This window comes from Bombus huntii, chromosome 3 (assembly GCF_024542735.1).
Source record: "Bombus huntii isolate Logan2020A chromosome 3, iyBomHunt1.1, whole genome shotgun sequence".
Taxonomy (NCBI): domain Eukaryota; kingdom Metazoa; phylum Arthropoda; class Insecta; order Hymenoptera; family Apidae; genus Bombus; species Bombus huntii.
In genome coordinates, this window is record NC_066240.1 from 7110541 (window position 1) to 7254719 (window position 144179).

The following is a 144179-nucleotide window of genomic DNA, read 5'->3' on the forward strand; positions in this document are numbered from 1 at the left end:
TTTTTATAGTAATGATAATTAAATCGCATTTCCGGACTTCGCAACTTTAACCATTCTAGTCTGAAATATCATGCACCATGACTACTGTCCACAACGTGGGATTTACTGACAGAGTTTATTACAGGGAATAAATCCTTTTGTCGACGCAGTCGTCACGTAGTTGAATTATTATACGGTGGAATTTAAAATGTACCGGACTTACTATGATTTTTCGACGAACAAATAATGGTGTATGAACAAACAAATCAACCTAATGAGTAATTTCGAGTCGATAAAACTTTTTTTTAACATTCTGTACAAATCGTAATAGATATATTATTGATAAAACGATGTAATATAACTTAAAAATTATGATTTATAATTTATTGACAATCAAAAAGTTGATATTAAATCTAATATTCAATTTTTGATTGACATTAATCCCAAATTATTATTAATTTTCAAGTAAGAATAAAATAAATTTCAGATACAAATCGTTTTTGTACAAGGTCAACATTTTCATTACATCTGAATAAAATCTACAATTAGATTAAGTAGAAATGATTATTACTTTAGCGTATACTTTTTACAATTATCTCTATTAATTCTTACATCAAATTCGTATTCATGTATAAAATTCCACACGTGTATATAATATTATTATTTATTTATTTTAAAGTAATATTCATTTTAAATTAATCGTTTATTTATATATTATATTCCAAATATGTAAAATTCGATCTCAAACACACATAATCGACCAAATACGATCGTACCATACAAAAATTCCATAAATCGCATAAAACCTAGGAAAAAAAAAAAATTCAGGCAGGCAGATCAGATTTTTGCTCGTAACGTCTGCGAAGGGATAAGAAAGGAAAAGTATTGACATGCGAATACAAGAAGTCCAGATGATGACTACACATGTATAGAAGGTAGGGATAAGGCGAAGGCGTGTAAGGCGCCTAACACACGAACAGCCATGCAAGCAGACTCCAAAGGTCTGGGTAGTAGACGTTAGTAAGCGCGACTACGTGGGTCTGGCGAGACCGGGGGAAAACGGCTGCCTTATCTCCGCGCACCGAGATTGACTTCCTTTCTGCCCATTCAACCGCTCAAATGAGTTCCTTTGATAACTGTTGTGTGATCGAGTGTGCTGAATACTGAAGGTTTCGAGCTCCGGCCCGCGAACCTGCCAGGGATGCCTCGCCCTCTGACTTCACCATCGAAAGCCAACCTTCGCGAAAAACTTTTCGTCGTCAGTTGTCACGGCTCCGTGGCCTTGAAATTTTCACGATTAACGTGTACGTAAAGATGTTCACGCTATTCAGCTGGATTTTAAGATTCTAAAGATTCTCTATATAAGAGTTTCATACAGATGTCGAAGTTTACTAATTTTGCGGTGTAATAAAACGTTTGATTGTAATATGGAATGTAAAGTGCCTTTAGTTTAAAGTGCAAGCTTTTTTCGTCATATCCACGGATTTTATCTTGCTATAAAAATAAAACTTTATGCACAGTAACCTAATAAATCTTCTCATGCAATAAATAATATTGTATATCTGATATATTACAAAATATAATTTTCGTTACCAATTATCCATTTAATGTTTAATAAAAGATTTGAAAGTTCGAGAAGAAGTTCACATGAATTTCATATTTCCCTCATAAAATTCCATCAACCTCTAAAATCCACATTCATCATATTAATTTCTTAATGTATCCTTTTCCAGCAGTGTCACTCGAGACGTCGTCATAAATAAATTACGGGGAAAGTTTATTAGTTTATTAGTTTCCGAGCGAGTCGACAAGACGAGGGTGTAACGTAATTACATGTAAATAAATGTATGGGTCTGGATAGTTGGCTGGTCGGAGTTGGCCAGGTTGGTAACTAAAGCCACGATATAGGCGTAGAAGGTATATTCGCTGGATGTGGAAACCACTTTGGCTTCTTTTACTCTATCCCTTCTTAGTTTTCCCCTCTTTTTCATCCGCCTTCTTCTTTTGCTTCTTTCTTCTCCCACGTGTCCCTTGGCCGTCCTCGGTAGGGGTGTGTTGTACTCGAGACGGTATAATTTTCAGGAGCACGTCGTAGCACTGCGCAAAGTTTTTCTTTAATATATTCTTACATGCGCCTCCAGATTAGATTAAAACGGCGAATGCATGAAACGAGACGCGGCATTGGCCACGGTCGCGTGAAAGAACGCGAACGTAGTCGTATTTGTATGATTTATTTAAGCGGCGCGCGTTCACGGAATTGGACCAAATGGAAGTTGGAGCGGGTAGTCTAGATAAGATGGACGAGTCCAGATGAAATCGGATGAAAAGCGAATAAGAGATTAGACTAGGCGCGTTTGGCATTACGCTGATTTAACTAGAGATCCTTGTTTCATATGTACACTTGATGAGGATTAGTTGAACTTTCGATGGTCTTGAGTTTAATGATGTCGCGAGAAAGGACTTCAAAAGTTCTTTGCATCTTATTAATAATATAACGGAATTTGTAAGTTGAGCCCCTCTGAAGGCAACTTGATCAACTTAACTTTTTATGAAGTTATCAATTTCATATTACCTAGATACATAATTCAATACGTAATTCATTATCTCAAAACAGAAATCATATTATCATAAATTTATTTATCATCAGGAGATAACTTAAATTTCAAGGAAAATAAAAAAAATATACTTGTAATTGTTATTCCTCTATGCATTTTATAAAATTATAAGAATTAGAAACATTCGATGTTTTAAGAATCGAGTGAAATGCTGAATTATGTTTCTGGTTCGATGTTAAAAGAAATTAAATGGTAAATTGAATCTTTTATTAAAACAAATTTCTTAGAAGCATTTTTTTAATTTTAGTTGAACTATTCGATATAGAATTTTAGTCGGAAGAAATAATTAACCATGCATTTATAACATAGAATTTTACCGTTTGATTTAATGATTATGAACAAATATTAATGAATAATAATAAACCGATAATATTGAAAACTTGTTTCAATCAATAATGTTTATTAATATTCAATATGTTTCTCATTTATTAGAATTACTGTTATAAGCCGTATTATTATTATTATCGTTAAAGATTAATTGGTATCAGAGTATATATTTGATACTGGTATTAATTTTCACATCAGCATTCATTAATGTTTGGATTAACGTATCTAACTTATGCTATTCATATTCTGCATTTACGTACCTATACGTACTTCTATTTAGTCAAAATTATGTTCACATATCTCTAGTTACTTTAACTCAGAATAAATTTATATAATTTTCAAAAAATTATGTCATTTCCTGAAATCCTGTACGAATAGTCTTCAAAGTTCTATAAATTTAAACAGTGGAATTTAAGTTTTGTTTCATATTTAATTTTTGTCCAATTTTATAATCTTAAAATTCTGAAAATTACAGGAGAGATTCTTTTGTTGTTAGAATAACATATTAATACACAAATGCAACGATAAGAAATGCAATCGATGTTTTATATTAGAAATATTTCTATTAATTCTTACGAAACTCTATAAGCCCCATAAAACCCCAAAATTTCTTTTTGACAAAGTATTCAATTAAAAATTATCTGCATCCGTTCGTTAATTTAAAAATTGTAATTAATTAATTCTTATAACTTTGTTCACAGTATTCCTGAAATGACGTGAATAATATTCACCACGAAAGTATTAAAAACACAATGTATAGGGGAAAGATGTACATTTGTCTACTTTGTTACGAAACTTTAGATAAAAAGGGAGAAATAGTAGCTGTTGTCGTGGTTGCTCTGTATCGCGATTATGGGTAGTCTCCTTGTGCGTGGCAGAACGTATTATTTGGCAGCCCTTTGGCCGTGAGAAGCCGCGAACGCGTTCGCAGCTGAAATTATGTGCTCGTTTACTCCGAGGCCCCGTTATCATGCGAACAGTTATGACGCCGCGAGCCACCACCGTGTGGCAAAATTACATTTCCAATTCATGAAATGTCAGTTATACGGGACGTAGGATGACTGAACATGAACCTTCGCAACGCTATCTAACGAAAAGAGCACACAAAACCACTTCTTCTGCCCACCTTTCCTTGGACCACGTGTTTCGAAACAATGAGGTCGTTTAATCGGATGCCTGTCCAATTTCGGTCGACTGATGTCGCTCTTGAAGTTTCCAAATTAGCTGTTTTGTGTTTGAAATAGTCGTCTGTTCTGATAGCATATAGAATAGAAGAGAATGATACTATGATTAGGTGAAACAAGATCTTTTTTATTCTGCTTGTTAAATGATCGTTTCGATTAAAATTTTACAATTGTCATGATTAATTTTCAAAGGCTTTTTATTTTATAATTTGTCTGATTGCTTGTATGTCGTATATGTATAGATGTCGTTCTAATAATTCAAAATCACAATCAATCTTCTTCAAAACAGCAAACCTCCATAAAACTATAAATTATATACAATAACAGGTATTTTAAATCTTCAAATATGTTATTTACCAAAAAGGAGTATCTACTTATCAAATGAATATTTGTTATCTTTCTCAGAAAATGAAACAGTTTCGAATTTTTGGCTTCGCCGAAACGAGGGTTAACAAAATGCCAATAGGGTAAAATAAATTTTATCCTTCTTTATCTTTTACGCATGAATAAAGATAATGATCTCGAGTTATTGGAAAACGGTGCGCCCCGAAGTGAAGTTTTATACTTATAGCCGTCGATAACTATCTCGGGCAATATCGATAACTTTTACAGGAAGCAAATTACCGGATGGCATTTTCGAGATTCGATCATACGTCGGTATTAGTAATATTTTTTTTCTTACGGTCCAGGAAAAGATTCTGGCAAATCTCTTCGAAGACTTTCATGGCATCGATAAGGTCCCAAATCTAAAAGACAAGAAAGATAAGGCCTCCTTAAGGTATGGATCTTCCAGAAGTCCATTTCAAAGGATTTCTTCTTTCCCTTCTTATCTGATTGAAAAATGATAAAAAGTGATTTTTATCTCTTCTATATCAGTGAATTAAAAAAGAAACTGTTATAAACATCATGAAAATTTTCAATTTTTATTAAGAAATATTCTAATTTTAAATTCATTGCCATATTTAAATCAGTTTGACGAGCTATTCTGCTGCATATGGAATATCGTATAATTAATTATCAAGTATATGAAATTTTCTATAAATGACGTGTATTGAATGTCATAAAAATGTATAATGAATCCTTAACATTCAATATATTTTATTATTTTATTATTCGGTATAAAATTTTGGGTATTGAACTAACAGTAGTTATGTCTTTTTGACATTTCTACGTATAGGATAAATATCCTAATTCATAATACGTCGTGCCAAATTCTTTGACAACTTATAATAAGCATGTTTGTTAATAAACGCTAGTTTATCGAAATGACAATGAAGTAATTCATCTATGAAGTAATCGAGTCATAATGGTTGTGTGCGTTTCTGAAGGATTTAAATGGAAGATAATTAGGCAAAGTTATAATCAAGCTGACCAGCGATTATGTCACGTAACGATCCATCAGATAAAGTGGAAACGAAGCGTCGGTTAAGCATATGAGCCGACGTTGCGTACACCATCGTATTTACTGGACGTTTATTGAACATTCTGAGGATTTGTTTACACTGCGGATTACGACGGTTCGCAAGCATACCGTCGTCGTCCCTCTGTATACCAACAGTTGACACTACGCTCTCCTCCCAAGGCTTAATCTCATAAGATGCGGACAAATTGGCGCTGATTGGGTTGCATGAACTCATCATTACGTTCGCTTCACCCGAATATTTTTATATATGGATAAGGAATTAATCGAAAATATAAAAAGAAGTATTTTTATGTATGGATAAGGAATTAATCGAAAATATAAGAAGATAAGTATTTTTATGTATGGATAAGGAATTAATCGAAAATATAAAAAGATAAATATATATGATATTTCGAAGAAACTATTATACAGTTATATAACACAACAGTTATATAACATTTGATATACATTAACGCAATAGAAAATTTGGAAAATGAATATATACTAGTTAAATGTGATTTTATATTGTACATTATTATAATGTAGAAATAGAATTCAATTCGAGTGACGTGCCCGTATCTCTACTAGATATCGATCTATAATCGATTTATGTTACACTGCGCAGTTGATATGCGCAAGATTGCAAGATGGTAGCATTTTGTGCGCGTCTAGTTTTTGGTTTGTTGCAGTTATTAGTACCGTTAAGTGTATTCGTTTGTAAAACTAGTACTTTTCCAAATAATTATTGTTAATAGAAATGTTCTTCAACAAGAATATCGATCAATTAGTTTTCAACACAGGTTAGTTTTCTCTTTAGAAGTCTGATATGTAAATATACTTAGGAAATTCTCAGAATGGTTAAATACAACTATTATTACAATTTTCCTTTACAGTGAAATCTCAAAGCTGAATGAAATCAATACATTCTTCAATGAGAATATCAACGAAGCGACGAATATGAACGAATATGTAAAGTTTCCAGTACAGGTTAGTTTTTTCTTAAAAAATCTAGTATGTACAATACATATATGCAATACATATGCACATACAAATATTTAGGAAATCCTCATGATGGTTAAATACAGGCATCATTAGAGAGAATTTTATTTTTATAACATAATTTTAACTACGAAGAACTAAAAGAAACAGGAATAAAAGTTCAAAAATTCATATTAAAGATATTCTCTAGAGAAAGGGAAATCTCGTTGCATCTGTTAAATTGCGTAAGAAGGTTCTTCAGTTTCGAAATGGTAGACAGAACATTTTAAGGAGAATAGTATGGTGGAACAACCAAAACAGTAGAACGCTCACCAAAACGCGATCCATAATCGAAAGATAAATCCTACTGGCAGTACCGGCTAATCTTCGAAAGTTCTTTACTCTGCCGATAAATTTTTTCCCCGAGCGCACACAGACTTAAAGTGTATGCTGGCCGCGTCTCGCTAAAAGAAAATTAAGCTTAACGCCATCGCGTCCGAGATAAAAACATTCTTTTTGCCTGTGAAATTTAGTGTCTCGTTTGTAGAATGGTGATCGCGTATACACTCTTGTTCATAAGTATCGGAATGCTATTTGATTTCGTATAAGATTCGTATAATTCGTTTTAATCATCAAGCAATCGATTAATCGATCATAATTTTGCATTCTGTAAAAATATTTCAAAACTATTTGTAAGAATCGCAAAAGGACGAGTAATGTTGAATGTAGGAACCCTTTATTTAGCTTAAGATTCTATGGTCTTTTCTATATTTGCATAAGTTTCAAATCTGATGATTAAAGGCTTTAATAAATTCTTGTAATTGTTCTAATACTTATAAACGAGAGTGTATCACTGCAGTACTTGATACGACGTAACTTTTGCGCGATGCATCGTCTGTCTATTTACATGTTACTAACGTGATTTATCGAAGCTGTTAGTTAATTACCTGTCGCGAACCGACCGAAACCACAGACTCTTCGACTGGTGTGATTTCCCTTTATCTGTTCTTTTGGCTCATTCTAAAACGGGTAAGGTGTCTTCACTAATTTATGGTCGTACCAACTGCGAGTAGGAAGACAGTTTAACGAGGAATCGCCGTGATTAAGCGGAAAAAAGACATTCATTTTGGCGAAAACTTTCATTGTTTGTCGCCTTTGATATATACGCCGGCAAAGGAAGTTACATAATGGCTGCGTTGGGTTTTGTTGCTTGATCGTGAGGCTTGTTTATAAGATGTTTGTAGGTAATTATTTGAATGATTGTGAGTAATTTTATATATTTATTATAGTAATTATTATAGTAATTTTATATATTTATTATAGTATATTTCAGTTGTTCAAAAATATTTAATATTTCTAATCACCTACGTTACTAATGCATTTTTATTAAATCCAATGTATTTTTGAACTTCAGAAAAATGCAATTGCGTCGAGAATAACTGCAAAGAAGCAGGGTTAAGGTCACGATCGGCAACATTTCACGTTATAACATGGCATTCCGTGAAAACGAAAGGGAGAAGATGGGGGCAAAAACTAAAACTCCGCTGGCTTGGGTAGTGCATTATAGGTTTATGGTTTTGCGATGGCATTTGTAAGGTTTGCTCGGCTTGGTGAGTAAGTTCCACCAGCGAAACTCATCCCCAACGTTTGGGGTGGCGATGCTGCAAAGCGCGTCATTATCGTCATGATATATATACCCCGTGTGCCATTAATGCGTCTCGGACTTCCTTATTGAAAAATATTGGACTCATTCCGCATTAAATCAACGACTCGCCCTTCCTTTCGCTTCTGTCTATCTTTTTCTTTTACTTTCACTTTCTATCGCTTTCTGGGTCACTCATGGACTAGTTTCGTCACGCCACATATTTTCTGTCTAAACGCAGCAATTTCTAGGAAACTGTCTTTTTTGAAAGTTGGCAATGGCTAATTTTTTCCCATACTATAAATTGTATTCGTTGGTCAGTTGTTTGTGTAGTTTATGTCATGAATTATTTATGAGATCGGTCGTATATTGTTATAATTCAGTTGTACTCTGTTATTTATAAATAATTATGAAGTAATTATGGAATTATTAAATCACTAAATAACATAAATAAAAATATCATCACTATATTATAAAATTGACACACGAGTCAAATTTGGAATCAAAATGATATTGAAATAAAATGAAGTATGTACTTGTTAGAAGCTTCTTGAATGCGAGGTATAGTATTTCTTATTTGAAAAGTGAATTCGAACCTTTCGAAGCTTCTTATATAAGCACGATTCAGTGCTGTATGAAAAGATATCGTGCGTTGAACGAGCAAAAGAAAGAAAGAAAGAAAGAAAGAAAAAGGAAAAAGTGAAGCAAAGAAGTGAATTTACTGGTAGTAGTTTTATTTGTAAGCCATTCTGTTAGAACGGTGAATAATTAGGGAAGCCCGCTCATTATCAATGGTAACTTAACGAGAAATGGAGCTTTCGTTTCCTGTCTAGACAAACTGGCTTTCAAAGACGGAAGGCAAGAAAGTAAAACATTGGATGATCCGACATAAATCAGATCTTCGTCACGATTAGATCTCTCTCTATTTAATGGAAAATATTGTTTCATTCCTTCTAATAATGCTTCATCGCTAGGATATTTCGTACAATTTAATCGAATATTATGTAATATTATTAACATTTTTATCACGATATTAACACATACCTACATTATATTGTATGAATTGTGTTGTCACTGATAATAAAAGTGTATTATGTTGTATGTATATTTTTTGTTTCGAGGTATTTGGGATTTTGTGTCCGGATATATTTAAAAATATTTCAATCGTGAGATCCTAATGCTTCTTGTAAACATCTTTTTGAATTATCTACGCTATTAGTATAAAAGAAATGTATTTCTTATTATGTAGTGTATTTTTCTTTTTTTTTTTTTAGTGTAATAATCAGATGTATGTTCTAAAAAGAATTGTAAGCAAAATTTAGTTTTTTCATGTGATCAAAGGGATCGATGACATTAACTTTTGTTTTTCTAACTGACGTTCACCATTAATAGGACAAGAGCAGCCGATAAATGAAAAGGTGATCGTTTAGGGTGTCTCGTCTGACGCATACGTACACACTCGTATATACAACGCACGTAAGTGTTAGTGCGATAGTAGCAGGCAAGCGGTTATCGCTTTGACAGTTCGCACAGTTCGAAATCCAATAAAAAGCTAATTGAATCTGTGACGCCACCTGACTTCACTAATGAAATTTCAAAGTACCAATTTCACGTTACACCGTTCTGGCCTACCTGATCGACGCTAGGGGTACCGACCGCTTTAGCAGTCGGTCGCACCGCTTAAATTCCCTAAATTGGAATAAAATGAGCTTCCAAACTTAAGTCGTTGCAATTCGTTTCGTTATAATTCTCGTGATTCCGCTATTGTTTATTTTAGATGATGAAATCGATGAAATGTATTTTATTGGAATAATTGACATTTCTCGTTTAGGAATATTCTTAAGAGTATATATTTATAGATTTTTAATAATAAACGGTTATTGAGGATTAGTTAATCTGTATTTTGAAAGAAAACCAGCAAGTTTGTCAGAATGTTATAGTTTATAGAAATTTTCATATTCTTTGATACTTTTACAAATCTTTTTCATATGTTTCGATAATAATGTATGATTTTAAATGGAAGAATTATTAGTGTTCAAGTTTATAGTCAGCTTATACATTTACAATTAAATTACACCAATATATTCTTTTATTAATTATGAGTCTTTTATTAAAACCAATAAAATTCACTTTCCTAAAATTTTCAATTGGTATTTTTAAATTATTGTAGAAAGTTGTTAGTAAGAGGGCGGGTAAGAGAAGCTCAAACACTTTGTATCCTGCCCTTTTATAAATAGTAAACGTGTCTAGTTCTTCGAAGGTTCTAGCAGCGTGTAGAAAATCGGTACAACACGGAGGAAAAATTTGTGGGTCGAACGTAGCAAAGGACTCCCTTGAGACCTTCCATCGCCAACAAGAAGATATGAATTTTTCACTCGAAAAAAAAAACAGGAAAACGGGAACAGAGTAAAAACAGAAATACCTAAACAGAAGCATAAGAGAGAGAGAGAGAGAGAGAGAGAATAAGAAATAATAATTTGAGACGAAGTATCGTTTTAACTACTTTTGTATTGTTTTTATTTTAATTTGATTGTATCATATTGATAGCTTATTTTGATTTCAGAAATTTTATCTTCGTTACGATCAAGTAAATTATTTTCAAATAATTTTCGAAATGTTTTACTTATGCGCGAAACATCGTAAGGAATTGGCATTCTACGGTATGATTAATAATGACACAAATAATTCTGTGAAAATGACAAATTATTTCATTTGATAATTAAATAATAAAACAATCTGCAGAGAAGTTATTTGTTTATTCAAATCACAACATTATTATTATATTACAAAATAATATGCAGTGAAACAAAATAATATGTTACTTAGATAATCGTTTCTCAAATATAAAAGTAACCCTAGGAAAGATAAAACTATAACGAGAAAAAACTGATGTAAGTTCGAGCGATATATATTTTAACAGCAAGCAGAAACTACGTCGTGTAGTCGCGATATTTTCAAGTAACCGTCTGAAATTATACGGCGTCCGAAAAGAAGGGGCTGCAATTACAGTTAAAAAAGTTTTTTGGGAAACAGGGGAGTTTAAGAAGTGACATTCGTCTCTGGAAATTAACCCTGGTCTGCACGTGTTCGCGATACGCAATGGTCGCCAGGTTTTTTAGCCGCACCATCCGGCGTGAAAAGGACGCGACATTAGGCACTGGCACAATGAAATAGAAGCTCCACCGCCCTAGCATCAAAAGATTTTCCCAAAAGTTTCCAGGAAATTATGTTCAGAGATACGTGTCCCTGCTACTGTCTCGCGACGGGATTTATAATCGCTGTGGAAGAAAGTTGCGGCACGCGACGAATTTCACTGATGTACTCTCCCTTACTGAGCATGTTTAGCGTGTTATTTAGCCGCACGCAATGATATTATGTTACGTGATGCGTATGAGAAATTAGAGAATGTTGAATATAACAGGTGCGATATGTGCAATTTAATTCATTAACCTTTCAACGCTTGAACTTTTCGAAATATATGAAGAGCGTATAAAGAGTAGTGACGATAAGTCTATTCAAATATTATAAAAGTATTTTACTTTATAAAAGTTCGTTGTACAAATCAGGAACTAAAGATATATTTTCTTTATTTAAAAAAGAAGATGGTCATAATGTTATGAATTTCCATGGACTTTCATAATTACAGTTTTAAAAGACGGGATTCAACAATTTTCAATTACTTGAAAACTGTGGAAAACAAAATATTGCGATGGCGTAAAGTTGGTTCTTAATGGTCTAACTTCTTTCTTTCCTTTTACTTTTTTTACAGTGAGCCAAATCGCTGTTTATTACAGAATTTTCAAACAGAATAACGTTTCAGCATATTGAACATCTGCTCTAATTCTAATTAAAATATCATTAATACAGATCTTTCAAGATTTTTATAGAATATCACCTCTACGAATATCATCTGAAACACGAAACCGTCCTTCTGCTCTAACGTTATTTGTTGTTTTTCTCATATCTCTGTAAGAACTAGGTGACTTTAGTCACATAGGCGCTCTTAAATGTAAACGAACCACAGAAAAACGACGTACACGGTTTTTTCTAATTTCAACCGATCTTTACGATACTTTTACGAACTTTACGATATTACATTATTGTCCAATGTAACATATCACGTTTGGTTTTCTGTTTAAGCCTTAACGATGTACTACTTAGAATTAATTATATCTTGCCCTTGGCGCAACGGCTTTGTTTCTATCACGATGAAAACCCATCTTTGACACAAACACAGCAGTCCCGTGGGGTATTAGGTTTTTCCGTAATTGTATTAAAACCAGAGTTGTGCAGCTGGAAAGTTGCGGATCACCACTAGCGAAACTGTTTCCTTCCGTACTCGATGATGTGCGGAAACGAGCGGTGTTTCTAATTCAGCAATTTTAATTACCTCAAAGTACCAAATTTAAAGGCTCTCTAATACAATATGAAACATGAATATGATTTGGGAAATCTATGTTTTAAATAATTTTCATTCATAATTTCGTAATTAAATTACATTCTAGTAAAAATAGGCAAATATTCTGACATCTGTGAAAATTAACTCGGCTAAATTATACCTCGATACACTAGAAATATACTTCATTTGTATTAGAATGCTAGAAATAACAAAATAGCAGAATTGAACAAATGTTACGTGTATAAAGGAAAAAAACAGCTTCGTATGATTCAGTAATTTTCTTTTCTTCGGTAATTTTAATAGCTTTAGGTTCTCTTCAGATTGAAACATGATTATATGTGTACATATATATATATACCTAAATCAATTTTATCACACAATTTTAGACATTAGGAGTTGTTTGATCTAGTATTAATAAAAATCGTTCGAATGATGCACGTATGAAGACAAATTGTATCTAGATGCACTCGAGACGCAAAGGGGAAGCCACGTTCCTCTGAGTAGCGATGCTCGCCATGGGGGTGCGTGTAGAATGTCAAATGGGGATCCCCTGGTATTCGCAGATCGCCTAAATCACCGGTAAATGAAATTAATTTATCCGAGCCAATCTGTCGCGTCAGCGTTACGCTCGCTAGCCTCAGGGCTGTATGTACGCGTACGCGATGCATGCGACAGACAATATATTTGGCGCCCCTTGGCTACCGGTGCCGACCCATGTGACATTGTAATCCACCACCATTTCAGAGTTCATCCAGTCAGGTCTCTGGATAAAGGGCTCCCGTCATTTCCTGCGACTTGCGAATTCGATCACCGCGACTCGACCGTGAAAAACCTTGCGAACCCTTGTTCACCGTAACAGCGACTATTCTAGGTATCGTTCGATTCTATTCCTATGAGTAGGCTAGCCATGAGTATAGCAATTTTATACCTTTGAATGGTGTTTTTGTTGCAAATGTTTAAATTTCTGAAAATTTTAATTTATTTATTTTATATATTTTCGAATAGAGATTTACTTAACCATTGTTACAAGAAATATAGAAATGAGTTAAGATATGCATTTAGAAATGCATAAATATATGATGTGTCTAACTAGTCGATCAATTAATCAAACAATGAAATTAGGTGAAGGTGAATTCATTATTATCCAAATTAATATAAATCTTTAAGTGACGAAATTATTTATTAATTATCTGATCTAATTAAAACATTAAATAGAAGGCACGTGCATTCACAGAAATCTGCATATGTACATCCTTTAAATTTAAGATATTATAATAAAGTCCAATGAATTTTGTATTAACTGTATCAGGCTGTGAATCTTGTAAGTGTATATCGATCCTAGGAAGATTACTCGTTCACTTACACTTTCGGCTGTCCCATCCGTTCCTCGAGTCACGTGACGCGCAGCACGTGGAGAACATCTCGTTTGTTTTGAAAGAGGGTGGCCAACGTGGACGCTTCCTTTGCATAAAAGCTCCGGAGTCAAAAGCATTCGGTGTTTTCCTTTCGAAACCGATTAATATTGCAGTAACAGCATGCACATTATTCAGAGGATTATCCCTTTCGCTTTCGCTAGAGTGGTGCACTCATGCGTGTGTCTCTTCTCACCCTCGTCCACCTCCAACGTCCCCGTAATCCCCGTATGAAATTGTTATCAGGAGTGCTGTAAGACTGATATATGGTGGATACACGCATAATATGAGGGTTTCCAGACCCGTAGATATCCCGTAAAATTGTAACTTCGCGAATTATACGTTCCATGCTGCTTCTGTGATTTTCTCTTTTTACTTTCCACCTTCTGGTAAACGATCGGGAATTTCGAACTTTTTGAACCGTTTAAAGAATTTACATGATTATTTATTATTCGATCTGTGTGAATGTTCTAGAATTTATTATCATTATTGAGACAAGGAACAAGCACGGTAATAAAAATTGGTGATAAAGTAACAAGAAAGAATTGTTCTATGATTTTGTAGAATTAAGAATATTTTAATTGGAAATAAACATGTACGAGTTAGAAGTTTCTTTTAAAAGTGAATCCCATTACAAAGGTTCAAACGAGGAACATTTAATTGTAGATCATCAATATCATCCACTTTCATTTAATCAAGCTACTAAATCATTTAATAATAATAGCAACTGGATTTTAATGAAACAATCGGCCACGAGCCAGTAACTAACACAATCCTAAAATTCACAGAGCGTTCGAACCTCTTAGGTTCGCATTTATACGGATTACAGGTGAAACGGTTCGCGTGTGTTCGTAAGCGGGCAATTAAAATCGTGATAAATAGCATTCCCCGTCAGCGTATTCCAGCGTACTTGCCCATTAAGCAAATTAACGGAGAGAGAGGGCCACTCGATTTAAATCCAAACGGAGAATCGTTGCTCATATTGATTTCGCGAATAGAAAATCGTTTGGGGAGTATCGTTGCTGATAAAAATCGAGGCTCTCTTCCACTGTCTGGTGAACGCGAACTGTTCTTCTCCAACGTATTGCTCTCCACTTTCGTGGTTTCGAGGTAAACATCGAGCCCCGCGATTTAATGGCCATCATTTACATCGCCGGTCGAGAGCTGAGTAATTAAACCCATCCAAACTCGTTTTATACCGGTGCGCGCAGCTCCATTCGATGGACCACGATGGTTTCAGGCAAAGAGTGTTTGGGTTTATGGCCGGATTGTGAAGGGATTAGCAAACCGAATCCTTTTAAGGACTATAGACCATTATCTAGGAAAGGACTGTGATTCTTGATTTTGACGATTTTGGACGACGCGACGACACGATCTCCACCTGTGAATATTTACAATCGTATGTTGCAATAATTTTTTAATAGGCAAAACGAATCTCTATTTAAGTTCTGTTTCATTATGCGCGTCCATAAAAGGATAAATTATGCATATAAATTGCAATCCATTATGCAATTTAATCACTACAACGTAGATTTTTCAATCTTCTTATAATACAGTAATGTAATTTATACAGTGGTAAACTTTTCGAGTAATTTGTAACGTAAACATTTAGCTCATACGATAGAGTATACTTTTTAATGAATTAGCAGGTTGAATGTCGCATGCAGACACACGGGTAGGTAATGCTATTGGAGGAACAAAATAGGAAACGATGAACGTTCTGTGTTTAAGAGTGTTAATGGACAAATACGTAGTGCCTCTTTCTAAGGGGTTCTTAGGAAAAGGGCAGAAGGGATAGAAGAAAGTTAAAGTTTCTGACCCTGGGGGCTTTTCTGGTTAGCACGGTAGAGAGGAGAAGATAGGACTGTTGCCTATCTCTTGGGCCATGAATAAAAACACAATGGATTTGCTGCTCGTGCAAGTGTTTCCGAATGAAACTGCGCAACTAATTAAAAGTTCACACCATTACCGCGGCTAATGATACTAAGGCTGTATTATTAATCTGGCTTTTCGTTTTCTCGTTTTCGTGTTGTTGCTTGAAGGCTACGTTACGTTAGGGACGTTGTTACGAGTACAGCTTAGGAATTTATTTCCTCAATGTCTATAGTATCGTGCGATAATTCTAGAAGATTTTAACCAACTAAATTGGAATTCTTTCTATTTTTCTCTCTGTCGTCGTTGATATTTCTTTTCGTTAGTTTTTATTTTTTACAATGTGCGTATGTTTTATCGGAAGTCAAAGTAAAAGTTGGTACGTGTAGTTTATATAACTCATTAATCTTGTGTTTCAATATTATATATTTTTTATCAATGTTATAGTAATATCATTTCAAGGACAATTTGGAATTTGAAACGAGAAATAATTTTGAAAATCATTTTTACATGGTACATCATACACTATAATAAGAGTTTGTAGAGTATAATGCAGGATTTAGTTTATGGCTTCAATTTCGTAAAGTTACGGCTTACTTTCTGAATCAGCGGGCGCAAGGTTATGGAGAGTTCGTAATGCGGAAACTTTATTACTGGAATTAAAAATTTCCGGTCTTATAAGGCTTGAGGTGCCACATTCTTCTATTTGTCTCCAAAATACCAGCAAATATAAAGTATCTTACGCAGGTTTGGTGGAAATGACTCTCAAAGTATATGAAGATACATATCCAACATGAAGAATTATATTTCTATTTAGGTTCTATTTATACATCTAACGTCTACACCTAATATACCATAATTTTATTTACACAGAACTTAAAATTGTATTCTTTTAAAAATGAAAAATGTTTTATTTACCTCATATTCGATTTCCATCATCCATCCTTATTTCGTCTTGATTCATATTCATGTTTCTTTATCTAACTCGAATAGTTGTTTAAGAAAGTCCATCCATTTCTCTCGGTAACGTGGCCCTTTCCTTAAGCTGCCATTGCAGTTCAATTGTCCGGGAGAGGCGGGAGAAGGATTCTATTAAAAGTTGACGACGAGGACGACGACGGATCCGGACTTGCGAGTTTTAATGCACTTGTTATAATCGGCCCTCTTACCACGAAATACCGAGGGAACACACCGTCGTTCAACGGCTTTCTCTCCCTTCGTAAGTTTTTCCCTTCGAGCCTTTCCTCACTCTCTTCCCCTTCGTCTTCTCATAGGCATTCTCGCAAATTAGGAAAATAATTTACTGCCTTAACGAACGAAGGCTCGCAAATCGACTATACAATTCCCTCTCCTCCTTTCCTTCTCCCACTACTATTCTTCTTAAGAAAATGTTTTGAAACGATTCTTCTTCGTAAGAGAGAAATTGATATTTTTGAACAGATGACTTTCTTTTTAATATCATTTCTTACGGTGATTACTTTGACCAATATTAACACTTCAGTTATTATGTGTAGAAAATTAGAATATAGTAAGTTATATATGTATTGTAAAAATATTTACTTATTTCTATCCTACCGGATTGCAATCTTTTAACTAAAACATCGATTCTTTTAATCTCCCCAAGTGGAAATAACCTGTGACGATCACAGTGGTGCAACATTAGCACCGTGTGTACGGTAGCTAATATTCGTAATAAAAGGTTCGAATCCCACTATGTAACAATATTAACAAATAACGATCGAGAACGAATTGTTGTTGAGAGAAAAAGTGATGGTGTTTGTCACAGTTTCGAGAGCTTGTTATTTTGTGACATATGTATGATTAACTCGAATATTACGATCAGACACACAAAAGTAAACATATTTCACTATCGAGTAACTCTCAAAGTTATAAAATCTGTTTGCAAGCTCTCGTAACATTCGTTAATTAATTCGATTGACTGTTTTTTTTTTTTTCGACGAATAAATTGTACGAAAATGATACGAAAAGATTTAGTTACTGGAACTTTTACAAGGTGGAATGAGGATCAATCCGTGGTGAATGTCGACAACAAAATTTCTTCTGATCGATGCACGAATTACAAATGAAAGTCACCTTTTATTGGCTATTGAAAGTTTGCCTTCTTCGATTCGGCATACGTTCAAGGCAAACGAGATCGACCATTGAACGCCCGGAAACTTATTTGCCAACTAACGAAAGGAGATTTCTTTTCAGAGGAACCCTTCTCGAGTCCAAGCAATTACGCCAGAATAGCTGTTACAACAGTCAAGATTCTCGCATCGTTATTCGATTTTGTATTACCAGTATCCTATCCAACTTCCCGTAATTCAGGACCATAATGAAAGAAACGTGAAACCTTTTCAAATCAGTAACTCTTTGCGTCCGTCTTTTCCAATCTCTGCCACGACCGTTGCTTTTTACTTTTGTGCTTCGTTTTTGTGTCTTTTCATATATAACAGATTAAATTATAGAAAAATACTTCTATAATTTAATATTCGTTTCAAGGAGCAAATGTTATGATAAGGAAACGTTTGAAATAGATACGAGTACCGAAGCTACGACAGAGATATTATCGGAAGAAAATTCATTGTCACGAAATGATATTAAATCAAAGGGAAAAAATTTAGTTTACATTAGCCAATTCAACTTTAACACGTATTAGTTGAAATTCAAAAGTTCCCATAAAACGTATTGATTGCTATCTGATACGGTGAAATTCAGTGTTAAACTTACAAATTAAGGATTACCTGGTTAAGCAAAGTGACTGACGAAATCGCCCGACTAAGCAGCCCTTTAATTATCTCATCCGTCTAAATTCGAAAACGGAGAGAGGGATAGTGTCCACTTTGCTCGTATAATTAGTAGGACGCTCTTTTGATAGAGAGTAACTCGCTCTTTAACGAGACACCCGGTATTCTTGGCGGCTGATCCAGACGAATTAAGGAAGTAAGCGATTCGAAGAAACCAATAACGACGAATCGAGAGAGAGAACGAGAGAGCAAGAGGATATAGCTTGGCTTCTAAGAAGAATCGAACTACCTCATTACGTTAATTTCCCCGGAGATGCCTGCATTTTTCTGATTCCATCCGTTCATCGTCGCACGCCGTTGCTCCACTTTTTCTCTCTTTCTTTCTCCGACAAGAGTTAGAAGGGAGAGAGAGATTTTATATCGAGAGACGCAAGGCTGAGAATGAAACCATTTATTGCAACGTGAAGATCCGTAAGAGGTAAGGGTCCAGAATGCCTTTACCCGGGGGAATGATGGGACGAGCCGTCGCAGACTTCGACCTGCCCCCGGAAAAAATCAAGGAAGAAACGCAGACGGTGAAAATGAGAGACACGGGGAACGTCACGACAACGAGTTACAGACCCGAGGAAAACCGAACTAATCGTCGTTCCAAGATAGTAGTCAGTATAAGGAGACGTAGATATAGATCTGTGCTTTGTGGTGTATGTATATATTTACTATTGTTCATAACTATTAGGACACTTTTCGGTTCCATATAGGATGAAATAATTTGTTTAAATCATCGAGCAAATCATTGGCCGATCATGATTTTCCATTCGTGCAAGGTGACCACGTAAAAGTTTATAAAAGCTAATTGTAAAAATCACAAGAGGATTCGATTGAAACTTGCAAGGTACTTTGCTTCGATTTCTTATGCTATACACCGGAAAGTTGCGTGGACTTGTTTGCAAAAGTTTCAAAGTAAGATCAGATGTAGGAAGTAGGGCGTGTTATTGGTTCCGTTTGCGTATTTTCTCGATCCGTGTAGAACTTCAAATTAAAAGTTACGATTCAATAATACAGACATTTCTATAAGGCTTCTGCTATGTGGATCACGTCGATGGAAACTTTCGTATACGTACAACATACTTGTATATACATATACTGTGTGCTTTGATTTTTGTTAAAAAATATGTTTCTAATTAAGTAACCTTACTACGATTTTTTTTACGTTTATTTTCAGTAACTTGATGGAACATGCAGTTTAAAACAATATTTCTCTATACTCCAATCGCGCAGTTTCTTAGCATGCTTTCTTCATCGCACGAGGAATTATTCTCGCGCTTTAGGCCTCTAATTTATGTTTTTAGCGTTACGCTTTGGAAATTCACCGGGTATCCTCTGGATCGCCCAAGGTCCTCTTAAGAAACGACCGGAGAAATATTCCTGGCAAGTCTCGCTTCGGCGGTTAATTAATGCAGCTACATTAAGAAGGAAAGATACGGTCGAAATCCTGTGATTATGCAACTCTTCTCCTCCCTTCAACCCCTTCGAATCTCTTTATTCTTTTCTTAAGCTGCAAGTACACTGTACATATAGCAACATACGTTACATAGTAAAGTTATATAACATGTTTCGATAATAAAAAGAAAAATGTTATACAACATTGTTATAATAGGCATATAACGTATTTCTTGCGATATACTCAAAGTGGCATCAAGTAGGAAGCAAATTGTGTGATGTTGTCGTGAGAGCAAAGTATTGTAGGCCTAATCAGAGCCCTGTGAGATCAATGCAAGAAATCTACAGGCTACGTTGTTCTATTCCATGTGGAGCTTCATTGAAAGCTTGTATACTACCGTACAGAAATACCATTTTGATCTATTTGTGATAATAATAATATGTGAATTTAACCAAAGTGTACAAATTAATGATAAATTAACAATATAATAAATAATTATTACCTTCTTATTTAAATTGATATATAAATTATTAGTACCAACTATTAGTTAAATTATTATACAAATTTGACATTTTAGTGCAATTTTTCATACAAAATTGTAACGAAACATACAAACTGTAAAATCTTCTTTCCCCTAAAATCGTGATTTTTTAATTCATTGTTGCAGCAAATGAGCGATACGTGCTCTTGAAAGTTAGTGTAGGTGCATCAAGGCTGTTGAATGCCTATGTCGTTTCTGGTTCCCTTGAGCGTTGTTGTTAGCCCATAGCCGTAACATAGAACACCGATCCAACTTTGTCTCCTTGGAGAGTAGAGTTGTTGTTGTCTGAGAATATAGGCGCCTTAATACCGCGCGAAATGTGCTACCGGATATATGTTCCGGCATGCCGGAAACAATAATCGCGCCGGTAAGTGCGCGTGCACAGGAGAAATCGAGCGAGTTTAAACGGGATGCCTGGAAGTTTTGTGAACGAACGAAGAAACCGGGGGTCGTGTTCAACCCCTTTCCTCTGTTTTCCGATTCCAGTTTCTCGGTTGAGATTTCGACCCTTGTTAATTGCTTCGTATTTTAGAGCAAGAGTACGTTCGTGTAATCAAATACAAGAAGCGGTATATCTTGAGTAGGATTGCTTTTTTTCTTTCAGCTTTCCAGGTAATTTAATTCGTGCAGAAAATCAGTTTAGTGTTGTATATGATCTTTTTAATGTGTATGTTTCCTTTTTATATTGTTGAGGGCAGAAGTAAATGTAAAATTATTTCTAGCGCACGTATTAGCAATTTTTATCCTCGATCTCTATCGAATTTTTTTTCAATTTTTAATAGCCATCTGTCCTGACGTATAGGTATGTTATATCAATTCATCGTACATATTCGATATTCTATTTTTTGTAAAATTATGATATTTTTCAACATCGACTCTCTTCTAAACATTTTTTTTATTCGCTATTGCTACAAAAAAAATTGCCCCTTAGATTTTTAATGGAGAAAACTCAATGTGTTGTACGATATTTATTTGCAATGTGAATATTTTGAAAAGCAGGAGTTTATTTTAATCTTGTAGCGTTTATTTCGTCCGATTGCATGCATGATCCATTATGCCAAATTTCGCGGCTACATTTGTCGGTGTTCGAAGGAACACAAAGCATTATTACATACTGACAAGTATTTTGTCGAATGCAACTGAATTCAAATTCGATGTGCTGTTTGAAATTTCGAAACAAAATCGATTTTCTCTTTTCCATGTTATTTTATATACAAAAGTATGCTGCTTAATGAAACCGTTATACATCGATGAAACCATGAATATGTTAGTATATGTGTACCCGTTTTAGAAACTGCATGGGTCAAAACACAGAGGTATTAATTATACATATACTATCTTCGATACATTTTTAAAACAATGATCTGAAATTAATACCGATTGTCAAACACGCTATGAATTATTTTGAATAATCAAGTAAGTTGAGCGCAAGTCATCAACTTCCCATACTTCGGCATTTTTCGGCGATAATCGTCAGTGATTCGGACGTGTTCGCTATCCTTCGGCGCGATTTTCAAGTCGCGCGACATACCAGGGTCATATAATACAAAGCTCTCACCAAGTTCTCCGGTCGTTTCTACATTTTCCTCCTTCAGATTCCCTCGTTTCTTCTTCCCAATTCGGTAAGATGGCAAAAGGTGGCGCTGTTATATGTTCGGCTAGAGAGAATCGCGAGGAGGCTAACAGAAAGAGAAACAGAGACGCAGAAGCCACAGTAAGGCTTTAACTATATCTTCGCAGCGGTGAAACAGTCGAGCCACGATATTACAACCGCAATGCGTACCGTTTCCTGCGACGCATGCGCTTCCTGCCTATGGGCGCGCATCCGGCCTAATCCTCGAATTTCTAACAGTGGTTCACAAAATATTTAGTTAGTTATCAGAAAACATTGACGAATTTTATGCGTATATGAGACGTTTTGAAATTTCACGAAAGTAACTTATATATTATCTCTTAGTGGATACTAATATTTCATACATTTCAAGCTTCTTAAAGCTAAGAGTTCGAGAGTTCTACGAAAATAATTCCTGAATTTCCTGATTATTAAGAATCCGGAAGAATGTTAATTCTAAAATTCCGTGATTCTAAAGGGGCTAATTAAAAATACAAAAGTTGTACTGCTTCACGCTTGTAGAAAAGCTTATCTGCATATGGCCGTCGTATCTAGTCGAAAGCGGTGAAAGCATACGTCAAACGTACGAGTCTAATACTTGTAGGAAATCCTACTAACAGGAAGGAAGAAGAGAAGATGGGAATAGAAGACGTGCTGGTTGGAACGAAGGGAACTGAGCGCAATTGCCGATATATCGTTAGTACGAGAACCGGATGTTAAATGGGGAATTATACCAGGTGTAGAGAGAAGGTAGTGGAAGAAGGCGGAGGGCAACCAGCAGGGAGCGTGTAAACGAGCAAACGTGCGAAGATTCCGTCGATCGGTATCTCGACGCAGTGAGCTCTCTTCGGGAAAGCAAATGGTTTTCTGATGAAGGAATGTTACTCTTAGAGGTGTAATTATTGGTGGTAATTTGTACTCTGTGAAAGATTCAGGTTTGTAGTTGATGCGTACCGATTAATAAGATATCCATGCATTTCTGAAAAATTTAACTGTACGATTATGTATAGAATGCAAAGAATATTCGAAAATGTACGAAATAGTATTTAATACGTGTTCTTGTACATATAAGTACTCGTTTTCGATACTCAGAGGGTGAAACACATTTGTTTATTCATAGTAGGTGTATTTGGTCCGATCTTTATCGCCAATTATTACAATTCAAAAACCTAGTAAGAAACATTCTTTGTCATTTTTATCATACCTTGCAATATAATCAGAATTAAAAAATCCTTCATTATTCCCTTCAATTTATAACATTACAGAAATCGATAAAAAAGTCGCGCCACTTGTGCAAGAGAGATTTGAAGCATCGACGTGCTCCTAGTCGTCGATTGCTTCTAGCGCCTGTATCCTCGTCGTATTCGTGTCTGTGTAGAGAGTGTCGACCTTCGAAATTCACGCGCATAATCCGTAGACTGCCACTGGGCCGAGATGTTTACGCGTTCAAGAGCACGCACACGTGCTTGTAAGTGCGACGACGAGGAATCCCACGCGGAATTCGGGTCTGGCCCTGGTAATTTACAACCGGGACAATTGGTCAGGGGATGTAGCCGGCGTGCAACAGGGGATAATGTAGTTCCCGGTACGTTCTCGCGAGGACATTACATTACGAGTACGAGGAGAACGACACTACCGCTCCACGCGTAGAAATGTCCCTTGTCGCGCTCAACGTGTTGTTACATCGAGATCATTGAATTCGGCGATTATACTGATTACGTTGCGTGTTTTCTGTATTAGTAAAATTCGTTTCTACATCTGTACTTAGACTGCAGATATTTATGTATTTATAGAAAAATTAGACTTGCAAAAATCTATAGGACGAATATAATATGTAGAAAAATATATATAAATATCCAAAGTATAATGCTTTTTATAATATTTAGTAGATGAAACAAATCTTTTCCGATGTCTATCTATAACTTATCAGTTTGTGAAGCAAATTGCGAAATTAAAATTTTATTTATGAAAAAAAAGGTACGTTCCTAAAATTAGCTCAATCTATGTTATAATCGAGCATTATACGTATAACAATGTCCTCCTTATGCGTCTAACAACTTATAAGTACCATTACGATAGAAAAGAAGTTCGTAAGTGCGTTCACGGCAGAATTTCGAGATTCTCTCAGGATTGTCCTGCTAGCTGAAGCTGAAATAAATTCCAAGACCGCGGTGGATAGCTTGCAAATTTATGGTAATGCCAGATCACGAATCTCTCAAATGAATTTTATTTAAAGTTTCTTACGGGCTTGGCCGCGGCGCTGTGGTTTGTAGGAAAAACTTTCGAATTCATAAATACAATTTGAATGATTTTCATTATCCGGTATGAGATTTTCATCACGACCGAGTAGACAGGCATAATGATCGTTAGACGTTCAGGAAATCGTTGGATATGAAAATGGAAAGCTTGAAAGCTTTCGTTGAGAGATTCCTTTTTTTTCTTCTCTCTTTTTTAAGGTTGCTCAGGAATGGGATACCTTAATTGGTAAAAGGACGTTGAATCTTTTGATTTATACGGTCTAAAGAGATCAAGATCTCAAATTGCTTTTCATGAAAAGGAAACAGTGTGGACGAACAGAGATGGTTTTAGTATATTTTTTTAAATATTTCGTTAGTTTAAGAATATCCAAGTTCTTGGACGATTTTATTATATCAATACCTGATTTAACGTACTTATAGTTCGTCACAATAGTCTGCTTAAAAACGCAATTTGTTACAATATCATTTATATTTACATATCAATATATGACGTTAAATTTATTCAGCATTTTTAATTGATAATTACTATAGATATTAATATTAACGACAATCATAATTGCATAAATATGAACATCAATATTAACAAGAATATTAATTGAATAAATATAAACATTAACATTACATATGTGATATTACAAGTAAATGGGCGATAAATCTATGAAATTTTATGCATAACCAATTAAGGAATCGTTTTCTAAATGTTCACTAGTGTGCAAAAATATATATTTAATACAGCCAAATAAAAGGATAGTTTTCATAAGCTATATATAAAATTAACTATTGAATATGGAAATTACTTATCATATATTTTACCAGTGATCTAAATAAAACAATGATGAATAAACGAAACATAGATATCGTAATAATGTAATAGGGACTGGCGTCGTAGTTTAGAGGTAAAGTTGTGCTTAAAGAGCAAGAATGTGTAACGATCTAGCCTGTTTTCAATGGTTCTGCGACGATCCCATTTTCGGGACAAAGAAGTTCCACGGTAAGCGGCAGCAAGTGTGATAGGGTATAGAGTGGTAAGGCGGGTTAGAGTAATGAAAGGGATGAGGGGGAACAATGTGGGTTGATGGATACCAAGCTCTTTACACAGTCATCAGGGACTGTGACTGAGCCAACCGGAATATCATTTTCCTCCGTAACGTAAAACATTGTGAGCGTGTATCCCATCCTGGTGAAAGACGATGAATCTTAATCCTCCCATTGACACGTCGAGTTTCAGTGATTGTTTATGACGTAATCTTTCCACTGGAATTATTTCGTTTTCTCTTTTCACCCTCTATTAGACGTCGAATCACCGATTACATCTCAAATCTTTAAACAAAGTTCTATATTTTGTAAAATATAACTAGCGAAATATAATTATGTATATTACGGGGACTATTTATGTGAACGTTTCCACGTGGATAATTTTCAAGTCACGCTTAAGCAATCCCATCGCTAAAACTTTTTATTAAATTTAGTTGCGAGATTTCTCTTGAGAAATATTTACAAAAAGAACATTGATTTCAAAGGTATCAATTATCATATTTTAGATATTAGGTGTACCTAATCTTCTCCTATAATTTTTATATCGGAAAAATATGGCAACGATATTCGTAAAACATTCGAAATATATTTCGTATTTCCAATTTCATATCTTTGAATTAAAGAATCGTGTAGACGAAACAGGGTCAAAACCGGAAGAGTCGTCCGCGTAGTTGGTAGTTTTATGGGAACTGGTCCGATCTTGAGAGAGTATCTTGCTTCGGGGCGAAATACGCGCGGTAAAGAAGCATATGTTTCAGTACCTACATTCCGCAAGTTTTAAGTTTCGAGTGATGCTCTCGCGGATTTTCAAGAGGTCGCATACTTTTGCGCCTGTACTTTTCGTAGCGGGGCGTGTCGGCGGTGAAACAACCCCGCAAGGATGAATAACGCGTGCAAACCCGATCCCTGGCTTGTATTCATGCCAGTCGTTCATATTTCGTCGACAACCTCCTCGAATGCTTTTTGGGTCGAGTGGTTCCCTACGTACCCAGGTATTTTCCAGCGGCCAACTTCTCCGCGTGGCGAAAGTCTTTCACCGAACCCAGAACGGGGAAAAGACCAGCGCCGCTTGAAAATCTTTTTCATGCCTCGGCTCTCGGTCGCTATGCGCACAGTTTCACCCGAAAAGCAACGATTCTGCTACCTGCTGAACTTTTCTAACGATTCAAAAATGTTTTGTCGCGGCTCCCTCACTGATGAATGCTTGTTATCAAGAAACTCGTGATTCTTGAGCTGCGTGAATAATGACAGAGTGGCTTTTTATTTTACATTGGTTCGCTTTGCTTTTTAGTTTTGGTCTTTTTGATATAAGTTGTGATTTTTTTGCGAGTAGTCTAAAGAAACTTAGGAATTTGAGGGTTTCAGTTACACCACTCCAAACGTTCGAAACTGAATGTTTATTAGCGAAGTTCTTGCATAAAAGCTTCGTAAAAGTCGCAAGTTAATAAAATTCGATTAAGAATAACCATTTTGTATTCTCGGTATTTTGCATTTTTTAGTATTCTCCATCTGAAACATAATCAAACCTCTTCAGTTAGTTTATTTGTATACATACATTCCTTATCTAAAAACATTCTTCCAAGTAGTTACGATAATATCTCTTCTTCCCCCCAAAAGAAGCCAAACACACGAAATATGTATTGAAACTGAAACTGAAACTCGTATCGATGTCGAAAACATACAAATCAGTCGGCAGTTGACATAATCAAGATAGAGTAGTTCCTTTTGTCTCGTTGCGTTTCCTGCGGATAATAACGTAAACGGTGGTAAATCAAAATGATCGATGTCACATGGCGCACGCGAGGATTCCAAGGATGTGGCACGAGGGGGGAATCCTCTAAAGAACATGGAAAAGGGACTCGAAGGTAGAGAGACAGTGGAGGATAGCTATTACTATCAATTTGCATGCCTCCGGTCACTCGACCTGCCTTTATCGTCCTTTCATCTTGACGATGCCAGGGGCTTATTTCCGCCCATATATTTCTTGGATCCCAATAAGAGACTCGCCTTTCCCCCCTCCTTTCTGTTCTGCTCTCCGTCATGCCACCCCTTAAGAATAACACGAAGAATTCGTCGCTCGTCCGACCGTCGTGGTGATTAGACCGAGAAACGCTTGTGCGTTTATAGATAAACCGAAATGTGGAAAATAGCTTTTTACTATATTACGTATATCTAAAAGTTTTATTTTCCTAGTTTTAGTTTTTTAACAATTTGTACAATTTTATAATCGGCATTTTCACAGTTCTTCGTTGAACGAGATAGTCAGGTGGTTTAACCTTAACCTAACCTTTCCATAGAAATAATCTATCCTTCCCTTTCTTTCCAAGACACCATCGCTCCAAAATCTCGTGGCTCCATTCTCTCGGCAATGGAACTAAACAATTACTCGGGGGCCACATTAAACGACCTCACTTTTATTCGAATAGCGCGCGCTTTGTTCACGGCCCTTCTCTTTTTCACGGTGGACAGCGGGTGTAAATAACAAAGAATGGTAGTTAAATCTCATTGGCCCGTCCACGTCGAAAAAGAACATGTTGGGATGAGTCGTATAGTCGAATGTATGTATGTGTATCGAAGCATCCACGTGGGAGCAATGCATCGGAGAGCCAAGAAGGGGTTGGCAGAGAGGGCGGTTTGCCTCTCTGATTTACACCGGGCCAGACTTCTTCTGAATATTTAACGGTGCAAGCCTGAACATCGCCCGGTGTTCCGTCGTCCCGCTGATCCGGATTAAGGGAAAGTGATAAGTTACCCAGAGCTTCGTATGCGACTTCCACTCAGCGGCTGCTGTTTCGCTTTTCATCCCTCTTTTATTCTTCTTCTCTTATGTCCCCGACTGTAGTAGTATATATATACTAACTTCGTATCTCGATCTACTTTCTTCTTTAAAAGAGAATTTTGTGTATTGATCTGTTATGAAATTTCAACGCGTTTCTAGTAGTAATAGTATTTATTACGGATAATTTTGTTTTCTACTATTTTCGTGTATTGGATTTTTACGGTTGCAGTTTAGTCAATTATAGATATTAACACTTTGACTGCCACGCCGAAATCACATGTTTCGCTCAGGACGCCACGGGAATATTTTTATTATGCAAAGCATATAATGGCAAAATAATAATAAATTGATGATATAAGGCAACATTCTTCCCCAATGGACCGTTTATCTTATTCGTGGTCACGGGTGATCACCGTGGCGCCTTGCTAACAGTTGATAGCGACATATTATAACAAGACTTTGTTTATTTCAACAAACCATTCGCATTCGTTATTTCGTCGTAAGCAAAACGCCCAAAATATATTGTTGAAACGTGTAGAAAATATTAGTAAACAGTACTCGCTCATTGTATAATATATATAAAAGTAAGGTATGTGCACACTTCTAACTTCAATTATATGATTATAAACCAGCATTTACGATTATTTTCTAAGGTATGTTTATAATAATATTCGTAGATTATCCCTCAAAGATTTTGTTCGACTGTATTCGCGGGGAGACGCGTTCGCAGTATAGCGCGTCAACAACAGTCGTAATTTTTCGACTCGATTCACGCCACGAATCAGCCGATTGCCTATTTCGGTTAAAATAATAGGGGTGGTTTGAATGATATTTACACTGAGTTAGCAATTACAATATCGCTTAATACTGCGTTAACAATTACAATATTGCTTAATACTGAGTTATCAATTACAATATGACTATTCCTTTTCAACAATTGTGACGGATGAAAAGATAGAGAGAGAGAGTGCGTTTCGTCCCGGGACTACCGGTGGACTCGTCAGTAAGGCTATGCCCGGTAGTCCCTGTCTTAGACGTAGAGGGAGTCTCGCTAGGTGCGGTATTTGTATCAATCGCTCGTATATTCGACCGCTAGCGAGTTAGACAGACAGACTCGTTGTCGTCGTAGCCCTCTAATGTTGGCGGTTGGTACCAGCGGATCGCCCGGGAGGTGTTGCGCCGCGTTGATGCCTCGTCCTGTCAGCGTCCTGTTGATACCGATCCGCCACACAATCTTTGAAGAATATAAATGTTTATGAACGTTATGTGTGATAGATGTAGAAAGTGTTTTTAGCGAAGAGTTATTCTTTGACGATGATGTCGGGAAGGAAAACCAGTGATGTGTGGTCGCTGTCCCCCACCAAAGGTCACTTGCCGGTGGAAACGGTCATCGAGTACCTCTTATACCATGTTTCACCGTAATGAGCAATAACTCTAAGAAGTGACCCAATTTTCAGTATGTATTGTATAAATTAAGGGTCTCGACAGTAAGAAAAATCTCTAAATCGTACGTAATTAACACTAAACCTACCGACATTTCGTGTCTACCTATTCCTACCGTGTGCGGTCAAAATGACCGGTGATTAAAGAAGTAATAGTTTTTATGATTTAACTTAGATAACGGTTAATTTATAACTAAATGTATATAAAATTATAAACTTCCATAAAATTTCTTATTCAACTTCGCTGCATTTTTTACAAACTGTCTTATTATCAATTGTAGATTTGCCGCATAAATATTTCCCGCATCTTAAACAAATTTTCGTAATTTTTTAACCTTTACAATTTTTTACTTGACAAGCTTTTTGTAGTAATGAATCTGAACTTGTTGATAGTTTTATTGCATGGTTTTTTCCTGTGATTCTTTATAATGTATGCACCAGATTTATAACAATTTTGTGAATTCTCGACAAATTGGCCACATACTGTAGATACCATTGCAAATTTATTGGTTTATAAACGTTGACTTCTTTCGCTCTTCTTATTAAATCTTATAAACCTCATAACTTCAGCAAAGTCATTGTTTTTGAAAAAAATGCAGGTGTCCAAATTTTATTCCACAAATATGAAATATCTAAATTTTTTGCCTGATATGCACCGCGGGCATATAGCAGAGCAATAAATGCACCTAGTTTTGTTGCATCTAGCTCCCACTTAGTTCCCAATACTCTAAATGCTTCTTCTTCCTTACATTTTATTATATGATCCCTTATACGGTGATCAACGATAATATAAAATACCGTCTTTACTTATCCTTTCATTATATACGTTTAGCATATCTCTAAAAATATTATGAACTGATGTCCTGCCAGGTTTGGGACTTGCATCTATTTCTTTCCAAACTGTTCCATCGGGCCCAGTCTCATTCTCTGCTGTCAACGATAATTTCTTTCCTTTTTGTCCTTACGTAAAGGCTTATTTATAATGGTCAACTCTGATTCGGTTGTAAATAGCTCTTCATGTGTTTCCATGCCGTTTTCAGTTGCTGAAGTTTCTTGTTCATCGCACACTGAACTGTCTTCTTCTATGTCCGTTATTCTTTTTTTATAATTTTTTTTTGAAAAATCTTGACATTTCTAGGGTAATCACAGAATAATACCATGTATGGAATACAAAATTATTGTCAACTTTGATATGCCTTATTTTTCCTTTTATAACAACATTACACAAAACGCTCTGAGTGAGATGCTTTCTATCTGAGTTTTAGAGATAACAAGTTTAGATATCGACTAATTGACTAACAAACTGAGATGTATTCTAATCGAAAGGACAATAGCAAGTAAGAATATGGCCTGTGATGGCGATATTTATGTGAAAATATTGATGAGTATGGACCGTTCTCCACCAACGGTTACTCGAGAGTAGAGTTGGGAAAGCTTTTCCCATGTTTTATCGCAATAAGCAATAACTCTAAGGAACTTCTCCACTTTTAAAATGTTTGTAACAATGGACTGTAAAAAACCCTAAATTTTGTGGCGGTTGCTTAGGATTATTATGGGCCTGAGTTGATATGTCTTAGCAGCTGGTGGCTATCTTGATCGAGGGATGGATTATGTTTTATGACAAGATTACGGATATAACAGTTGTTATTATTTGTTATTACTGATTTTGTTTTGTTTTGATTTTGTTTGTCATTTGAGCTTAAGATAGTCTTTTCTTTGTACTCATTGTATTTTTGGTGGAAATGTAGTTTGAGCTAGGTAAAAAGAGAATTCGCGTTTCGTCTCGGGACTACCGGTGGACTCGTCAGTAAGGCTATGCCCGGTAGTCCCTGCCTTAGACGTAGAGGGAGTCTCGCTAGATGCGGTATTTGTATCGTGACACCGTATATTCAACCGCTAGCGAGACAGACAGACTCGTTGTCGTCGCAGTATCCCTCTGGTGTTGGCGGTTGGTACCGCGGATCGCCCGGGAAGTGTTACGACCGCGTTGATGCCTCGACCTGTCGACGTCCTGTTGGTACCGATCCGCCACACATACCAATAGCTTATATCTATAACTGCATTCTCGCCGTTTGGCCACGGATACTCGCATTTGAAAGCGGATTCTCGACATCTGACCATGGATTCTCGCAATTTAACCACACATTCTCGTCATTTATCAAAGATTTGTCGTCATTTGTTCAAGAATTGTCATAATTTATCTAAAAAATCTAGCCATTTATACACGAATTCTGAAGATTTGTCCACGAATTCTGGAAATTTGTGCACAAATTCTCCCCATTTGACCGCGAATTGTCACCATTCGACCACACATACTTGCAATTCATCCACAGATACTTATTGTTGATGAACGGATACTCGTCGTTGATGAACGACTACTCGTCATTGATGAACGGATACTTCTCGCTGATGAACGAATACTTGTCGCTGATGAACAAATATTTATCGCTGATAAACGGATACTTGTCGCTGATGAACAGATACTTGTCGCCGATGAACGGATACCTCTCGCTGATGAAGAAATACTCTTCGTTGATCCACGAATTCCCCGTCGTTCGTACACGAATTCTTGTTGTTAGTACTCGAATTCTCGTCGTTCATACTCGAATTCTCGTCGTTTATACTCGAATTCTTGTCGTTCATACTCGAATTCTCGTCGTTCATACTCGAATTCTCGTCGTTCTATACTCGAATTCTCGTCGTTCTATACTCCAATTCTCGTCGTTCTATACTCGAATTCTCGTCGTTCTATACTCGAATTCTCGTCGTTCTATACTCGAATTCTCGTCGTCCTATACTCGAATTCTCGACGTTCATACTCGAATTCTCGTCGTTCATACTCGAATTATCGTCGTTCATACTCGAATTCTCGTCGTTCATACTCGAATTCTCGTCGTTCATACACGAATTTTCGTCGTTCATACTCGAATTCTCGTCGTTTATACTCGAATTCTTGTCGTTCATACTCCAATTCTCGTCGTTCATACTCCAATTCTCGTCGTTCTATACTCCAATTCTCGTCGTTCTATACTCGAATTCTCGTCGTTCTATACTCGAATTCTCGTCGTTCTATACTCGAATTCTCGTCGTTCTATACTCGAATTCTCGACGTTCATACTCGAATTCTCGTCGTTCATACTCGAATTCTCGCCGTTCATACACGAATTCTTGTTGTTAGTACTCGAATTTTCGTCGTTCATACTCGAATTCTCGTCGTTTATACTCGAATTCTTGTCGTTCATACTCGAATTCTCGTCGTTCATACTCGAATTCTCGTCGTTCATACTCGAATTCTCGTCGTTCATACTCGAATTCCCGTCGTTCATACTCGAATTCTCGTCGTTCTATACTCGAATTCTCGTCGTTTATACTCGAATTCTCGTCGTTCTATACTCCAATTCTCGTCGTTCTATACTCCAATTCTCGTCGTTCTATACTCCAATTCTCGTCGTTCTATACTCCAATTCTCGTCGTTCTATACTCCAATTCTCGTCGTTCTATACTCCAATTCTCGTCGTTCTATACTCCAATTCTCGTCGTTCTATACTCCAATTCTCGTCGTTCTATACTCCAATTCTCGTCGTTCTATACTCCAATTCTCGTCGTTCTATACTCCAATTCTCGTCGTTCTATACTCCAATTCTCGTCGTTCTATACTCCAATTCTCGTCGTTCTATACTCCAATTCTCGCCGTTCATACACGAATTCTTGTTGTTAGTACTCGAATTTTCGTCGTTCATACTCGAATTCTCGTCGTTTATACTCGAATTCTTGTCGTTCATACTCGAATTCTCGTCGTTCTATACTCCAATTCTCGTCGTTCTATACTCCAATTCTCGTCGTTCTATACTCCAATTCTCGTCGTTCTATACACCAATTCTCGTCGTTCTATACACCAATTCTCGTCGTTCTATACTCGAATTCTCGTCGTTCATACTCGAATTCTCGTCGTTCATACTCGAATTCTCGTCGTTCATACACGAATTCTTGTTGTTAGTACTCGAATTTTCGTCGTTCATACTCGAATTCTCGTCGTTTATACTCGAATTCTTGTCGTTCATACTCGAATTCTTGTCGTTCATACTCGAATTCTCGTCGTTCATACTCGAATTCTCGTCGTTCTATACTCGAATTCTCGTCGTTTATACTCGAATTCTCGTCGTTTATACTCGAATTCTCGTCGTTCTATACTCCAATTCTCGTCGTTCTATACTCGAATTCTCGTCGTTCTATACTCGAATTCTCGACGTTTATACTCGAATTCTCGTCGTTCATACTCGAATTCTCGTCGTTCATACACGAATTCTTGTTGTTAGTACTCGAATTCTCGTCGTTCTATACTCGAATTCTCGTCGTTTATACTCGAATTCTCGACGTTCATACTCGAATTCTCGTCGTTCATACTCGAATTCTCGCCGTTCATACACGAATTCTTGTTGTTAGTACTCGAATTTTCGTCGTTCATACTCGAATTCTCGTCGTTTATACTCGAATTCTTGTCGTTCATACTCGAATTCTCGTCGTTCATACACGAATTCTCGTCGTTCTATACTCGAATTCTCGTCGTTCTATACTCGAATTCTCGTCGTTCTATACTCGAATTCTCGACGTTTATACTCGAATTCTCGTCGTTCATACTCGAATTCTCGCCGTTCATACACGAATTCTTGTTGTTAGTACTCGAATTTTCGTCGTTCATACTCGAATTCTCGTCGTTTATACTCGAATTCTTGTCGTTCATACTCGAATTCTCGTCGTTCATACACGAATTCTCGTCGTTCTATACTCCAATTCTCGTCGTTCTATACTCGAATTCTCGTCGTTCTATACTCCAATTCTCGACGTTCATACTCGAATTCTCGTCGTTTATACTCGAATTCTCGTTGTTCATACTCGAATTCTCGTCGTTCATACACGAATTCTCGTCGTTCTATACTCGAATTCTCGTCGTTCTATACTCGAATTCTCGTCGTTCTATACTCGAATTCTCGTCGTTCTATACTCGAATTCTCGTCGTTCATACTCGAATTCTCGTCGTTTATACTCGAATTCTCGTCGTTCATACAGAAATTCTCGTTGTTCATACATGAATTCTCGTTGTTCATACACGAATTCTTGTAGTTCAGAAACGAATTCTCGTCGTGTCAGTTGTCCACGAATTTAGGTCCTTATCCAGGAATTCTCGAAGTATAATGAAATCCAATGAGCGACTTCCTCGCTGATTTCGTAGCGTTTTACTGCGCTTATCGTGGTGCTCCACCGCTTTTCTTCCTTCCTTTCTTCTGGTGCTAAATGTGTAGAAAGATTTCAGTGATTTTATTGTACATTATTTACGAACAGACATTTAAACGACGTCGGCTTATTGATGAATAGAGACTTCAATGAAATTATTGTAGGATAACATATTAACGACGTGCATCATCGAATTGAAGTGAAACAAAAACGCACGATATGAATTTTATGAATGGTTTATTAAAAGCCATTACTTTCTTGTTTGTGAGAATGATAAACTCATAGTTTGAACGACTCAATGGTTGACTCAGACTACTGATGGTTTATGTCAACATATTGATAGCAACAAATATACATCTAAACACACATAATCGTGAATAAACTGTGAATGTTTATGCATTTATTCTTCATACATGCTTTTTTTATTGCACGTATAAAAGTAAAAATTCCTAAACATTCATATTCTAGTCGTAATACTAACATACTTGTGACAGGGTTTTCTTTGGGAAAAGGAAAAAGTGCAAGAATACGTACCCGTGGTAGCGTTGGATGTGTACAGTCCACCACGCTGTACCCCACGGGTCTCAAGGTGCCATCACCATCTGAATCAGGTGGTGGAGCGCCGGGCATCATGTACGAAGGGTTTGGCATAATTCGTGTTTGTTTATTAAAAGCGGATCGTACTCCGCCATCAAGCCGACCACTAAGCGCGTTATATTAAATAAACTCCACACGTTAGTTTGGAAAACGTGTCTACACAGGTCAGCAGAATGTGGCATCTTGTTCTTGAAATTGTATATATTTTCGTTGGCAACAACCTTAGCGGAATTAATTAGCACGCTCACGCTCCCGAATTTCATCTTCGCAGATTCAATGCTCTCTAATACGTCCTTGTCGAACTTCACCTCAAAAGTTAAAAAATATCATACAATTATTCATTATGAAAACATTGCGTATTATTGTTAATTCAAAGTTTCGTTAAAACATGAAAATTTTACAATGTAAAATTTCTATCGGACTACTTGTATTTTGATCATTTTGTCGTCTTGTTAGTTATTATCTTATAGAGACATTAATATTATATTAGGTTGATTTACATCAAATGAAATTTGAAATCCACCTAGTTTCTTCTGATATATAAGTATAAATATAAACTAATTTCCTTCTTATTCTATGTACTTTTGTTCGACCGTATTCGCGGGGAAAAGCGTTCGCGATATAACGCGTCAACGAAGGTCGTAAGTCGTCTCGTCTCGATAAGATAATCGACGCCACGAATCAAACACTCGCCTATTTGAGTTAAGAGAATAGGGGTGGTTTGAATGATATTCACACTGAATTAACAATTAAAATATCACTTAGCACTGAGTCAACAATTGAAATATCAACACTGAGTTACCAATTAAAATATCACTATTTCCAACAACTTTTGATTACTATAAGTGTCTACGAGTGTTTGAATGACAAGTGTAAGTGTTCTTGCGGAAGAGCGGATACCTGGTATGTCTTGACGGAGGAATTGTTATTAACTGACGATCAGGTAAATGATGTCGAACTACTAATAAGCGTTATCCCCACCATCGGTCGCTCTCGCGGTGGAAGAGGCCCTGCAATACCATACAGGGAAAAGACCACTTAATCCACAAATTGCCGTGATAGTATTTCTAAGCACATATCGTAAAACCTCACGGTCTCTGCAATAAGAAAAATCTCTAATTCTTATGGTTTATGAGCAATAAATCAGTTCCTTGGAAATAATGCGGGTTCGAGCAAATACGATTGAGTAGTTGTTGACTACCTCGGCGGAAGTATGGATTAGATTATATAATACGGTCATGGGAAGTAATATTTTCATTGTAGTTTGCATTTACAAGTATATTCTAAGAAGTTTTAAATATGTATGTTATAAATATATACACAAAATTCTTTATATTGTTAAAAACGAAACGGTACCTTTCGTAATAAAAATCGTATTACTTAAGTTGATTCCTGTTGAAGCTCCAAAAAAAAAAGTAATACTTTCAAAACGACTGAAATTAAATTAAATAATTCGATAATTCACAGTAAGTAGATTTCTAAATGACAACAAATAACTAAGTATTCAGCAATTAAGTAGTATTTTATATTAGATAATGTCGGATATATATTTGTAAAAAGATTTATTGCAAAAGAGAGATTATGTATTTTACACGACTGTCCTACTTATAAATACATATGCTTATGTTTAGTTGCCACTGTATCTCTGCATAAAACCATAACTATAAATGCTTAGTGGATCTTTTCCTCGATAGTACCAGTAGCTTAAATCTATAACTGTATTTTCACCCATTGACCACGGCTACTTGCCATTTGAACGCGGATTTTCGACATCTGAAATTGAATTCTCGCCATGTAACCACAGATTCTTGCCATTTATCAAAGATTTCTTGTCATTTGTCCAAGAATTGTCGTAATTCATCTCAGGAATCTTACGATTTATACACGTATTCTGGAGATTTGTTCAGAAGTTGTGGAGATTCGTCCGCGAATTCTCAAAATTTGTGCACGAATTCTCCCCATTTGTGCACAAATTCTGCGTATTTGATCGTTAATTGTCACCATCCATCCACACGTACCTGTCCTTCACCCACACATACCTGCCAGTCGTCCATACATACTTGCCATTCAACCACACATATTTGGCACTCGCCCGCTAATACTCACCAAGCATCTGTACAATATCAGGATTCGTCCGCAAATAATCAGGTTTCTTCCACGGATACTCATAATTCATCCACGGACACCCAAAATTCGTCCGCGGATACTCACGATTCATTTGCGGATACTCACAATTCGTCCACGGAAACTCACAATTCGTCCACGGAAACTCACAATTCGTCCACGGAAACTCACAATTCGTCTGCGTAAACTCACAATTCGTCTGCGTAAACTCACAATTCGTCTGCGTAAACTCACAATTCGTCTGCGTAAACTCACAATTCGTCTGCGTAAACTCACAATTCGTCTGCGTAAACTTACAATTCGTCTGCGAAAACTCACAATTCGTCTGCGGAAACTCACAATTCGTCTGCGGATACACAACATTCGTCGGCGGATACACAACATTCGTCGGCGAATACACAACAGTCGTCGGCGGATACACAACATTCGTCGGCGGATACACAACATTCGTCCGCGGATAAAATTTATTCGTCTGCGGATACAATTTATTTGTCCGCTGATACACTGTATTCGTCCACGAATTCGCGTTACTTGAACGCGGCTTAAAGCCACTTATCCACGAATTTAATTCCCTCGTCCAGACATTCACGCCAGTTGTCCACGCATTCTCTTCAGTTGTCCACGAATTTACGTCCTTTACCCACGAATCCTCGTAGTATGCTGGAATCCAATGAGCGACTTCCTTGATGGTTTCGTCGCCTTTTGATTCTTCTTCCGTGGTGCTCTGCTCCTGTTTTTCCTTTTTTCCCTGAGGAGCTAAATGTGAACAAAGATTTCAGTGATTTTATTGTACGTTATTTTCAAATAGACATTTAAACCATGACGGTTTATTAATGAACAATGACTCCAATGAAATTATTACAGGATAACATATTAATGACGTGCATCATCGAACTGAAATAAAGCAAAAATGCGCGATATGAATTTTATGAATGGTTTATTAAAAGCCATTACTTTCTTGTTTGTGAGAATGATAAACTCGTAGTTTGAAGGACTCGATGATTGATCCAAATTACTGATAGTTTGTGTCAACATATTGATAGTCACAAATTTACATCTAAATACACATAATCGTGAATAAACTGTGAATGTTTATGCATTTATTCTGCATACATGTTTTTTTTTATTGTACGTATAAAAATAAGAATTCCTAAACATTCGCAGTCTAGTCGTAATACTAACATACCTGTCACGGGCTTTTCTTCGGGAAAAAAAAGTGCAAGAACACGCTCTCTTAGTTTCATTGGATCTATAAGGACCTCTGCGCTGTTCTTCACGGATCTCCAGGTGCCTCGAGTATCCGAAACAGGTGGTGGAGCGCCCGCCAACCCCGCCATCAAGCCGGCCACTAAGCGTGTTATGTTAAATAACCCCTACACGTTAGTTTCGAAAACGCGTCTATACAGGTCAGCAGAATGTGGCTTCTTGTTCTTGAAATCGTAGATATTTTCGTAGACAACAGTCCTAGCGGAATTAATTAGCACATTCAGCCCTCCCCCCCCCCGATTTTCGCCTTCGCAGATTCAGTGTTGTCTAATACGTCCTTGTTGAATCTTGCCTAAAAAGTTAAAAAATATCATACAATTATTCATTATGAAAACATTGCGTATTATTGTTAATTCAAAGTTTCGTTAAAATATGAAAATTTTACAATGTAAAATTTCTATCGGACTACTTGTATTTTGATCGTTTTGTCGTCTTGTTAGTTATTATCTTATAGAGACATTAATATTATATTAGGTTGATCTACATCAAATAAAATTTGAAATCCACCTAGGTTCTTCGATATATATGTATAAATATAAACTAACTTCCTTGTTATTCTATGTACTTTTGTTCGACCGTATTCGCGGGGAAAAGCGTTTGCGGTATAACGTGTCAACGAAGGTCGTAAGTCGTCTCGTCTCGATAAGATAATCGACGCCATGAATCAACCAATCTCCTATTTCAGTTAAGATAATAGGTATGGTTTGAATGATATTCATACTGAATTAACAACTACAATATCGCTCAACACTGAGTTAACAATTAAAATATCATTATTTCCAACAAGTTTTGATTAGTATAAGTGTCTACGAGTGTTGCGAATGATATGTGTAAAAGTGTTCTTACAGAAGAGCGAAAACCAGGTGAGTCATGACCGAGGAACTGTTATTAACTGACGATAGGTAAATGATGTCGAACTACTAATAAGCGTCATCCCCACCATCGGTCGCTCTCACGGTGGAAGAGGCCCTGCAATACCGTACAGGGAAAAGACCACTTATCCCATGCTTGGCCGTAATGTAAACTTTAGGTATGTATTGTATAAATTGGGGATCTCTGCAATAAGGAAAATCTCTAATTCTTATGGTTTATGAGCAATAAATCAGTTCCTTGGAAATAATGCGGGTTTGAGCAAATACGATTGAGTAGTTGTTAACTATCTCGGCCGAAGGATGGATTAGGTTATATGCTACGGTCAAGGAACGTAATATTTTCATTGCAGTATGTGTCACGTTCCGCGACCCGCACGATCTGTAGCGCAAAAGTAAAATTGATAAGTTTCTTTCAAATAAAGGTAATTTAAAACGTTTATTTGAAACCATGTTTACAGTATTTGAAGTGAAAGGCAGTTAAGGTCACTAAAAGCCATATCTTGCGAATACTTATTTAAGCATGTTTTTATATTTACCCAATTATGTTTCTATAACGATATTAGGACAATTTAAATTGTAAACAAAGTCGACAGTTGAACAAACGTTGAGGATCTTCCCAAACATTTTCAAAAGAAAGACCCCGACGTTTTTTCATCTCCGACCGATATAAATGTAGCGACTCAGAAAAGTCAAAATTGTTTTTTTTTAATTTGTTTATTTAAATTTTAAGTTGATTCTTGTTGAACCTACAAAAATGTAATAATTTCAAAACGATTGAAATTAAATTAAATAATTCGATCATTCGCAGTAAATAGACTTCTAAATAACAACAAATAACTAAGTATTCAACAATTTAGTACTATTTTATATGAAATAATGTCCGATATATACTCGTAAAAGGATTTATTGCAAAAGAAAGATATTTATTTTACACGACTGTCCTGCATGTAAATACATATGCTTATGTTTGGTTCCTTCTGACCGTTTTCATAGATTCAACATTTTGAATCCTTGTGAATCTTCTCCTTGATTGTACTTGTAAGACCGTGACCACGGGTCACCACTGTGGCGCCTTGCTAACAGTTGATAGCGACATATTATAACAAGTCTTCGTTTATTTCAACAAACCATTCGCATCCGTTATTTCGTCGTAAGCAAAACGCCCAAAATATATTGTTGAAACGTGTAGAAAATATTAGTAAACAGTATTTGCTCATTCTATATATAATACTAAGATATGTGAACACTTCTAACTCCAATTATATGATTATAAAGCAGCGTTTACGATTATTTTCTAAGGTGTGTTTATAATAATATTCGTAAATTACCCCCCCCCCCCCCTCCCCCAAAGATATGGATGCAAACACAGTGCATCATTATATGCAAAATTTGTTCTCATTTCTTTTTCTTATTGATGTTTTAATAAAAATGTTTGAGGTGGATATGCCATGATAGCGTGCTGCTGATGTATAGGTCGATGTGAAGTGCTGCTGTTTTTTTCTCATTAATGAATCGTGGAGAAAAAATCGGACTACGAGCGTCGGGATTTGAACCTGCTGTGGAAACTTTCGTAACCAACGGCGCTAACCACTGCTCTGCAGTCGTCCGGTCGAGGATAAGGTTTTTGTGTAGCAAGCCACGGGACAGAAACCGTTGGAAGGTTTTGCTGTCAAGTGCCGCTACATATTTAATTGTTCAATAGGGCACTTTTTGTTTCAAATTATCTTCTACTTATCGGTTATATTCAAAATGCCCTAACTGTCAATTTTCATACAATTTTTACAATTGTAAGAAGTTCAAGCGCTCCGGACACCAATGACCATGACCGGCCATGAAACCGTGACCGGCCGTACATGACCAACGTGGCAGTCAAAGTATTCACTGTCGATCTTCATGAATTCAAGCTACGGTATCTTATGAAATATTTATGTATTGTACAACTATTTTCATTGTTGAGAACTTAGTACGCACGTGTAAATATTTTAAAAGAATAAATATATAATTTAGATTACTATCACGATCAATCAGACGATGATAATTTGTGCTAGAAACATTTGTTAAATAAACGGAATGACGTTTACACGAAATAGCATTTCGATGCGTAGACCAGAATTTCCAATGAATCAGGAGAAAAGTTAAATTTATAAATACAGAAGCTTGTGCGGCGTTTGGCAAAGTATGGAAACGGTAGAGTATTGCCGTTGCGGTTGATAATATTGGTAACCGCATTTAAATGACGGACATAGTGCGGTTCTCCAAATAGGATACTTTTGAATTGTAACGCCAACATTGGCGGTACGTACTGACAGAAAGCGGAGTTTCTAATGGACACTTAACTTCAATTAAACTAAAATTCAAACTACGCGACGTCGATGTTAGTGACGCTGTTCCGCTAGTTATTATACTGGATCTAAATCGTGTGAACTAGCGCGAAAGGATACCACGAGCCAGGAATCGGACCGTGTCCGAAACGATTCATTACCAGCCAACTAAAAGTACCAGACTTCTGATACTCAGTAATGTTATATATGTTCTACCTCATTAACATGTTTGTTATGTAGCATTAAAGAGAAAATGCCTGTCTGTTTAATGCATTCGCGTGATGTTGATCAAATCAAATTATGTAACTTTATTTCATTTCACTTTATTTCAGTATTTTTTCATTTATATTTTATTTGCAATGTGTATGTATGATTCCTTGATATTTAGAAATTAGTTCGTATTAGAAAATTCGGTATTTTTGACGTTACATTAGATATTCTTATTCATTATAGTCGAATATTAGAAAATTAATTAAAATGCAGGCGATTTGTGACTTTTATCGAAGAAAACTATATCATAAGCAATATCACAGTGTAGATATAGGTATAACAAAAGAAATTTTCCTTATTGCAAATTTTCACTAACTTTTAACTTGCCCTTTTGTCTAGAAATAGTATGCGCAAAATTTTCGAAACTTGAAACTAACTCAAATTAAATTAACTAAAGAGAGCGTACTTTAATATACATACATATACTGCAGGTACAACTCGTCTGCGTGTAATCGATTGAATCCCACCGACGCGACATGACGATATAACGCGGAATAATTGAAAATATTTCGCAGTGTCGCGAAAATCAACGCGCGAATCGATCAAATATTAGTAATCAAATGTACTGACGGCGAAAACACGAGCATAATGAACCGACTTGTTTGCTAACGTCGACGTAGCGCGTGTATTATTTACTCGTTAGTGTCATTCACAAATTCGATACGCACACGAAACGCACTGTGCCGTCCCCTTGCACGTTTCTCCAATTCATCGACATTAACGAGGCGTTTCGGTGTCAGCAGTGAAATTTCGCCGTGTTAGGGAGTTGTACGTCGAAAAATCCAAAATCCAAGCCGATTATCATCGACGATGGCGCCAACACTAGGTTTGGTGTACGGTGGTCAACCAGAAGCCAGTTCTCGTGGGTTGCAGTTAATTTGCGAAAATTCGCTGATACAGATTATTGTTTAATCCGGATGTTGAAATGTATCATGTTTGAGAGAATCCGGGAAATCGAAACTAGCTGTGTGAAATCAATAGCATTCGATTAAAAAACAAGGAAGAGATGATTGGGTTGAGAAATATCAGACTGCACATATTATCAACCAATCAGAACGTTAATCGTTCCGTCATCTTACGCAAACTATCTACCAAATCAATATTTGCAAGCGTGTCGAACATTTTACTGAATAGAGTCGTCTGACTAATATTTCTAGTTAGCGCAATCTTAGCAGGACAGCGCAGGAGCAACGGAGACACTGTACCCTATCGCTCATCACCGCACGTTGCTATATCATTTTATTCGTATATGTGATAATATACAGGGCGTCCCAATATTGATGGTACAACCTAGAGGAGGTGATTGTACAAAATAGGACGAAAATATGGAATAAATTTTGTTCATTTGAAGCTTTGTTTTCGAGAAAATGGACTTTAAATTTCCTCCGAGAATTCGAGAGTCGAACATATCTATATGTGCAGCATGATGGCCAGCATTTTCATCAATTTTTGCATTAATAAAGTAAATCTTAAGAATTATATACTTTATTATTACTCATAAACCTATTGCATGTGGTTTGATCGTGATTTGTTTAACCAAATTCAAAGTCGACTCTCTCGAAAACGAAGCTTCAAAAGAACAAAATTTATTGCATATTTTCGATTTATTTTATCATGTACAATCACTCTCTCCATATTGTACCATCATAATTGGGACACTCTGTATAATGACAACTGTATTTCGGTCAATACGTGTGTTTATCTTTATGATGGCGTTGAGTCTGTCAGAAACAACCAATCGGATCCGCATTCCTTTCGCAGGACTTCCCTCTAGCAGTGCACAGTACATGTTATGTCAATCGAATTTGGAAACGATTATACTATTTCTTACTCTGAATAACACTATTAAATATTTCTCTTTCGATGAATTGTTTCTTCAACCGAAACCGAAGAATTGGAGGCTCGAAACGAATCAATGCGGTGGGAATTATCAACGAAACCGAGGTTATTAACGCGTTTCACGAGCTAGCAAGCAACGCAGCAGCCAGAGAGTGGCATCGACGAAAAGCAAACGTCATAATTGCCACGTAATTATGCGCATTTTAATTTGTAACTCGCCCCACCCCCTTCACCATAAACTCACCCCTTTTGCATCTCCCTCCTCGTTACTTTGTTCGCGGTGCGGTATCACGCGGACACCGGCGCGAAACGCGAGCAATCGCAGCAAATTACAATCATGGCTGTTTGACGTGCGTGAGAGTTTGATTTATTAATCATCAGCCCGCAACGGGACAGTTTCCCGAATATTTTCGCGCCGTCGCGCCCCGCCGTAATTTTCTCGCAGCCCGCGACCGTTGTAATTTATTCCCGCATGTTATTTGTCTCTGCATCACTTTCATCCTTCTTTCTCTCTTCTTGTTTCTTTCTTCCAGCACTTGTCTATTTTATTTCCATGGTTCTAATAGCATTAGCTATTATATACTTTGAATATATATTTTTTTAAGAAACTACGCATATGTTTTAATGTATAAAACGTTTGATATGCACCAACCTAATATGTATCTTTTTATGTTAGTTGCACTCTTAAAATTTTAGAAGTGGCAAATATTCTTGTCTTGAAATTCTTATTGTAAACTTTAGAATTTTCTGCTCTAAATAAATAATTTTATGGAAACAATACGTTTGTTCATTTGATATATCTATACATGTCACAGATCGATGTCTATTGAGCAGATATGGTGGTTAACATTTTCTGTTGGATAAAAATGATTGGAATGAAATCAACGCATTTCCACTTTTCAAACTGACCGATGACGTTGGGTGATTTCGATATAGAAATCGAGAAAATTATCGCGAACGTTGGCGGATTCGAGTAGGTCTGGGTTAGGTAAGCGGAATCGTACCAACAGGCTTTCACGCGCACGAGCTGGACGCTGGTCCGATTTGAATACATAACTGGCCGGATATAAACGAGCCTATGAATAAAATTTAAATTCCAATCAGCGGCTGAACAATGCCACAATACCTGCGGTCGTCCGGTAGAAATCAAGTCGTATAATGCGTTTGGTGAATCTGCCTGTCTAGACATTGCGTTGTGGCGTTTATAATCGACGAAACTCCCACTATGTTCATATCTCAACTTCTAAAGAATATTTCATTTTTTCCCTTTTTTTCTTCTTCCGAGTGACATTCTTGAGTCATAAACAATTCATGACGCATTTATTAAAATTAAAAACAATCAGTGAGAAATTTACGATAAAATAAAATCCTGGTTTTTCATTTCAAAGCATTCAAATAAGAACGAATACAAATATCAGCCATTTGCTTCTGATTAATTCGTTGTTATTCTGTATTTATGTTATAATTTTTTAATATTGTACGACATCTTTTCTCATTTTCTGTATAAGATAAAGTTTTTCCAATTGAAAAGCACCCAATCAAGCGGCTCATCGGTTGCTTATAAATTCCATGTGTGTCCAGGGGACGAAATTCTAGTTATTTCTCTGGTTGTTTAACGATAACCGTGTTTCATACTAGGGACAGCTGCAATACAATACGTCGTCAAGAAGATTCTGGACATCTGTATTACAAGACCTTCTTTTTTCTTCTTCGACGTTTGCTTCAAATCCTCTATTGCGGCGTCGCTCGTGACTTATTCCAGACGAGTAAGGGTACGTATTTGGCATGACGTCAAACGTAGATATTAGGATTCCCAGGGGTGGATAGCCAAAGGGGCCAAAAGGGAACGGAAAAGAAAGAAAAAAAGAAAGAAGAACTATGTGGTACCCATTCGTGCGTCACATCCGTGACCAGCCTACCGGCTGCACGGGTCTTCGCAATCGTCAACCAGTTTCTTACGTGAAAGGTACCTTTAGTTTTCCAACACGTTAGTTTTTTCATTCTGCAACTTCCTTCTCGTCGTTTTTTTATCGTAAACAGTATTGGATCCATTTATATAATGTTGCAAGATTGTTTGAAGTATCATTGTATTCTATGGTACCAAGAAAGGAATTTTTTGTAATACTGCAGCTTATGAGGGTATTTGAATACTTACCATTACAGTGTTAGTAAACTGAATAATGAATACTTATAATTACAGTGTTAATAAAGTTTCAGAAAGTTTCATATAAAATACGTAATATATTCATACAAATTTTCTACGGTAAGTATTAGAATATTTTCACAAGCAACTATGTATACATAATTTTCAAGGCTTACAAAAATATTTAAGTATCTACTATAGAAAACTTTTATGAATACGTTATCTAGGTATTACGCGTATCTATCTGAAGCTTCTACTGTGATTACAATTTTATCTCTGATAAGATTGGGGTTAGGTTGCCTCAGCAAGACGATTCTTCAGACTCCAGTGTCGCGTATATCGATCTCGAAATGATGGAAACTGCGAAACACCTTTAAACCTCCTCTATTTCCTTCTTGTTACCGTTGAACGTTCCTGATTCCTCTGTTCCAGAGGCGGAAGCGAACTCGTTTCTTCCTCCTCCTTTCCTTTCGATGTCGACAAGAAGGGAGGCCCTGCTGCCTCTTTACGAATTGCAAATTTTCGGCAAGTTTTCGTTAGGGAAATTCAGCCGACGGTGTTCACTGTATACAAAGTGGCACTAGAGGATAGAGTAGATAGCTGAGAGGAGCGAGGAGAGGAGTCTCGGATACGCGCTCCACGGTAAAAGCACAAATATTTGACGGGTAAATAGAGTGATACTTGATGCGGCGCTGGTTGGTTCAGGGCACAGCCGCTGCTGCTGCTACGTCTGACCCCAAAGCTCCCGTTGCTGATGTCGTCCCGTGTTGCTAACGTTGCTACTCGCAGCATCGTTGACGATAGTCGCGATACCAATTGTTTGGTTCGTTCAGGTTCGCTGTTTTAGGAAACGATTTACAATCGGATATCTGGTTTGCATGATGGGATTTGTCGTGTTTCGGTAAATTGCAAACGTTAAGTTGCAAAGTTTGATTGTTCATCGCCGTATGGTCGTTGTGAAATCGTCTTAGTTAAATGACTATAACTTCCACATTTGGAATTGTGTTATACTGGAAGTCTGGTATACTTCCACATTTTGGAATTTCATTATCACTGTCACAATGCTCCAATATCTTGATTACATTGATACAGCTTAAAACAGATCCGAAAATATGTGAAAAGAGTACAAGATATCTGTTACAAGTATACATTTCACAGAGACAAAAGTGTTTAAATAATCAATTATTTATCAAATTACCTAAATATTCAATGCCACGATATTTAACACTTCTTCTATACTAAAGATTATCATATTCATACTGCAGGCTAATTCTTCAACGACAAACATGATGTAAAGCAGATTCGAAAATGGAATAGTACGTCGTCAGAGATAGAACGGTAACATAAAATTACAAATCTGTTGAACTCGATTCGCGATGTTCGCAAATCAGGAGACTGAATCGACAAGACCGGTTCGACGTGGCTATTCGTCAACCGGGAGAACCCTAACGTCTACCGCGCCACGATAAACCTGGAGCTTCGATTCCCTTCGTAGACTACCCTAGCCATTAAACACAATGCCGCTGCTATTATTCTTCACAGTGTTATTGAACGGGCCCCATTATCATCGTATAATATCGCGATATCTTTTCACCCCCGATGGGTGTGTCTACAGAATGGAAGAACTGCCAAATCGTAGCGGGCTCGTTTCGAGGCTCATATGCTTGGAACTTCGCCTAGAAATCCTTGGCAAACCTGGATTTCACTCAAAATTAATAGTTTTTAAAAATATACTCTGAAACCATCGTACATCTATTCGACGTTCTATTCGAACGAAAAATTCTTATTAGTCTCATTCTTTTGGTCGAGTTTTTATTAGATCTCGATGTTACAAATTTAGATGTAACAGATAATTCGATTTAATATGTCATAGTTTACTAAGCAATATCGTTACATTTATTGAATTCGGTCACTTGGATACGGTATGTTCCATTTTTTTTTATTTGGATCCTCTTCCGTAATAATCTACCAATCAATGTAAGTTCACAATTATGCGATTTTACGTTACATAAAATACTGTAATATCGTAAAGTAATTTGAATTAGAGATCGGTTGAAATTAGAAAAAACCGTGTACGTCGTCCTTCTGTGGTTCGTTTATATTTAAGAGCGCCTATGTGACTACAGTCACCTATTTCTTACAGAGATATGAGAAAAATAACAAACAACGTTAGAGCAGAAGGACGGTTTCGTGTTTCAAGGAGAAATGACCGAGAGGTCAGAGTATGCGAGTCGAAAAGTAAGAGTGTGCGAGAGTCAGAGTTGATCGAGACGTCGGAGAGTAGAGAGTAGAGAGTAGAGAGTAGAGAGTAGAGAGTAGAGAGAGAGAGAGAGAGAGAGAGAGAGAGAGAGTGAGAAGAGAGAGAGTGTTAGATTCGTTGTGAGGAGAGTTGCCAAATAACTGTAGAGTTATTTGATATAGATACAAATATCGCATTTAGTTTCAGTTAAACAAACATCGTTTTCTGTCCAATTTATATTTGTATATTGAATTCAATATTAATAAATTGTAAGTAATCGGGAAAAAATTTATATCTTTAGTTTCCACGATACTACAATACATTTTTGGGAAATTTAAAATGCAATAATATGCGAAAATATATACAATACGAAGAATAGAGTAACTCGTAAGTATCTGTAATTTTTAATAGAGTAATATAACCAAAAATTCTGCTCAGATTCTACTATAATTTTGATTATAAAAATATAAATTTTCTCAAATCCTGCAGTATAAATATGGGTACTTTTGCTTAAAGAAAAACTAAATTTCAATTTACAATCACTGATTTTCGGCGTCACGCTGAAATCTGCAATTATTCCAACCCACTTTAACCAAAAACTAATTAATAATTTTAACCTCAAATGAATATTCAATCTAAAACTGTCAAAACTGTGCGCACATACCGGCTATAGTTATTCTTTCTAACATATGGTCGATGTTGTCTTTGTTAAGAGCAGCGATTTCCGCTTGCGGAATTCTTGCCAAGGTTTTCGTGTTTAATACGTCCCGATTTCTCTGGTGAACTCGGGCAAAGAGCTAACGAAGGTGGATGAACGTCCCTGGCCAGTGGGTAAAATGACGGAGCAGCTCTCTCTCTCTCTTTGTCTGGCATAAGATAAACAGTAGCCAATTATAAATTCCTCGTATGCAAATCCTCGGCAGTGAAGCGCCTACCGTTGCTTCCTTCCTTCCGTGTGCGCGCTCAAGAACCGGAAGAGACAGCGCTGTGTCGCGAACAGTACGACGAAACGAACGACGAAGGACAGAGACGATGACGACGACGATCAAACATCGAGACGAAAGACTCTGTACGCAGATGGTGAGATAGAGGGAAATTCGTAACAGAGGAAACGAGAAGGAAAGGCAAACCCCGAGAAGAAGGAACACACAGAGGGGATGATAGGATGAAAAGAGGTGGAGGTGGAGGTGGGCCTGATTGGCGGCGGCGTTAACTGGGAAAGCTAAGCCAGTAGTCAGCTCGTCGCTGCTGCGTCGTCATCCGTGTGACAACTTATAATTTGATAGAAACCCGCTTCGTACTGCGCTTGTACCAGTTGGATACCCATCCTCGTTCCGCATGCTACCTCTTCAACCCCCTTTTGCTTCGGTCATCCAGTTATCCCGTACCTAATACCTAATACATGTGTACGCAAACATATGACACGTATGTATTTTTAACACTTTATGTACCGAATTACACGATTTTTATTGTAGATGTTTTAAGACAATTTTAATAATACACACACTCCTTACAATGTGCATTCTTTGTATGCCATGTTTTCTAAAGTCACATTGTTAAAGATTGTTATCAGTTTGTAATACATGTTTACATTGGATTGTTCAAAAGGTGTCTATCTTTTACAAACCCGTCTTTTACAAGGATGCATCTTTATACAAACATGAGACCTAATCTGTCGAACGTTGTGATCTTTATTTTGATAGAACAAAATGGATCATACGTAATTTCATAAAATAATATAAAACGGAAAATGTTGTGCATCCATTATTTCCTTATAAAACGAAAGAAACTTTTCGGGCGACCTAATATTTGGAATGTTTGAGAAGTATACAGAATAAAAATTGCATTGGATAGAAAACGATGATGTAACTTAAGATTTAAAAGGTTAATTGGATTGATTGTATCGCGATGTTTGCACTGGGATGACGTTAGTTTCGAGGAGTTAGTCGACTGACTGCGTCCTCGTGCGATTCAACGCGGTTCGCGTAGATATTCAGACGACGATTTATTATGCATGTAAGTCGATCGTCGGCGAAGGAACTTTTCCAAGACTTCGCGTACACGATTTGCAAAAGATGAGGCTGGACGAAGGATATCGCGAAGAACACGCGGTTAAATCGCGGAATCTTGATGAGAATCCTGAGGTTTGTGTGCTCTGGACTTTTTGGTAGTTTAATGAAACATTCCTTTCTTTATAGTGTTATCTCATTACTAAACTACGACTATCCATGCAAATTTTTGTGAACGCAGCTGAAGTAACAGAACATTTAGGTATTTCCATTTCGCCAAAGTTAGAATCGATTCAACAAGCTTCGTTAGCTAAATCATCTGAGAATTGCAAATTTGAGTGTGATTTTACACTTACGAGACGCATTGTAGTTCCATTTCACGCAAGTTAGGACCGCGACAGCTACCTTCACTAACAAAATCATCCAACCAATATCTCATCGTTCTCTAGGAAGCTGGATTTCATCGTCTCGAAGGGTGTCTGAAAGATAACCGAATTCCGGAGACCATCGAGCCGGACCGTTTGTAGGCGAACGTGTAAATTCACGGGCGATATAGTGGCTGTGATACTACGTTCTACGAGATATGTTCTCAAACGAATGCCGTTGTAGAAAGAGACAGTCCCTACATCGTTGGTGGAAACGCGAGGAGAGGAGAGAAGGAAGGGAAAACGTTGTGCACGCTACCGTAACTTCGCGTCACGGCCGGTGAGCTTCATCGATCACCGGCCAACTCAATTTGTCTCCATTGATACCAATCTGCTGAGCAAGCTCGTCCCCTTTCCACCTTCCATCCCCCAGTACCTCTTCCAACCTTCTCTCTCTCACTCTCTCTTTCTCTCACTCTCTCTCACTCTCTCTTTCTCTCACTCTCTCTCACTCTCTCTCACTCTCTCTCTCTTTCTCTCACTCTCTCTCTCTTTTTCTCTCTCTCATTCTCTCTCTCTCTCTATTTCACGATGCTTGTTGGTCCTTCTCTCGTCTTGCCCTTTCTCTTTCGTCGACGAAATTCCTTCTTACAGAGCGTAACACACGCCTAGACGACGTAGATCTTTGTAGTCTAGCTTCCACTTAACAGCGCCTCGTCTCATCGCGTGCACATCCACCTGTTTATCCGCAGCAATTTATACCGCGATGGAAGCAGTCTGACAAGCGATGCAGTTTTACGAGATCGATTACCAATGGTGATAACGTTCTAACGTTGGATTTGAACCTTTTCGAGGCAGATCTTTGTTTTAATCCTGTGACAGTGCTATAAAGTAACGAAGAATTTTAAACGAACCTTTCAGAGAGTAATTATTTTTTTGCGAATAAGATTTTTTGCGTTTTTGGTATCAGATTTTCTATTCTATAGATTTTCTACACGTGCGAAACATAATATATATTATAATACTATATATATTGTAGTTTATTAGTCGTTTTATAAATTTCGGTAACAAGTTCTGTTGTCAAACTTTATCATTATTGTATGTATTAAAAAAAAAAAAAAGGAAATGTAGAATTTCTGAAGCGTAAAGCGAAAGCGTTGGTTAGAATTTCCGAGAAACAGTAGTATAGTCCCGTATCGAGTTAGACTCCGGGGCACCGGAATTCATCGTCTTATCCGTTCTTTTCTTCATCCGGACCGACTCGCTCCTTCCCGGTGCAAGTCGAAAGTCAATAATCTGGAGTAATCTGTCTTTCCGGCAGAAGCTATTTTCATTGTACTCGAGATCCACAGTGAGTCACGGTCGGCGTGCGTTAATCAACTAAAAGCTGGTAGTCTGAGTTTACACACCGCGTCTCAATAGCTACTATCGTCTATCTCTCATACCGATAGTGAAGCTTCTCTCGAACGTCGGCTAGAAGATGCAGATACGTATGGGCATACAATCAAATTGCCTTGGTAATCATATGACATTAGTTGATTACGTTGACAAAACTCAAACTCCTTAGATCTTTATGTAGGATTGTATTTTTATAATATTTTTTTTCGTACGATGTTCATGCTCGTTGTTTAATTTTAGTGCGTGTAATTCCTTACAAAAATTTACTTCTAATGCGTCGTTACCGATACTTGAGACGGAAAACTTAAGACTTACAGAAGTAGCCAAGTTTCCTGCGAAAGATCCTACTTAGTTGCATAAAGTATTATCGTCGTAAGGACGAAACGGTGAAGAGCTCTCGGAATCTCGAAGGGATGTTCTGCCATTTTAGAATCTATAAAAACTTCTTGCTTAAGAACCGACCGTAGTTCGTAATGGAACTCGTAAAATGCTTATTTCCTTCGCAAACCTCTTTTGCATCAACTCTCTCTCTCTCTCTCTCTCTCTCTCTCTCTACGTATCAACAACAAATAATAATATTGATTACATTTAATAAAAATATCAAATGACTTGGAAATAGTTTACGGTTATTAATAAAAAAAATCGCATTTGTATGAAACGACCACGAAAGGGTAATCGCAATTCATTATCATAAACGATACTGAAATTGTTGTCCATTCGCTGTAGTACGAAAGGATATCATTACGTTAAGGTAATTTAAAATTTATTAATTCATATAAGAGTATAATCCTAATTTCAATATGTATATAGGTCAATAACAAAAAAAAAAAAAAAAATAAAATACAATATATGTTTTAAATTACTTTTCTATAATTTTATGACACATAAATTGACAATTTCAAAGCGTGCTTTATTATATTTGAAAGAATCATACATTTAAAGGTTAAGTATACTCGTTCAATCATTTGTATTCAATCAAATGCAATTGAATTCAACATTTATTTATTCGATCGTGGCGAAGAATTATTCGCTTCATCAAATTTATCGAAAGTTTTACTTAAACGGTGTGCGAAGAGCAAATAAATCGATTTCAACGTTTGTAAATGGAAAAGAAAGGACTCGGCTATCGAGATCGAACCGTCAATAGCGATTTCGTATTTACGAGGCATGAATTTTACAACTCGTTCAGTGTAACGTGATTATCAGAATTCCGAGCCCCGACTGCAACCCCGGACACGTTAGCGTGTCGAAAACGTGGACGCGTATGGAACCGCTCTACACGCTCTATTTCCCGGCATGCATAATACACGGTACAGGCGAGTTTACATTCCCGACGCCGAATCGAAAAAGTTTCGATTTTCACATCTATTGTCTGTCGCGACTTTTCGAAAAGCCGCTATCGTATTATACGTGTAGGACTTTATCAGAGAAAGAATAATTTTTTGAACTATTATTCGATAATAATAAGATATCGCGTATATAGAAAACTAATACATATAGAAAAATTGTAATGAGATAGTGTTGAAGATTAGGATTTCATCGATTTCATTATATTCTGTTCTTCAAGCAACGTTTAAAAATGTTTAATGATTTGTCAGACTTACCTTGTTGCTTTATAAGTGTTTTAGCACAGCCTTGTAGACGGGGATCCTCATGAATTCATAAATAAGATTCTATTAAATAAAACAATACTGTTACGACCGTTCGCGGAGAGACGCGGTCGCGAGGAAAACGCGTCACGCGAGGTGGTTGATATGAATATGACACAGTAGTAAGTTATATTTCACCGTTTATTCCACAACTTATAACGAGGATAGTTACACTGGTGCGTATGTACGAGATGAGTGACTGAGTGATCTGCGGGTGTGTATACCCGCTCGAAGGATGTTGACCGTTCGAAGGATGCAAAAAACAGTACTCTTGGAAGACGATGCTGTCTCGGAGGAGAGCTAAGGATGAGTTTGTCTAGCGCACGGGACCATCGGATTCGTTGGTGCCGATGTTATTTAGGAGAGTGAGGGAATAGGCTTCGTTTTTAATTGGTTAAACGAAGGGTCTTAACCGCCCTCGAGAGAAAGTGGTTAGTGAGAGGAAAGTTGCAGCGGACGTGACAAAAACTAACTTTCCCTTGTTAAGCCGTGGTAGACAATAGTCTCTAGAAATTCCTCCGAACCAGATGTTTGTTTCGTTTGAAGGACCTTTTTTATGAAATCTATGTGATTTATGGAAGGTCCTTGAAATCATGGAAGATACGCTGCGAGTATCCGAAGACATCTGGTAGCCATATTGCCAGCGGTGTGTGGCCTCGGCTAGGTAGAGGGTTACGCGACGTAACAAATACTCTCTAATAATATTTTCAACAATATGTTCAAGTGTTTCTTTAGTTAGAGTTAAATAAACGAGGAGTAATTTTCTAAATTGTTCAATTTTACAAATACGCTATTTACGTAGATTTCAAAAAATCTGAAACCATTCATTTTCTCTGGTTTTTTAATTCTAGCGTTAATGAATTGATGTAACGACACAGATTATTTACTCGTGAAACTTTCTGAAACATCACGATTTCGACCGCAATAAACGTCACCGACGAGACGCCTTAAACTTCCTGCTCCTCTTCACCACAATAATTCCCGCGACTTTCAGTTTCGAAACGAGGGACCAAGAGCGGAAGCCCCGGGTCGATAGGCGCGATTCGAACGATTTCGTCTAGACGTTCGGCTCGATCGGTCGGAAACGATTTGTCCCCGAGGCCGTGTGCGGGAATTCGGATATTCCGCGTCGGAATCTTGGTTCGTTGATGGAAAAACGTGGCCGCGGAAGTCGGTAACGACCAGCCAGCCACTGCTGAAAAAAAACTTTTAAAGTAAATATCGTAAAAATTCATTTCCTACCAGCAATACGTTTCCATTCGTTCCCTTTCCGCCTCTCTGTTTCCTGTGCTCGTTTTTGTCACTTTTTCCCCCTCTCGGTTTGCCTCTGCGAATACAATAATCCCGGCTACTCGTATTCGTAAGCGTTAGAGGGGTTAAAACGCTGCGTAGAGAAAGAAGGGGTGGCTAGTCGGTGTTAGGGGCTGCTGCAGGTGTTAGCATATATCGTTTAAACGAGTCGGTTCTTTATGATGAAATTAAAACAAGCGAGTACAGGCGTAGACACTGGTTAACTGGTATTTGTCGACACAGAATCGGTGGCTTCTCGCGAAGCTAAACGAGAACCAGACGTTCAATTCGTTTAATAGCCAGCGATTCAGTGTATGATACACCGATCGTGTAATTTGTATGCGGCTTATTGAAATCTAAGTGAATCGAACTCAATTCAATAAGCGTTTTCTGCACTCCTTTTAGGTAATAGTATTTTATGTTGTATGATAATTATTTAATATAAATAAATGTTATTTTTTCATAGGGGTTATCTATTTTTATTTTTATTCTAATTTTTTTTAACATTTCAGATGTATAATGCAGATGTTCAGATCGCAATTATTTATTTGTAATCATTGAAAACAATAATTTCTTTAGTTTTTATTTAACATTTTATATTGAATATTAATATAATATTGAATTTATAATTCTATAACTACTAATTTCTTACTAAAATAAATTTTTTCTCAAACTCCAAATAAAAATCCGATCGGGAAACGTTTGTTCGACATAAATAACAATTATACGTTCAATCGTTATAAAATCAAACATAGGAACATCAAAATCTTTTCAAACAATCAATGAATCCTATAACATAGTTACTCACGATTGATAGAAACATACCTTCATAATTTTTCATTTAACTTTTACATCTGTCTCTATTCCATACATTGACACGCTTCGAAAGAGATATTTTTCAAGGCATCGTTCAAATTGATCAGAAAACAGCCTTCGAACGGTCCATTTTTCTCCATCATTCATACAACGGTAATAACGGCGGCCGCCATTATAAATAACGACGGGGTCGCGAATAAAGGTTGCGTTTCCCATTGGAAGCTGTGCGTCCGCGCGAATGGAACGCGCCAGCGAGTTCATCTCCTTTTCACAGGGATATTTTCGTGATAGAGGGAGGAGCTCGTTTTAGAGGGTCGATCCCGATTATTGACACAGAGAAAATGCGATATCGATTAGTTACGAGCGTTATCAGGAGCGTTGTACGCCGAGATTCGAAACACACCTCGGAGGGTCTCGTGACGAACACGATCCCGTATAGACCAGCACGGTAATTATCTGCTCGTAATTGCTAATCGATTGCCGCCAATCTCTGATCACCCGTGAAACAGTATCAATAGAGGGAGGGAATGGAACATCGAAGCGGTTAGATCGTAAGCACTATTGATAAATTTTCATCAACGGCCTCACCCACCGATTCAATGAAAGACTGGTCAGGTATTTTGCGCGTGTAATCGCCAACAAGCGAGAATAAGACCGATTACAAGCTTTGTGAAGCTTAGAGATTCTCGATTGCTTCTGTTATCGATGATTATTGCTCGCTGAATATCGAGTGTATTGATGTGGTTAAGCTATTGGTTTATGATAGTACACATCAAACGTCGTTTTATACAAAATTTAATTGCACGTGGCTTCTTTAAACTGTCGTATGTTTAATTAAGTTTCCATATCAAACAATATACTTTCTCAACGGGTACTTTGTTTCATTATCCTAGATTTCTAAGAATTATTAATTTCTAAATTCAATAATTCTTAGAATAGAGGTGTTGTAATTTCTTTATTTACAATTCTCTTCAAAATAATTTATGCACTCAGAAATATCTTAAGGAAATGTCTTTAACCTCTTCCAAATGCTAAATTTACGTTTTCACTATCTATTATCGTCTTCGTCTCATCTTTTTTAAATTTACATAATTCATGCATATTGACATAAAAAAAGTTACGCAAATATTCTGACTACAAATGAATGTCGCCATAATGAATGAAAATCGAAGCAGAACTTATGTGCGATCCTTACATTGCCAATGAAGTTTCTATAATTTGTGACGGAGAAGGGAAACTTGGTGTTTTGTAGGCTGCTGATTAGCAGAAGTCAAGCTGCAGATTAATAGCATTTACCGATCAGCGTTAGTTACGGTTAGTGCGTTTCAACGCGGTACCTTGAAATTAGGCACGTACGATAATTAGACGGGGTGTACTACAATATTACCCTATTGGCTATTCCAGAGATCTCATCGTGATGTGAGGGATAATTCGTACCGTCAATAATACTTGTACGCCGCTGTGACACTCGTGATCGATATGGAGTTGATAGTTGATTGGTCCATGAATAACTTGCCTTAGATCCTGCAAGATGAGTAAAATTCTATTCCCAGCTTAAAAATTCAACAATGTTCTTGTCAGCATAAAAATTCAATCAACCTAATACATGATAAAATTTGTAATTTATTTGTAATTTGTATTACATTATATATAATATGACATTTACCATGTGTTGATGATTTCGTTATCAATATAAGTAATAACATTTGTATTAGATTGATACATATGAAATGAATTTAGGACATTTCCTATTCCTGAACAATTTTCGAATGTATAAATTATTTGAAGGAAATTTCTAAATGAAGAAATCGTAACAATTCCGTTCCAAGACTTTCCCAATTCCAAAATTGATAATTCTTCTAAATCTGGAATATTAAAACAAAATAATCATTGAAAAAGCATACTTTGATGGAATATATTATGACATTTTGCAAAAGCTACGTGAAATTAAAGTTTTATTACCTGAAACGACAGTTGATAGTATGGTATGTAGTCCAATAGTTAAATGAAAAGTGATATTAGTTTTGATAGCACTTGATTTTGTTGATTTTTTCATGGTTAGATAGCCATTTTGAAACACCACCAATATTTGCAATATTGAACGTGAAAGGGTTAACGAGAATTTATATATATCTATATTTTATTTCACGTAAAACGTCAAAAATCCATCAGTGCAGGAAACGATTTTATAAATACGAATATTTTTTCATACAAGTTAACTTTGGCTTATCGTTGAAAAATTTCGATCGCTATTTTAAAAACGTTTTATACTGCAAAAATGCTCTGTGTTTTTATCTTTATCATTTTATCACTGAGGTAATATCCGACATAACGTTTCATGATAAATGTTTCAAAGAGTGTTTATGCGTCCTCTGATCATTTGAAATGTAATCGATACGTAAATAAAGCAAAACATTCAGCAAACAATTTGTTCCGATACAAAATAATATTTGCAAATTATTTGTAGCACGATAATACATATTTTTAAACTGTAATTTCTGTACAATTCAAATAGAAGAACGAATGAAATTAAAAACACCTTAAGCAAATCTTTCCAACTTCTTCTGATCAGCACAATATTAAAGCATAAAACTCAATCGTATAAATTTATATATGAAAAAAAATTCCAAATTATATATTGCTTTAATGCAACATTACACCTTAATTTACAATTTACAAGACCTAACGTTACAAAGGCCAGAATCCACATCTGGTATTTTATTTTCATATTCTTTTTGCCATTTCATCTTCACTCTGTTGATTAATTACGTATAACTATCCTCGCTTGAATTAAACTTGCCACAGTTATCCAAAAGAATTATAACCGTTCATTCTGATATTATCACGAAAATGTGGATACGGTATTTAACACCTTAGGTGAGTTATACGTAACCAATGGGTGGCAGGAAGTAATGGTAACGTTGGACAGAGGTCTGCGTCGGTATATGGACGACTGGGGAGTATTTCCAACTGGCCGAGTCCTGGTGGCTGTCGACACCCTAGCGTGGCCGTCGGCGATGCATCGCTCGTGGAAACCCCCTAACGAACCGCATTTACATCTGAAAGGTGCGCCAATTACCCTGGCTGCGTTTTACTTCATCGACGTTGCGCGCGAGCCGCGTGGTTGCACACCCCCATAGCCCGCTATTTCATTCGAGCCGCGATACCCCTCCATTTTCATCAGCTCTCGTTGATACCGTTTTGCTTTCGTTTTCCACTTCTTCTTTCTTTTTTTCTTTTTTTACAGAGAATTACCCTTGTTGCTCCTTTTTGCGTCAAAATTTTTAGCGAAGAAGACCTTTCGATATGGTTCTGTTCTTAGGGCTTGAGTTAGATATTCTTGACTATTTGGCAATATTTAGGTATTTTTGGTTACACACACGTACGCACATAAATCAACTTGTAAGCTCACTAATTTAATTCACGAATAGAATTAAGATCATCTACTTGATGCTATACAAAATTGCGTTTCGCTGTACACGCAGGTCCTCTTCTTCTCTTTCTCCTCTCTTACGAGATTCTTGATTGCTGTTGCAGGAAGATCGTTACGCAATAGCGATGCATCTATATACATACAATATTCGACGGCTTGGTGCTCGGGTTAATTTTGGTTGCCCTAGCCGTGCTTTCTCCGCCATCCTTTGCTTTCAACTGCCTTCTCCAACCCGCAATCCCGTATGTATGGAGGCACACGGCAGCCCACTTTCGCCTTCGTGGCCTTTTTCGTCCTGCCGTGTAATTAAATTCTCTCGCGTCGCCAGATCGTTCGACCGTGTTGCCTAAACGCCGTAATTAAAGCTGCGTGTATAATGATCACAGCCTGACGGCAGACCTTTGCGCTATTTCAACGTGTTCACGTCGTGGAATCGTCTCTGATCAACGACGAAACATTTGAACTTCGTTCGTCTCTATGAAACTCAGTTGGGCACTCAACGAGAAAAAGTGAATTTTTCGAACAAATTTAAATGTTTTAAATCTATACATCCATTTGGTTTCATAATTAGTACGTTTAATTTCATAAGTAATATGTTTGTCAAAGGTTATTCGTGCAAGAAGCGCCAGAAATTAATTGTTACAGTGAAATTAAATCAATTCAACAATCTGGATACATAAATTGTTTACCAGATAAATTGTTATCTTTACCAGAAATGAACTGCAAGAGAACCGAAACGATCGAACGAATCCTTCCTTATGACTATCTGAAAATATAAATTTTCTATTAATTACTTGCTTAATCAGAAATTGTATCTGTAATGGAAGTAAAAGAATTGAGGCGTGCAAAAGCTTCGACTTTAAAAAAATAAAGAAACAGTTTCTTTCGCCTGATAAATCAGATACCACTTCTTAACTGCGAGAAATGTGCTACGTAAAAACAGGCTTGACCTACTGACACCCGCATCACAACGAAGAAACGATAGACGAGATGTGTGAGGAAAAACGAGTCCGCCTTTCAGCGGTACTTAATGAAGGCGTGAAACGCGAGCGATAAAAATTCAAATAGCAAAGCCTAATGAGTTTCGTGAGCTTTTTTTCGCGCGCAAGAACAGCCGGGTTTCAAACAATCACGCGTCTCCGTGACAGGAAGCTACACTCGCGACTTTTAAAAAGATTCTATTCAGAAACCGAGGCGAAGCTGGCAAATGTCAATGAATCGTTCCCAAATGACGTCATGTCTTAATGCATCTGGCGTGTGACTAATACCAAAAGAATTCTTCCCGAAACCTTATTCCGCGAAATAACGAACAATTTACACGTATATACGTTTTACTCCATTATTCTCTTTCAAACTTTTTCTATATTCTTTAGTTTTTAGTTTATGCATTTTGGTTTATTCGATGACTAGATGGTTATTCAAACGATTCGAAAGTTGTTGCATAAAATTAATACGTTTCACAATATACGATACATATACATACATACATCTGCAAGAAATTCCGAAAAGTCCATTGGCAAGGAAACAATTACATTGGTCATAAGAGGAAACAAATATTTCGTGTTTACTATTTAGAGACAACGATATCGCGCCACGTTTCTTTGTCAACAATTTAGCTATTTTTGCGGAACAACAGTCGGGGCCCGGAGGGAGCACTTTGAACTTTGGCACGTCCATAATTTTCGCGGTCGCGCGCCATTCGACCAAAAATGTGTTAGAACCATACATACGACCCTCACGTCGTTTTATATTAGGGTCGCAGAAAACGAAGCTGCCTTCTTCATCTGTTGCATCAATCGAACTTAGGAAATATTTTTCAGCGAAAATTTATTATATTTTATGGTATATAGTAAGATGGACTTGTTTAAGTCAGGAGGATATGCTGGTTGTCTCAAATAACCACAGCACATGATCATTCTAATTGTTTTATTGGTTTGATATCGTGATGATTTTATTGTCTTTGATATTGTTTTCGTGCTGGGCATGATAAGTACATGATATTTCTCATTCTTTCGTATTAAAGACTAATGGTGTCTTGTAATATAGGTACAGCCAGTTTGATTATTTAGTGGAAAGTTGGAGATTCCATTCTAAGATTTCGAAGCTTAGACGACTGAAATAACCCTATTTTGCTATAGCGTGCGCTCGTTCGGATCGAAAATCAAGTTACCGGAAGAACGGTCGGAACTTTCGCCAGCAACGAGTCACGAATCTACACTTTTAGGTGCGTTACACACGCTTTTTGTAGGAAGTGGTGCGCGTGCTTGCGTAACAAGCGTCGGCGGCGAAGAGGGTGATATTAATTTTTGTCGGAACTCTGCCTTTGCGCCGCGTTTCAACGGCTGCTCTTTTGTCGTTCGTTCATTAAACGCTGGAGGAAGGGCCAGAGCATTTTTAATTTACGTTTGCGCGCTAAGAGAGGAGGGGAAATCGACAAACGATGCGCTTTGTGACGCATAGAAACGGTGACCCTGTCTCTCTTCCGTGTTTGTGCTGGGTTACTAATGTCTCGACACGGTCACGCTTCGAATTTCACAGGATAGAAGAATAAAAGCACACTGTGTGTTTCTTTTGACTTGACCCTTCTTTTGACGTTAACCGCACGTAAGGTTCGTGCGAAAATTGAAATTATTCTAACAGAATTAGAATACCAAGGAAAGGGAACAAGGAAAAATGAACTTGTAATCCACGAAATACATATAATACATGTATGTAAGAATTCATTGTTGTGTAGAATGTGAATTCTTATTTATTTATATTTCGTATAACATTTCCTTTTTATCTTGATTCGTACATCATGGAAACACCAAATATAAAGATACGTCTCGTTTCAATTGCATAGGATATCCTATGCTTGTGCATCGAATATAGAATCGATTTCAATCGTTCGTACGATAAAATGAAAAATCAGTAGCGGGAGGATTTGAGGAATCGGTCGTAAATAAACGGCGAAAGGTTTTCGAGCATCATAGTCAACGAGGTATGTACAATAACGAATCCTATAAAGTAAGAGGATTACGCGACGAGATAGGAGAACGGTAGTCCAGGTCTGTCGAGTTCGTGATGCTTTAACCGTTAATTCGACGTGGATTAATTAAAACAGTTCACAGGGGAGAAGAACCCTTCGTACCGGTTGTTGCTGCCGCTCTGAGACAGACAATAACGAAAGTAATATTTCGTCAGCGACGACTAAAACCGCTGTCCCGTACGTATACGTGCACACTTAAACGAGTGTTAAGCTGGCTGGCAGACGTTACAAGGGCTACTTTACCCTCGTCCTGATGAAATTCTCCGCCTGGAAATTATTTCCAAGCTTGAAGGCGAATTAACGAAGCACCTCGACATCGAAAGTACCGGCAAGAGGGTTCCTACAACAGCGAGACCAGTTCCCGACGAGATTTTTCTTATCGACGACGTAAACGTTAAATGCGTTCTCCTTACTGTCCCCGGGGAGAAACTTCTGCGTCGTATCAAAAATATAATTCCGTGCCTTCTCTCTGTATAGAACTCTCTCGCCTCTTGTTACATTCTTCTTTCTTCTATTTTTTCTTCTCTTTTAGACTTCTTTTGCTTCCTTCTTAAGGAAACTCCTGTAACAAAGATTTGCTATACACTCGACTTCTATTTGGTGTTACTCTAACGACATTTTTAAAGAATTTAGGAAATTCTGGATTGGATTTACTTAGTTGCTATACATGTCGGTCATTTGCTTTTCAACGTAGGCCTCCGATAGCAAGCAATTCATGACGCGTTATGATATCATTAGTAGTCAACGTGTTAAACCAGTTACAACTACCTTCTCTACGATGATCATTTTGAATAACTCCGTTATGGTTCTGAAGGTATCACGAAACGATTCTTACTAAAATGCCTGATATTGGAAAAATGTTATCTCAAACATCAAAAAGTAATTTCACGAATCAAAAATACTTTACCAATACACGGATTTATCAAATTTCCATCGAAGGAAAATTAATCTTCTGTATACAAATACTTTTTATAAATTTCGTCTATGCGAATAAAGTCGTTATCGATTCGCGCATAGGTAGGTTTGGTCGATTAATTTACGATCATTACCGTCACTTGGTAGCTGAGTGGAAACTATTTAACAGCGACATCGGGTTTAATTTCTGTCCCCGGTAATCCTGCATTCACGTTAATCCAAGCTTCAGGATGCTGTCCGAACTACGTCGTAATGGGGACACAAGACTAATGTGCCGTTAATTCGGAAATAATTAGCGACCAGTCTTCGTGGGGCAGCTTCACCTGTCTGACACCAGATTGTGACTCCCCTTTAACGTGGCCTAATTTGAACGTGAAACACGAGATAGTTTTCCCGACCAAGCGATTAAAAGTTCGTCTTTCGGACCACGCCTGCCTCCGAACTTTATTGCTTGGTAATTTTATATTTGCCTCGTTGAAACTTCTGTTTAATTAATTGATCACAGAGACCTGGTCGAATTTTAAACCGTTAATTATTATTTCCACGATTTTGAAACGTTCGAAGTAGAGTTCATTGACAACAGCTTGATTATCTTATCGATTGTCTTCGTCTTGGGAAGGAAGATTTACTTTCTAAGCCTTAATCGAAGTAATCAGTGTCGAATTTCAAACTTGGCAACTTCCAAATTTATTTTCGATCTGTCTTTATTAACAAATTTCCAGCTTTAACATTAAATTATAGAATGCACGTGATCCAGGAGTGGAAGTTAAGATTGAAGAAAACTCGAAGAGCCATCGAAGTTAAATAGGAAAGGAGGTAGTTCAGTAAGATACAATAATAAAGAGGGAAGGGGAGAGCGTGGGGGATGCTCGTGGAAAATGCACAGAAGAAAACAGTGCTGTACTTAAGTTAATAATGTGGCTTGAAATAGGCCGGAAGCGTAACAGCTTTCCTGAAAATTAGCTTCACTTAAATTCTTTGTACGACTGTACGTTGCTGGCTCTTCCTCGTGAAACGAGGGGCTCAAAGTAAAGCGTAAGTAACTTTTATATGTGCTCACTTCCTTATAAACCGCTAATGAGTTGGCGTCAAGGCTGCTAATTGCTGGAAACGAGAGAAAATGTTGTCCAAAGAGTCTTCCACTCCTTTTAAATAATCTGCAAAGACTCTACCAGTTTTTTCTTGTAAAACGCGTCGTTTCCTCTTGATGAATGACTTCTGTTGACGCACGCACACATTTATCAACCTCAAGTACCTACAAAATGGCTGAAATAAAGTAACATATTTAGAAAATAAAACGGATATGTTCGAAAATTAATTGGTTTAACTCCGGGTACAGTTTTCTTCATGCAAAAGCATAACAATATCCGCCACTTCTCATAAAAATAAAACAAAAGAAACGAAGAAAATATTCTGCAAAGAACAAATACTCATAAATCAATTACCACAATTACCTGCAACAATCTCCTCCACTCTCCCAGAAAATCTTCTTCTTATCTTCCTCCATATTCCGCACTGATTGAATCAGAATCAGGTTATCGCAGTATGTCAAGCAGGATTCTTCCAATTCAGTGGTCGGTCGTAACAGAAACCGAGGCGCATTATCGTCGCGCGAAGGACCTATTACCGGCCTCATTACTTTTCCATCCTCGTGTTCCTCTTTATACCCGGTTATCCTCCTTTCAACCGCGGTCCAGCAATACTAATATCCAAGCCAAGTGTTTTCGGAAGCATAGCTGGATCAGCAGTATCATTTCGCTCGAGGGTTATTGGCAAGAGCCAATACTAGTCTCGTTCTTCGTTCGACAATTTTGCAATGAGAAGACAGCTGCTCATAGGCCACGACTTTACAAGCTTTTGTAAAAGTGGGATTTTCCATAAGCGTCGGACGTATGCTTTCGACTAGATATATAGAATACAGTGTCCGTATTTCTGTAAGAGTGAAATGTGTACATATGTAGAAAATTATGTTTTTAGATAGTCGCTTGTTGCTTTATCGGCTATTTATTTTATATGAAATTGTTATCATTTTTCAGTTTCATTTCATCGCGTGCTTCTGTCTATCGCATCTCACTGTTCGATGAATAGCGTATGAATTCAATGTATTCGCTGAGAAAGATGAAAGAAGAACAAAAATGGCGCCATTAAATACACACGTAGGACAGCGAAAATTAAACACGAATCTTTCATAAAATTTGAAAAAAATTGGTTTATCCTAAGAAATCAGCCGATTTTGTAGGAAATCTAATCTCAAGTTGCTCGTAGCTTATGGGAAGCCGCCATTATCGAACAATGCGACTCGATACCAATCGTTTTACCCTCTGTTAGAGGTCCAGATGCTTCAATAGGAACTAGTATTGTACGATTGGACAATCCTGCTATGGGACGATCAATTTTGATAATAGACCCGCAGTCGGAATATTCCGCAGGAGACCGATTTTCCGAAAAATTGACGCGGGTCAGATAATGTGACCCGCCGACTGCTTTCAGTGGCCCGATCGAAACGACACGCGGCAAAAATCTGAAAATTTCTAGATAAAAGTAATGGTCGAGCGAATGGAGCGATTTTTATTTCGCTGCAATTTATGGGCACGTGGTATAGCTATTTTCAATGGTGATACGTTGTTTGTGTTGATGGCAGTGAATATAGTGACTCAGTATTTGAATATTTAGTATAGAAAACATACGCTGACACGATAAAATGCGGAACAATCATAATAACGAGGATACTAAAAACGAGATTTAGAGTTTTAAATATAATATTATTTCTTGTTCTCCTATTATTGAGCTAATTTCAATCTCATTGACTGAAGAGATTATTTTGCAGTACATTATTATTTTGTTTCAGAACTTATCTTCATTTTGATTTATAACCATGGTGTTAATTTGTCCTCTTCTTTTTTAAATTAACGTTCCTCATTTTCTCAATTCAGAATGAAGGTAAAACGTAAGGTAACAAAATTAAAAAATCATCGACCGCAAGATCAATTCCAAGTTGCCACTGCCACGAACAGAGATGGACGTTCCTCAGCAAACTTAGGCCAGTGTAATTATCGTTAATTGATCAATCCGCTGAAAATGTAGGGTCCGCGAATTTTTTAGACGACTCTGTTCACCCTCTGGGGAAGATTCCCTTCGGAAATTCCGAACGAAGGGAATCGGATATGCGGTTGGTAGTTTTGATCGAAGGGTTAGCTTCTTCCCTCTTGTTCCCCTTATATTTCCCGATCCTTGAGAAGCAACTGTTAATCTCCTGCAGTGCTTTGCCCTCCAGATTGATGCCTTTTAATTTGTCCTCCTGTTAAATTAAAATCGACTTAGCCTTTTCCGTCTACCAGCGATGGCTTCAAATACGTTGCAAACAGATGAAAACATTGACAAATTACAAGCGTTACAACTCGTAATACATTTAAATGTTTTAATATATTTAGATATTATCACTAATCCCTTGAGAATGAAAATAGATGTACAATATATACTTTACAAGATATGGTAGTAGTAGTTCATGAAGGTAGAGAATTAAGATAATTAATTATACTAAAGAGAATCTATTCCCGTCTGTGCTTATTAAGTGGTTAAGAAATATTTTTTAATTATGAATTAAAATATTCGTGTTTTTAATAGAAATATTTTCTATGATGTATCAATAGAATTCTGGGATCCATTTATGAGAAAATGTGTTTCTTTTTTTAAACCTTAGGTAACATGAAACATTTTTAAAGTCAATGGTACATCTTGGACCTGGATATTGTGTCATGGTCGGTAACGAAGATTCTACCGTACATATTGAACTTGATCCTATCACTATCAACCACACTCCCTTCGTTGTGTCTCCTCTCGTTTCTTCCATCAGTTTCTGACTCATAGTCCCCTTTTCTCGGGCATGGCTACATAATTTGCGTTCTGATTCGCCAACAGAAAAACATTCTCTTTATGTGATAGGATGCACGCAATCCGTGTTCAATGCGCTTTGATCCAGCCTGATTTTGATTCTCCTGACAGGTGGTGTGTCTCCTCCATTCGCGTGATGAGTCTCGTTTCACTTTATCACCCTTCATCGTGGAACGCAGACGAGCCATAGAGTAGTTACTATTATTCGTACAACGCTTTTATGTCGGCTGCTTTAGCGGTTACGGTGTTTTTAACGAGGAACAATAACCATGAGCAAAATAAGAGGATCGGGGAGCAATGGTTCCCGTTTAAAAGCGCCGCTTTTACAAAGGATTCCATTAAATCGAACGCTTAAAACGCTTAAGCAATTTTCCGTATTCCCTTTTGTCTTGAGTCGCGCATATAAATTAAGCATGAAATAAAACTTGCTATGTATATACAGCTGTTTATGAATATACAGATACTTTCGTCGATTCGTAGTAACAGTGTATGTATTTTATCAAAATGTGAAAATTCACGATGAACTAGTGCCTACTTGGGAGGAATACTTGTTACCTTTTTATAGACATCAGTCTATAAATCGAAGTTCATTATTTAAAGATGTAGCAATAGTATATTTCATTATTTACTATATATAGTATGACAGATATAGGTTTACTATGAATATAATTATCATAGTACAAGAAATGTATTTTTAAATCCCATAATATAGAAAAAAAAAAAAGAAAAATAGAAACCAAAGAATAAAAATTTTCTTACTTGTACTCTCACCATAATGTTTCTCGAAATTTTCAAATTTCCTAATATCCATATTATATAAAGAAAAGTGACCGCCAAATTTCCTATACAGAAACAAAAGATTGATGTCGGAACTGCTGATTATGGGAGCAAATTAGGAGTCGAAGATACACGTGTATGAATAAGCTTAGGTTCGTAGCGACTCGTTTGAATGCGTCTGTCCAGCGTCCACCAAAAGGGCAATAGTTCTGTCGGTCTGGCAACGACAATAGCATGCATTAACCTTTGTGCAGTTGTAACTGCAGTTGCGAGATAGTGCCTCGCCCTTGTCGGGGGTGAGGAAAGGGTCGCCCCAGCAGACTGGAGTTCTCTTGGCATTTACAACCATTTCGCGTAATCTCAACGAATACATTCACTGGACAGTGGGCCGGTGTTAAGTGGACGAACCAATTATTGCGCTGTCTGGCCTTCATCCGTCGTACGTCGAATGGCACGTCGATATTTTGCAATCAAATCGAATCTAACTTCAAAGATACGTTTCATTTAGATCGATTTTTACCAATGTGCCAATTTACTTGTTATTGTAAGGATAACGATTTAAAGATTTTTAATATATTTATCGATATTAAAATATGGCAACTTGTCAATATAAACATCTTTGCTTATAATTTGATTTAATTTCATCGCTTACTGTTTTGTTTGTCTTCTTAAATCCCTGTTAATGGAGTTGCAGCATACGAACAAAGTGCCGTTTGCGTGCGTCTCGTTAAGCATAAAACGATCATTGTCGCTTTAAGCTGTCGGTATATCACGACAAAGCGATATCTTAGGGTGGTAGGTTTGTTTCCTAGAATTATCACATCATTTTCACCGCCTGTACATCAAAAGCTTCCGCGTTACAAGCTGTAGGTCTCCCTGTTCCTTGGCTCGGCTCTCAGCCGGGTTGTCGACGTGATCTAAGGACGAAACGCAATTACCGACATAATCGCCGAGGTTTCTCCTTGAACACGCTGGTACCGAGGTTCCTGATTCTGATTTTTAGCGATCGCGAGACGATGTCAAAGCGTACCCCTATTTACCCTCTTTGGTCCGTGATATTCCGGTTCATCGGATCCACTAGTTAATAGATAAGACGCATTTCTCTTACAGACACCCGCACCTCTCCAGAACTCGAATTCAAATTATTTGTCCCGTTTCTACATTTATTAACGTTTGACTCACAACGATAATTATCTAAATAGAAAATTCTATTTTTCGTGAATGTTTAACACAGTTGGACAATTTCTTGTATTTTATATAGCTATTAATATAGATATAGAGTTTTACTATATATCATAAAATTGTACAGTGTACTGAAGAAATTCGAAATCATTTTATATCGACATGTAGGTATCAATGCATTTGCGTGAAAGTGTGTTTTTAGTTTTTTTTTTTTAAATAACTTTTTTATTATATCGAAAAATTGCACTAAGTATAGTAAGTTTCTTGATTTAAAATATTTTTAATTCGTAATTTCCCTTCATGAATATTTGTTCTAGTATATTTAATGGATTTGAAACGGTTATGATTACACGGTTGATTTTTCTTTCCCGAAAATTTCAATCTTATTATAATTAACGGTTAAACTCGTGATTATAGTAAACGAGAATTTAATCTGTTTCTGGGAACAAGCGAAGAGAGAAGATTTTTGGAGAACCTCCTTTACCAAACCGCTGATGATTCGCAATTAACTTACATGAAAGCTGTTCAACGCTAATTAATAAGTACGTCAAGAGCTTATGGTTCTCCCTACAATTAGGTTATTTTCAAGTTTCCGAGTTTCTGAAATTAACGATCACAAAATTCAATTTCTGACATATCGGTGAATGCCTATCGAACTTCAACCAACTATATTCAATCCTTGATGAATTTACATCTTGCTAAGGTAACTTATATCGTTCTCTACACTCTCCTAACCCAGTTCTGTAACATTCCTTATTTTGCGTGTATTGTAACATAATGATTTAACACAGCTGTTGAATTATATTGTGGAAATTCAAATGTTTATGAGAAATTTATGAAGATATTTCTATAAGGGAGGTATAATATAAAATTAAATATAAATTATTCAATATATCGATATATTTCAAAAACAAACTGAAAAGATATGAATTTTTAACTCCAGCAAAAGTGCTAGAATGAAATTATCAATATATTCATTTTGTTGATACAAGATATTAACGTAATATTAGATCTGTTGTTTTAATGATTTTAGAAATAACAGGTATATTTATACATCTTCACCTAACACTTGTACTTTTTTTCTCCTTAATAAAAGTATAGTAGACTGTGTCATCTTCTAAAAATTCGCAGTCTAGTGATCATTTATAGGGAATAATGTAAATGTCGGAAGCGGTAGTATTTAGAATCGTCGAATTTAGTATTTCGAAATTTAGAAGAATCGATGGTGTGCAGGATGTGTGAGAAAAATATCGAGCCCTCAACGGGAGAATTCGCTCCCCATATGGAAACATTAAGTGCTGGCTCTTGTACAGGACTTGTTCGTTAGGTGACCGTGGTGCGATCCTGGGGTTGCTAAGCACATTATGCTAACCCTGTGACAGCAGACGATGCATTAGCCCCGGGATTCGGAGTTAAAGCGAAACGAAAAGTAATGTATGTAAGGCCGTTTGTCAAGATTCCGAAATAAATTGTTTTGCTTTGTTTAAACTTACTTGATAAAGGTTCCGGCTTAAACGCTGTCAGTGATTAATCCCCCTGTATACCGCGAAATTTCCGAATTTTTCACGTTACGAAATCCATTTTTTAATATTTATTAAACTATGTTTAACCTGCTTTTATAACAGTAAAAGGAAAAAAGGATTGAAATTTATTTGTTTAATAAATTAGGAATTTTTAAAATTTATTCAGGTAGTTGGCGAATAGTGATTAAAAAATGTAGGAATTTATTTAATATGTTTCTTTAACTTATATAAACTGATTTTATATATGTTTAAGTAAATAGGTAAAGTACGATCAACAAATAAAGTATGTCATTTGTTTGTATAATTTTAATTATTAGAAAAGATTTGTTATCATATAAAAAAAAAAACTCCGATGAAATGGAACGAAGAAGAAGTGCAAGTGGAATAAAAAGATTGAAAGGACGTACGTCGATAGGATTACATCATGAAATAAATATAAGGGATGCAGATGTAACGTAGCAGAAAGTCTATTTGAGCTCGAGTCTATGATTATAGACAGGCTTCCTGATAAATTCATGAGATGCTCATTAAATCCCTTTATATTCTCTTTGCTAGTCCCTTTCTGTCATCGACTTATGGAACAATGCTTCAAGCGCTGATTCTATTCAATGGAATCAAATTGTCAGATAGAAACTTTACTTAATTACGTTTCAACTTCTATCACGATTTGCTTTTCATTATTATGATAATTACACGTTAAATGCAAGTGTAATTACAACATAATCTCTCGTAAATACACACTTTTTATGTTAATACGTAAATAAAGACACGATAAATTAAGGAATTAGAATTAACTCCTGTTCAATGGTGAACAGTTTTTGAAAATGAAAACAACCAAATTTGTCGAAAGTGTGATTCAAAATTAAAAAATTTACTTTTCGAATTTTCATTTCATTAAAGATTAATATATAAATACAAAAATGCGTAACAGATAATTGTTGAAACGGTTAGAAACAAAAAAGAAAAATACGTAGAAGTTCGAGTATATCGAATCTGATCGACTATTCAGTCATATTCCAGTAGTATTGAATTACTAGTAAGAGAAAGTAAGCAATCAAGCTTTAAATTAACGCAACCCGCGACTGAAAGCATCGAATTTAACGCTCTAGATTTCGATAGTCAAACGTACCTTTGACATCAAGATCCCGTTAAATTGATCTGATCCACCATACATTAATTACATGCTGGGTCCTGACAATTAAACGGTCCCAGAGTTCATTAACTAAATGGATCAACTCCAAGGCCCCATTCCGCGAACCGAATGATTCACAAACTCTATGGTTAAAATCATTTTATATCAGGCCTTTTACGTTAGCCATCAAGTGCACGATCTTTCTCTTTATATCGTAATAATATTCTTTGAAATTACCAATTTATGTGTTAGAGATTGGCAAAGTAAATAGTACTTTAAGAAATCTTAAAGTATTATTTAAAATTTCTTTCGTATTCTTTTATTTCTGAAAAGACGCAAGGACGTTTTTCTATACAGGGAGCATCGTAATTAACATGGTGATAGCATAATAACACGACAACATATTTTGAATCGTTCAAGCTATTTTTCTATGAGTTTGACGTATATGAATCGACAATTTTAAAAGTTCTCGTTTTATATCTTGGAAAGATCGTACGTTTAGGTCTTAAGTTTCTTTTCTTATCAAAGTTAAATTATTCTAAACAAAAGTTTATCATACTAAACCAAAAATGATAATACAGATTGAATAAATAGAATAAATTTTTTCAATTATTTTCTATCACTATATAATGATGTGATGTAATGAATATGAATAAAGATCGTGTATTTAACGGTAAGCTAATATCTCTGTAACAAACAGGATCTAGAATCGACGATTCAATGCCAGAGACACGAGCTGATGACAATCACCTCTGAATAAATCGCGCGGTCGAAGGCAGTAGAAGAGAGTTTTCAGAGTCACGCGTCGCGGAAGGCTGGTGAGGATTCCGGAATGGTTTACGGGAGGATCGATTGGGAAGAGGAACGATAGAGAGAAGGTAAGACAAACTTTCGCCCGGCTTGGGGTGCACGTTTCTTCCTTCTCCCATGCTTCGCCCGCTTTGTTCGCTCAGAACCGATCCACCTTCAGCGCCGTAGTCGTCGTCTGGGCGCGTTTCGCAGTTGAGCGGCGCGCCGCTCTAAGGAAACTGATATTGCCGGCAATATCCAGTTGTTTGCATTGATTCGGGCTGTCTGAGAATCCCGAAGAGCTATTTCTATCTCTGGCTGGGTCTATGCCTGCTTTCGAGGCTTCGCCAGCGAAAATTCAGCCCTTTCTCTACGCGCCTATTCCAACTTTTTCTTCTTCTTTCCTTTTCGAGCACGTAGATTATTGGAAGAACTACCGACAAAAATTTTCGCAATTCCAAACTCGTTTTCGTTCAACGTGTCTTTGTCTTGTCTTGTTTCTTCTTGTAGTTGTTGACGTTCTTGCGTGGCGCACGGTGGCCTAGAAATTGAAATTTCATGGCTGATTCTGAAGTTCAAAAACAATTTGTTTCTTCCATTGATTTTATTTTCAAACTTATTTTATCGTAAATTTTGTTACTTCATTTGCATCTTGTCACTGTACCAATCACATAAAGCAGTTAAATAAATTATACGTTTTTTTTAGTCATTGTATGTAATGTTAGTTTGGTTTTCGATTAAAAGCAGGGGATAATAGATGATATCATATCGTAAAGATCGTAACCGTGACGTTGGAGAGCGAGGGATCTTAACTTTCCACCGAACGGCACTCGATAATTCATGGTAAGAAGGCTTAAGTCGTGCATCCACGCGAGAGTACGAGAGTGGCGCCGGGACGCGTTCAGACGCTGTCGTCTAACAGGTGCCGATGGATATATCATCCGAATGGTGGGGTAGTTTGCATTGGGATACCCCTTGTCGTTCCTATAGGATGGTGACGTCAGCCGGTGATAGATCGTCTGAATTTTAGGCACCCTACTACGTTCCTACCACGTTCCTAGATGCGCAACCAGCTTCCATGAATATTTTTTCCTACCATCAAACTAGTTACACCTTTCCTATAATATAAAATTAATACCCTGCGTCACTCTTTCTTCTTATAGTCGGTTGTAACGTAATTTAAAATACTCTATTTCTCACTATAAGTAATAAAAAAAAAACTATTTGTTGGAAATAATTATAGGAAATTCGAAGGTAGAAGACTGCACAGAATGCGCATTAAATGCAAAAATATATAAAATATGCAAAATAGAATAGTCATGGTAATATTTAATAAATAAATTACTATTTAGGTTTATTTAAAAATATTTATGAAATATTGAATTGCATAAATATCACAGTTTAGGAATAATTAATTCCAATATTCAATATTTCAATATTGAAGTAGCGAAATAATTGGTAAAAGTTGCTTAAACATGATGTTCGAAGATCTAAATGAAATAACTCATTGCTATTCTATTGACATTATATTTATTTACACGCGTCGTTTTGGTCGCACTACGGTATATTCGAAGCTTGGCTTTGCTAGAGTCACAGCTGATGTCCATTTAAATCAAATTGCGTGTCGCTCGATGCGTTTGTTTACACGTGTTCAGTTTCCTTTGGATCTTTATGTAAACTAGTCTCGAATGACGGTTGAGTCCGCTAGGAATAATTTCTCGTTCAACTGGGAAACGATAAATTTCGACTAGGTTAGGGCAAAGGGGTCTACACTGCTGATGTCCTGCAAGTCAGGAAACACGGTTATTTACGGAGCTCTGTTGCAACAGCAACAGACAGTGTATCGTGGCCGTTTCCCCTCAATTGGGTTAAGCCTAAACCCCGGTTCGCATGATGGTCAGGTTCAGACTTCTCGTGTTCTGAGCGCATCACGGGCTTACGTTTCCTTTGACTATGTATCAGTTTTGCCTGCATTTCCGTTCGGACGATACACAGCTCCTGGACGTTGTTTCCGTAAGAAGTCTGCCAGATCGATTGTGAGAAACTAGCTGTTTTTTTAACCGTAATTGAATAACAGCGAAATTAATGCGTACGTATCTGGATAACGCACATTACTCATTTGTTGCAACAACGAGTTAAATAAAAATTTACAGTTTTTGAGCCATCTTACGGGTTATAACATTGTTGCAGGAAATGAACTATAGTTGGTTTGTTGATCGAGTTGGAATTCGATTAGAATTCGAAATTACATTAGAGTAGATATTGTTACGCCGGGCGACCCTCTGCCTGGCCCAGGTCACACACCGCGGGCCAGACGGACACCAGATGTCCGCTCTTCCGTACGGCGTACCCTCAATAGCCTTAAGTATCTTCCATAAATCTCAGGAATTTCCTAGTAGTGTCCTTCAAACCAAACAAACGTCTGTTTCCGAAGAATTTCTAAAGACTCTTGTCTACCACGGCTTGACAAGGGAAAGTTAGTTTTTCTCACGTATGCTGCAACTTTCCTCTCACTAACCACTTTCTCTCAAGGGCGGTTAAGACCCTTCGTTTAACCAATTAACAACGAAGCCTATTCCCTCACTCTCCTAACTAAAATCGTCACCAACAAATCCAATGGTCCCGTGCGCTAGACACATCTATCCTTAGCTTTCCTCCGACACAGCATCGTCATTCAACTTCACTTCTTCTACATCGTTTGAAAAGTCAACTACTACGTCTACCGCTAATGCCCATCGGGGCAGTCTAAGCATAACGCGAGAGTCGGTCTCGGGATTGTCGAGCATACATTTCCTCTCCTAAATATCTTATAGTGCTACGTCCACTAATACACTAAATCTAATTATAAGAGCCCTGCTCTAACGTACATATATATCTTATCTTCGTGCGATAAGTGATTATCTATCTATCTATGCTCATCAGTGTAATCTAAGTGTTGGAAATATATAATTTGTAATTCTGTGAATCACAGTGTTATACAAACTCAATCACCCCTATTATCTCAACGGAAATCAGGGGATCGATCAATTCGTGGTGTCGATTGTTATAATCGTAACGGGAATTTACGACTCCCGTTGACGTCTCTCCTAGCGACTACGTCTCCCCGCGATTGGTCGAATAAACAGATATTAAACAGGAAAAGGCATACCATCATTTTATATATGAACAAAAATTCGTACTTTGGCGTTAGATTTTAACGTTCTTTCGTACACTTGGTGCAAAATAAATTGGTTCGTTAAAATTCTGTTATATAAATATAATGGTGTCGAGGCGTATGTTTCCATTGAACGTGTAAAATACAATAAATTACGCCTATAAATAACAGGTCCACGCGAGAAACTATACCGCACAGTGTTGCGTAGAAACATAAATTCACTCGGTCCGATCCGCAAAGTGCTGAAATTTACGGTGAAAGATTTATTAAATCGTTGCCGGAAAGATGAAATATCGTTTATTAATTTATTACTGTATAAAATAATTAAAAAAGAAAATAGAAATATGACGCAGATAAATCATCTTCCGTCAATGTTATTCGTATTTCTCGCTTGTCTTTTTAATACATCTCTCCATGTAGTACCACTCTGTAGAGTAAAACACGATAATATCTATAATAATTTTTATCTGATTCAATGTTAATCGTGGTTGTTACGTTCTTTCGAATGTTCTATTGATTTGACAAAGTTGACTAACATTGTGAGAATTGTGTCAGATTTATGAAAGAAATTCAAATGTTACTATTAGAGGACGATTGTATGTCATCACGATGAATAAAAAATAAGAAAAGTTTGATTGATTACAAGATGAAGAGTATTCAAGGGTTGGTTTCATCACGTTTGAGAATGGTTACACGTCATTAACCACCCTTTTAGTGGATTTCATAGTATATAAGCTGAGGGTCATAATAAATGGCGCCAACTGGATGTCTGGCGTGTCAAATTTGTGATTGATCTGGTCTGCTTCAATCCACTATGTTTCTTTTAAAAATTGCACTAAAATTATTACATATTGCTGTGTCACTATATTCAAGAAAATGAAATTTTCGAAATTCTATTTCGTTTTTAATACGTTACGTAACACATTCTTATCTATGAAGCTTAGGACAGAATAGAACTTTGTATGAAAACTAGCAGTTTAAACTTTAATAAGAATTGATTTTATTATATCAATATTATTTTTAAACGTTTAAATGCTAAGCATGACGTTAAAAATTAAATACTTGACTATTAAAAATTATTCGTTTCTTCAAATGGAAATGAAATTAATAAAACATTAAATGGTATAAAACAATTGAATTAATTCCGTAAAATCCATGATCAACTTAATTTCTTACGATATTCATCCATAAATCATTAATTACGTACAAATCTCGATACTTCTCAAACAATACAAATGATTCTAATTATAATTCCAATATTATAAATATAATTTCAATCCAAAGTTTTAAACGAAAATATAAAATAAACACCCAATTTGTAATTTATATTCGTCATTGTCGTTTTCCGATGAAAATTTACAACGTTCGAATCGTACTGAATAAATTACGGAAGAAAAAGGGTATTTCTACTGGAAAAACCGTATCTGCAACGAATTTCAGCAGGAACTAACGTATGGTCGTCACACAATCGACGGTTGGTTAACGCACGTGATCCATCTTGAATAATTAAGCAGCGTGGCCGCGTTGATAAAAGTATTCCATTATGCGAGTTGTCCGCCATTCCACGTTGAATCTCTTCCATGGTAATGGCAGTTCCTCGTTACGAGGTTTATTCCAAATGCACTGATCGATCTGCGGTGCTTCAGATACTATAGTAAAGTCTTATAGTGCTACTGGATGAACCGTATGTAATTTAACACGTAATTAAGAATATACTGTAGCAAAATAAATAACCTGAAACTTTTATGCTCTCCATAATTTTACTTTCGTTTAATGCTTTTGTGCTTAATCATTGAAGTTTGGTATTCTTACTTGATATAATATATAATATATAAAAGCGAAAACGACCAATTTTACTTTTTGCTAATTTCTCAATTACATTGCTAAGATGATATAATATATATAATATAATATAATATCCAATTTTCATGTTTGACTTCCATAAGTTTATTTACAACAAGGAAATGAAACGAATGTCAAAGGGAATTAAAAAAATAATGATAATTTAATTTTAAAAGCAAACGAATAAAATAATTTCAAAACTAGTAGTCCGCTTATAGCTATCACAGCTCTATTGCCGATTATCTGAAAATCTCTTAAGGATGCTTCGCATTGGATGTGCTCACGAGCATAAAATTCGTGGAAGATGTACGACATTGGCAGATATATGGCGGAAAAGCAGGAAGGAAGGAAGCAAAGGGGGCGAACGAACGATGGAACAGCCCTCGACGAGAGCAAACTAATGATATCCATCGATATTAAAGTCGAATGACGCGATGCCACTTACGCAAGATCATCTGCATTTAAATGAAATCCCATAGGTTACGCCTAGACTTCGCTCTTCCGACCATTTCCCGCGTTTACCAAAATGCGTGAAATCAATCTCTGGAACGTCGCGATCCTTCCCTTCTACCGGAAATCTTTCTATCACGCGATCCTGCTATTTCGTAAAATAGTTTCTAATAGGTTAAACGCTGCGTTAAGATCCCTTCGCGTGTCGCGTGACGAATCAGAATAGTGACTGACTGTTAGTTGTTTGAAGGATGGAATATTTAGAAATTACAGTCATTTAAGAATATTTGAAGATTAAAAAACATAATACAGCGTTGCTATATCTTGAAATTTGACGACCGATCAATAATAAATCACATTACTCCACCGAAAACGGATTGTCTCTTTAACTTTCAATAACTGAAATTGATATCCATATCTAGAAAAGCGAACATCAGTACATTTTTACTACCTGAACCGAAGCTTAACCTACAAAAGCGAGAATTTTAATACCGGAAGTTATTACCAGCGTCCGTCCAAGTATTTAGTCGAACATTATGAACGGTTTTATTACGATAGGATTACCTTTTTTTTCCTTCTCCCGCCCAGTGAAATGACACTCGAGGAGAAAAGAGTCCGTGATTTAGAACTAAGTGAAGTCTTTATGAGAATTTTTAGCATCGAGTGGCCTAGCTTAATGATCACTGGCAGATTAAACGCTAGTTGGCTAACGGTTTTGGTCGATAAAATTGGTCTGCAAAGGGTCAAGAAGGGAGAGGTACCTTTTCTCTATCGATTCTCGTTGCTGCTGCCAGTTCAGCTTGCCTTCTAGAGAACTTTATCAATGGCCAATTCCTAACTCTCCTTCCTTCTTTTCTTCCCTACCGTATTTTAATACGAGCTGGGAACAACCAGCCAGGAAAACAATGGTACTTCAACCAACGTACTTCGGAACTTTGTTTTTAAACATATACTCTCTCTCTCTCTTTTCTCTGCCTCTCCCTTTGTTTCTTAAAGTATTTGAATGTAAGTAAGTGAATGTTGGAGACTTTTGAAGTTTCGTTTTTGACGAATGTTAAGGGCCACTTCATACATATATAATATAATTTTTGTTGGACATTTTGCAATAGATATTTGATTATGTGAGTTGCTGGTAACAGGTTCGTTAAATCAGTTGTTAAATTCAATTATTATTACAAACGCTTTATTGTAAAACAAGAGTATTTGCAAACCTTGTTTGTAGCCATTCTATACAAGTATATCCAATCGCGTTTTCTCAACAAATTTCTCAGATTCGAGAGAAACACGAAAGAATCGTCATTGATGTGCAATATCACATTGTTGCCTTTCAGTCAAACAAAAGAGATTGTCATAGAAAAGTTTGATAATTGCAACAAAGAATACATATAATCCCAATACCTTTTCTTTTTCCTTCAAATTCCTCTCACTATAAATCTTTCATTTCTAATCTACAAAAATTTCATTTCCGATCTACAAAAAGACACTACCGTTTTATTTTGAACAGTCGTTTGATTGGAAAGAATTACGTGACGATCGTTGGATCGGTTGGATTGGTAGAACGAGATAAACGCGTCGGCGTGTAGAACAATTACGTAAACGAGATGACAGGAGGGTGCAAACATCCAGAGCCAGAAACATCCTGCCTTCTTACGTTCGTTGGTTTCAGTGTCATTCACACGATCTTAACGTCATTTAACTCGACAAGGTCCTTACGGTGAAACCGCGCGTTTTCTTTACACTCGGCCTTCTTCGTGTTCCTCCTCGATGCGACGACTTGGTCGCTTTGCTCTATGAATGAGGCGCGCACCGAGCATTCATCCCTATTTGCGTTTAGGAGCCACTCCGCAGTGAACGCGAGCAGCAAATTAGACTCTCGCAGAATATTTTTCGTTTGGAACGACTAAGATATCTAAAGAGAATTAGCTCTGTAAGATTCTGATTATATATTTTTACGATAAAATTTCTACAAAAGTTTTAATTCTCAAATGCATGATTCGTTCAAATGTAAATTAACTTTGAAATTGCCAATTTATGTACCATAAAACAAAATAGAAAAATTATTTTCTGAAGATATTTCATCTCTTTGTGTTTTTTTAGAAATTTGTTGCTATACATGATGGATTATAATTGTCGTAACTGCAATTAAGTTCTACTGTTTTAATTGTGATGATATGAATAAACTGAACATATGAATAAAAATATGCAGTCTAGCAATCACTATACATAATTGGACTGAAATTGCCACTATAAGCATGAGAGTAATATTTTCTATGAATATGGATCGTAGAGAGAGAGAGAGAGGGGAAGAGAGAGAGGGAGAGAGAAAGAGAGAGAGAGTGTTCTTCACAAATGCGTATGTGTGGCAGCCGTCAGGCTATTGAAAAATGAAAGAAAAAATACAGATGAGTATGCATTTCAGCCTAGTGCTATCTTCGATATGAAACCCATGGCAGAGCGAATGTACCCTTTCTACGAAAGCGTAATGACGGAAACTTGTTACGGGATGTGCATGTAATGAGACTTCTATTGACTTGTTACTATGCATGTAATGGATCAAAGCGGTATTCATCCAAAAATTGAATGCCAAAATGTTGTATGATTTGCTTTGTCCAAGCGTGCATAGATCATTTCTGTTTATTTAACTGTTAACACGAGCATATTAATTACAATCTATTATCTATATAATCTACTAGCTTCCTGGCTATATTTGGATAAATTTTACTTAAAACAAAAGCATTTTAAAATAACGAGACTTTTAAATTATTTTATTTATTTATTTTTTAGAAACTACGTCTGACGAAATTTATTAGCAAAAACATTTAAACCAATACAGAATGAAATAAAAAATTCTTTTATCTGATAGGTAAATAATGAAAAAAATCTAGGAAAAATCGTTTGTTTATTGAGAATCAGAATTCATCCCTCGGTCAAGACGGCCACTCGGTGTGTAAATATAATTAACCGGACCGTAATAATCATAAGAAACTGTCAGAAACCTAAGCCTTTCGATATTACTGGTAAGACCGTTAATTGGTATAAAACACCTTCAAGTTAGAAGGTTCCTTATGGTTATTGCTCCATCAGGTGGAAAATGAGAAAGTCAGATTTTTCCCATGTTCAACGGTCATTTCCACCCGTAAGCAACCGGTGCTGGGGCGACCAACACCCAGCAATAGCTTTCCCCTGCGACAGTATCGTCACCGAACTTCATTGGTTTGTCATCCTTATTCTCTATGTCTACAAAGTTGGTGAAATAAAGTGTAAATTGTATCCTGTTAACTCAGTATTATAATCAATTCAACCACCTCTATTATCCTAAATGAAATAGGAGATCGATCATTTCGTGGCGTCGATTGTATAATCGTAACGAGAATTTATAGTCAAACAGTGTTATATTTTCGATTCAAACAAAATTAAATTGTCGAATAACAATATTTGTTAGTCTCTAATTTAAGATAAGAGATGAATAAATCGTAAGTAACTTTCGATGAGAAGGCTTGTAAATCGACTGTGCAATAACGATAGGAACCGTGAACATGCCAGACGGGAAACACGTTGGGAGCTGCATTAGAATCTCTTCCCCGTCTTTGCGTTCGTCTAGGACAACCGTAGCTTCCAATTATCTCGCGACACTACCCCTTTATTGCGCGCTCCCTCGTCGTTCATCCATGCGGTTCTCGTCGTTCCTAAACGAGCCGTCGTACTTGATAAAAGGATGTCAACCGCCGCTTTTAAGCGCCGTCATTGTACTTCTTAGCGAGTTAAGAAGGTAATTTATCATTTTGATCGTCGCAAAAATATCGATAATTTTCGCAAGCATGGTACTTGTTATAATATTTAATGAATAAAATACATTCCTTTAATTAAAATTTACGACAATATAAATTTGCATAAACATCTACGGACCACTTGTCGCTCTAACAATTGACATCGGTATTATCTAACATTAGAAGGCGATTTAAATATTATTTCCATACATTAACAATTAAAAGTTTGCCTAATTTATTACTTCAACCCTTTGTCTCTAAATTCTTCTATTTCCACCGTTCCACGAAATATTATCACCTACGGAGCCAGTAATGATCTTAAAAATTCGCGGGTCATCCTAACGAAGTACGACGTAAGTGCAATTCGCTTTAGGTGACCGATCGTGCTCAGAATCGAAACATCGTGTTCGTCTAGCTGCCTTCGGATTTTCAGCCGCCTCCAGGTTCGATGACATCGAACAGAGCCGCCGATTCACCTTTTTCGATCCCACTCTACCATGACTAATCTAGGTTTCCGTAACGCCTGGCAAAAGACGGTCCGGTAACTGTCGCAGCTTCTTTTGGCTGCCGATCACGTCTTGACCGCACCTTGTCCCATCGAATCCCACCCTCAGAGGTTGCTGGTCAACGTACCGTGAAGCAGCTTGATTGTCCATATTGTCCAGTCGCGCTAAGTTATGGAGATTCCTAATGCTAACCGGGTCGTTCTTAACGCGTCGCCGCTCTATCAAAGGATTCAGCTTTATTCGAGTATACAGTTAAATATGAAGATTACGAAAGAGGAATGTTATATATAGTGCAAATATGCAGGCTATACAAAGTATTAGCATATGCCCTTATTTTTTAATGAAGCGTTTTTTTTTTTTTTATCAATCAGACATTTCATTTGTAAAATATCAGATTTTGAGAAGAAATAGAAAACCCGAGCATAGACGTGTATAGAAATAAGCGGGAAGAAGTACTAATTTAGCTGACTGTACATAAACGATGTACAGAGGAGGCCCTACGTGGCGGTACGTAATATTCAAGCCAAGTGCTCGTGACTACGTTCCGCTTTTATGTACGAGCTAGACGGGGTGCTAAGCTTGTCCACCGCCACCCTCTACAGTCGCCGCAACCACTTGAATTAATCGTGGCGCGTTGCGAAAATAATTATTGCTCGTCGCTTGCCTCGCGTGCGAGCCACGATAATTAACGTTTACACGTCGCGCTCTTAAGCGTTTAAGCTGCGTTTCTTTTCTCGTGTTGCGAGTTACCAACCTCGTCGAAGCGTGATTTCGTTCTTTCTTTCCTTCGCCACGTTTCGAAACGTTTATTACTTTTTTTCTCCATTTCTTTTGTGTTTTACTTCGTTATTTTCTCCATTCTCGACGGAATTTCCTATGTGAATGTAGAGAAGATTGTATATGTATTGTATGCAGTGATTGTTGCAGATATTGATTAATGAATACATACACTGGCTGGAAAACTTACATCGGTTGGAAAAAGTCTCGTTTCGTTGCGAAATTAATTAAATGCCTTTCAGGAGGATCCAAGTCATTGTAAATATCGTTAGACAGTGCTGCAGTAGTTTGTATATTGTTTATTGCGTTTTTTTGTTGTTCTTCAGATATGTTTTATTGTCTTATAAAGCAGCAAGGCATCGTTGCTTTTGGTTTAACAAGATTAAATTAAGGATGATTATTTGGAATTTTGAGTGGCCGTCCGTGTATGGCTCGGACGGGCCCTATCCCTTTAGAAAATTCCGAATTACATGTCCTCCCCGAGCTTAATAACTCCGAGGTCAGAGAAGGACTCCAGCCGGGAAGGCACGATGGACAGACGAAACCCAACGGCTGGTAGAGAGAATCAGCAACGTAGGAGGACAGTTCATCAGACATCGTACCGTGCGGATGAAATACTTCACTCTCAACAAGATCTTACCACCGCCGTGTTCATAACATCACACTTTACTTTTATACTAATGCAAATACAGTGCTAGATTACTCTAACACTCGATCTATTACCTCCTTCATCTTCACCTTGAGCGTTAAGTCATTCGCAACAATGATTGAATTGAAAATTAAAGATGAATTAGAGATTCTATATGGATGTCACCCAGTAAGAAAATGGTACATTCTGCTCATTCCTAACGTCTAAATCTTTTCTTCTTTACGATTATTAATTTTATATTTCCTTGTTAAATTAACCTTTTAGTTGCTTCTATAATATCATTATTTCAACTAAAAACGGAAATCCCGTATGCCCTTAACACAATTCCAACCTTATGCAAAGCGAAAAAAAAGGGCAAAGGAAAGATGAGAGACTTCCATACCTAACCATACTTCTTACGTTTATTTGAACCTTTCTACTTCTCATAATTCCTCTGACCACTAACTTCTTCTTCTTAATTTAAACCTATTACTTCTCCTATCACACTATTATCCCAATTAGAAATTCCAAATTCTTTTTCAGAATAAAAAGCAAAAGCCCTTTCAACAATGAAGGAGAAACTATGTTTCTTACGTTCATTTATCCTTTTTACCTCTACTTTTTATTATCACTAATTTTTCATCTCCTCTTTAATTTATACCCTGTTAAATTAACTCTTATTATATTATTATTATTCCAATTAAAAATTAAAATTTTGTCTGTTCTTAATACAATCCCATCTGTCTGAAAGTAAGAAAGAAGAAGCCACGGAGAAAGAAAAAAATTCAAGAAAATGAAGATAAACCGTGTTTCTTACGTTTATCTAACGCGTAAAAATTCGAAATCCGTGCGCGAACCAGCACGTTGCCACGTTGAACAGAGTTTCCTTTATCGTGGCTGAATATTCATACAGTTAAATGGGATTTTTCTTCGCACGGAAGAAGCGAGAAAGAAGTTTCCCGTGCGGGCGTTCTCTCGCGTGTACGTAAAACAGCTATCAGTTTAATTTCTTAGCAAGAACAAGCCGGATAATCGCGCGGCAGTCTGCAAGTAGAATTAACCCGTCAAGCGTCAGTCGTTGGTAAGGTAACGCGGTCAGATAAGGGGATAGAAAAATGTTTTGCTATTTCTGCCTTGGCACCTTGAAACCGATTTCGCATCTGCTTCATGGTAAACGTGCGCTTAGTGGAAAATGCAACACGTAACTTGATAATTCCCGTCTTGGAGCTCGATTTGAGGTTGATACTTGCACTTATGCAAACGATCACTTATTATTTACGTGCACACGAGAAGCTGCTATCAAGAAGAGAAACGATCCTCGTTTAGATACGCAGCCAAAGTCATGGTAAAATTATTGCAACGATTGAACGTCTGCGAGTGTCGGAATCGAGTTACGTTTGATGTTATACGTTGAAGATTGAGAATCTAATTATGAAATTGTAATACTGTTCGTTCAAAAGAATTTTCCTTTTTTAATATTTCTTCGTGCCCCTAATTAAGTAAGATTAATTGATGTAGCATGGTTGCGTATTAAAATTTCGATAAAGAACGTGGTTTAGAGAGGGCTCGTTTTGTTCACACGTCGCAATCACATACCAGATATTAGTTTCTACGAAGCACGACACGACAGAACTATTCTCATTGCAAACCAACGCTAGTAATGTTCTCAGTCACGTATCTGTATACTTTGGCTACGTACGTGAGTACAGGCTCGTTCACAAATTGTTACAACTTTCATCGTTTACGTACTAAAACATTGTAACTATCATGATACGTTATAATTAAATCGTGGATATATTTACGCAACTCTATATTTTTTTCAAATATAATTAAGAAAACGGAATCTAGAGAATGCTTTTATCAAGCAAATATTATAACGAATATTATACTTTGGATATTCTATATGTTTTAAGGTACTATGTGCGTTCTGTACATTTTTGCAACTTTAAACTTGTGTAAAAATCTGCAGTCTAATTATAACTGACGCAGCATTATTTCTGCTTGCATGTAAAAGTTTGCTCGAACTAAATTTCTGACTAATTGTAAGTCAGAGGAAAAGCTGCGTTTTATGAAACATTCGTATATCACTCATGAAAAAGACTGTAGCACCTTACGGAAGCGCAAGATGGTCGGGGGTTGGTTTAAGGCGCGGTAAGGTGGGTCGAGTTAAGGTTAGGCAGGGGATGTTTCCTCGCAATTACGCGAAGCTACATCCTCCCGTTGCTTTATAGACCGTCGGTTACTGGAACCGCCGCCCATCCTCCTGGATTCCTCGGTTGCTTACGATCCGACAAATATCCTTAAGGACTATCCGAATCGTATATTCTCACCTTTACGTACGATTAAAGCGGATACTAATGATACATGGAATGAACATTTTTCTTACTTTGTAATTGCTCTGTAACGAACTTTATAATCATTAAGTGATAAAATATATTAATTATGTTTTTACGATGAATTTCTATTAATCAATGAAAGATTAATTAAGAGAAGGCGTTGAAAATTCATTGATAATACGAACGCGTTTTATTCTTTCATTGAGATAATGTCAAACTTCATAAATCTGTTGCGCTTATTCATCACAGTTTCGTTGTTTCATTGTTGCTTATTCTGATCTTTAAAAAACTTGTTCAAAAAACATAAGAAAATAATCGTTATAATTATTATTCATTATTCTAAAATAGTATAAAAAGTATCCTAGGAACTTTGTAATGACTTCAATAAAAAAATACTCCGTATTGCTATCAAGGAACGTTTGAACGGGCCGACGACGAAACAGAGATTCCTAGTTGTGTAGCATATTACCAGTCACCAACGAATTCGTGTCACGTAACCTGATATTCGCGGGGCAGAATGCGCGATTAATTGATAATTCTAACCGGTTTACGAAGCTCGCGGTGACGTCGCTCGTTCGCGAATTACATTACAACCGCGTCACGCGTTCCGGAGTTTTCACGCTCGTGTCGCGTCCCCCTTTCGACCCATCCGGCGAAAGAGAGACGATTTAATACGAATACACAATGCCGTTGTTACGGATCCCTGCCAACTTACAAACCGACCAATCTTTTTGAACACGCGACGACTTGCTCCCGCGACTGATTGTATTTCACGCGTCGTTTCCCTTTCTCATTTCTTCTTCCTCTTCCCTCTAGCTACACTCACCCCTCGCATTTTTCTAACTGCACCCCTTAACAAAGGGATCTCGTAACTGTTGAGCAAATTAACCCCTTGACACTCGTGTAAAAATTGATGAGTTTTTCTGTTTTCAGAGTTCAATTGTTTCTTTCTATAGCAATAACATAACTCAAAAATCACGGCCTTGTCTTCCAATTCATACATACAACCGAATAATTCGAAGGAGAATTTCTTAATTATTTATGAAGAATTCGCTGCAGTGCTATACACATACTTTTCATACATTACCATCTTTCATTGTTGTATACTAATTTTTATGCGTTTATGGGAAGATGAAAAAATGCACGACATGCATATAACATACAGAAATACAAAAATAAACCTACTAAATATGGTACTCATTGTGTCAGTTGATAAGTAAAACGATTGTCTATCTAGATTCCATTTTTTAATTGCATCCATAAAAATATGAATTTTCGGAAATACACAAGTTTAATCGTCAGAATTGCTTATTGTAAGATTAGAACGAATAAATCACTGTAAAAACGCAACAATTACACTATGCGAGGCCTAGAGCGCGTAAAGGGGTTGCCATACACCCCTCTCTATCGGTGATCGACTTCTGTTCCCCGCGGATGGACGCTGGCAGCTTCTGTCGCGCCATTCTGTTCTCATATCTCTCGGCTATCATTCCGTGCGATTAAACAGAGACCCCAGGAGAGTTGAAAGTTTCGGAGGGGAGGGGAATGGCTGAGAAACAGGTTCGTCCCGTGACGCTCAAATTGACAGGGTGGTACGGACAATAGTTCAAGACTCATGGTTCGTCGAACGCTAATATAAATGCAAATCGACTGTTACACACTTCTGAATGTCTCGTAAAACAAACTGGACTGGCGTGGAGGTCACTTCGGGCCAAAGAGAGGAAGAGAGAGAGAGAGAGAGAGACAGAGAAAGAGAGAAAGGGTGAAATGGAAGGGATTGCAATGAAGGGACGGGTTAATGATCGGTTTCGTCAACGCGATCCTGACAATCTGTCGAAGGTAGTGTTTGCTGAGCACTGATGGCGTCGTGTAACGATAAAATGGTCATTGAGAATTAGCATTACTGGACGCGGCTACAGTTTGAAAGCATTGGTGTTTTTTTGCAACATCAAATGCGGAATCAATGCCGAATGTTGTAGCTTTATGCGTTGCACGGTTGTTTGGATGAACGAGATTGCTGTTTGCGATTCTTTCGTTGACCTTGGGTTTTATTAACGCGTTTGTTGCCTTTCAGTGGCTGGAATAACTATCTATGGCATGTTGATGGACTACTGACAAATCAACTTTTTTAACTGTTGAGACGGATTTTAAATGTGGTTATGATTACAGGTTATTTGGATAGGCGGTATGTAAATTCTGAGGTTATATGGTTGGAATGGTAGAAAAAAGCTTATATATAAACGGAGGAGAGACAAATCAGTAATTTCAGAGTAACTTGTATACAGTTACTTTAATGAAATTCGAATTTCAATAGAGGTTATAATCTGTCCATTGGATTTTCAATAAAGATTATTATTCAGAAGCATCTCATTCAGAATGCTTCCATTGCATATCATATCACACAAACAAGTCTCTATTCGCCAGAAATTTTAAACTACAATCCTGCACGCTTCACTGTCGCTTCAAACCACCAAAAATGATCCCCAAAGACAGTTCTTGCAACACTTTCATCGATTCCTAAGAACATTGAAAAATTCCAAGTTTCCAAAGGACGATGTAACAGGTTTCGAGAGAGCACTAAAAAAAAAAAAAGGAAAAAAAGATGACACTACGAATCTGGCCATAGTACGAAAAAGATGAGTCGGCGCCTGCCGAAAACGAAACGAGATGGAGAAGTCTGAAACGGCTGCTCGCGAGTCACACGCAAAAGGGATGGTCGTGGGAACGAGGATGAAGGCGGAGGAAACTCAGAGGGCTAGAAAAGAGCACCAGTTCTTAGAATTGTCTCTCACAATAAGAGGCTTGTCGGACTAAAAAGAAAAGTTTACCGGTTAGGGGTGAAATTGTACGGACCATGCGTCCGTGCAAGAATTTCTCTCGTCTCCTTCGGCATCCTCCCTTTCCCTCCGCCCCTCTTCAACCCTCGTCCACGTTCGCCATACCTTAGTTTGTATAAACAAGCGGATTTCAAGCTTAAGCGAGATACGTCGAAAAGGGGAATGGCTCGTTTTTCGAGGAATTCGAAGGAACTACGTTCGTGAGTGGTGCGCGGATTCTCGAAAGTTAACAAAAAAAAAAAAAAAAGTGGAAGCCGGAGCGGAGCATCTTATTGCTGTTTCCGGGTCCGAGACTCGCCAAACAATCCCTGGGGAAACTCTATTTCCATAGATTGGACGGTAGACCTGTTCATGCCAGCATCGAATATTTCTTTCTCTCTTTACGGATATCCAGTTTCTTCTATTTCCCGTTCGAAATGAGAGATGATTCGTTTGTATATATTAGATGTTTCAATAAATTTTAATTTCCCTAATATCTTAAAGAATTTTATATATACGTATTGTCGTTCAAATACACCTGGACACTTGTTTATGTAGGTGACAGGATCTATTAGATTGTCCGAAAAGTCCATCAACTCCGTCGACATCTAAAGGCATCGATTTTCCCGAAGCGAAAATGCATTTGTCAGAAATGCGGTTGCCAGCAATTCGAACATTGGTGCGCATTCTACAATGCTTTTAATTTGACAATTGACAAGAATTGACAAAGATGGTTGCTCAGCTAGTATCAGCTCCTTCAATCGAGCTCCCAGGGACATGTAGGTGTCTAACGTCTTTTCTTCCAACGCGGGATCTCCTTCGCCGTGGTCATCTAGATCCTCTTGGGCGAGTCGGAACCGTCTCTACTCTTCCTCGAGTTGGGCTTGATAAGGTTCCAAATGGCAAATGTTATTCTTGCAAGCCTGTTGATACTGATCGATTTTGCTCTCTATGGACTTGATGGTTCCGATGTACTTATCGCGTTTCTGTCGCATGATGCTGACCTTTGGCGTGATCGGCATGATTTGTGATGTGAGCCGACTTAAGTGGTTGGAACCTTCTCAAGGTTGATTGCTCACGGGCTTGAGCGCTTGGCGGCTCAGCGCCTCGGGGCCGTCAAGCAGCCCGGTAGAGGAACCGGCCTGGCACGGCGGCTCCGGCGACGAGGTGCGGTGTGACAATGGTCACACACCGCTCCATCAGCGGTGGTATTAGGCGCGCGGGGGAGGCCCCGTTGCGACGCTCACAGCGGTTCCCGGGCCTCTCTCGATCGCAGCCGGGACGGTTATCGTGGAGGTTTTAGTCGGTTGGAGTCCGACACTACCACGCCGCTTTCCCCAGAAGCGACCTGGCGTCCGTGCGGATTTCCTCCACGTAAAATATAAAAAAAAGGTTGACTGCTCAGCTACGTCGGGTCGCTGCCTGGGTGCGTGCCTCGACCAATGGGTTATACTTCTTCGAAGGTGACGCTCCTGACGTCACTGACTTCGATGGAGTGATACATTTCCGCTGTTAAGTTGCCACTGGATCCGGCTCGAAGGACCATGAATTTTCGGACGTTCGCAGGGAGACGCGATTTCGTAGAAGCGCGCCAACGGGAGTCGTAAATTCCCGTTACGATTTGACTAATTGATGGAAGCCCGCTGGGGGTAACCATCCACATGTTATATTATTATACCACTAAGCTATAATATTTTACCAAATGTCCTACTGGACAAATTGTAAAATGTTAATTAATTAATTAATTAATTAAAAAAAAAATAGGCGCGAACGGTGCCGTGATTCGAGCGTAGTGAGGGTCGTCTCTCAGAGAAGACAACGAAAAAGATCGAAGGACAATTAGTCCCTTCTGAAGAGTCAAACGTTATACATCGAGAGGTCTGACGATTAAAATTAAAGTCGCTTAGTCTAACGAATTTATTGAGAGATATCGTAAAGTCGGGTCGAATTTCTGTGACATATTAACTGTATTCATCGCTAAACAATTTGTGACGTTTTTATTATTACGTTCATTATTGTTAAATATACAAGCTATATTAACCTGTTAATTCAGTGTTAAACTCATTTGAACCACCTCCGTTATCTTAATCGAAACAGGGGAACGACTATTTCGCGGCGTCGATTAGCAGAATCGTAGCGAGAATTTACGCCTCTCGCTGACGCCTTTTCCTCGCGACCGCGTCGCAACAAACATTGTTACGACGCCTAAAACATCTGCACGCCAGCCCGCGCGACCGGACAACAACCGACCTGCGTAACGGCACTTCGACCCTCAATAAACCTAAGGACCCACCATAACTTTCACTTTCCTGCATTGTTTCGCCATATGTCTTCAATCCGAGTGTCTTGAAGAATTGCAAGCCTAAAAATATGCTCGAAACACAGTCGGTTTTAGAGGTGTCCTTGGGTTTATTAGTCGCCTTTAAAACACGGAGAAAGCGGGTATGCACCCATTAGGAAAACCCGAATAGCCCTGTAATAAAACAGGCTAGGTTTTCTCATACACACAGTCATTTACGCACCACGATGGTAGAAGACTCCCTACTCATCCCTTCGAGCAGTAGTGCAGCATGACCAATCGACACCGCGGTTCGTTACCCTCACTTTTCCTAACGAAAGTGGGACCAACGAATTCGCGTTCTTTAGGCACAGGGGCACACCCACACCGAACTTTCTTCCGTATTAAACAAAAGAGCGACAAACAGTCTACCAACTAACGCCTAACGCGACAGTCTACCAACTAACGCCTAACGCGACGGTCTACCACCTAACGCCTAACGCGACGGTCTACCAACTAACGCCTAACGCGACGGTCTACCAACTAACGCCTAACGCGGCAGTCTGCACATAGCGCGAGAGTCGCATACTTCACGCAAATCTTTTGTAACTAAGTGCTTGGAAATATATACTTTATAATACTGTGAATCCCAGTGTTATACCAACTCAATCACCCCTCATTATCTCAAAGGAAATCAGGGGATCGATCAATTCGTGGTGTCGATTGTTATAATCGTAACGGGGATTTACGACCCCCGTTGACGACTCTCCTCGCGAGTACGTCTCCCCGCGATTGGTCGAATTTACAAACATAATAATAGAAATACGACGAAATGGATTATACCTAAAGCAATAAAATAATATAAAACAGAAATTATTATTTATCTATTATCACTTTATGAAACGAAAGAAACTTTTCGGACAACCTAATAATTCAATCAATTTCAAATTGCAGATAAAGAGGATCTAATGATTTTATTCTTTCTGATTATAACAACTATATATTATACAAGACTAATGTAAATAACAGTACATCTGAATTTAAAAATTTCTCTTCTATAAAATTGAGGAATGTGAGTTATTACATTTATCACTTGAGACTACCAATTTAATTCTTCACATAATACTTTGAAATTTATTTGTACGCAACCTTTCTTTCAAATACAGTTATCTACTCTTTTAGTTGAAGTAACTATCTCTGTTCTTCATTCATTATTTTCATTGCAAATAAAACATAGCCAAATCTGACCCAGTTACTGAAATAACTCTACTTTACCTAATTCTCAGCAAATACTCTTATAAGTAAAGGTTCATGGTCGTTTCTATAATTGGCGAGAGATAAAGACCGTTCGCTGGAAGATAGTCATATAACTTTATGCTACGATCTTAATGAAACAGACTGCAAGTGGAAGAAAAAGCGGCACTATATTCGACTGTTTGCAGAACGAGAAGATTCAGAACTCCACGGAAGAAATCGTTAGCAGGAAACTTAGAAGGGAAACTTAGAAGACATGTTGGTCAAATAAAGCGGAACTTTCGCGGACCGTTAAGTCTGTTACGTGGTGCCTGCTTCCTAACGATGTTCCTGGGATTCTTTAGGAAGCAATAACGAGATATAGTTACCCCGCTCAATCTTATCTGTATCAAACGTCTCGAACGTTTCCTTGTTACACGCTTCTTTCCTAACTTTTACCCTTCGTGCTTTTCTGAACAATAGACACTTACGGAACATATCATTTTTCGATATTGTCTTTATCTCGACTTCTGTCTATCCTACGAGAAACAATCAGAAAATCATTTGTAAAGAATTTTATAAAGCCAATTATAAAATCTTTTTATGTATACATTACGTGTGTTGCACGAAAAATTTTGAAATTTCATTAGCTCTATAATAACACACGATTTTTATAAAATTTTTAACGATCAATTATCCATTATTCTAATCAACTTCGACTTTATTTATAAACAATATTGTTTACTAAATGATATTGATGAATAGTGTCGAAGGAAAGCGATATACCTGTGACCAACGTGAGATTGCGCTAAGGAGATACTTGTTAATATAGACTCGTTAAGATAAGACATGTTCGTCAGACGTCGAAATAAAATGAATAATATAAATGAATGATTAATAATGTTAGATCGTCCGAAAATTTTCTTTCGTTTTATAAGGAAATAATATATTTCCTTATGCATGCACAATATTTTTCGTTTTATATTATTTTATCGAATTACGTATAATCCATTTTGTTCTATTAAACTAAAGATACCTTGGTGCCTTCATTAGCGGTTACAACGGTAGTTGATGTTCCTATTATCTTAAACAAGTGAACGTTAACTTCCCCTGCGAGAAGCAGTCACTATTCAACTCATTGTTTCAGCGGGAGATGATGGGACCAGGGAATGCAACCGCGGGCCAACAATATACGCAAACGTATGCTCGGGAGGTCGGTTAGAATGGTTCGTGGCGAAATAGTAAACAGTAACGCCTTCTCGGTTCACACTTGGCAACAGACCGACTTGCGAGCTTGGAGTCCTCAAGGGCGCAGTGCCTTCAGCTGCCCTTGCGGTTGACCGAACCCCCGTAAACCCCATAAATAATGACGCGGTGGTCTCCGTTGCTGTGCCAGCTGCGTCGCATCGTTGCTTTTCAGTTTCGCTCTTCCACCTTCCTTTTCTCCGGCTTTCCTCGCCACGTTTGCTCGTTTATATCGCGCAATCGTTATTCTTACGTGATACACCACCATCGTAAAGTTTCCTTTTTCTTCTTCTTTTCCTTTTTCATGAACACAGAACGAACAATGTTCGTGCAAGAATTTTTCTACAAAATTTTGTTTGATAAATTCGAAAAATTGAAATATTTGAAATTTATTCTAAAACGAGATTTTATTAACGATATAAGAATTACATTTTACATATTTTAAAATCTTACTAGATCTTGACCTATTTCTAACTTATTTATTTGTTCTAAATTAACTGAATTATAAACAACCAAAAGAAAACGCTTTTTGAGACACTTTTTATCCAATTTTCTAACTTTAAAGGGATCCTTAAATTTGAAGACAAAACCTAACAATCCTTATTGATACATGCACTTTCACCCTTCAATTTTATACGCAAAGATTTGTTCAAAACGCTAAAAATCGTTTTATATGATAATCTTACCCGTACTGGAATTAACGCTTAAATCTGGCCCAAAATTGAATATTCATTTTTATAGTACAAATACGAGATACGATATATCTGTGAGAAACAAAGTCCAGAGTTTCTAAACTGTACGCATGAAAACGAGGAAAAATACAGTTGGCCTGGCCGGGCCTGGCGATAGACGATTAGTTTCTCGTTCATTTTCGAAAAGGCATTCAGTCACCGGCACACGGGAACATTTTTCGCCGCATATGGCGGCGCGGTTTCGCGCAACACCTGCGCGGGCAATACGTTAATGTGTCAAATTGATGGACCCCTTCGTAATTAATAGAGGAAACTCAGAACCGGTGAATGCGAGCGTAGCACGAAATCCTACGAGAGGAAAGGAGACGGAAGCGTGCGGAGAGATTTGCAACGTGGCGTGGACCGATTTAAAACTGGCAACCGGCACATAGTAGGCGCCCGCTAATTGATACGTGACCATTAATTACTGTGTCATTTCCGTCGAGCTGTGTTGCGGCGTGCGCACGTGTTTCTGACAAGAGTCTACGATACGTTTTCATGCGAGAGCGAGTGGCACGCACTGATACGCGCAGAAGAAAGGGAAGAACGTAGATCTGAATAATTCATTCAATAAAGGATAAAAAGTTGAATAGTACGCTATTGTTCGTAAGAATATGAATGCTTCGAACGATTTATAGTAACTTCGATTAATAGGAAAATTTGTAGTAAAGATCGAATGGTGAATGTATAAAAAATTGTCTTAATCTAACTTGCAAAGTAGAGATCAAAGAATTTAAGAATTAAGAGTTAGTTAAATAATAAGATAGTTCGGTATTGCTCGAACAAAAGGAACATTAAAAACAGTTGTAAGAAAAGGGGCTAGAAAGAATATAAAAAGGGCGGTTTCCTTTTTGTACATAGTTGCATTGAATTTTTAAGAGTCTTTTATAATAAATGCTCGTTTTTAATATTCATAACTTATTTGTTTTTCTTATTTGAGAGCTAAAACTTTTTACTTACTGTTTTGTTCGTTGTTGGCTTAGGAGATATTCACGAGGGACAGAAAAAGAAGTTCGTTAAATATGTCTTCTTGAAGATTCTTCCGACAGGTGGCAAATTTCTTTAGAAAACCAATCTCGCCAACGCTTAATAGCTAATTTTTCTCGTAGAATTGCTATTTACGCCTTGATGCTGAGAAAACAGATTGTGTTCCTCGGCGCATTTACTTTGCCGTATTTGTTTCTTTAAAACGTTGGATAGACTCGTATATGAAAATATTAAGCTGTGCAAATTGAGAAAAATGAGCTTCGAAGAATATTTCGAAATAAGTAACTGTCATATAATTTAAAATAAACATCAGTACTTTTAACTAACTGAATTAACATATTCGTACCTCCGAAGTTGTATCTCCTTTCATAACAATTCCTGTTACGTTGCGTGAGACAAACGCGTAATGGCATGAGAGCGGACAGTTAGTAAAAGTCACTCGTCAAGTCGAAGACAGTCAATCGACAGAAGTCAAATCATCACAGTCGCCAAGTAAGAGTCAAATCTCGACAACAGTCAAAGTCAAAACGCAGTCGCCAACACGAAAAGAGTCTCAGGCCGTACTCACTCGTAGTTTGGCAGTTAACATACACACAATTGTATCAAATATTAAAGTTATTGAGTTGTTGGAAATATATATATGTAATAACCTGTTAAAGTCAGCGTTATACTCGCTCAACCACCCCTATTATTCTAATCGAAATAGGGGATCGATATATTCGTGGCGTCGATTATTCGAATCGTAACGGGAATTTACGACTCCCGTTGATGCGCTTCTTCGAGATCGCGTCTCTCCGCGAACGGTCGAAACAAATCCTTTTACTTTAAATGATAATCTTTCTTTCAACACATTCACTCTTTTGTTTGTCTCCAATTACAGGTTATTCTACTTATTGCATATTGCTTTTGTCGAAAACATGAATATAGTAATTGAATCAATGAAATATATGTGTGAACAGCATCGAACGTGTTAATAAACACAAGTACCGTTTGTACAAAAATGTAATATGATGCAAATAAGATATATTTAATAGTATTACACAGCACAATTTGTGAATTTCACCGAACGAAGTGGAAATTATGGCAAATTTTAGTTTTATCGATGCATGTAGAATACTGTAATGGATTTTCTAGGGAACACTCGTTCTTGTATAAACCGTTATTATTGTCAGCAGTTTATCATTGGTCTCTGGAGCTCAGAAGTCGTTGCTTAAAACTGTATTATACGGTACTTCGTGGCGGTCGTAAAGCGTTCCTGTCGCCTCATGGAAGCATAGAATATTAAGCGCGAAGTAAACACACTCTGCATTTAAGCGGGTAATGAAACACCGATTCTATGAAAGTAACTACAAAATTTACTAACTGTTGTACCCTTTCTAACGATATTCAATATTTTATTCATCATCTGAATTATTCATTCTCGTTAATTAATGAATCAATAGTTTATCGTATATCAATTTATAACAATTTACATTAATAGATAATAATAATTGAAATTATACGTGATAATTGTAATCAAATTAAATCAATTCCTGAAGAGAGTAATCTTGTACACTTCAATTACAGTTATTTTAATATTTATAAAAGATCATAGACGATGGTAGCAAATGGAATCAAGTCGAGATGACTGGAACTTTAATCGAAATTCAGTTTGAACTCAAGCGGATAAATAGAAGTTTCTAGATCAAACATCTCCGAGGCATTTCCGATCAAGATGCTGTTTCTCAAATCGAAGGCAATCACAGCATAGATGCTGCATCAACGCCATTATTGCCACGGAATATGATAAGCACAGTGGGTATATCAGCTTGTGGGTAATGGTAATTACATAGAGAGCCTCAAGGCAGCAAGGGAAGTGGCAACAATACACCGTGCTTCGGGTGACGTAGAACTATTAGCTCTGAATCTGATACCCATAATTATATCCTTCTCTTGGATCTTACTCTACTCTCGACCTGGCAGACATAATTGAAATCGCGACGAGAAGAAGGACACGAATACCAAGTCACAAACATCTTTTCATATTGTAGACAGTATAATGGTATTTAAACATACATAAAATAGATTTGAAGCTCCTTAAATACGATGTCTCGTCTCCTCGTATCAAATAAACATAAAACTAGCAACCGAGAAACGATTATAACAATCATTAGAATTACTTTTAAGTTCTTAATTGATCGAAGGAAGTCTTATGTATTTTTGCAGAAGGAAACAGATACTGTACACTAGACTAGAAGGGTTTCATTGAACTTTCGCGAAGTTCGGCCACGATAGATAACCGATTAGATGGGTAGACGGTAAGTTTTCCATATCGGAGCAACTACTAGGGGGAGAATTGCGGTAGAAGCCGAATCTGCCAGCTAAGAACATTTCCCCGTAACGCGATCCATATATCTTAATCCAGATTATTAATTAAATTTGCCGCATAAAGCTGTTTCGGCTGGCAAACTCTGGAATATATTACCCGGAATCAGTGAATTAATGTAGCCACCAGAGCAGGTTGAGTGCACGCAAATATTTTGTCCATGCGGATCAACCTTCTGCGTTTGCTGAAAATAAAACGCGGAACGAGATTTATTGAGAATACTCCGCTTGAATATATATATATATATATTTATATATATTTCACTGAATTGATATTATCTCTACAATCTCATTATACGTTTTAGCAGACCAGCATTCTATAAATCAAAGTTAATTCAGGTTGACGAGTAACGATATCGATGCTTGATAAAAGACAGGATTTATTGATTGGATGGATACATTGATTAATTGTGCGTTAATAGAACTTTCTTCTTTTTCGATATAATAACAAATTAGTTGAAGCAAGTCATTATTTCGCGCTGTTATTTTTATGTTTCTAATTGAAATAAAATTTGTTCGTTGTGCCTATATTTGGAATGGAAAGATTATTGTTGCTCGATTTACTATTTCATGAAGTAAGATAACTCTTTAGTAACAAATGAGTAATTATAAATAGTGTAGAATACAGAAAGGCTGTACGAAGAATAATTTAAATTTAATAAATTTAACAATTCCTACTATAGAAATACATTGTTATTGTATATTGCTATATATATTTGTATAGTTATATTTGCATTGTTATTGCATATACATTGTTACAAACTTACTTAACAGCTGTTTAATGACAATTGGACTATGACCATATCGTGATAATTATTTTTCAATTCCTTACTTACATACAATAACATACGTTAAAATAACAGAAAAATACAAGTTAGTATTAATATTTTAGTAACTTCTTTTAATTTACCCATGCGTCACTTAATATAAAATGTAATCTATTATAAAAATTAAAAAGAAAAGAGCGAGTTAAACATTACGATGCACCAGTTCTCTGATCTGAATTTACATCTCTGTTCGAATTCTATTCGAGTTTCCGCAAACTGACGTTCGTTTAATCGTCGACGAGCGATGGCAGCTGCGAGTCAATAGGAACACGTCAGGTATGACGCGCTCGGCATCGTGATTCGCGTTACAATTATCCGCAAAGAATCCGCGCAGAGATGCGAATAACGAGGTTGCATTGATACGTCGCGTCGCGGCGATTTGCCGTGTAATAAAATTCAGTCGAGCTGCGCGTATTTGTACGAGTTTTTTGAAAAAGGCATAGCTCGACCTTTATTCGAGGCATAGATCACGGTGCGATCTTTTCAGTGGTGATTCAAAACGCGGAAATATTTATCCAACATGGTTGAATGCACAGACGTTGCCTGATAGACTAGCTTCGACGTCTCGTACTTCATCATCAACGGCACTCGTGCCGAGTATATTTATTTTATCGTATGAATAGAATCGTTTGCTCGCGAATATAAATTGAATACTTATGTTAAAGAAAATAAAACGACCTAAGTCTGCTATTCAGCCGACCATCGAATCTACATTTTTTGCGATCGGGTTCGGGCTATTGATTTCCTACGTGTTAAATGTGCGCGTGTCTGGAATAGATATGAATCGAATTGGCTCCCAGATTCGAATGCTTATGTTCAAAAGGAGTATTAATATGTACTTGATTCCTCGTTTAGAGTTAGTTCAGGTTAAGTAGTTCGAGTGGTTATTGTTTTATCCATGTTGTACGAGAATATCTCTGAAGCGATGGAAATTGTGGTATTAAAGTGTAAAATATACGCTAAATTTCATTTTTTATGTTAAACTAAAATTATGTTTTGAAGCTTTCTAAAATTAATTTAGGTCTTCAGGTATCATAAAATCTACGTTTTATTAAAATTTGATCGACTGTAGAGTTATTTTAAGTATAACAAATTATTTGGACTCTCTTAAATAATAATTCATTGACTAATAATGTTGACGAATTATTTAGAGTTTAAGATAGATCAAGATAGTTTAATTGTTTTTACTCTTTCTTTTTCAGGATTAATTTTCTTTTACGATTAATTTAAAAGAACATTTTCCACGTTGAAAAGTTTCGTTTACTTAAATTTCTATTTCTTGGAACGCTAAGGTAAATTGCATTTGATCGAAAGAGTTTCTCATTAATTTGTAAGATCGATAATGGCGACCGTTTCACGAGGACGAGTCGAAAATAACTACAACGAGCAATTAAACGAAATTCCGAGCCGACTGATGAACGGTGGGGACCGTACTCGTTGCTGGCCATCCCTTTGAATCCAGAGAATTTGATAAAATGATCAAAAGCACGGGTCACCTGTAATTTTTGTCCTAGCAGAGTCATCACACTTCCAACGTTCCTCGTCAACGCTGTCCCCTGAATCGACGACTTGAAATCAAATGAAAAACCTAAACGCACCTTTCCCGATCCCTCTCTTCTTTTCGTTTCATTCTGTTAACCCGATCGTCTGCCAATTCCAACTAGATCCTCCTTTTTTAGCAGTGACACGTTTTTTCTTTTAGAATTGCGAACCTAACCTTCCCCTTCATTCTCGAGTAATTATACAGGTTGTCCGATTTTAATTTATAATAGTTAGGTATAGAGATCAGTTCGCTATCTCTCCACTTAAATTTAGCATTTACTTATCGGTTTTCTATAATATCGATTCATGTTTCTTAACATTTAACTTCGTGTTATCTGATTAAAGGAAAACTCGCCTATCAGCGTGGAATTAATAACAGCAATGTATTTGGACGCCTAGACATTTAAACAAATTGCCAGCCAAATTTCCAAAACTATCCCAAAAGACTGCATGAAAAAAACTAACCCGGCCAACAAATCTACTCGTCTCCATTTTTTCCCGCGGAGCCACGAAACTTCAAAATCCGCGTCATCCATCAACCAGTCACTGTCCCATGCGCAGTCATCAATATTTTCTCGTCGGGAACGGAGCGATGAAAAACAGCGGCCTGGCGTGGCGGTTGACGAACAAAAATTCGTCGTTCGAACGTGAACCGATGTGACGCGTGTCTGAACTATCGGCGTTAGCAGCCGGGCCTGTAATCGTGCAAATTTGGAAAAGGGTTGAGCGTTGGAACGATGGCTACCCCAGCCCTACCCTGTGAACGGGGGTGGACGAGTGGCAATCCGTAGCGAAAATGCGACTCGCGCGGGGCTCGTTTCGGACAGACCAGGACAGCGCCAGCGGCTTTTAGTGTGAAATGAATGCTTGTAATTACGACGGGGGCAAAGGGGGTGAGTTGGCGGTGCAGGGGAGATCGCCAGCCAGAAGCGGGTTGTAAAAGAGTGGTGGGGTTTGGAATTGGCGAAACTGCTCGGTGGGGATAGTATTTCGGTTGCGAAACGGGATAGAGGGAGCGAGAGAACAGTTCGCTGGAACCACACACTCTGTTCCGCAATGATAGACTGTACCGATCCCGTCGGTCAGTTCATTCGTGTTGGTACAGCGCGTGCTGGCTACCCATCCCACCATAATGTCCACTAATTGTAATAGCCACCCTTTGTGTGTCGCCGCTGTACTTTGTCCAAGGTGAAAGAACGGAGCAACCGATGAACCCGAATCAACCGAGCTCATGGACAGGTGTGTGAGAAACTTGTATAAAACCGTCTTAAGGTTCTAGGTCTATGACATTTGAACTTATCAAGCAAATTGTGTAATCGGAATCATATTTATCAAATGGATACGATGAATATAAAATAACAGAAATAGAATCGAAAAGTTCATATGGTATTCGTGTTAATGGCAGAACAAAGTCTCTCTCTCTCTCTCTTTTCCGATTTTAACTTATGAGCTGAATAAAACCGTATACACGTAACGATCTCTGTAAGTAATATTAAATTTATTTGTGAGATATCGTGGCGAGGATAAGAAAGATGGCGAAAAAGATGGAAAGAGATGGAAAAAACCACGAAGAAAGGGTGGAGAGCGTGGAACTTGGAAGTTTTTTATTCTCTAAATATTGGACCCAATCAGACACCCTCGGCGCTGTGCGCGTGCGAATATAAATGCACTCCGTCTCGTCTATATAATCATGGGAGTGTGAAATTAACCAGCCAATCCTGCAGCTAACCGCAAAACCCCCACACATCGTACGGTCTCAGCCCGGACAGCCGACCCGATTGCCTCTTTCAGAATTTTCTGCGGTGTCTGAATTTAAATGCAGAGGTAAAGAATGGACCGGTTGGTGGCCTTCCGCCTGAGGAATCTTTCACCCTTTGATACGATAAACGCCACGTGCCAACGATGGTGTGAGATTCAGTATTTTTAGACACAGGTGGAATGTTTAAAAATTTTTGCAAGGAAAGATGTAGATCTATTTTATACAGAGACCTTCTCCAATAAATTTGATAACGAATTAGTTCGGTAAAGTTATTAGTCAAGTCTTTGTCAATCTGATAAAATGACGAATTTAGAATAAAGGACTTAGAAAATAATTGTTTCATTATCACCGAGATTTCTTGCGCTTTTGATATCGGTTACAAAAATGTTTATATATCCTTAATTCTTTATTGGAAATAATAGTTATGTTACGTGTGACGAAGATGTGAAATTTATAATACAATTAATCATTTTTTTCTAATATACGATACGTCTATTATAACACACTGTACATATGTGTAAATACGCCAAGCTTTATCAGCATTATCAGAAAAAGTATTTTTCCCGGTGATTCTATTTAAGCAATCCAACTTTCCGGGCGCCCATAAAATACGAAATCGTTCAGGTTTTATTTTAAATTACCTGATATTCGTCTGAGGGAACTTAATATTAACACATTTGGAGATATTTTTAAAATGGGAAAACTCGCGTGCTTTATCGACGTGACATTAACAATTTTTGCATACACGCGCTTTTCGTACAACTCCCTCGATCATCCCCCTCTCAGATTTACCGACGACAGTACAAAATCCGCAGCCATCACTATTTTTAATTACATTTGCATGGGATTTGCATATTTCCGTCGCACGTTTGCACCTTCTACGCAACTTTCGCGTGGCAACGCAATTTTTCCAAAAAATCCGCCGTACAAAAAGAAGTAAATCAAACAGACAAGATCACTGGAACCATCCAGACAGTTCAATTTTCGATATTATCATATATTTATATATCTACGAGTTTACTCGTTATTTGCTAATCGTGAACTCATTCCTTTTTATTAACGTCATTGATTCAAACGTTCTGCGCGCACGAATACTTTTATGTTATAATGCAGGATTTAAACGCATTAATTACGAAATATACCATTATACGTACCGATGTAAATATCGTCCAGAGTGTGTGTAAAATATATTGACTTAAAATGTTGGATATAAAGGAAAATTAGTTTAATGAAATATGATGGAGAGTGAAGTAAATGTATTTAAGCAGACATTTTGTACAATCACAAATTGTAAACAATTTCCATTAAGCATAACTTGTAAAATACTCTCACCACCGCCATTTCTTGCATCAAAATAATTTCAAACCTTCATAACAGCCAAAAACGTAAGAAAATTGAAACTTCTTCTAGCAACTCAATTTTCCCTAAACAATCGGAAGAACTAGTTGCCAAAAACAAAAACTCAGTAAAAAGGCGTAAGAAAGTAAAGAAATCAGCGGAAATCAGTTCCTCCCGCGGGCTTCCTCCACACCTTTCCAACTCTCAGAATGCCGGAGATTAAACGAAACTGCCCCCGCACGGCAGTTTCTGTTTATCGCATCATATAAATACAGAATTAATTAAAACTGCTGAGTTAATTGAATTTTTATAACCTTCTGTAGGGAGAACGTCGCCGGCGTGGCCGCGTACTGCGTTAACTGGGTAGTTACCGAGCCTCGACACCACCCCTATTCCGGTAAGTGTAATAGCGTCACGGAAATATTACCCTTTTGTGGAGAGAGAAACGCGGCGACTCCCTCCTCTCTTCTGCCCATTTGCAACGATGCTCCTCTCTCCCTCTGATAAAATCGCCCGGAGGTATTTACGACGACGATGCACAATCTGCTCGCGAATAAACGGCCGTTGTGTACTTTTAACGATGTAACCGAGCCGCGTTCCACGGGTACATACGTGACTGCTGTCGCTGCTGGCGCCGCGGTTGGCGTAGCTGGTGCGAGTGTCGTACACGCTGCGGCTATGATTATCGCTGGAAAAACGGAACCGCGATTTTTTAACTTATCGTTAGCCGTTTTATGTGCTATCGGTTCGATTTTTTGAAAGTTACGCGCCGCGAATTATTGACAGCACATGATTCTGTGAAAAGTTTGACAGCATTGGAAAGCGTTGAGTGACGTTTCAAAGTATTGAAAAACATTCGTAGAGTGAGTTGGTTTGTAGATTGGACAGTTAATTGTAAAAATTGCCAGTAGAAATTTGTAAAACTCCACTTTTCCTGAAGATCCTAAATGTTTACAGAACCGCACTCATCGAATCATTTATCTAACAAAATAGCAAATAGCTATCGAAACTTTAAACTCTACGTTCAAAATTCACACTCGAATATTGTAAGCGTTTTTCAGTTATCCATACCGAAGCCAAGTCTGCATTTCTGACGATGGAAGTCGAAGAACAAGAAATAGAGAGTGTACCTGTTGCCTCGGGCTGGTGGGTGGTAGGTTTGCCCTCGCGATTTTGACAAAATGACTTCACCCTGGCAAAGAACGACCGACAAACGCGGACCCATCCATCGAAAGGCACACACAGCAGGAAGAAAGAGACGGAAAACGAAACGTGGCGGCACGTAAGTAAACCTCATAAGTAATCTCGCCGGCAGCGCTTCTTCGATTTGAATTACCCTTCTGTTATTTCTTCGGCCGTCGTCGGGCGTTATCAGAAATCCGCTCGCTCGTCGGATTAGCATGTCTGAGGTAGCGACCATCAATTTCAATATCCACTCGATAAATATTCCTTTGGAAGCCGACTTCTTTCCTCTGCACCGATCACCCATCCCCCGCTCGACCAGCTCTTTCCCCCTCTTTTGGAGCCAAGAGATCCGTAGGATTCGATGGAGCAACGAGCTCGATAGACGGGTCGCAGACTGGCTTTAGATAATATCCTTCCCAATCTCTGCACGAGACTTTGCAACGATATTTTGCTTGGAAAGTTCAACCGGTGTAGCCATATAATGTCAGGTGAAAGGTAGAGGTCAGACAAGAGCCAACTGATCTGGAACAGGACTGACTAAGGGGATTTATGCGCGCGAATGTATATGTTATTGTATCGTTCATTTGTCGTAACAATGACACAATCCAAAAATCACGATTTTTCTTTTAATTCGTGTAACCTAATTGGTCAGAAGCATTCATAGGCTTAGTTTAACTCAATTCTATCCATCTTAATACGTATACACTATACACATAGTCTTCTTATATTTTACCAATACACAATACATTGAATATTTCTAATATATGGCTGTTATAATGGTATATTATGTGTGTATTGTACACAATACTACTCGGTTTGACCGCCACTGTTATAGGGTATAGAATTAAAAGAAATCGAATGGTTAACTTTGAAACTAACAAACCGTTAAAACAACCCATTAAAATGGCAGATTACAAATTACTTTTTTTTAGCCTTAGTTCATTCCAAGAAAACGTCTCGAGATTTGAGAAGCAAGTCCAGTCTAAAATTGTTATTTTGTTACAAATTAGTACTCAATTTCTCCTATATACTTCGCCCTTCTAATTTCTATTTGGTCAAGCACCGTGCTGTTCCACATTTCCCCGCGGTGGTTGTACAAGCATAGGCATAAGTAACGAAGAAATCTTCGAAACTTTTCCTTTGGTAGATTCTCTGAAACTGTACTTTGACGTAACGAAAAAGAGAAGCCTAAGACAGAGAGGAGAGGCTTTGGCGAAGAGAACTGCGAAGAGAAAAGAAAAGAGAAAGGAGAGGAAAAAAGGGACGGAAGATCAAGGTAATATTAATAAGTAGAAGGAAAAGTTGGTTTGATCAGCTAATCCGAACTCGTCCGGCACTAGACCACATCAGAGAAGGGCTCGAAGCGCCGAAGCTATTAGCATAATTACAATACTTCTGTGTCTGGCCCGATCCAACTTTCTGCTTATTTTAAGCTACAGAGCCCTGATATCTCTACCGTGATGGGATTGCGGACGAATCCATTACGCTGATGTAATGTTAAAAGGCCAAATCATTGGGATGAATGTTTTGACAAGCCGTCATTGATTCCAGAATTCTTGCTCCGGGTTTAATTGAACAACGTATTTCCAGTTTTTACAACCATCTATCCACGTAACGTGCAATTGCAACAAGTCATTCCCACACAATGGCCAAGCCTGTCTATTGTACCGTGCTTCAAGTAATTGGATAATTGCTGCATTTCAAATGTTTTATCGTTTGATCGTTAATTATGATTAGACAATGAGTTATGGAATAATTGTGCATTTGTGACGATGACAATGACAAATACATTTTTGTTAATTTTCTTATTTGAATGTCCTTTTGTGATTAAATGTAAATCTTCGTGAAGATCGTGCAAATAATTCTTATAAAAATTTCGTATAACAAGTATCGTACAAGGAAAATGATCAAATTGAAACATCAAACAGAATAGCTTGCAAATGATTAATAAATTATCTCTTATCTTCTATACATCGTAGAACACAAATCTAACTTCCCCGCGTATAGAATTAATAATGAAAACGAAATTCGAAAGCCAGAAAGAACTAAACAATTAGGTGAGTATTTCATTTCAAAAGACACGCGGGTTTTAAAAGTGTTAAAAAGTAATTTTTGAGTTTCATTGTTCGTATTGCTTGTATTTTTAATGACGAAAGATTCGTGTACATCTTTGCACCCTATGATCTATTACGCATGATAAAGTGCTGTTTGGGATCACAAGGGTGTAAAGCTGAATCAGCCATGATCAACAGACCGAGACGCCCTTCTAACTCGCTTATGTTCTTGCCAGAAATAAATCTCATTCGCGACGGTGTACGTAGATTGTCACTCTTTCGATTGAATCTAGGGAAAAAGATTCTGTATTATATGTAGCTACGAAAATCAATATTTCTACGATTATATGTATCTGTCAGTGGTTTAATCTATTTAAAGTTCTGTATAATATGAATTTCTTTCTATTAAAATACCATTTTCTGTTTTCTTTATTATTGTGACTATTATAATTTTCTAACTATAATGATTCTTATTGTATATATCGTCTAATATTTACCAGAGTTAGATAAAATCTAATAAACATTGCCAATCAAGTGATTTTACATTCTCATTTCAATCTCACTCGAATTCGAGTTACTAAACACAGTTCACAGAGGTAAGAAAAGGGGAAGTAGAGTATAAAAGAACGTGGTTTCGATAGGATACGTTGGTAGACGATCGTCGCGAAAAACCGGTGGTTGGGAAATGAGTTAAACGAAGTTGGTCGCTGAGCGTAGAGAAGCGAAAAGCGGAGCGAGTTGCGGTACCAGTGACAGAGTTACGTTGTCGTGTGTAACGAAGTAGATTAGTCAGTGTGACAGAAGACCGTAATTTCCTAGGCAAATGACATCGATCGTGAACCTGACGCGTCGCGCTTCCACGAAACCTGCTGCGTGTTGTCTGTGGCTTTCGTGAAACATTCGATACACCATGTCATATTGGTCTAAAAAAAAAAAGAAAAAAAAAATAAGAAAGATTAAGAAAACAACTTGTTACGCGATGGAATTAATCATATTATATATAATTTAATAACAAGTAATGAAATATGTCGTTGGAAGGTCATATTGATCAACCGCATAAGTTGGAAAGTATAGATGTTAGAAGCATTTTTCTTTTTTAATTAACCTTGAAATTTACTCAGAATTTATTTAGAATTTTCCTAGACATTATCTTAAATAGTTAAGTCAGAATTTTTCAAAAGTGAACAAACAAAGGCACAAATTGTTAGTGCAGATTCTGAGAGTAGAAAATAATATGATAATAGGAGAAATTTGAATTAATATTAAATTAATAAAAGTTATTCATTATTAACACTTTACCGACCGATAACCGATTAATCGGTTTTTTGTCGCCGATGCTTACCGACCGATAGCCTATTAATCGGTTTTTCGTCGCCAACACTTACCGACCGATAGCCTATTAATTGGCTTTTTGTCACCGGTACTTACCGATCGATAGCCTATTAATCAACTTTTTGTCGCCAACAATTTTTCTCATTATTTGAGCAGTAATTTGTTATTTAGTACTAAGGTACCTTGCTCAGTTGCGTTAGTTGCGTTGCTTTATTAGCTCCCACAGTTTTATACCAGTTTGAAAAACTTACCGTTCACGATAAACGAAAAGAATGGTATTAGAGAGTCTAAATCGAAACAGAGCTGGCGCCAGAGAGAATCTGCGCCTGAGATGCCGGTTGGACGTGCGTATGCTGTTGAACCGCTAGCGGTCGGTAAAGTGTTAATTACTAATTTTTATATTAAGTAAAATTACAATTTATCTTACAATCACGACGTTATTATACAAAATTAGGATTAAAGAAAAAGATCAGAAAGCTTTCATTCGGATCAGAAATTTATTAAATCGAAAGTAAATTAATCGAGAATACATTTTACTGCGAACGAGAACAAGGTGTGAACGATTTCAGGGAAACGATAAAAGAAAGGGACCAAAAAGGTTGGACGAGGTTACTTACACGTTGGTCTAAACTGGTGCTGTCTGATCCTACGGGTCTGGACAGCGAGTGGTCGGAAACGATTACATGTGATTTAAGGAGCTCTCCAGGTCTTGGACCTCCAGGTTGGTCGAACCACTGCATCTAGCTTGCTCCAGACCCTACTCTGTTTTATCTACGAAGTGCAGCAGTCGTCTCCACTTACACACCCTTTGCTCCCTGTTCTTTCGTATATAAACCTTCGATTACTTTCTTGCATCTCAATGTAAGATATACGGCACAATCGTCTATCAATGTAACAAGTTTTCCTTCACTTTCAAGAATTCTGTTTAAATATAATTCTATTTTATTGCAAACATAGAAATTAATAAATTTTAATAGAAAGCCCTATAGTCTATAATTCTCAACCTATACATTTGCTGGCTATTATTACTTAATAAATCATTCTACGAAAGATTCCAAATATATGAAACAAATCTGAATCGGATATGTTAAAGGAACACACATGATCTGTTGTTCAAAGTCAATTATTAGCGGCCACCACAGCCATGTCAAAGTCACTCGAGCGATTGATGAAGCAGGCACGAACGCTACGGTGTCCTTCGTGCAGGGTTGAAGCAGGTTGCAGCCTCTCGAGACAAGTGGCACCATCGACATGGTAACGGCCTGGTAACTGCCTCGTAAGCTATCTAACGGAGCACTAGCGACTCGAGCGGTCGATTTTCTCGTGGTGATTCGAGCCTCAGCCTCAATGACCTCTTCATCAAGGATCACACGTCTGAATCCTCCGAGGTGGACCATAGATCGTTCACTTGATCGAGCTTCGTGGAAATTCACGAGGACTATACAATGTGTACAAGCGTGCGTAAACGCTGCTCTTCGGCTGGTATCAATCTGTATTTCACAGATAAGATCGATGATATACCGAGAGAATAATTTGATCGATATACCAAGAGAATAATCTGATCGATTCAGCAAGAGGATTTTTCTTTCGGTTGTGCTTCAGGACATAAAAGATTCAGTTATTCAGAACACTGAAAATTCAATCTGGGTATAAACGCTGTGTCTAGTTGCAGTTGAAAGCAGTGAATGCGTATGTTCAGACGCGAGTGCCCGCCGCTTATAGGAAATCCTACCTTTAGATAGAGAGTATGGTTTGAATCGAGAGGTTTGGGATTTTTTCGGAGCGTTGGATTACAAACCGATAAGCTCCTTCGCCTAATTGGACTTTAGGCTTTCGTCTATAGTCCGTAGGCGGGTAATCGACACGATCGTGGTTACGGTTGTTGCCGCTTTTGACGATGATAGCGATACAACGTTCGGTAACGATTGATTGGTCGAGATCGCTTGTACGTTTCCCCGGTAATGCTATTCTCTTGTTTCTCTTCCGCTCGGATGAAGGGTGTATTGTGGCTCAAGCTATCTCATTACGAGGCCACTGTTTGGTCTCGGTTAGAGGATGGTCCCCTTCGCTAAATGGATCACTCCGTTCCCATTAATTTGCATTTCTAACTCCAACGATCTTATCGAGAATTTCTTCCTTTTTTTCTTTTTTTTTTTTGTGACTTATTGGTATTAGTTCTTCTGGACAATTAATAATTTATGAGAATTGAATCTGCGGGATATCGTGAATTTTATTAGGATTTCTTTATCCTTCTAATGATAACTGTTTTTAGAATGGTGGAATTAAAAAGACTAATTCTTGGGTTATTTGAAGTTTGGATTGGTGGGAGAGTAATTTCGCTTTTATCGATGAGCAAGTGAATTAATTTTCACGTTACAGTGTTATTATTTTACTTAATTATTGAAAGATTCCAGCAAATAGCGTTCGTTCGAAAACGTTTGCCCGTTATTGTACGTGTAACAGTGAGAGTGTTTCGAAATCTCTGAGAATTTAAATTATTCACGTGCCTGTCCATTTGCTCCTAATGTAGAAGGACATAAAATTATTTTCTGCGAATTTCCTGTATTTTATACATTTTATACGTTCTTTAATCCTCTAGGATTAAACGAACCTATCCAAACGGTCTCAGATGCTTCTGACACCAATTCAGAGATATGTCAACCTAATGGTCAGATGGCACCGACCAGCCAATTTCCTTTTGGTAGAAGATACGAAAGTATCCACCAAGAAGGTTCTTACGATTTCGTATATACGAAAAAATTGATCGCCACTCGTTCTTCCATTGTTATGTACGTAACTGGAGAGCATTCGGAACAAGCATGGCCTACGATATCGTCTATACGTTCTAACAAGTTCTTACGCAGTCCCATTGTGCTTCTAGCGAAACTCTCCTGGAGAATTGAATATCCTACGCTGCAAACGCAGGAGATCGGTGGTAATTGCGTCTGACCGCATCGTGAAACCCAATTGCTCCGTATTACAGCAGTTCTATAGATTGTAATTGATTGCGTAATAATGTCTTGCCATTCACTGTTCGACACCTGACAATCTTTTGATAGACAACCTGTACTAAACTGTGAAGAAAAGAATTTTGCTTATGTAATATGAGAAACATTTGTTCGATTTGATTTGAAACAGTTTTGAGTACAGAAACGATCCAATAAAGTTTAACTACAGAGAAACAAGATCGAAATCAAGTCCTTATTAATTAACATATATGTATATATATCTTTATATATATACATATCTTTATTTTTATATATACATATATGTTAATTAAGAAGGACTTGATTTCGATCTTATTATTATTTTATAATTTTATATATTATTATATTTATATAGATTATATATATATAATTATATAATATTTAGGACTGTCCCATTCGTGTCAAGGTTAAAGAACAGAATCTGTGACATGAAGTAATATTAGGGTTAATGTAGAACTGAAAAATCTGGGGTTTCTAGCATTCAAAGAATCGTTTCCCTCATTGAATGGAAAATATACCAGCCGGCCTTTGTCGAGCACAATGTCAGGCCTTACGATCGTTCAATATTTTCCGTCAACAAACTGCACGCGTTCATCTCGTTATAAAGTCTGTTTGATCGGCAAACATTGCAGCGCCGATGCATGCGGCCTGCATCGCGTGGCTAGTGCGACATCAGCCAGGGGAACAGAAACCGTTTCGACCCTCCTGTACCACTTGATTACGGAATCAGTTCTGTTAAAACGAATAATCTTACAATTTCACGTCAGCCAGACATCAAACTCGCTATTTCGCCTGAAACTTTGGAAGCTAAATCGATTTTTACCGCAAAACGATGCGTTTTTAATCAAGTGAATCTTTTTAAACGGTGGTCTTTTTCTAAAACTCTAAGAAAGTCTTATGAAAGTAACATTATTGTTCAATAAATTCTTCTTGCAATAGGTTCCATTATCTAAATCTCAAATTGAAGAAAAGCTTGGCAGATAATCATTTGTTTGTCTAAATATAAAACTGTAAATGAAACTTGTCTTCACGAATAAAAAATAATTTTGTAATATATGCGACACACATTTATAATTCTGTAACATAGATTCAACTTAACAACAAATTACACCGAAGATATTCAAAAATCTGTACCTTAAGGTAAGGTGTTAACACTTTACCGACCGATAGCCTGTTAATCGGCTTTCTGTCGCCGACAATCTTTCTCATTATTTGAACAGTAATTTGTTATTTAGTACTAAGGTACCTTGCTCAGTTGCGTCAGTTGCGTTGCTTTGTAAGCTCCCACAGTTTTATACCAATTTGAAAAACCTACCATTCGTGATGAACGAAAAGAATGGTATTGGAGAGTCTAAACCGAAACGGAGCCGGCGCCAGGGAGAATCTGCGCCTGAGATGTCGGACTTACGTATACTGTTGAATCTCTAGCGGTCGGTAAAGTGTTAATCGTTTTAATGCCAGGGGTTTTTAAAAATCCGTATAGGATTGTACCATGCAGCGTGATAGCGCTTCGTTCATTTATTTGCGAGAAATGCCGATCGAGGTGATCGCGCTGCTCTTTTTTTTTCGTTTATGCAGGTGGTTTAAAATTATTTGAAAAAAGAAAAGTAATTACGAGAGGAAACTCTGATATGACTCGCGACGAACTACATTCGGAACCGAGCGCGTTGCGAATTGACAATCGTGACCAAACATCGCGACACAGTTTACCACAGTACACGAACAGCGCGATCGCGCTGCGTGGCGCTAAATCGGTTAAAACAAAATCTCTGTGTGTGAGAACACACGTTAATTCTGATAACCTTTACAACGTCCCAAAGACGTAGAACATTATGCGAAGAAGCGGTGAGCTTTATGGACGCGTTTGGAGAAGATAATGGGTCCCTCCCGTGTACGTTAGATCATCTTGTACGGTAGTAGACCCGCCAGCAATCTCGACACTTTGCATCTGTGCCCAATATTCCACATGGTGGAAGGGTAGTGGCAGCCATTGCTGTCTTATGTCTCGAAGACAGCTCACCTACGCCGGGCCAGGATGACAAACGCTGCCATCTAAACAAAGGGTCTCGGGATATACGCAGCGCAGACACGCAATTTCCGTGGCATGTAAATCGCGCGAAATGAATTTCTGCCAATCACGCACGTGCGTCAACGCCACAATCATTGCTAACCTTACCGTGTGTCTGGGCATCTATCGTTTGATCGAAAAAAACACAAGCTCTGTGGACGCTACCTTTATTCTGAATTATGACTAAACCACGGATTTTCATGCAAATTTAAACTTTTATGGTCCCAAGAATTCAAATTTAGATGGAGGTTCCTTTTATGTGTCAAAAATTATAACGAATACTGTACTTTGGATATTTGATATAATTTTGTATATTATACGCATTCTGCGTATTTTTGCCACTTTAAATTTTGCATAAATGCTTAAAAATTCACAGTCGAATTATCACACTCTCGATACGAAATTCACTTTACCATCAACATTTATATAAGAAGCGTTTTTTCCCGTAGTAATAACTCAAAAAACTGCAAATTTTTCGTTACGTCGTTTTTGCAGCAAATGAACGGTATCATCGAGCTTCGATCTTGTGAAATCTGTATAGGAGATACAGATAGAAACAGCTGAGGGGTAACATCGGGTTATCAAGACAGTATTCTCTTTTTTTTTCGCGCATTCATCCGAGCTGTCGATTTGGTACGCGTGAATCGCACATGCCTGCTCGATGGCCCGATGCTTCCACGTTTGGGTGATTGATGTTTGCCGTCGTTTCACCGACACGACTACATAAATCAAAGGGCGCCCTTACTAGCGCGAACCCTTTTCTTGCCGCTCATCTCTCTTTTTCGTTCTCTTTTTATACTCCGATCCACTCGGTAAGGCGGCGGGGTTGCGTTATCAAATCCGTCGATGACAGACGAGAACGTATTAAATACCGAACAGGACGAGCACATCGATTGTCGTCAGAGGGATGAAAACGGTGAGAAGTAAACGAACGAGCGCGTGCATCATCCCCGAGGCTCCTCACGATTCAGATATGTTTTCTCCCTTTCTTCGCTGTTCCCCAGCCTCCTCGCCGATTATGCGTCCCTGGGCGCTTGTTCTTCGCGTATTATTCGCTTCTACGAGGGTACTAGCGTGCCTGCTTCTGACAGTTTCGTCGCGGATACTGTAATTTTGGAAGGCAACACGTGGGGCAAGAATGTTTCATCTTAGGTTTCGGGATAAGTTCTTTTATCACGAAAGGTGATAAAATTTGTGAGTGGAAATGTTGAAGTTTATTGGAAAATTTAAGATTAATTGGAATGTTTAAGAGTAAAATTTATATTTGAGATAATTTTTAAGATACTTTTAATATCTTTGTTATAAAAATTGGAAGTCTTTCTTGATCTCTGTTTGATAATATTCGTCGTAATAAATAGTTACGAGAGATCAATAAAATATGTAAATAAATTAGGACTTCAAATGTTGTAGTTGTGCAGTACCGATCGCTCTGAGATTTTTTGTTATATCTTGGACTAGAGTCGGTAAAAATCGACATTTAGAAAATGAGTTCGTAGTATAAATGAAACTTAATGAAAGCAGGAAAATTAATTTTATGATATTCAATAATAAGAATTGATAATTTGCAAGAGCAGAAATGTTGTAATTTATTGGCAACGAAAAATTGTCGACTAGTACCGATCAGTTATGTAATTAGTAGATTTTTCGGTTTAAATGATTAATAATGTTAGAAAAGAGACATTTAAAAATTAAAATATACATTATTATTCAAATTTTATTCTAATATACATCGCAAGTACAATAATTAATGTTTTCTTAGTCTTAGTGTATTCGACGTGTGCCCAGCTTTTACATTCATCGTTTTTGGAACATTCAAAGCCTCGGCAGCCTGCCTTTGGCTCATTTTATTTTCGGGGAATAGCTTCAAAGCCACATTCAACATTGTTCTCGTCTGTCAATTTTATTTCCCTCTCTTTTAGACAAAAGGTAAAAAAAAAAAAAGAGTAAATAAACATCTTCTAATTTAATTTCAATTGCCAACAAATTAAATTAACAGATAAAAAAGTGTAATCTGTACTAGTCGATGGCTGAATGATCGGTACGAGACAACAAACACATGGAAATGTTTAGATTATAATGTATATAATATACACAAAAAATCGCAACACTGGGGCTGGTAATTAGTAAACTAGTTATAGTAGACATAACAGAAAAAAATCATTTACTTAACTGAGAAAGAAAATATCAGCTCTAGAAGATAACTTTTTACATTCGAAATATCAACGTATACATTTAACCTGTCAGAAGAGCGAAAACAATGGCATAAACAATATGACTCCGAAATATGTTACACAGAATTATTATTTTCATTTGTTTATAACAAATAAAAGTGTACTAGCATCTGGTGAAAAGAGGCAGAACTAATTTTGGTTGGAACTGTGTGCCGGTCATTGCCGCACGACTCTCCGCTATACAAAATATTATATTTATGATTTCTAGTTTTTTAAAAAGTCCGCACAAGAATACAAAACACACGATGAAAGAACAAAATAGCAATTAATCACGCGCGATAGTAATAAATGTGTACGCTACAAGTGACGCAGCTGTTAAAACTGCTGCTCATTGTATTTCATGCAAGGGATGCACGTACAAAAGGGTGGATTCATTCGTTTCTTGCAACTCGTGCAGCTTTAGTCCCTCTTTTTACGTCTACATCGTATTTCTTGTCAAAAATGATGTATCGATAGAAATGGCAGTCAGGAATACGCATTCGAAAATAAATGTACACAATTCGAATAGTTTGCGAGTAATTGAAATTTTCATTATAACAAGCTACGTAGATAATACGAAAAATGATCATAAAAAATTATTCGATTTCCAAATAACATCTTAAATTTGATCTGTTAGTGGTTAAATTTCATGATTTCTTAAATTGAACATTGCAAATGTGAAATATTCTAAATATTGCTTCCCCGTAAAAATTGAAAATAGATTCCAAACTTAACACTCATCAGACTATTTTTACGATTGGGACATTCTAATAGAATTAAAAAAATAAACTGTCTTCGAATGATCGATCCTAAAGACAGAACAGCAGAGTCTGTACTCTCTCAGATAAATAGTTCGCTGACGGGAAAAGCGGACAGAGCTCTTATACGAATTGGCTGAATTCCAAGGACTAAGTCGGCAGAAGCAGGACCTTCTTTCTTTGTCCTTGCTAGGTTCCTTTCATCTCTGACCGGGATCTCTTTTAGCTTTAGTTGAAGATCTGAGGAATAGTTGAGAGTTCGGCCGATAGTTGAACGAAGCGGCATTTCATTCCGCTGGAAATTCCGCGAAACATATAGGCGACCGCAATAGAATCGCTGGAGACTTCAATCTTTATCGGTGAATCGGACGCGAAATATTGCGAACATTCGCGAAATTCTTCTAGGCACGACGACCCACGCACTGCACAGACTTTGTTTACGAACGATGCGAACGCGAAACGTTGAAGTCGAAGTCTTCGTTTACGAATCGGTGGAGATCTGAAAGGAAAACTTTCGAGACGGGATGCCGCGTGCTCGTTTCCTTGCGAAAATTCACGAAAATTCCCCTCAAAGATCCCGCTATTGCGTCAATCTTTGTGCCTTAACATCTCTTTGCAAGTGTTGAAAAAGAATTTATATTTGATGTCGCATTTTGTTCGTGATATTTCGTATACTATATTGGAATAAACGGTGCGTTTTTGGCAGTGAGGATGCGTCCGAAACTTAATACGAGTAGATAGTTCGAGCAAAAGCTCTTTAGGAAAATTGTATTTCTGTTTCTTGAATAAATTCTCTAATTTTAGTGTGTTACAAGTTCTATTTGATGAAATTGGACGTAAAATTGGACGAATTTTTTTATATGCGTATATGATTGCACATGGTTGAAAGAATTATAGCGTTAAAGTAATAAATTAAGAGATATTATTAGGTCGCCCAAAAAGTTTCTTTCGTTTTATAAGGAAATAATGGATGCACAACATTTCCCGTTTTATACTATTTTATCGAATTACGTGTGATCCATTTTGTCTTATCAAAATAAAGACAACGTTCGACAGATTAGGTTTCATATTTGTATAAAGATGCGTCGTTGTAAAAGACATATCTATAAAAGAAAGACACTTTTCGGACAATCTAATACATCAAATAATTATTTAACTTACGTGTTTTATTTCTAACCTTCTTACTTTCGTGTAAAAAAATTGCTAGCACTAGTAACTTGTAATTTGCAACTAGTAAAAATACTGTTCATAATATTATCTCAAGTGTAATATTCGTGAAACGTATACCTGTATGTAAATATCTAAAACAAATATTCTATCGATTGGAAGTTACGATGCAGATAATTGTCTTAATAGAACGCAATTATGCACGCCACATGTATGACGAAGTTCTGGCATTTGTTTGACGGTTGACGTATCTCGTAAGAGACGCTATTATTTTTTAAAAAGATATGATGCATTACAAGTGCATCGATAGTTAGGCATTCTTGACATAATAATACATTACGATGTTCGAGGGATAAAAAATGCAGGAAATTACTTCTATACAAATGCCATCGTTACGTCGTATTTCTAAAACACAGGTGTACCCCATTAGCATTTGTTAATTAGTAGACCGCTATTCTTTAGTTTCGTATAAATATGTGGCAGTTTTTTTAGTGGATCAGTTGATTGCACGCAATTAATAACACGAAGCAAACATGGTTCCGAAAGTTTTGTACCTCCTGCTCATTGCCTGTATTTTTGGCACCGTCGTCCAGATGAGTTTTGCCGGCCCATCCAACTCATCTGAGACAGCCGTCTCATCCAACTCATCTGAGACAGTCGTCTCATCCAACTCATCTGAGACAGCCGTCTCATCCAACTCATCCAACACATCTGAGGCACCCGCCCCATCCAAGTCATCCGCCTCATCCAAGCAATCCGAGACATCCGCCTCATCCAAGTCATCCGGCTCATCCGAGTCATCCGACTCATCTGACTCCTCCTCCGATTCATCCGCTTCATCCGAGGTATGAAAATACGTACAAAATCGTACACCTAAGCTTCTACATCTATAACTTTTTTATTTATTAAACAAATTGTGTTTGCGGACAAAATAATTGTATTTATTAAATGTTTTCGTAATAAACATAAAATACCAATAATAGTATCCAACATTTTATCATAAAATAAATGTTGCATTCTGTTCCTTTTACGTCAAAAAAGGACTAATATGTTTGTTTTTTATTTGTGCAGTCAGAGGAAAAACCGGTGGTAAAACCTGTAGATAATCCTAAGAAACCTGGTGGTAAACCTGAGGATAAGCACAAGCGAAAACCACAAAAACCGCCCACCAAACAGGAAGGTAACCTCGCAAAGACTATTATTCTCCAAGATATCGTAAGTCTTCAAAAAATCGAATTCTTTTTTTCGTTTTTTTTAATTTTCTTACAATTTCTGGCGCAAATGGTTATTAATGTAAATGTTACGTACTTTCTGAACAACCCAGTAGAAGAATCACACGTGACACTAATGTCGCGTTAGGTGGTCGACTTACGTCAAATATACCGATAAAACATCTTCTCTACAGAAGCTGAAAACAAGACTGTGACGAAGAAACTCGAGATCGTGTTACCAACGATTCCAACTTTCTCCCCGATCCCAGGACTTAAATCGAACGTCGACAAAGCTAAAGACTTGGTTGCACGTCGTTTGAACAACGGAGGCAGTTTTGTCAACGCCGTTGCGAACAGTATAAGGCAGGCAGTCTATGCTGCTAAGCCTATCCTAGCCTTAGGCGACTTGATCAGTAAAATTATACGGGCATTCGCCGAGATCGCATCATTAAACCCAGTCCGACTCGGAGCTCTTGTTCTTCAGGAAGGTGTGAAGATTGCCACAAGTATCTTGGCCGCATCCTCTCCTATTCTGATAACTGGAACTATAATGGTTGGACGTTAAATAATCAATTACAATGTATTATAGTAGAACATTTACTTTATATGCAACTATGTATTAGTTTTGGTTGCAATTATATTTACGCATCATAAAAATGTTTGTTGTTCTGTTTCTTTCATACACCTTGTGAGACTTTTTAGCGAAGCTCATAAATGAATATGAAGATACCTGATATCGTTACTTTTTAAAAGTGTTTAATTTAAGGATTATTGGTACTTTGACTGGAAAAATATTGGATCCTTTAAAATAATTAATATTTTGTGCGATCTTTTTCTTCTTCCGACAACAATAGCTTTTTCGGGGATTTTGTAAAATAATTTATCCAAAAAAATTTTTTTTTTACTATTTATCTAGTGCTTTGCTTTTAATGTTTAAATAAATTAAATCAACAAATTATTTACGTTCTTTTAAATTGTTATAATTTTTATGATTTTTAAATAGTCATTAGAACTCTATTTAATAAAATATATGTAAAAAGTCTAAGTTTGAAGAATAATTGTTATCGATATAAATGATATTGAGTGATACATTCATATCAACTATTTGCTATGCCTTGTCAAAGCATTAAACACGTTCGTATTTTTTAAAATGAAAGTATACGATTTAGACATAAAAATTCGGGTACAGTTAACATTCAGGATCAACGTCTCCTTCAGCGTGCAACAAAAACGGAAAGGTAAATATGAGTTTTCACGGTCGCTGACCGATTCATCTTTCGGTTCTCCTAACAATCTGTTCCCACCTCATAAAATTGTCATCGTGCGTGCATAAAACATGAGGAGACGTTCAAGCACGCAGTAGTACAGCGCGAATCTACACCTGAAAATATAAGGAAAGATGGTATATACATAGTACACTATTGCTCAAAAGTATCAACATCTCTAAGTTTTACATCTAATTCGTAAAGAACTTTTCCAACGAGGTTCGTGCATACGACACGTATGATTCTTAATTCATATTCATCATGTTTCTCTTGTGACGCTTATAAATACTTTTTACGAACTTTCACATGGTTATTCTGCACGAGTGCAAAATCCTGATCGCTTAATCATACAAACGATTACTTATGCGAATTACCGTGTTTTATACGAAAACAAAAAATATCGTAATACTTATGAACGGGAGTGTATGTGGTAGCTCGCGGCATTGAATGCCTACAGGGTTGTCGATGAAGACTCCAGAGGTTTACGTTCGACGACAGGAGGCAACCTGAGGGAAACGAATGGCGCGGGAGAAGGAAAGGGTCGTTCGAGCGCGTATTTCCACCTTGCCGCCTCCATCGTGAACGCTAAAATACATTTTCCTACGAAGTGTCGTCACGGGAGGGCCTCCAGCTGCTGGTCGTGATATTCTACATGCGTAATGCTCGCGACGATATTTCCATACATAAATTTCATCCGGAAGAAAGTGGGCGGCTCAGTGGTTGCACGTCGACGCTGATGACGCGTCTTCGCGACGTGCTCGAGAATCCGTCCGTTGATCGCGGTTTGCCACCAGTTATCACAATCATTATTCTTTGTTTCGTGACGTCTTTCAGAAGGGTTTTGTTATCGTGGATCAGAACCTGTACGGGCAAATATTCTACAGCGATACAGCGTAAGTATTCGTCCTTTATCCTTTAAGGGAACGTGATACGGTATAGGTATCTTAATACCTTATTTTTAGATAAGTATACCGGACAAAAATAGTGAATAAACAGAATATACATATATTCCAATAACTATTAGATTGATTGATCTTCGTTTTCCTGTCCGATTTTATTCGCGGAGAGGCTCGTTCGCGATATATCGCGTCAATGACAGTCGTAATTTCTCGTTTTGACACGATAATCGACGCCACGAATCGGCCGATCGTCTATTTCGGTTAAAATAAGAGGGGTGGTTTGAATGATATTCACACCGAGTTAACAATTAAAATATCGCTTAATACTGGGTTATCAATTACAATATCACTATTTCTTTCCAACAATTTTTGAAGAATATAAATGTCTACGAATAAATGTAGAAAGTGTTCTTAACGAATCGTTATTCGGCGACGATGATGTCGGAGAGGAAGGATGGGTGGTCGCCGCCCCCCACCAAACTCGTCAGTGGAAGCGGCACTCGAGTACTTCTTATACCATGTTTCACCGTAATGAGCAATAACTCTAAGGAGTGTCCCAATTTTCAGTATGTATTGTATAATTGAAGGGCCTCCACAGTAACAAAAATCTCTAAATCTTAACCAATTAACGATTCCTTGAGGGTTCGTACAAATACGTCTAAGCAGACGTTGGACATCTTGGCCGTAGAATGGATTAGAATATATGATAAGGTCACGAAATGTAATATTTTCATTGTATATGCATTTTGTTAGAATTTAATCTTGGAATTAGGATTAATATTCTGTGGAAGACACAATGTTTATGTTGAAATAATACAATGTGATATTTATTAAACAATTATTTCGAGAGTTATAAATGTGCGTTCTGGAATGTAGACAGTTGGCTAGTTATTCACAGACTGGCTTAGTGACCATGGCCCTTGAAAAGGTTTAGATCCCCACTCTCTATGCAGTAATGAGTGTGACCTGTGTGGGTGTCTGTGTGGCGTCACATGTGCCACAGAACCTTCTAGTAGCTTCTCGACGTGCTCGTCTAGAATGTTCCATCCATATCCTCACGTTTCTTCCGGCCTCCTTTTGAAAAAGCATGCACGTGCTAACTGCCGTGGTGCATCTCACGAACGCACGCTGGTGGGGATGGCGCTGGCAACGAATGGAAGAATCTGTACGATCAAACACTCTATCCGCATGCGACTGATATCGTTGTATTCCAACACCCTTCCTCAACGATATTAGTCGCTTGATCATTGATTCTGCAAATTGCACTTCTGTAACAGAAAATTCAATTTAGTTGCACTTAAACCTTTCGCTCTTTAGGTGGAATCATGAGGTCCCAAGTCTTGTTATTCTTCAGCGAATCCATTTCCTCATCCATCGCCTTTATCCACAGTTCTGCATCTGGCCTTGATAGTGCCTCCTTTCGATCCTTTGGCTCTTCTAGGCTAACTGTCATGTTTAGTGCTCCCATGTACCTATCAGGAGGAATTCCTTTATTTAGTCTTTTTGATCGCCTTGGCTCTGAACCTTGAATATCTTCGGATTCATCTTTGGGTCCTTTTTCTTCAATAATTTCCTTATTGTTATCTCCTGTTTTATTTGCTGTACCTTTAGTAACGGTCTGTTCTTCAAAAATAATTTCTTCTGTCCCGGGTTCCTTATGAGTTTCAAGAAAGATCACATTACGGCTTATCTTTACTCTATCTGTAGCTGTATCGAGTAGTCTGTATGCCTTTGATTCTTCCGAATATCCGACAAACCTTAATTTTTCTGCTTTCTCGTCTAATTTTTTTCGACACTCTTGAGGTATATGTGCATATGCCATAGTACCAAAAGGACGAAGATTTTTGACGTCAGGTAGTTTAGAATACCATAATTCATACGGCGTCTTACCTGTGTGCTTTGTGGGTAGGACATTTTGCAGGTAGTTGACTGTGTGTATTGCCTCACCCCAGTACTTCTTGTCCATGTCGGCGTCAATAAGCATACATTTAGCCATTTCTATTAGAGAGCGATTCTTCCTTTCAGCGACTCCATTTTGCTGCGGTGAGTATCCTGCTGTATATTGAATCTTTATACCTTCACCATGCAAGTAATTCCTCAGGTTGTTGTTGACGTATTCCCTTCCTCGATCTGATCTTATTGCTTTAGGTACCTTATTTAATTGATTTTTCATCGATTGCACAAATTCTTTAATATATTTCGTGGTTTCATGTTTTGTTTCCATCAGATATATTTTTGTGAATCTACTGAAATCATCAATTATGGTTAAAGTATACCGTTTCTTACCTGGAGTTGCAGTCTGCATTGGGCCACAAACATCTGTATGTATGAGATCCAGAATGCTACTCGTCCTTGTCGTTGATTCTTTAGGGAAAGGTTTTTTCGTCATTTTCCCTTTTATACAGCACTCGCAAATTTCCCTTATTCCGCAGTCCTTTATCTTTATCCCGGTCGCAAGGCCGTTTTCTAATTGCTTTATCGCGTTTATATTTCTATGCCCGAAACGCTTGTGCCAGGTATGTTGACAGCTTTCGTTGTGTTGCTTTTCTTTCGTTGTGTAATATCGTAGAATAAATTTGAATTAGAGATCGGTTGAAAATAGAAAAAACCGTGTACGTCGTCCTTCTGTGGTTCGTTTACATTTAAGAGCGCCTATGTGACTAAAGTCACCTAGTTCTTACAGAGATATGAGAAAAACAATAAAGAACGCTAGAGCAGAAGGACGGTTTCGGGTTCAAGGAGCGATGACCGAGAGGTCAGAGTATGCGAGTCGAAAAGCGAGTGTGTTGCGAGAGTCAGAGCGAATTGAGTCGTTGAAGAGTAGAGTCGTTAGAGCTAATTGAGTCGTTGAAGAGTAGAGTCGTTAGACGTTTCGAGTCGTCGAAGAGTAGAGTCGTGAGAATTGATAGAGTTGTTAGAGAGAGAGAGAGTGTGTGTGTTAGATTCGTTGTGACGAGAGTGATCAAATAACTGTAAAGTTATTTGATATAGATACGAGTATTGCATTTAGTTTCCGTTAAATATCGTTCTCTGTCCAATTTATATCCGTATATTCAGTTTAATATTAATAAATTGTAAGTAATCGGGAAAAAATTTCTATCCTTATTTTCCGATATTACAAGTGGGGGCTCGTCCGGGATCGAATAGGACAGAAAACGACACCTTTTAGCGGAGCTATTTGTGCGGGAGAAGAAAAAAAATAGAATAAAATGGCGAACGTTGAAGACCTCGAGAAGCTGAGGACGAAAGAGCTGAGAGCGCGTCTCGCTAGCTTGGGGTTGAAGGTAACAGGAAGAAAATCCGAATTACGCGCGCGGCTACAGGCGGCCCTAGAAGGAGATGATGTATCGTCGGAAGAAGAGAGCTCCGACGAAAGTAAAGGCGAGGACGACAAACAAGGCGCGCGAGAATACAGGAGAGGCACGCGAGCGGTGTATCAGGACCGCGATAAGTATCACCAGAAGGTATGCGTCGGTTCGATGTTGAGTCTTAAAGACGTGGAAGACTCATTAGAGAAATTCAGCGGGGATGATCTGCTGAGTGTAAATCAGTGGGTGAAAGACTTCGAGGAAATGGCAGAAGTGTGTGGTTGGTCAGACGCCCACATGGTGACCTATGCTAAGAAATTACTCGCAGGCTCCGCTCAGGCCTTCGTACGACAAGAGCGATGCGCGAAGTCTTGGGCAAAGCTAAAGAGAGCGTTGAGGAATGAATTTGAAAATGTAGTAAGTGCCCAGCAACATGAGGATGATCTTGAGCAACTGGTTGGATTTAAGAAGCAATTGGAGAAGAAATTAGCTGATGCTTACGAAGAGGTCGAGGAACAACGTCAGGTTGTTGGACAATGGAAACGACGCGTGCAAAGTCTGAATGGCGAGATGCACGACTTGAGACTACTGTTGGAAGAACAAACAGCTAGGAATAATCTTCTGGAAAAGAAACAGCGCAAATTTGATTCAGAAACTCAGAATCTAATGAACGATCTGCGACAAGAGAAAGCGCAACGTAAAAGATTAGCTAGAGAAAAAGAAATCGCGATCGCGGAGAAGTTTACCATAGAACAGAACCTTAGTGACGCAAGATTGGAAATCGAATTGAAGGAAGAAAGATTGCGGACATTGGGCCAAGAACTTGAGGAGTTAACATTTGGTAGCAAAACGGAGGAGGAAGTAGCACAGCTGAAGAACCAGTTAGAAGATGCAGAATGCGCTAGAGCAGTTGCAGTTAAAGCGAAACAGGCACTGGAGCAAGAACTGAATGAGACGCAGGCTTCGTTGCAGGAAGCACTGCGGCAACGTTCCGAAGCAGAAGATCGTGTTAATGTAGCTAGTCGCGAACGAACTGAGCTACTGTCACAATTGGAAGAAAATAAAGAAGAGTTGGCAGAAGTTTTGAAGAAGTATCGGGCAGCTGTGCAGCAAGTGTCGGAGGAACGGAGAATAGTGGCAAGATACGTGGTGATTGGTAAAGTGGACCACGAGATGGTGTCCTCGTCGGATTCTTGCGGCCAGCAGGAGGACTTAGCGAACATCACGAAGAGGAAGAATCTGGCTAAACAGCAACAGGATGTTGTTGATGATATTTGCGAATTTACTGAGAAGGATAGCGTTGCGGGTGTGAGGGTTGTTTCAAGTTTTCGGATAGACTCGAAGAGAGTCAATGCAAGGCGAACGAAAAGACAAGGGAAGTCGCACGTGCGGAATCCCTCCAATAATATCGATACGAAGATTCGATATACAGAGGATGTGGATGACGAGGACGACGATGGGATTGTCGAGGACACGATGAACGTGAAGACCTTCGAAAAAGAAGAGATCATAGTCTCGGTAGATGGTAAGTTGTTAACGTCTTCCATGTACGAACCGAGCCTACGAAAATGTCACGATGCTGCCACGACGATCAAAGCCCGAGACAAGTGGACGTATAACAAGAGACGCAAGAAGGCGACAGCATACAGGACGCAGGGCGGTCCCCGACTAAAGCTGCATCCGAAGTTCCTTAACTAAAAGTAAAAGTCCTGCGAAATGACCGATACATAGTGCAGCGAGAGGGGGAGCACGAAGGGCCACGTACAACTTCCACGGCAGCCGATCACATGAAGTGGTGGAATGCTGACGATAGTGATGTAAGTGCGAGCAGCGATGATGAGCACATCTGAGGGCAGATGTGATTGTCAGGAAAGGCCGAGTGTAATATCGTAGAATAAATTTGAATTAGAGATCGGTTGAAAATAGAAAAAACCGTGTACGTCGTCCTTCTGTGGTTCGTTTACATTTAAGAGCGCCTATGTGACTAAAGTCACCTAGTTCTTACAGAGATATGAGAAAAACAATAAAGAACGCTAGAGCAGAAGGACGGTTTCGGGTTCAAGGAGCGATGACCGAGAGGTCAGAGTATGCGAGTCGAAAAGCGAGTGTGTTGCGAGAGTCAGAGCGAATTGAGTCGTTGAAGAGTAGAGTCGTTAGAGCTAATTGAGTCGTTGAAGAGTAGAGTCGTTAGACGTTTCGAGTCGTCGAAGAGTAGAGTCGTGAGAATTGATAGAGTTGTTAGAGAGAGAGAGTGTGTGTGTTAGATTCGTTGTGACGAGAGTGATCAAATAACTGTAAAGTTATTTGATATAGATACGAGTATTGCATTTAGTTTCCGTTAAATAGAAGACTCCCTACTCATCCCTTCGAGCAGTAGTGCAGCATGACCAATCGACACCGCGGTTCGTTACCCTCACTTTTCCTAACGAAAGTGGGACCAACGAATCCGCGTTCTTTAGGCACAGGGGCACACCCACACCGAACTTTTCTTCCGTATTAAAAAAAGAGCGACAAACAGTCTACCAACTAACGCCTAACGCAGCAGTCTACACCTAGCGCGAGAGTCGCATACTTCACGCAAACCTTTGTCGGTTCTCGGTGTTGTAGAACATACATCTTCTCTCCTAACATATCATAGTGCTAAGTCCACTGACACATTAATTTCCATTATAAGAGCCCTGCTCTAGCGTACATATCTATCGCATCTTCGTGCGACAAGTTGTTAACTACTTATTTCTCTACGTCAGTGTAACTAAGTGTTGGAAGTATATACTTTATAATACTGTGAATCCCAGTGTTATACCAACTCAATCACCCCTTATTATCTCAACGGAAATCAGGGGATCGATCAATTCGTGGCGTCGATTGTTATAATCGTAACGGGGATTTACGACCCCCGTTGACGTTTCTCCTAGCGACTACGTCTCCCCGCGATTGGTCGAACAAACATATATATATAATAATAAAAAAAAAAACATCTTTATCTCCATCGTTAGTCCATCGGATTTGACATTTCCGTTGAGTCGTGACATTGATTGTCGTGATTTATCAAAGAATTGTCGACATTTGAACAAGAATCGCTGTAGTTTATCTGGAACACCTCGCCATTTATACACGAATTTTGGAGATTCGTCCACGAATTCTCAAAATTTATGCCCAAATTCTCCCCATTCGACCATGAATTGTGATTATTCGAGGACACATACTCGTCATTCATCCTCGTATACTCGTTATTCGTCAACGAATTCATGCTGCGCATCCACGGATTGTCATCGTTAATACGCAAATTTTAATCGTTCCTACTCAAATTCTCGCTCTTCATTACGAATTTGTGTTATTAATGCACGAACTCTCATCGTTCATCCACAATTTTTTCTCGTCCATCCAAGAATTCAGTCCTGTCGTCCAGGCATTCACACCAGTTGACCACGCATTCTCGCCAGTTGTCCACGAATTTACGTTCGTTATCGAGGAATCCTGGTAGTACGATGGAATCCACTCAGGCACTTCGTCGCTGGTTTTGTAGCTTTTTGATGTGTATCTCATGGTTCCTGTTTCCAGTGTTTCCCCTGGAGCTAAATGTGAGCAAGGATTTCAGTGATTCTACATTATTTACGGGCAGACATTTAAACGATGACAGTTTATTTATGAACAAAGACTCCAATGAAATTATTATAGGATAACATATTAATGACGTGCATCATCGAATTGAAATAAAACAAAAATGCGCGATATGAATTTTATGAATGGTTTATTAAAAGCCATTACTTTCTTGTTAGAGAATGATAAACTCGTAGTTTGAAGGACTCGATGATTGACCCAAATTACTGATAGTTTGTGTCAACATATTGATAGTCACAAATTTACATCTAAATACACATAATCGTGAATAAACTGTGAATGTTTATGCATTTATTCTGCATACATGCTTTTTTTATTGCACGTATAAAAATAAGAATTCCTAAACATTCGCAGTCTAATTGTAATATTAACATACCTGTCACGGGCTTTTCTTCGGGAAGGAAAAGTGCAAGAACACGATCTCTTAGTTTCATTGGATCTGTAGGGCCCACTACGCTGTTCTCCACGGATCTCGAGGTGCCTTCAGGATCCGAATCCTGAAATCCAGGTGGTGGAGCGCCCGGCATCATGTACGAAGGGTTTGGCATAATTGGTGTTTGTTTATTAGAATCTGGATTGTAATTCTCCATCAAGCCGGCCACTAAGCGCCTTATGTTAAATAAACTCCACACGTTAGTTTCGAAAACGTGTCTATACAGGTCAGCAGAATGTGGCTTCTTGTTCTTGAAATCGTAGATATTTTCGTTGTCAACAACCCTAGCGGAATTAATTAGCACGCTCACGCCCCCGAATTTCGTCTTCGCAGATTCAATGCTCTCTAATACGTCCTTGTCGAACTTCACCTAAAAAGTTAAAAAGTATCATACAATTATTCATTGCGAAAACATTACGTACTATTGTTAATTCAGAGTTTTGTTAAAATATGAAAATTTTACAACGTAAAATTTCTATCGGATTACTTGTATTTTGATCGTTTTGTCGTCTTGTTAATTATCTTATAGAGACATTACTATTATATTAGGTTGATTTACATCAAATAAAATTTGAAATCCACCTAGTTTCTTCTGATATATAAGTATAAATATAAACTAATTTCCTTCTTATTCAATGTACTTTTGTTCGACCGTATTCGCGGGGAAAAGCGTTCGCGATATAACGCGTCAACGAAGGTCGTAAGTCGTCTCGTCTCGATAAGATAATCGACGCCACGAATCAAACACTCGCCTATTTGAGTTAAGAGAATAGGGGTGGTTTGAATGATATTCACACTGAATTGACAATTAAAATATCACTTAGCACTGAGTCAACAATTGAAATATCAACACAGAATTAACAACTAAAATATCGCTTCACATTGAGTTAACAATTAAAATATCAACACTGAATTACCAATTAAAATATCACTATTTCCAACAACTTTTGATTACTACAAGTGTCCACGACTGTTGCGAATTACAAGTGTAAAAGTGTTCTTACAGAACAGCGGAAAGCAGGTGACACTCAACCGAAGAATTTTCGTCAAATAATGTTCAGGTAAATGATGTCGGACTCTTAATAACTGTCATCCCCCACCATAGGTCCCTCTCAGGGTGTAAGAGGCCCTGCAATACCGTACAGGGAAAATACCACTTATCCCATGCTTTACCGTAATGTAAACTTTAGGTATGCATTGTATAAATTCAGGATCTCTGCAATAAGAAAAATCTCTAATTCTTATGGTTTATGAGCAATAAATCAATTCTTTGGAAATAATGTGGGTCCGAGTAAATACGAAGGATGGATTAGATTATATGGTGCAGTTAAGGACGTTTTCATTGTAATATGCATTTCCAAGTATATTCTAAGACTTGTTTTAAATATGTATATTATATATGTATGTCGGAGATGAAAGGACACCGGAGACCTTCCCTCTGGAACTTCGGGAAAATCCGTAAAATTGTAATTAAAGTTTACAGCTGTAATTAAACAATTTGCCGTCATTCTACCCAGTTGTACTTATTTGCGATTTGTGATAATAAACTTGTGCTCAAGGCGACCATCAGTCGCCGAACGTAGCCGCGGTCAATGGGACGGGCGCTTCGTCTAACAAAAGTGTGGAGTAATAGTATGACCCTCATTAAAAGAAATACCCATAGACACAATGAATACCAGATGTTAATGCTCTTACACGGCACAAGTTCAGTTAGCCCGAGGGCCCGCTATAAAACCTAGGTTTTTGGTAATTAAGATTCTTCAAACGGACAGGCAGTCTTTGTCCTAAATTGATTAATTGACAGCGACGTCAATTTCCCTTACCTTTCGTAATAAAAATCGTATTACTTTAAGTTGATTCTTGTTGAACCTACAAAAAAGTAATAATTTCAAAACGATTGAAATTAAATTAAATAATTCGATCATTCACGGTAAATAGACTCCTAAATAACAACAAATAACTCTAGGTATTCAACAATTAAGTACTATTTTATAGCAGATTATGTCGGATATATATTTGTAAAAGGATTTATTGCAAAAGAGAGATATTTATTTTACACAACTGTCCTGCATGTAAATACATATGCTTATGTTTGGTTCCCACTAAATATTTTCATAGATTCAACGTTTTGAATGTCCTTGTGAATCTCCTTCTTGATTGTACCTGTAGCCCATATCTATACGTATATTCTCGCCATTAATCAATGGATTTTCGATGCATGCTTGAATCAAATGAGCGACCTCCTCGCAGGTTCCGTAGCGCTTTGGTGTGAGTTTCATTGCGATCCACCGCTTCCTTTCCTCTTCTTTATGTAGAGCTAAATGTGAGCAAGGATTTCAGTGATTCCACATTATTTACGGGCAGACATTTAAACGATAACAGTTTCTTAATGAACAAAGACTTCAATGAAATTATTATAGAATAATTTATTTATGACGTGCCTCCTCGAATTGAAATAAATCAAAAAATTGCGATATGAATTTTATGAATGGTTTATTACAAGCCATTACTTTCTTCTTAGAGAGTGATAAACTCGTAGTTTGAGCGAATCAATGATTGACCCAAATTACTGATAGTTTGTGTCAACATATTGATAGTAACAAATATACATCTAAATACACATAATCGTGAATAAACTGTGAATGTTTATGCATTTATTCTGCATGCATGCTTTTTTTATTGCGCGTATAAAAATAAAAATTCCTAAACATTGCATACTAGTTGTAATACTAACACACCTGTCATGGGGCTGTCTATGTAACCAGGACAAATTGTGATAACACGTATTCCTTGCGACGCGAGTCCTCTAGCTAAAGGGATCGTCATGCCGGAAACAGCGGATTTCGTGGCACCATAAGCAACTAAACCAGGTGGTGGTTCATAAGCCATCATGCTCGAAAGATTTATAATGACTCCTCTTTGTTGATTTGAATCTGGTTTGTTCTTTGCCATCAAGCCGACCATTAAGCGCGTTACGTTAAATAAACCCCACACGTTAGTTTCGAAAACGCATCTGTACAGGTCAACAGAATGTGGCTTCTTGTTCTTGAAATCGTAGATATTTTCGTAGCCGACAACACCAGCAGAATTAATTAGTACGTTCACGCCGCCGAATTTCGCCTTAGCACATTCGATGCTCTCTAATACGTCTTTTTCGAGCCTCACCTAAATAGTATCATACAATTATTCATTATGGAAACATTACGTATTACTATTAATTCAGAGTTTCGATAAAATATGAAAATTTTACAATATGAAATTTCAATCGGATTACTGTTACTTTGTTCGTTTTTTCCAACGTGGCAGTCAAAGTGTTAATGATGATTATACAGAGATATATATCTCTTGTAGGTAATATTTCAACATTATATGTATCGCATAATAAAAAATTCATCGTGGCACCACCGCCAAATCTTGTCAAACTTTTGTGGCATTCAACGTATTAATATTATATTAGGTTGGTCTACATTAAATGAAATTTGAAATCTACCTAGTTTCTTCGATATATAAGTATAAATATAAAGTAATTTCTTTCTTATTTAATGTATTTTTTTTTCGACCGTATTCGCGGAGAGGCTCGTTCGCGATATATCGCGTCAATGACAGTCGTAATTTCTCGTTTTGACACGATAATCGACGCCACGAATCGGCCGATCGCCTATTTCGGTTAAAATAAGAGGGGTGGTTTGACTGATATTCACACCGAGTTAACAATTAAAATATCGCTTAATACTGGGTTATTAATTAAAATATTACTATTTCTTTCCAACAATCTTTGAAGAATATAAATGTCTACGAATGTTATGTGTGATAAATGTAGAAGTGTTTTTAGCGAAACGTTATTCGGTGACGATGATGTCGGGAAGGAAAACCGACCAAAGGTCACTCGTCGATGGAAATGGCCTTCGAGTACCGTACAGGAAAGAACCCCTAAATTTTACGACACCAATTAACGGTTCCTTGGGATTATATTTGAGAATACATTTCAATAGCTTTTAACTATCTTGGTTGAAAGACGGATTAGAGCATATGGTAGAATTACGAGACATAACAACTTTTTTGGAAACTACTCCTTCTCATTATGTAAGTATTATTTATTGTATGTAATGGTAAATAGTAACAGAAAATTTTATTCAATACATGAACGAAACGATATATAAAATAACGGAGTTGTGAAAGGTTTTCGTAGGAGTTAAGAATATTTACTATTTCCTGATATCATTTTATTCGATATAAATGATAGGTTTATTGGGAGAAGCGGTGGTAAGAAATTTTACGAGCAATTGAACTTACGTCGGTACACGTAAATAAAGCTTTTTCGCCCAATCTCTCGGCAACTTTAGCTCCGTTGCAAGATATATCGGCCAGAACCACCTTGGCACCTTGACAATAAATTTTCTCCGCGACAGCCTTCCCGATTCCGTTGGCACCTCCAGTGATGTAAGCAACTATATGCTAAAATTCGTTATTAATAATCCATAAATCCATGATTATTAATTTTCTTACTTCTTCCTTAATCTTTCTTAATTTTGTATTATTATATTTATCAGAAGAAATTTCATAAATCAATAGATCTACGATTTAATGATTGCATGAAGTTCTATTTTCCGTATGATGAATTTCGTTTTAAAGCGCGGAAATAATGTTTAAAAAATTCAGCAACAATATAGTCTGCAGCGTATTACCTAAAATATAGAGAAGAAAATTATTCCAACATTACCTGCAATTTCCCCATTTTGACATTCCTGACATTACACACCAGGGGGCTGAAATTGGATGTCTCTTGTTCCTTACTTCCCTTCGTTTGCTCTAAGAAGATTTCAAGTTAGTCAAGTACTTTGAATATTCTGAAAAAAGGGAAAAAATCTTTAAAAAATCTGAATTTTCCTCTGCTTCCACTATTTAAGTGGCAAATATTACACGATGCTATTATTTTCACGAAATTTTTTCAAGCATATACCACAATAAATGCTTAACAAAATTTCAGGAAGATTATGTAGGAGTAAAACGTGATAAGCAATTTAAAAGTTCTTTTTATCAAAAATGTTGGCTTTCGTGATATTAGACGTTCAGGAGTGAAGTCGCATAAGTCGATTTTTACATGCAATAAATTTAAAAAATGCCACAGATTTATCTATTTCCGGAAGGCTTATATCTTTGATCCTAAGAAATAAATTATTACCTTTCCAACTACTTTAATCGAATCGAAAAATATAAAATATAAAAATCAAAAAACCGATAAAAATGCACTTGTCTCGTCATTTTCTTATGTAATCTTAAAAAAATTCAAGAAATTTAAGGAAATTACATTACTTGCCAATTTGTACAGGGTTACGTCTATTCTTCCGTTAAGTTATTTAGTGGATATATCTATCTTTTCTAATAATTTCTGATTAGTTGCGATGATGCATGGTTAAAATATCATAAAATGGCAATTGAAGATGAACGACTGTCATTCCGATTTACCTTCGGTATTCGATGCTCTTCACGAGTATAATCGATGAAAATGAGATCTAGTTAACACTGAAAGTTTAATTTTTTATATAATCACAATCATTAAATTATTTTTTTATCAAAGGAAAATTGATTTTAATCTTCAAATTATTTCTTTACCAAATCTATCATAATATTCGAGCTGTTTTTCTTTTCCAAATCAATGTAGTCTAATTACAAATCCTCCAATTTGTCAAATCGATAATAATTTTCCAACTATCATTATTTCTCAACTTATGCAATCTGTTCTAATTTATTTCGTTTATGAATTTATTTTCTTTTTAATTTGCATTTGAATTTTATCGGAATGGTAACCAGTGAGCTCTAATTCACCAAATTAGGAATTAAATCTTTATGAGATTAATAGCAAAATAGATTTTTACCACATGTAAATTCATCTTTGACGCGCCGATCCGATAAGGCGGCAATGTCAGTCGGACGATATAACCTAATTCTCGACGATTAAATGCAACGGTTTCGATAAGGCTTGTAAATTGAGCGAATTATGCCGTTGGTACCGGTACACGACGTGGCCTCAACCGATTAACATGCGCATTACGCGAGGTTGGAACGCTCAACCTGACATTTGCATTGGAACGTGTCGAACAACCTGAGACCTCTATAACACCTGGTGCCGCCGATTACTTGTTTCATTGATCGTAAAGTGCATTCTTAAAACATCTTTTGAATTCATTGAAGAAAAGGTACTGACATTTACTTACAATTTTTACATAAATCTTTTAGAACAAAACATGAAACAATTCAAGCTTCTCTATATCAAGATTTGTAGGTATAGAATTTTAATGGAAAAAAATATATCAAATGAAATGTATAATCCGTTGATCATTTCTTTCATTTTTTATAGATCTACAACGATGTATTCTGAGAGATTTTATTGGAAAAATTATCATTTCATTATTCTTCTCGATATATTTCAATGTGAAATATTCTTTAAACATAAAACGAAGTGAAAGATTCAGTTATTTGTTATACAGAAGATACAACTGATCGACATCTTTTGTTATCGTCTGCATTCAGACTCGTTGAGGACGCACTTCCCTCTTGAAGGAAATGAAGACCAGTTCGTGGCAAAGAAAGCTCAAACGAAATCGGTCACGTTAACAGAACGACCGATGGAAACATTTCGTTCTGATCTCCGACAAATTGTTAGTTCGTATGCTCGACCAATTTCAATCCTCCTCTAGTTCCAATTTCCTGCGCGTCATTACCGGTGTTCGTAGAGCCACGGTGTCGAGGACCACGAGAAATCTTACAGCGTTCCTCTCGTTGGAAGAAACCAGTTCCATCCTAACAGTTCGCTTCTGTTCGCGACAGTCATCGGCTTTCGTTCTGCCGCCATATCCGCACCTTTCTCACCCTCCACGACTAATCGTCCCGCAGCCGCCAATATTCAGCCACGTTTTCCAACACACTGTTGAGTATCGAGCGTCGACAGAACTCTGAACACAACCTTATACTCGGATCTGTCGTTCTGCACACGACTGCGAATCCTGGAGAAAGCCAGACCAGAGCACGTTTGAAATTACATTATTTGAAATATTATTTCAAATAACCTGTTACTTTATTACGTAATTATTGCCAGACCTGTGAACGCTTTCGAAATGATATTTCAAATGACATGTTATTTTACTTCATAATTGTTTAATCAGTTAAGATAATTACGAAATAAAACAACTTGTCTTTTGAAATTAATGAATTAAGATTTCAAGGAAATTCTTAAATTCGCGGAATGAAAAGTTCCCGAACTTCTTACATTCGCGGAATTTCTATTATCTGAAAATTCCAAAACTCCTGAAACTTCTCTAACCTGAAAATTAATCAATTCCAGAACTTCCTATATTCCTAACTTTTCTAAATTCCTAAACCGCCCTTCCCCTCTCGAAATTCTTCAATTCCAGAATTTCCAAATTCTGAAATTCTCAGGTTTCAGACATATATCGCAAATACGAAAATTCTCGAAGTTTCCTAGCTTTCAAAATTTTCAAGTTCCCCAATTCCGTGCGATCGTTTCTCCTTTTAATTCGAAATAAAATTTCTCCCACTCCCGGTTGAAACCTGGCTGAAAGAAATGAGGCGGTAGAAGGGAGGAGAATGTGAAGTTCGGGGGTGCGAGGATGCTGGGACGTGAGTAGGAGAATAAAGGGGATGGGGTAGAGGTCGCAGAGGTCGGACACCACGTAAATTGCATACCCGATTGCGGTCTACTGAAGAGTGGCGCCCTCCACTGGGCAACCCCCTCTTCAGACCGTACCAACCCCAAACTGGATCTAACAAGCCAGCAACCACAGACTAGGTTCAGCTTGCAACGGGACTGCCACCTCTAGGGATTGCCGCCGGGTAAAGCCGGTGAACTGTCCCTCATGTCCTGACTGGAATCCCCTGCTTCCTTTTCTGTCTCTCCCTCCTTCGTTCCTCTTCCCTTCAGACCCGTGAAAACCTTCGTACCCATCCAGCCGTCCTAACAAGCCCGTTTACGTTCAGCCCGTAAACCTACTGACGTTACCTCCAGCCTCTACACTGGCATGGCGAGACGCTGTTTCTCTGATCGCGACACCCGTGGCTTTTAGGAATGGATTTATTTCCAGACTGGATGATGGAGATCGGGAGATCGATGGGAAGTTAGATGATTCGAGAGTTTTCGGTGTTGGTAATTACCAGATGCATTTCTAAACGAATTTACATTTTTATGAACAGAATTAGAGAGATTTAGATTCATCTTACTACAATAAATATTGTGACATGCAGCCGGCATTTTAAAGAATTAATAATGTAACGAATAACCCTTCTATTGTGAATAATCGACGACATCAAATATCGTTTCGCATTTATTAAATCGAAGATTGCTAGATTTTTACAGGCAAAGGTAGACTGTAAATGTTTATAGGTATCCTAACCTAAAGCAATGGAGAAGCAGAGATTTATTTAATTCGTTGTCACATTGTAACAAGCACCATATTTTGAAAGTTTTATGTATTTTTCGAATTCGAAACTTTTCAAGTTCGAAACTTCTAATCTGATTTACCATTGATTTATGAAATATCCATTGACCAAATCGATTAAAGTTCCTGTAGTAAATATTAAAGTCCACCAAAATCTTGCAGTATCGATAACGTTTAATTTCTCATAAAAATGTTGATGGAATAATTCATACGAGAAACAAGAAAGTAGTAACATTCAGACAACAAAAAGATGTAAAAAAGTTGAGACGTAAAAAAAAAGCTAAACACTTTCGATAACGAGAGGGATATTTAGGAGAGTCCTTAACATGCTTCGGAGCACCAATTATTCGCCTCACCAAACAATTACTGCACTTTATTTAGCTCCAGCGTTCGAAGGTTCTACTTGAATCTGTTGGTGACACTTATTATGAAATGGTTTCTTTTGAAACGCGCGATCCAAAAGCGGTAATTAGAGTGTCCGGTAACTACAGCGCTCCTTGCTACTCAGCGAGAAAATGGCAGCCAGGGATTTTCTGTCTTTAGCAGGAACGAGGTGATGCCTGACTTTATACTGTGTTGCGACTCGTTAAACTCCTCTCGCTATTGTCGTAATTGTGGCTCCGCGAAATCCAGCGATTACAATAGCAGCTGGTCTTGCAAATGTACGGGGATTAGAATAACGTTCGAAAGCTTTTTCTCCTAAGGAAACACGAAAATTCAGAACAAGTCTTTAAAAATAGTAGGTAACTTAATTTTATCGATATATATATATATAATTTATTTCATTCTATTTAATTTGTTATTTATATTTATAAATTCATGAAATTCCTATTCGCCCACAGTTACCGAATATCTAAATTTCTAGATTTAAAGAAAAATCTGCAGAACGACACAGTTGCAAAGTTATACTGAAAGTTTGAACAAAATCAATACGTTAATGTATGCTAAAAGCGGCGAGAGCTTCATGAAGAAAGAATACGCAAGTGGCATTGCCAACTTTCCAAATCCTATTAATGTAAAATACCGGAATTCTCTGAATGATCCTGTGGATAGGCTCAGATAGGTTTCACATCCATATGTGTGCTTTCGACGCTTTAAAACTCGCCAAGAATTTGAATACAACGAATGGCGTCGCGTCTCCAAGTAGCTTGCGAACTTTCGTTAAGACCAAAACTACCATCAACGAGATGACCCGGATTCCGAACTGGTGATTCTATTCGATCCAATCAATCGTACAGATATTCCTTTAAATTCAGGAAAGAGTACTGAGAAATACCTGATAAATTTTAGTTTTATACGATGCGGTCAATTTGACTCAGATAAGATTTAATATTAATATTCCAATTATTATAGTTTTATTCATTGTACAATGGGAAGAAATTTATTCTCAAAACTCCTAAATTATATGATTTTTAGAAACTCTTAAATTCCCAAATCGTCGAATATCCAAATCCCTAAATTCTCAATATTTCCAGATTGTCAAATTCTCAAACATTCTATTCGACTGAAACGAAGTCTCTTAACCCTATTAACCCGTAAACCCGATTTTCAGGCAAAATCGTCGAGGTTCATCTGCTCTTTGCATATCTTCTTATCCTCTTCGCTTCGTTTCAATTTGATCGGTGGTGTTCGGCGAGCAGTATGCATGCAGACGATAGAGAGAAGCGGTGAGGTACGTTCACTCGACGATAGTCGTCCTAGGCTCTATATACCTGTAGGTACTTTGCGAAAGAAGGTTGTGTTTCAGGTGTCGACGAAGAAAAAGATGCCGGAGATGGAAACAGAGGCGCGGAGGCCGGGTCGTGGCAACCAAAAGAGAAGGAAAGAAACGATGAACCGAAGGAGAGAAACACAGAGAGAGGGTGCTAAGGTAAGATGCTGAAGAGCCCATCTGGCTTCCAATCAGAGTGTTGCCACCAGCACATGTGTTCACGGCACGTTGAAGGTGGCGGCTCAATCAACGGGGTGCATCTCTCTTTGGCCCTCCTCTTCCTTATCCACCCCTCGCTTCAGCCAACTTTATATCACATAATCGAGCTTCGAAGCCACGTCGTTTCTCTCCTCTCGTCGTACGTGTGTGTGTCTGCCTTCCTCCATCTTTTCTCTGACACTTCTCCTTGTCTGTTATACGTAGCAATAGAGAGTTTCATCCTTCTCTTTGAATTTGGTACTCTATCCCTGTTGGGTTAGAGGGAAGGAGAGATTTTCTTTCGCGAGCTGTTTCGATAGGCGTTCGTTCGCTTTCTTCGACATCCACGAAACCCTTCAAGACCCTTTTCAATTCCGGAGAACAACTTTAAGACGCATCAACGGCTTTATCTAACGCTGTTACCCCACGGCTGATTACAGAAGTAGTGAGATAGAAAATATCTATCGAGAATTGTTATGAAAGAATAGATGTGTAGATTTTGTTGGGCTTTTTTTTGGGAGAGGACGAAAGTATTGTACAGACTTGGATATTTTTATATGTGAATTCAGTAAAAAAATTTATTTATAAAGAAGATAACATACATTAATATAGGTTTAATTCTGTATTATTTACTACTTTGTAAATTTGTGCTTTATCAAATTATGATTTAAATTTATATTTTAATAGAAATAAGAATTTTGGAAGAATTGTTCCACTAACAATAATAAATTTTTTTCAATTTTAATGAATTAATACCGACTAATGACGTTTATTATGTTGTTTAAAGGAACAATAAACTTTCTTTTTGTCGCTATAGGATAATATATTTTAATTCAATTTCTTTACTTACGAGTGTAATCCGGTATCACGTACATCAAATGAAACTCCCTGGTTCGCGTGTTTGAAAGGGTTGCGAGGCCGTGATTGATCCTGTCGCTCTACCATGCGTAGCACAAATACGTTATACAACGTACAAAAAACTCGTTACAAACGTTCAAATACAATTGGATCGACTATTCGATTAAAGAGCCCTAATGCTTCCTCGTTGAGTACACAAAGCAGGAAAGCTGTAAAACGATCTATGATGCGAAATATTCACGGTCGTTATTGAAACAGGAATTACCAATTTTATCTTATTTCTCTTTTTTTGGAGAATAGAGTAAATATTCGTTACATTTTGATATTTTAACATTTTTCTGACTTTGTGTTTTAACGCCTAAAATTTCTGTTATTTTATGGTGAAAATCAAATACAAGTTATTAGTAGGGACTAGAATTAAAAATGTTATTTTATGAAGTAAAAAGTAAAATACACTTTCTATTTTTAGTTATCATATGATAATTATTTTATTATTTGTTATTATTATTGTTACTATTATTTATTATTTATTAATCTTCTTTCTCAGTTTATTTGTTTGTGTTCTTTTAATGTAAAAATTAATGTTTGTTAACGTTTTAACCAAATTCCACAAATGGAGATTCAAATTTGCCAATAAAGCGACTCCAGCGCAAAAGATATGAACCAGTTGCGTCCATTGTCGTCCTAGGATTAAGCATTCCAAAGTTCCATGGCAAAAGGGGCATTGGCGAATTAGCATACGACGAGTGGAGTTGTTAAAACGTGAACCAAACAGCGTCAGTTCCGCATCTGCATGATAAAGAGAGAAAAGGCGAATTTGTTTCAAAGACACTCGAAAAAGCTTTCGTGCGAGTCGATCTAGTTGAAAGATATTATGCGCGAAATTCGCCCGTTGAATTTCCTTAATGCTGCAGATGTTTTCTTTGTATAAACTGTTTAATAGTCAAGATCGACTACTCAAATGTTCTCCGATCTATATCTGATACACACACTGCTTTGCATAGAATGTGTTCATATGCAATATTATTCAAGTCAATGAATGTAACAACCCCTTTTTAATTCCTGAATCCTCTTGCACAGTTCAATTCTATTTTATACATTTTTGCATACCACATGTCCTCTGTGCCTCCTTTATATTTCTCATAAAAGTATAAAAACCGCAGTCTGTTTATTATATTTTAAAATGTTCTCCCTATATTTTACTATATTAATATTAAATATGAGGTGGATAGGTCGTGATATATGCAGAAGAAACACTTGAGTATATTTAACAATATATATTTATTAACATATACTCTATATGTACACTTTGCGTAGAACTCGCGATTGCTATTGGCGGTTCGCGATTCGCGATTACAAGTTTGGATGATGATCGCTTAAGATGTCGAAAAACTAGGATCAATTATTACTGCGAACTACTAACTATTGACTCTGATGAGGACTGATGTCTAACGATTCACTTTCCGTCACGATGGTGCTGCAGAGGAAAACTATGATAGGGTGTGCTTAAGGATACGAAATCGTCAGATTCGTTGAGGAAAGCCTTCGTTCGGAAAGTGAGGGAAATGAACGCTGTTGTTAATTGGTTAATTTCTATGTTGGTGGTTGAAAAGAATGCTAACAGCCCTTGAGAGAAAGTTGCTAGCGGGAAGCATCGTACGCAAGGAAAGCAGATTTCTCGTATCTTCCCGTAATAGATGATAGACCTAGGGACTGTTAAGAGAAAGACTATTTGTTCGTTTGAAGAACCTTAGCTAAATAAGTTCTAAGATTTATAGCGGGTCCTTAGGCTAGCTGAAAATATACTGTGAAGATGAATCGACATCTAGCAATCATCTTATCCGAAGAATAGGGTCTTTGTGTAGCGAGCCACGGGACAGAAACCGTTGGAAAGTTTACTGTCGAGTGCCGCTACAAATATATTTTATTATATTAACGATATTATCGATGCACTGACATTATTAGTTGGTAAAAATTATCGTGCAACTAGGCCTAGCAGCTATTATCTTTAATTTCCTTATAATCGTTCGATTATCAATGAACATTAACATCATGGAACACCATAGAACTTTCACGGAACTCGCGCGGCTTCGGTGTTGGCTTTAAATCCTAGCTACCCTTCTCTTTCTCTCTCTTCTCCCTTACTACCCCTGGTAGTTGAGCTCCGGCAGCGCGTCGACGCCATTGAGGAACAATAAATGATTATTGTCGAGACTATTACCGACGGAGTGGCGAGCAGGCCCCATTGGAACTGTTCGGTGGTCAGTTTCTCTCGGTGCATGCGGTCTTGTGTGTACAAGCAGCGCGCGTATACGTGCCACCATTATTTCTCGTATCTCGCGAGTCCATGCACAACCCACCCACCATCCAGTCTACCACTGCCTTTGGCCTTTCGTCTTCTCTCTCTCTTGTACCCCTTTCGCTTTCTCTATTTATCCCTGTTCCGAGCGCTCGACTCTTCTTTGTCTCTAAAATACTGTCGATACGAGCAAATAAACAGCACTCGCTTAATTCGCCGCTACGATCTGCTGTAAGAAAGATAAAGCGATTTTCGAGGAGATTGCTAGAGAAAGAATGGACCCGGAAGTAATTACCGACAGTCTTACTTTCGTGGTTACTTTGTTACTGGCCACCTGTGATTGCTACTTGCTCGTATAACGAGGATTGAAAGACACAGATGTTCTCTGAAGCTTTTTTTGCTGTAGCTAGTATGATGTGTTGGTGTGGCGAGGTAACGAGCAAAGTAAGCAATGTCGAAGTATCGTTATAACTGGACTGCAGATTCGCCTGCATTGAAAATATGCATTTATGCGAAATTTAAAGATATGAAAATACACAGATAGCATATATATATAGTAATGTTGTATAAGTTGAGGACGAGTGTTACATTATAGATAGTTTAAGGGGATAGAGTTATCTGAGTTATTATAGTGATAACAACCGATCGCCGATAGTTTTCTATTTAGTTCTAAGGTCAGCAGGCGATATCGCCGATGGCCACTTACAGTCCTTGTTAGGCCAAAAAGGATATGCATAAGTGTGTGTGTGTTTGCAGCAAGTGTCTGCATGAAGACAAGAGTCTTAGCCAGCTAGTGCTGTTAGCTCTTTTTACCTATCGACAAAATAATAGTTCAACCTCCCGTAACAGTCATCCGCTCTATCGTCCCTACATATATTATATGATATACAAGAACACCTAAAATTTTCAAAATAAAGTATTTGATATAATAATTAATAAAAGAAACAGATCTATTTAGATTCAATTTTTTTACTCAGGTCCATCAAAATTTACAATAAATTCGGATAAAAATCCGTAGTGTTTTTATAATAAACAACGTTGCTTTGAAAACAGTCTCCAAATTATTATCAACAACAAATGTACAAAATTTCAAAAGTTACGGTTACCTAAGTTATGCAAGAACTTGACCGGAAACACGGAACAAGATCTTCGATAGGATTTAGAATTTAACAGGATTCTGAGGTAGAAGACCAGTGGCGGGAGCTGCTTGGAATCCTATCTGTCTACGAAAGGAGGAATTACTAATGCAACCGCGGCAGTGTATGTATATACTGATGTACAGAAGCCGTAGCATTTACATGGCGCGCCGGTAATAAACACTTGCTGAGCAAACGGTGTGTGCTCGACGTTTGATTGGGCCGGGCGCGTAATGACAGGGCATTGTCATGCAAATCTTGTCGAAACCCCGCCGCTTATGGCCCCGGGGCCCATTAAGCCCGCAGGCATTCGCTTATCGTCCTGTTTGGTGACCGTAAATCGTCAATTTGCGAATCCTCCGAACTTGACAGGCTTGCCATCCCTCCTTGAAACGCTCCTTAATTCGCTAGAAATAGATAGAACGTTTGATTCACGCGCCAAACACGTTTGCTGCACTGTAAGCGGTAGTTTCCTTCGTTAAAATTCAAGACGCTTTGCAAACTATGCTCGAGCAATTAACTAATAATGCAACTTTCAACGAAGAAATCAGAATGATTTACTGTGTAAACGAATTAATATACTGTTCTAAGATTTATTTTCTTTAAGTCGAGTGATAGGTTTTTGAAATTTTAATTAACAGATAAGAATTTCTGACCTTCTCCCTTTCCAATTGATTGATGGATTTTTGAAATTTTAATTTATCGATGATTCATAAAAATATTAGAAAGTAACAATACTTTGTAGACTTCTTGTGGTGGCTGTTTCAAAATATTGTTAGTTGACAAATTAGAAAAATTATAAGAATTGAATAATGTGTTCTGTTTAGTAATGATATTATGTGTTAATTTTTATCCACATTCTAATTATAATCAATTCTTAAGTTGTACGATTAGATATAAGGTGAAAGCTGTATTTTCTTTGCAAGATACATTTACTAATAGAAAAGCATTAAACACAGGGAAATTTACTCTGAAATATTTAATTTAAATTTCTTTCCGCTGAATTTTCACCGTTAATACTACCAATTATGAATTCATCTCTCCAAATATTTAGAATCAAAATTATTTATTTTGGTAATGAAGGAATATCTGATAGCCTATTTAACATGAAATCAAGTTAATCTTCTATATAAAACACATTAACTATATTTTACAGAAATTTTGTTTCTCTCTTTATTGAATCACGTTAATACGTTGAGATGAATCTACGTATAAACGACGTAAGTAACAAACCAAATAAACGAGATAGATTCATCTGAATCGTGATATGTTACGCTGTGGAAATAGAAACGAAGATAAGCCTGAACACGATCGCTGTGATTTGTCCTGGGATTATTTCGACAAATCGAGATAACTATCCAGAAACGTTTACTCCATATAGATGCAGGTGTAGTAGCTCGTTGATTAGCATGCCACCGTACGGAGATAAGCGGCCTAACCGTGACGATATAGTTGGTTCTGACAGGTCTATAGGCTATTTCACGTGAGAAGATTTACGCTATTGTTACGACCGTGAAACTTACGCAATATTTCAAACTAAAATTTGGAGAGATTAGCTTCACAAGATTAATAAATAAAGGTGTGTTATCGTCTTCATTAACGTGATCGAACAACTTTCTGGAATAAGGTCTCATAAGACGAAATGATAGATCGAGTAAATTGAGAGTTTTCGTTTTAA

At 37.4% G+C, this 144179-nt stretch overlaps 3 protein-coding genes and 3 long non-coding RNA genes across 11 annotated transcripts; 3 read left to right on the plus strand and 3 right to left on the minus strand.

The window, feature by feature from the left end:
• Positions 1-32715: 32715 nt before the first annotated feature.
• On the minus strand, positions 32716-35530 carry LOC126863574 (probable ATP-dependent RNA helicase ddx42). Its single transcript, XM_050613839.1, has 4 exons — positions 35435-35530; positions 33541-33789; positions 33304-33468; positions 32716-33012 (listed from the first exon to the last, which is right to left on the minus strand). Exons 1-4 carry the CDS (start codon positions 35528-35530, stop codon positions 32716-32718), a joined length of 807 nt encoding a protein of 268 aa, XP_050469796.1.
• LOC126863405 (uncharacterized) lies at positions 34776-39893 on the minus strand. The gene is made up of 6 exons (XM_050613530.1): positions 39734-39893; positions 38808-39179; positions 37604-38377; positions 36398-36594; positions 35435-35805; positions 34776-34956 (listed from the first exon to the last, which is right to left on the minus strand). Exons 2-4 carry the CDS (start codon positions 38956-38958, stop codon positions 36536-36538), a joined length of 984 nt encoding a protein of 327 aa, XP_050469487.1. The 5' UTR covers positions 38959-39179; positions 39734-39893; the 3' UTR covers positions 34776-34956; positions 35435-35805; positions 36398-36535.
• A 10648-nt stretch (positions 39894-50541) lies between these two features.
• Positions 50542-53186, plus strand: LOC126863417 (uncharacterized). Its single transcript, XR_007688857.1, has 2 exons — positions 50542-50715; positions 51030-53186. It is a non-coding gene; the product is annotated as an uncharacterized LOC126863417 (long non-coding RNA).
• Positions 53187-62254: 9068 nt separating this feature from the next.
• On the minus strand, positions 62255-117501 carry LOC126863412 (uncharacterized). 6 transcript variants are annotated; one of them, XR_007688852.1, is made up of 6 exons: positions 117104-117501; positions 65793-66772; positions 64929-65406; positions 64647-64740; positions 63609-64578; positions 62255-63121 (listed from the first exon to the last, which is right to left on the minus strand). It is a non-coding gene; the product is annotated as an uncharacterized LOC126863412 (long non-coding RNA). The 6 variants fall into 6 exon arrangements; XR_007688853.1 differs by having other exon boundaries at positions 63609-64426; positions 64535-64740; XR_007688851.1 differs by adding an exon at positions 63214-63367 and having other exon boundaries at positions 63609-64740.
• On the plus strand, positions 70291-107541 carry LOC126863415 (uncharacterized). Its single transcript, XR_007688855.1, has 2 exons — positions 70291-72857; positions 103672-107541. It is a non-coding gene; the product is annotated as an uncharacterized LOC126863415 (long non-coding RNA).
• An 82-nt stretch (positions 117502-117583) lies between the features above and the next one.
• Positions 117584-118979, plus strand: LOC126863406 (uncharacterized). The gene is made up of 3 exons (XM_050613531.1): positions 117584-117954; positions 118181-118289; positions 118515-118979. Exons 1-3 carry the CDS (start codon positions 117643-117645, stop codon positions 118883-118885), a joined length of 792 nt encoding a protein of 263 aa, XP_050469488.1. The 5' UTR covers positions 117584-117642; the 3' UTR covers positions 118886-118979.
• Positions 118980-144179: the final 25200 nt, after the last annotated feature.

Bases quoted from the DNA above. Each gene is read 5' to 3' on its own strand.
- LOC126863574 (XM_050613839.1), bottom strand. From the start codon at position 35,530: ATGCCCGGCGCTCCACCACCTGATTCAGATGGTGATGGCACCTTGAGA. The intron at 33,469-33,540 runs GTATAGAACGAC...ATTGGAGTATAG, and splicing joins ATAGAACGACGAGAATTGGT to AACGACGAGAATTCGAGTAT. The intron at 33,013-33,303 runs GTATAGAACGAC...ATTCGAGTATAG, and splicing joins ATAGAACGACGAGAATTGGA to AACGACGAGAATTCGAGTAT.
- LOC126863405 (XM_050613530.1), bottom strand. From the start codon at position 38,958: ATGGCGGGGTTGGCGGGCGCTCCACCACCTGTTTCGGATACTCGAGGC. The intron at 38,378-38,807 runs GTATGTTAGTAT...GTTCACATTTAG, and splicing joins CGAAGAAAAGCCCGTGACAG to CTCCTCAGGGAAAAAAGGAA. The intron at 36,595-37,603 runs GTGAGTATTAGC...TTCTTATTGCAG, and splicing joins TGATATTGTACAGATGCTTG to AGACCGTGAGGTTTTACGAT.
- LOC126863406 (XM_050613531.1), top strand. From the start codon at position 117,643: ATGGTTCCGAAAGTTTTGTACCTCCTGCTCATTGCCTGTATTTTTGGC. The intron at 117,955-118,180 runs GTATGAAAATAC...TTATTTGTGCAG, and splicing joins ATTCATCCGCTTCATCCGAG to TCAGAGGAAAAACCGGTGGT. The intron at 118,290-118,514 runs GTAACCTCGCAA...TCTTCTCTACAG, and splicing joins ACCGCCCACCAAACAGGAAG to AAGCTGAAAACAAGACTGTG.